Below are 121,896 nucleotides of genomic sequence, written 5' to 3'. Positions count from 1 at the left end.
TCTGCTAAATCTGACTACCGACAAAGACATCTCTATACACTACCAAAAATACATAAAAATCCAGAAACAGAATGGTTTATACCTAATAAAATACCCAAGGGACGCCCAATAATATCAGACTGTGGCAGCGAATCATACAACGTATCACAATATATAGACCATTTCTTATTACCCCTAGCATGCCAACACCCATCCTACCTTAAAGACACTAACGATTTCATTCAGAAAATCAAACAGTTAAGAGTCCCCGAACACACCATTTTAATATCCATCGACGTACAAAGCATGTACACGAACATTGATAATAACACAGGTATTGAAGCAGTTAGGAAAGCATTTCTTAGGAACCCGCAAGCATCCAGGCCGGACGAAGAAATCCTCAAACTACTCGACATTTGTCTGAGGAGGAATGACTTCGCTTTTAACGACCAAGTATACCTTCAGTCTTCCGGAACTGCGATGGGAAAACGATTTGCCCCGAGTTATGCAAATCTCTTCATGGCGGAGTGGGAAAGGGAAGTTCTGCCACTCTGTCCATTAAAACCAGATTTCTATGGGCGGTTTTTAGATGACGTTTTCATAGTCTGGACATACACACTAGACGAATTTTGGACGTTTTTCAACATTCTGAACAATCATCATCCATCTGTCAAATTAACCGCAAATGTAAGCCATAACAGCATAGATTTCCTTGATACTATCGTGTTTAAAAGTAGCAACACCAAAATCACAGACCAATTGGAAACTAAAGTATTTTTCAAAGAAACCGGCACACATCAATTATTGTTCAAAAGCTCCTTTCACCCAAAACATACATTCTCTGGCATCATAAAATCTCAGATTCTCCGTTTTCATAGGATATGTACTCAGAAGACCGACTTTGAGTCAGCATGTACATTGGTATTTAGCAAACTAAGGGAAAGGGGATACTCCAAACGCTATCTACGACGTATAAAAAACAACACTCTCGCTGAGCTTGCCGCCAAAGAAACAAATAATATACAATCAGCAGTTAAAACCAAAATTTGTGGCCATCCAAGATGTCAAACATGCAAAATCTTAAACATATCCGACCATTTCCATAACAAAACATCTGGCACAAAATTCCCAATATTAGACCAACTTTCATGTAGTAGTTCAAACATAATTTATCTAATTTCATGCAGAAAATGTGACAAGCAATACGTAGGGGAGACTCAAAATGCACTTAGGGAAAGAATTAACGGTCACCGGTCAGACATAGTCACCAAAAAAGACAAACCTGTCTCAATTCATTTCAACCAACCGAATCATGACATTTCTGATCTCATTGTCACGCCAATAGAAAAGACCAAGAGCGACTTTGAAACTTCAGAAGAAATTAAAACGTTTAGGGTAACTAGAGAAAAATTCTGGATTGACAAATTGAAAACAACAGCCCCTCTAGGTTTGAATATTCATACGGCTAGCGCAATAGCTCCTTTTGTAGTTCATTTAGCGCAACAGCAGCAAGTGCATCCAAAATCTTCAGAAAACACAATACTGATCTCCAAGAAAATCACCCGAAAATATTCACACAGAAACTTATAATTGCATATTCTAAAAATAAAAATCTGAACGACATCCTAGTGCACAGTAAATTAGATTAAATAAGACCAGTCTCCACCCTGACCCAAAACAAACCATATATCAAATCCTATCCCTAACCGTTAGTAAATAAAATCAATTAGATATAAGAATCCCTAGCCCTAACCCGGTGATGTGGAACAAACACGATTTTTTAGAAAATCCAATCCGTAGTAAGAAACACAACTAATGTGGCTCTCTCCCGAGAGCCTCAAATTTATTTTCTTTTTTCTTCAGAAACAATAATACCAGAATACCAGAAGCACCACCCAAGGAAGACCATCAGCGCAACCAACACCAATAAACAGTGAAATCGCCTTTGTATATAAATCTAATGTATTGTATGTATTTTTAATAAAACTAGGAAATATCACGAACTAATTTTTCATCATCCTAGGTCAGTGCTTATGTGGAGACTTAACCTCTCCCCCAAATTCTTAAACCTAACCTACAATCTCGCCAGCAATCACATCTCGCCAGCCCTAACCTTATTTACACCTCAGCGACCTTGATAAAAATGGAGCTAGCCATAACAAATAGATTTAACCATTTTTTAAATTTTCATTATAATATTAAGTGCCTTTAATTTTGCGGTTAAAGGGACAACAACACTCTTGCTGGCTTGACAGCTCTAGAAAATAAAAAATAGCCTTATTCTAAGTTCTAGATGTGTTAGTGTCCTACCTGTTGTGTAAATTATCCATTAAATTCTATTTTACTTGTCCAAAGGGTTCAAAAATATTTTTAAATCCAAGTCACATTTGAAAAGCTTTACGTCAGGCTTTTCAAATCATTTAGTTGAATTTTTCCAATTTTTTAAATTAGGTGTGTTAAGATGAAATTTGTATCATCAATTAATTGGAATATTGTAAAATAGTACAATTTATTGACCAGAATAAAGATTGGGACATATTATTCAGTTACAACAAGAGTGGTATTGAGCCTTTAATATAATAATGCTTTTTCAAGACATATCTAATAACCGTAAAATGTTTAGAATCGATTTTGTATTGTGGTGCAACCGAAAGCTGGATAGTTTTAGTTTTATGAATAGACGTCACGTTTCTATTGAAATATACGTCATATTATACAATGAAAGGTTTATTTATAGTAGCCTATACACTATAATACGCCGTGGTATCAAATAAACTTTATTTTACACGATTATCGTGCCACTATCAGCCACCATAGAAGAAGACAGGTAAGAATTTGTGACATTCTTTAAAGAAATATATAATTTATGATTTTATTTTCTATTTTGAAATAAATTGTAATTTTATAACTTTTGGAAGATATTTTTTGAGATATAATTTATGATTTTAGTTTTAATTTTTGATATATAATTTGTATTTTAGTTTAAATTTTTGGAATATAATTTGGATTTTCTTTAATTTCTGGAATGTGATTTGGTATTTTATTTTTAATTTCTGGAATATAACTTAGATTTTATTTAATTTCTGGAATATAATTTGAAATTTTGTTTTCAACTTTTGAAATATAATTCATTGAATTGTCTAGTCCGCGGATTTCTCATCGGTACATATTTTATTCTAGCTTCAAGAGAGATCTTCAAATAAAGTTTTGGAAATCGCAGAAACAGGCCAAAATAAGGTAACGTGTCGTTTTCATTTTTTAATATCGTATACTTTAAATGCTCTGAATGGAATAATGTACCGTAGGTGGATCCTTTCCATTATATCTCATAATGTCAAAATTATGAAGATTTATGAAAACAATATATCATTGTTATTATTAAAGCATAAAAAGTGAATAATATACATAACTGTTGAGTAAAAGCAAGTAATGTATAAAATTATAGATATAATTATCCAATCCTAAAAAATACTGATCCAACGTTTTCTTTTAATAATCTGTAAATCCACCAAGCAGCACCGATTGTTGCAGAATTTTATCACGTTTCTATTTTATGTGCGCTAATTTTTTTTTGTACATATTGTATACTGCTTCGCCGCAATAAAATTATATTCTATGCTATTCATGGCAATATATTCTATGCTATTCATGGCAATACAGTCTATTTTAGGAATAGGATGGTCACCCCATATTTCTATATAAGGGGTTTTGATTGGTTGGTTGTATTTCTTGTGTTTGTTGCAGATGATGTCGGTTACTTTGAACTGTATGAAAAGTTTCATGGTTCTTGCTGTATTGTTCGAACCAGGTATATAAAGTGACATTAAAAGGACAAGTGTCATGTGAACTTGTTTTAACGATAATAGATATACTACTATTTTTTAAATAAAGAAATAATATGATAATAGAGAAATACTAATACTTATTTATAGAATTCTATGTAATACCAATATATAGAAAAATACTAATACTTAGCCATAGAGATTTAACATGGAATACCAGGGCCGGCGGAAGCAATTCTTGATTGTGTGTGTGTGTGTGGGGGGGGGGGGGGGCTACCATCCTGGGACTTTATAGTTACTTTCGTACAATAACGTTCATAAAAGAGTACTTGCTAGCTAACAAATTATTCCCACCCCACCCCACCCCCACCGGGCCTGAATACTTATATAAAGGATAGAGATATAATACTTACAAATGTAGAAATATCAATACTTATCCATAGAGATATAATACATAAAAAGTACAGAGAAATACTAATACTTATCCATAGAGATGTAATATAATAATACTTACGAATAGAGAAATACTAATATTTACAAATAGAGATATAATAATACTTACAAATAGAGATATACCAATACTTCTCCATAGAGAAATAATAATATAATACTTACAAATAGAGAATTGTTAATACCTTTCTATAGAGATATAATAGAGAATTAATAAAATGGACGATTACTAATACTTACAAATAGACAATTCCTATAATAAGATTTATTTATAGTACAGTACAGAACAATAAAATATAATTCTTATTAAACACAGAAGTAATAATATTCGTTTTGTATGCATCAAACCCAACCTGTTTCACAGGGTAATGGAATAAATTCAGCTTTATGACTCCGCATTTCCAATTATCATTTTGTACTTTCTAGTAATTGGTCCTTGGACAGAATATGGATGTTATGATCCGGCTGGTTTAGTATGTTCTAAACATTCTTTTGGCCAGAAAACCCTTTGTAGTGGGGCATATCCTATCACAGTCACCAATGTATTTTATGGTAAACAATCAACAAATGTAACGTGTCCGGCAATAGCAGCAGCTAACTGTGACAGTAATCCATGCTGTAAAAAGGGTAGTGATGATACGCGTGTACCCGTCAGTAAAGAAGACAGTTTATCAATTTATACTAACTGTACCTATGAGAAATCATGTAGTGTCATCTCACCTCACACCCCAAATGTTGATTACCATTACGTAGAGTATGAATATGAATGTAGCGTGCGTGAGTATATTTCATTCATATTAAAGTTTATTTAAACATACATTATGCAAGAGCTAAATCTGTCTATTTCAGGTCTTTAGTGGATTATGAGTCGATTTACTGCATAACTTTCCTTCGCGATTTAATGATTAAATGGATAATCGAGACTATGCTGTTTATCGTACTGACTTTCGTAATGATGATCGAGGCGAGGCGGAAATTTCAACCGCTTAGTTCTCGGTTCATAGTGGATCAATTTGAATGAAATTTTCAGCAAATTGTCTTTACATTATCTAGTTTTTATACGCCCACATTTTCATGTGGACGTATTATGCCGTCGCCCCTGTCCGTCCGTCCACAATTTGTTTGTGGACACTCTACAGGTCACAATTCTTATCCGATTTTAACGAAACTTGAAATATAGGTGTATTGGCATGTAACGGATCGAAACTTCATGGATTATGGCCCCTGTTTGTACGAAAAATCACGTTTTTGGCTTGTGGACCCTATAGAGGTCACAATTTTTATCCGATTTTATTGAAACTTGAAATGTAATTTTATAACCCAAAGATCTCGATTCTTTTCGATATTCGCGCATATCGGACCGTAACTTCCTGAATTATGGCCCCTGATTGTACGAAAAATCACGTTTTTAGCTTGTGGACCCTATAGAGGTCATAATTTTTATCCGATTTAAAAAAAGTATTATTATATCACCGTTACACCATAAGGACGACTGAGTTTGAATTTCATGAAAATCGGCCCAAAATTGACAGACAAAATGGCCGCCGTTCATTCTCAAATAGCGTAAAAATATGGTATATCAAGGTTGTGGACCCTATAGAGGTTATAATTTTTATCCGATTTAAAAAACCGTTCAATTATATCACCGTTACACCCAAAGGTTGGCTGAGTTCGAATTTCGTGAAAATCGGCCCGAAATTGACAGACAAAATGGCCGCCGTTCGTTCTCACATAGCGTAAAAATATGGTATATCAATGTTGTGGACACTATAGAGGTCACAATTTTTATCCGATTTTGTTGAAACTTGAAATCTAAGTTGATAATCCAAAGATCTCGGTTCCTTTCGATATTCGCGCATATCGGACCGTAACTTCCTGAATTATGGCCCCTGGTTGTACCAAAAATCGCGTTTTTAGCTTGTGGACCCTATAAAGGTCATAATTTTTATCCGATTTAAAAAAACATATTATTATATCACCGTTACACCCTAAGGTTGGCTGAGTTCGAATTTTGTGAAAATCGGCCCAAAATTGACAGACAAAATGGCCGCCGTTCGTTCTCAAATAACATAAAAGTATGGTATATCAAGGTTGTGGACACTATAGAGGTCACAATTTTTATCCGATTTTGTTGAAACTTGAAATGTAAGTTTATAACCCAAAGATCTTGGTTCCTTTCGATATTCGCGCATATCGGACCGTAACTTCCTGAATTATGGCCCCTGATTGTACGAAAAATCGCGTTTTTAGCTTGTGGACCCTATAGAGGTCATAATGTTTGTCCGATTTAAAAAAACGTATTATTATATCACCGTTACACCCTAAGGGTGGCTGAGTTCGAATTTCGTGAAAATCGGCCCAAAATTGACAGACAAAATGGCCGCCGTTCGTTCTCAAATAGCGTAAAAGTATGGTATATCAAGGTTGTGGACCCTATAGAGGTCACAATTTTTATCCGATTTTGTTGAAACTTGAAATGTAAGTTTATAACCCAAAGATCTTGGTTCCTTTCGATATTTGCGCATATCGGACCGTAACTTCCTGAATTATGGCCCCTGATTGTACCAAAAATCGCGTTTTTAGCTTGTGGACCCTATAGAGGTCATAATGTTTGTCCGATTTAAAAAAACGTATTATTATATCACCGTTACACCCTAAGGATGGCTGAGTTCGAATTTCGTGAAAATCGGCCCAAAATTGACAGACAAAATGGCCGCCGTTCGTTCTCAAATAGCATAAAAGTATGGTATATCAAGGTTGTGGACCCTATAGAGGTCACAATTTTTATCCGATTTTGTTGAAACTTGAAATGTAAGTTTATAACCCAAAGATCTTGGTTCCTTTCGATATTCGCGCATATCGGACCGTAACTTCCTGATTTATGGCCCCTGATTGTACAAAAAATCGCGTTTTTAGCTTGTGGACCCTATAGAGGTCAAAATTTTTATCCGATATAAAAAAACGTATTATTATATCACCGTTATACCATAAGGACGAGTGAGTTCGAATTTCGTGAAAATCGGCCCAAAATTGACAGACAAAATGGCCACCGTTCGTTCTCAAATAGCATAAAAATACGGTATATCAAGGTTGTGGACCCTATAGAGGTCACAATTTTTATCCGATTTCGTTGAAACTTGAAATGTAAGTTTATAACCCAAAGATCTCGGTTCCTTTCGATATTCGCGCATATCGGACCGTAACTTCCTGAATTATGGCCCCTAATTGTACCAAAAATCGTGTTTTTAGCTTGTGGACCCTTTAGAGGTCATAATGTTTGTCCGATTTAAAAAAAACGTATTATTATATCACCGTTACACCCTAAGGATGGCTGAGTTCGAATTTCGTGAAAATCGGCCCAAAATTGACAGACAAAATGGCCGCCGTTCGTTCTCAAATAGCGTAAAAGTATGGTATATCAAGGTTGTGGACACTATAGAGGTCACAATTTTTATCCGATTTTGTTGAAACTTGAAATGTAAGTTTATAACCCAAAGATCTTGGTTCCTTTCGATATTCGCGCATATCGGACCGTAACTTCCTGAATTATGGCCCCTGATTGTACGAAAAATCGTGTTTTTAGCTTGTGGACCCTATAGAGGTCATAATTTTTATCCGATTTAAAAAAAACGTATTATTATATCACCGTTACACCCTAAGGACGGCTGAGTTCGAATTTCGTGAAAATCGACCCAAAATTGACAGACAAAATGGCCGCCGTTCGTTCTCAAATAGCGTAAAAATATGGTATATCAAGGCTGTGGACACTATAGAGGTCACAATTTTTATCCGATTTTGTTGAAACTTGAAATGTAAGTTTATAACCCAAAGATTTCGGTTCCTTTCGATATTTGCGCATACCGGACCTTAACTTCCTGAATTATGGCCCCTGATTGTACGAAAAATCGTGTTTTTAGCTTGTGGACCCTATAGAGGTTATAATTTTTATCAGATTTAAAAAAAACGTTTTATTATATCACCGTTACACCCTAAGGACGACTGAGTTCGAATTTCGTGAAAATCGGCCCAAAAATGACAGACAAAATGGCTGCCGTTTTTTCTCAAATAGCGTAAAAATATGGTATATCAAGGTTGTGGACCCTATAGAGGTCACAATTTTTATCCGATTTTGTTGAAACTTGAAATGTAAGTTTATAACCCAAAGATCTCGGTTCCTTTCGATATTCACGCATATCAAATTGTAATTTCCTGAATTATGGCCCTTAATTGTAGGAAAAATCACTTTCTTGTTAGCTTGTTCTCTATCCATCTCTCGAAAATGTGGGCGTATCCTGCCTGGCAGCCGCTGGTTAACTATTATAGCGAGAACTGCCAACTCGTCATCGAATCTCCCATAATGTATCTTTAACTTTTGGAATTACACAAACAGGAGGATTACACATAAAGAAGAATAAGTTACACAGGCAGAATAACTAACACAGAAATACAAATAAGTTACCCTTTGTTTCTATAATTAAAGACACTATGGAGAAGATCAAAACCTGAGATTTATTGCTCGGAAGCTTCGGGGAATATGAATTAATGTAATAATTAATTATTACAAAAGACCATTACGGTCAATCAAACGAAAAAAATAATCGGATTATCTCGTATTTACGTGCACGATAACTATCTTGTAATTACAAGACAGCCATCTCGTAATTATAAGACGACCATCTCGTAATTACAAGATAACTATCTCGTAATTACAAGAAACTTACAGGTATCTTGTAATTACAAGATACCTGTCTTGTAATTTACAAGATACAGAGAAGCCCACTAGGGTCAATCAACTGAAAAAAAAGTGTTCTGGGTAATTTATTTCAAGGTCGCCATACGTACACTGATAAATTCTTAACTTAGTCTGAGAATGCTTTGTGAACTTGGGGTCTGGTCTTTAATATTTTACAGCTTATCACAGCGAAGAGCTGCTGGAGATTACAAATACCACTACGGGACTGGAGAGTAGTTCAAGGGGTAAATTTCTTACCCTACACTGGGCCGGTAAAACATCACCAACAAATGGTTTAACTTGTGCATGTAACGCAAATGGTGAAAATATGAGATTTATAGCCAAATACATTAACTTGGGTGCCGAATCTTGCCCTCACGTTACCATAGTGAATGGAGATGGTGTACCGTTTTTCAACTGTACAGAGGATGGTGTTCACCTCAGATATCATGATCTTGCCATGGGCATGGTACGTGGTTTTAGGTTTAGCGACAAAGTGAAGATAGAATTTACAGATTTTACTTCTAAACATGATGACATTATTTATGTGGAATTTTATAGAGGTAAGTACACATTCGTAAACAACCTTGGCCCTGTTTCTCGAAATCTTAACTAAAGATAAAATCCTATTTTAGTAGATACTTCAATTTTGATTGGCTAAGCACTAAAATCAATCTAATATTATCCAATCAAATTACTAAAATTTGGAATTTATCTTAGTTAAAATTTCGTGAAACAGACCCCTGGCATCTAGGAATCAGACAGCCCAAACTTTCTGGTTTCGTAGACTGGCTCCCACAAACTGATCAGCAATGAATATTTGCTAGGCCGCTACAACCACTGATAGGGATGACATCTGTGACAGTTAATTAGCTTACAATACTAACTTTTTTCCTTCTGCAAATTAGATTCTAAAACATTTTTTTTAAAAATAAATAAAGATGTTTTAAATATATCTGGATAAAAAAAATAGTTCCTGTTTAGTGTAATTGGGTACATAAAATAGTACGCGAAGGCGTAAAATGAGTAAAAGGCACGGTTCTTCCCGGACCAGTTTACGTTACAGCTGTGACATTACTACGTCTTTGTAAACAATGATCGATCGTGTGATGTGACGTCACACGTAGAATGGATGTGAACTTTATAAAGGTCAATCATCTTACACAGAGTTAGAAGAAGGTTTTCGTATTACTCCTGTGAAACAGATTGTGGCTACCAGTGGTTGATGATAATATTTTTCTCACGAGAAGGGTGCTACACAATCGGATATATCTTTACATTGGTTTTATCTACAGACGTAATATATTTGAACGAAGACGGATAATCATGCCACAGAACAATAATAATCAAATCTAGCGAAATTGACTGACAATTTTATTCTTGAGTCAATCAGGTGAACTTAGAAAAACAGGGTGATACGGGAAGGCTCACTTGGCGGTGAAGTAGATATACTGAAATACAATGAAGGTTTAAATGTTCACTTTTGTTATATCAAGATGGATTACTGATTAAAGTCAATGTAATCATTGTTTCAGGTAACAGTAACATATCAATAGACATAGAGTGTGATTGTAGTAATCCAGGTGAGTTTGTTATTTCGTGGAGAAAGAGAAGGGGGGATTTTTATTTCAATAATCTCCGGGGGTCTTCAGCAGTGGTAACAGACCGAAAAAACCCCAGAAAACCAACGAGGTTAGGTATTCAACTCTCACATAGTTGGTCTCCATATACAGTGGCCTAATTGTTATATTTTTTTTCTAGAGAGAGAGAGAAATGGGGTTTATTGTCTACTGGACACAAACTATATCATTTCGGAACTAACATAATTATGGTTCAACTTTATTTCAATAAGTCGCCTTCGGGGTCTTTAGCAGTGGGATAAAACCGGGAATACATACATTAATTATCATATTTTGTGTTAACAGAGCGAGTTAATGGTGGTTGGAGTGAATGGTCTAACCATAGTGTTTGTTACGTGACATGTGGAACTGGATATACAACAATAACTAGAGAATGCAACAACCCTACACCAACTAATGGTGGCGCCCCCTGTGTTGGCCCTTCTTCTGAAAATATCGCTTGCAAATTACAAGGTTAGTTTTTATTAATTGTCTATACTTTCATTTTCTTTTATATATCGGGCCCGTAGCTAGCTCAAAATTGTTGGGTGGTGGGGGATGGGGAGGCTTTTAGGGGCGCCGATAATAATTTATAAGAAAAACGAAAAGTTCGGAATCGGGTTAGAGTGCGACTTGTTTGAATTTTGAAGATTATCACGCCGTTTTGGGCGCCTAATTCATTCGTGGGTGCCTAACCAATCTCGACATTATGGGTGCCCCGCCAATTATATTATGGGCGCCCATGATCTCGTCGTGGGCGACCTACCAAACTCGGCATAATGGATGCCCGTCCGTATGAGGCACCCCACAAATCATGCCGTTTTGGGCGCCCCATTGATCAAGTCGTGGGCGCCCAACCAATCTTACTCGGCATTATACATTATGTGCGGACCGACAACCATATAGTCATTATAAGGTGCACCACCAAGCATGTCATTATGGGCGGCGCCCCTCCGGGATAAGGCACCCCACGGATCAAGCCGTTTTGGGCGCCCCATCAATCAAGTTATGTCAATCCTGTGAGTCATTATGGGGAGCCTCACCATTTGGGGAGCGCATCATATATAACGATATGATTGGCGAGACGCCCATAAAACCAAGTGACATTGGTTGGGCGCCCTGCCAATCTCGTCGTGGGAGCCCAACCAATGTCACCCGGCTTTATGTGGCACCCAATCGTCCATACTGATATGGGAACGTTGGTCGTTGGCTTCGTATTGGGTCCTATATTAAGGGCGCCTTTGGCGCCCATTGGAGGAGCCGAGTTTTCCCCCCAATGGACCTTAGAATCTGTTGACCACACTCATTAACCATAAGGTAGGAGTTTGTGTAACTTTAATACGAGGACAGATTCTGAAACGCTCCAAGACTTGTCTCAAAATTTGCACACACTCCTCTTTACATTGTCAGATATTACGGTATATTTCAATCACGTCAAATTGAAAATAATTATTTTATATACCAACGAATGTGTCCGTTTTGCATTCATACCCTTTCTGTTATTTGTTTTTTACAGTAAATTCGGGAAATATAAATCTGATTGGTTTACCATGGGTTTTACTCATTGTTTGTATGCTGGGGTCAACTTATAAACATCTATAGCAGTAAGTGATCATGTTTAAAGCAGCCAAACCTCTGATTTAGGATAAAATTTAGAATGCGTTGAAATTTTTAGCAAATTGCCTTTACATTATCAAGTTTTTAACTATTATAGTGTGAACTGCCAGTCCCTTATCTAATCTCCTATAATGTCCCTTTAATAGGGAAGTTATTTACACGTTATTTATAACGACCTTGGGATATGAACATTGGTTCCCCTTTATTACGTTGTTTAAATGGATTCTGTTTTCTCTTAAAGATACAGGTGTATGTTTAAATGTTTGTGTAAAGACGTATACTAATACCGACATACTACTAGAAGATATCGCCACACACTGGTGCTGAACCAGGAATAAATTTAACAGACACTGTTCATGTGCTTATTTATTAACTAGGATCTAGATCTTTATCAATGTATTTAATTAAATTAATCCAGTATGGTACAACATTATATTTTTATTGTATTTCTCCGCATTGCATAGGTCATCATCATCAACTAGAATAAAGCGTAAATACATCTATTTAATTTAATCATTATTTACTATAATACATGTATATGTATACATACTTAATTTACTTTAATCATCATCTACTAGAATATAGCGTCAATGTTTATCTATTTAATTCATTTTAATCATTATCTATATATGGTGTAAATCTTCATCTATTTAATTTGCTTTAATTATTAACTATTAGAATAAAGCTAAATGTCCATCTATTTAATTTACTTTAATCTTTACCTGTTAGAACATAGGATAAATGTTCATCTGTTAGATTTACTTTAATCATTATCTATTATTAAATGTTCATTTTTTTAATTTACTTTTATCATTTTCTATTACAATATAACGTAAATGAACATCCTTTTAATTTAATCGTTATCAGATTAGAATAAAGTGTAAACGTCCATCTATTTAAGTTAATCATTATTTACTAGAATATTGTGTAAATGTCCATCTATTTAATATATTTTGATCATTATTTACTAGAATATAGCAAAAAAAATGTCCATCTATTTAATTTACATTAATAATTATCTATTAGAATAAAACGTAAAGGTCCTTCTATTTAATTTACCTTAATCATTATCTATAATACTATAGAACATAGCGTAAGTTACATTTGTTTTACCTCCCACCCAGGGGCGGATTGGGCCATCGGGCGAAAGCCCGAAGGGCCGGTTGGAAATGAAAAAAATTTTTTTTGCCCAATTCGTCTAAAAAAACCCTTTTCTGCTGAACATTATATGGGGGGGGGGGGGGTATTGGACCGGTCATGGAGTGATGATGATCATGTTGTATGTGGCCGGTGGTTTTAACGGGCCGCCACGCCATCCCATCACTGGAGTCTGGAATGGGCTGGCATAATAGACTTTCTGGGCCGGGTCTGCTGGGTGTGGGCCGGAATTCGGTATCCTGCAATGGGGATTCCGAATTTCATCCGAAAATTTCATCGGATTCACCTGACACTGTCGTGGTAGCTATATTTTGCGTCCAAGATCAAATTTTATTTTTATTTTTATTTCTGCCCGCCGCTTCTGACAAAAATGTCGAGGGTAATGCAATTATACTTGAATATTCATTATCTGAACTAATGCTATGTTCATTAATCAATATGAAGTGTGTCAAATGTTCAAGTTCAGAGTCAAGGTAAAATAATTTACACATGTACCTGGAACAACAAATCCAAAAATCAAAAAGCAGCTTTCATGAATTTCACTTTCGTCACTCTGTACCAATGTGTCTCGTGGCCTTCCATCACAGCAGGAATCAACTAGCGCTCCCGGCAACAAAAATGGGACATTTTTCAATGAAAATATTCCTACTTATTCAATATTCCTAACTTGTTAATCAAATGGTCAAAATATTCCTACTTAATATTCAATATTCCTAACTGGTTAATCAAATGGTCAAAATTTTCTCAACTAGTCCCATCTTGACTCTTGCCGATACAATGATGATACGTTAATTAATAATATGACGATATGAAAATCACAGGTTGATGGTTGTAAATTACTTGCAGGTCGTGGTTTTGGCCTAAATTAATCGATTTATGAGATATATTATTTGACAGAGGTTATAATCAGATATGCCACCAAATCGCATATTTGGGGTTCATTTTTCAAAATTTTCCCGGGGGAGAGCTCCCGGGACCCCCGTCCACGGTCAGTAAAAGGGGCCACTCCGACACAGCAGCCCGGGCTGGTTCCCGGTCCCAATCCGCCCCTGCTCCCACCCGCTCGACTAACGTTCATCCTTGCCAGGCCCTCCGTCCAGTTACATGGACTGTAGCATCAGATCACGAGGAACACAAACCTCGTTCTTTTATCTACTCAATGAAAATAGAATATAGTTGAAATTTAGCACTCATAAAAAAGATAGCTTATACATAACCATTTAAAATACGTTTACAGGATTTTTTGACAGGAGACAGAGTCCCTAAAGATCCTGAAGCCCCCTCATCCCATCTGTAAATCCTGCACTGGGTAATAGAACTTTGTTTTTTCCAAGGCAGAGAAACCTCATCAGTGGAATGTATTAAGTTAATGACACAATAACCCCATCTCAAAAGGTCAGACTTATTTGGTCACCGGAGAAATAAGTCTACGTAAAATCTATGCATGGCGCTCTATTCGGGTCGGTTTTTTTTCCTGGGGCCGAACAAATCGGTTCGGCCCCATGATCCACCGTTCCGAATTGCGTTTGTTTATGTAGTATGCGCCGTTAGTTGTTAAAAGTGTGTATCCTAAAAAGTGTATCTGCGCCGAGGAGCAGCATATCGTGTTGGCATTGGGTGTTATATAAATGCACTATTATTCATTTATTGAATCGGTGGGATGGAGACTAGTGGCGCAGCCAGAGAAACAGGGCGACTAGTGATATACCGAGAATGACAGGAAGACTAGTGATACAGCGAGAGACATAAGACGAACTGTGGTACAGAGAAAATGAAATGAAATGAAATGGGGTTTAACGTCCTACTGTTCTGCTCCTAACCTGTGCTAATGAAGACGGGCATATGCCATACAGTGTGCTGAGGGAAATTTTGCCCGGGCAGCGGCGCTACGGCCTACTCTTAAATCGAATTCCATATGCCAAGGGATCTTTTACGTGCACGCCAATGTGTACACGGGACCTCGATTTTTCGTATTATCCGAACGACTAGACAGCTGCCCTTGTCAGGCCCTCCATCCTGCATCACTGTCAAGGGGAAACCACGCCGGAAAATCTGAATGAACTTTCTCAGCCAATGCGAGCCAGCGTCTTACCCACTTAGCCACGTGATCCCCAGAGAAAATGAGAGTGCGACTAGTGAGACAGCGGTGATACGGCCTACGCTTGTATCGAATTCCAACTGAGAAGGAATCTTAGCCACTTAGCCATGCGATCCCCCAGAGAAAATGAGAGTGCGACTAGTGAGTGCCTTTTTACAATGATAGTCCAATCTGTCGTTATTTAAATAATATCATTATTATCTTCTATATACTAATATTTGTGACTGTCGTTTGTCTGTCTGTCTGTCTGTTCGGGGTTGGCGGCTACACTAGGTCTGCCCCGAGTCTGAAATTTGGGGTATAGGGGTAGCTCGGACCGGGGAGTAACATAGGCCAGGTGGCGTTAGTCTACCACTTCCGGTTTCGGGGTTATGACCCCCGAGCGAAGCCGGGCATTCTTCTAGTCAACTCATAACGGGCTAGCTGTTGTAACAATGATTAATGAGCTACTAATTATCCTTACCATTGCTTTAGGAATGTGTAAACCTAAAAATGTCTGGATCTGAAATGGCATTTAATGACTGAACAAGCAAAAATGAAAACGTGACGAATCTTAGTATATTTTTATTTATTTCCCTTTCCTTGGATTTCTTTACAAATAAATGGACTAAATACAATAAGATATACATTTATGTCTTTTATCAATTATAGATATAAAACTATCATTTTATCTATAACTGGACTAGCTTCATCATGATAAACATTTGTCTTCATATACTACCATATACTCTAAAACAAACTTCCCAAAGAAAGTTAATATAAGTGCAGCAAGAAATTAAAAGTATGGTAAAGACATGTTAAATTATTAATTGCTTTCTACTTCTAGATATATCAATAAGAAATTATTGTATAGAATGTAACTATCGTATTACTACATGATGGAGACTAAATATCTCCTGTATTACTTTAGTCTGAAGCCAACCAAATGTGGAATGTGGCCAGGACTCCAATAATACCATATCTATATCCTGTTTAGAATAATGGGTAGCTAATTAATGGATAGCCGACACGCGAAATGAGCCTCTTGAATGCTCAGTCGCAAGTTTCCTAGGAAACACTTGTCTGTGATATCACCCTGACGACCATGGGGGAAGGCCATGATTTCATTCTAACCAGGTATATCTCGAAGACATAATTGTTTTAATTTGATATTGTTTTCCTCTTTATAGAATTATTTTGAAGGAATGTTTAGCTTAGTACATCATATAACAATAAAGTTGTATTTACCAATTTTAATTAACACAAAAACATAAAAAAAACAAACGGGAATGATTTCTTTTGTTTTTAGAATTTACATGTCGATTGTGGTGTAAGGGGAGATAATATGATAATAAGGACATTTTGACAGAGTTGTTCCTCTTCCCTATACGTTTTTTAATAATTCTTTATTCCTCTAAAATAATCCATATGGAGAATAAAATATGTATTATCTCCATAATTTCATTAACAAATATTTTAAATAATTTGATCTTCAATTTTTTAACCCAGTAAAACCAGAACTTATAAAATATTTTTGAAATGACCTCATTTGTTTCAAGTGTTTTTTTTTCTTCATTTACAGAATTTGTCTGTTTTACTGTAAACAAGAAGTAAAGCCACCAATAAAATACTGCTTTAAATAATATGACCTATGCCTTGTAGCATTAATATCAATACATATTTTGTTATTCAGTGTGAGCAGTACCAAGCATATTAATTTAGAAAACAGAAAGATAAGGCAGGTCACATTTATTTCAATACTATGCAACTTATGTCACTAATTTCTGGTTTTACAGTACTGCTATAATATATGAGGCCATATTCCCAGGAATTTGTTCTTGAATAAATGCATTGAAAAAAATGTACAAATATATTATTACTTATAATAACTTTTCATTCTTCATTCAACTTCACGTCTACCAAATATTACATAATATAAATGTTGAATAATAAAATTAATAATAATGTTCACAGCCATGTTTAGATGATGGTAGTAGAGTTATCTATCCTTTAACAGAAGCCATACCAGGTGTATCTTTACGTACAGGTTCTACATCGGTTAACTGTTTACCTAAATATTCCCTGTAAATATAAAACAAATTGATAATGGTTTAAACAATATTAGCAATGTTTACAATTATTTATAGTATCTAGGATACAAAAACAAATATAATTATGCTTAAAAATATCATGTACTGATTTATATTAAAACAATGCCACCCACATCATCAAAATTGACACTATGATCCGGACACATGTGTGGCTAAAGTCAACATATGCTCTGATGCGAACTGACCCAATGATACTGTTGTTGATTTTAACTTTCATATAAGAATGATAGAATTATATGTGTTAAATAATCTAAATAATATTTATTTTTTTTCCATTATACATGTAATGCCAATACCTACCAGTTATGAACCATGAGTTTTTGTACAGCTATCAAAGCTTCATATCTAACATTAGGATCTTCATGTCCTAAATACCACATTACTTTTTGTTTAGCTCCCAACTGTTCTACAACACTGTAAACAACAAATATACTTATTTATTGTACTTTTATATATAGTGTAATTTTTGACATCTCGTCGACCGACAAATTGTTTTCTAGATTAAGATATACAGGAAATCATGTAGGTTAGGGAATTCAATCTAGGTCGTTTCAGTAGTTAATCAATTAAGGTATGTGTTATTACACCGTAAAGGGGGTCGATCACTTAATTACTTAATCAATCCGGTTATGGTTACCCTCATAGCCTCAAATAGAGTCATACTTTGTTAATAAAAGGTATCACAATTTGTTCTTTTTCTGAATTCTGGAAACTATTTTGATACTAAACTATAACACATACTTATGCCTCTTAAAGATTATTATCTTAATACTAGATAACAAATAAAAAAATAAAAAGAATCTGCAATGGCTGGACTTCTCCTTTAATCAACAAACAAGGGATCTTTTACCAGGATGACCAATTCATACAGTTGATCCTGATGTTTTATTCAGCTGTGTCCAACAGATATTTATAAATGCAACTTACTTTTTTCCTCGTGGATAATATCGGACATATTCTCCTATATCATGGGCTGCTACAGACAGAATTAAAGGATCTTTACTTGTATCTAACAAACGTACCAGTATTCTGAAATACAGGTCAAGATAATAAATCATCTAATATGTCCAGATAATAAATCATCTAAAACAGTTCAGACTTCAAGAGAAATATTGTATACAATGTATAATAATAGATATATAATAATAGATGTCTAGTGAAGCACTGACTGAAGTGATTTTATCCATTGTATAATAGATGTAGGCACAACAAAATCACTGAACATATAAAATCTAAATTGTCCAAGGTAATAAACTATAACACATACTTATGGAAGAACAATTACTAATTTATTTGGACAATGTTTCGAAGAGTATTCTTTCACCGTTTTCAAGCAAGGTAATAGCAATGTTACTGTATTTTTTTTTGTTTCTATGACAAGATGTGTAAAGTGAGATAGTAGAATTTTGCCTATACTGCAGACTCTTCTGTTATGTGCTAAAAAAATTTAACATGTAAAGACGTTGGTTTTTTTTTCAGTCCACTATCTTTATCATTCCATACGTATATACCGTATATATAAATTCAAATATTCTCTTATCTTCATTAGCCCAGTTGGACCAGAATAGTAGGACGTTAGACCCCATTTCATATTAAATATTCTCTAATGGGGAGTTTAATTGTGTCTCCTTCCTCAACAAAAAGGATCAAATATGTTTGGACCCTTATATAATATGACCCATATTAAACATCAGTTTATACTTTTACTCACTTCAAAAGTTCATAATTTTTCTCATTGAGTCTAATTGCATTTTCTCTCCAGAAACGATCTGATTTGTGAACAGGACTCCACTCCAGTCGACCAGATTTAATTTCTGTTGTATATTCATCAAACGAACTGAAACAAAACATTCATTTGGTTTAAATTTTCATGTTTCCTCAATTTACCATCAAGACTCTCACTGTGATGTTAATTACCATATTTTTCAGTGGATGAGGCACACTTTTTTTTTGCCAAATATCTTGATTTTAGAAGAACTGTAGCTTTTTTTCATGTCGACATTGAAATCTAAAGACGAAGAAATAATTGCCAGGGAATCAACACATGTTGACCATGTAGTAGCGTACTGTTTAGTAAGTTGTAAAAAACATAGACATGGGCATGCTCACCAGCAGAAAAGATGTCTGAAATAAATCTAAAATCTATTATGACCTCTATGCTAAACTTTAAAGTAAAAATGGGAACGGAAAATTAATGTTCAAAAACTACTGTCCTAAAATTTAGAGATTCACCAGGGGCCGCTAATGAACAATCTCACCAGGTTTTAAAAAATTCCATTGAAAACTTTGTCCTGTATCACATTCACAAGACCGAATTTGAAAGTAAATGGGAATAACTCTGAAATATACAATGGAATTATTCTGAATTTCAATAGACTCCCTCCTTATGCCCATATGAACAATCAGTGTGTCCAACTCACCTTAAATCTTGTACCGAAGCCTGTAATTTCTCATTTAAGAATTCGAGATCATCTATTATATCTGGATCATCAAATTTTCTTCCCTCCAATAATTCTAGTTGTTTTAATACTTTACATTGTACCATAGATAGAGCATGGACATGTTGAATTTCTTTCTCTTCTGGTTTCTCTATCAAATTCTACAAAATACAACCAGCTAAATTTAATAATTGGAACACAAACTTAGTTGAAGTGGTATACAAATATATTCTTAGAATATATTTATGTTTGGTATAATAGTGAATATGTTGAAATCCTTCTACGGCATTTGGTAACTGAACATATGATATAAAACACAAATTTATATGGAAAACAATCGCTGGGTTTATTTCACACTACGTTTCAACAAGTTCCTCTTGTCGTTCTCAAGTGAATATGTTTAAATATTCTGCACAAATGGGTTACCGTTCGCATGTATTTATATTTGCATAACCACAATCTGAGCAATGGGTCGTGTAAAATTAAATGGCCTTGTGTAACAGCTTTGTGACAATAGCAAAACTATGAAAACTGTGCTTTGAATTTGTTGTTTGAATACTGTTTTGTATAATGATTGAGACTTTTCAAAAGAAAATTTGTGGACTTATATTTTCTACTTACTCTCAATGTAGCTAGAATTATCCTGGTTACCTTCTCTTTCACAGATTCACTCAAAATATCAGCTAGGATTGGAATTATATTATACCTATAAAATATTTATATTTAATTTAGTTTTTATGAAGGGTGGCTTTCAAGTTTTCAGGTCATGTGTAATATTCTAATAAATTTATGAGGTATCGTTATTGGGTCTGAATTTTGATAGAAACCATGCCACTTGACTTGACTCAATGAAAGACCGTATGATCTAAAATATATGCATTACGACAACCCGACTACCTGAGACAAATATGTGGCGGATAAAATGACGCGCACCTGAGAATAGTGCCCGACATAACCCTGAATTTGTATCAGTGACAAGTGTCTTAATGACAGGTTTCCTGCAAGGTCATGTATAAGGAATTGAGTCACATTAACAAATATTAATCAGCTGACGGTACTTACCTGTTCATTCTTTCAGCTAGGTCAGGGTTAAAGGTCAAACACCAAAGACAAAAGGTCAACTGATACTGAATCTGGAATCCTACTTTACTACCAGCTAATACTGATACAATACTGAAATACAAAAACATATATTCAGATAATAGAATATGAAAGTACAACAGAAGAGTTAATGTTAACTAATTAAATGAAAAGTCGTATCAGATGTTCTAGAAGAGTAAGCATACCCCTTATGCCCTCATTTTTGTCAATAAATCAAATTTTCAAATTTTTTTTCTCCAAATAAGCAAGACATTCTTTAATCTTTTCAAAGAATATGACAGTTTCAATTTGGAGTCTTAAAAATTAACTGACAGATATATTCTCTTGCCAGACAATGTCACTGTCAGTCAGTCAAAACCGACAAATATGCCCAAAATAAGTGCCACAGTTTGGACCAGAATTTCAGAAGAAGAAATATCTGATCGATACGTACGTCCACAACATTTTAATATAACCTATTTTAATATGAAAGAATAGCTTACGCTGATATCCCCTCAACTTCCACAAACATATTACGATACTGATCTACTCGTAACATCATCTGTAGACATCTGGCTGCTGTCTGTAGATATTCATTACCCTGTAATATTTCATAAATAACATTATCACAAAAATCAACAAAGATTTAGGTGTGATAAATATACACCTACATGTAAGCCATTGCTTTTTGTGTGTAGTTACTTCCCTTTGTTACAGACCCACATGGCCTTTACTGGTTAATTATAGAAAACATCATAAATTTTACAATTGGTGTTTTGTTTGATAAATCTACAATCACCACTGTTGTAATATAATTTGCCAATGGGTTGAGAGTGTAGTTACCTCCCTTTGTCACAGTGCCACATGGAGTCTACTTGTCAATCAAATAGCTCATTTCTCGTGAGGTTTTCTACAGTCATAAATATCATGCACAGTGACATATTTTAATGAACAGTTTAACTTGGAGGTTTCTGTGTAAACATAGATTCATCTCTATCTTATATTATGTCTACAGAGTCCTTACATATATTACTAACTTTTTTCTTCATTATAATTTCTCAGTTAACCATATTATTGTTAAGAATGTCCGTTTCCCAAAGTGATTGGTTTACTGTCTATGTTTGATCAAAATTATGCGGATGGTTGATTTTGTATGAACTCTTGCTAAGGAAAATATAGTCTCTTTAGCCTGAAATGGCTGTCATGTCATTTGTCATTAGGTTAAGCTTCTGCGACGAAAATTCTTGGGAAAATCTGGGTTTTTTTTCCTTCCGTATATTCTTTCATGATATTACTAGTATTATCCTTAGACTTGTTACCAGTCTATTTATCAAGTACTTTTTGATTTGTCTAGAGAAACTTTGTTAACCAATCATAATTTGACAAGACTACAATGTTGTGTAAATGTACTTACCGGTTTATTGAGTTGTTCTTTCAACCAGTTTAAATAAAACTGTAAATTCTTTTTATCCATAGCTTCTTTACTCCAACAAGCTATTTTAGCTATAATTCTACTAGACTGAAAATATATCATACAAATTTAAAACAGAAATCTTTTATTTAGGAGTATATGGACAAAGCTGATGCTGGGTTCCCACTCTCATGATTCGTGCTACGATTGAAATCATGGTTTTAATTGTGGAGTAATCATGGTGATCCTATCAGGTCTTATCATATATTGGGGTCATATTAATTGTATCGAAACGTATCCGAACGTATCTGCATGTAGCAGATCGTGGACTCATAGGGACAATCCCATCGTAACGCATCGCACGGCAGTGGAAACATAGCATGATTAAGAAACATAGAAAAGTAAATCAATTTGAAATAAATGTTAAAGATTTGTTTGTTAATTTCCAGCTTACATTGGTTGAATACATGTAACTCGACACTACCTGAACTTAGCTCAACCTAAAACTTGAAATGACTCAAACTGCTTCTCAATAATATACTATTCAAAAAAAGTAGGGGATATTTGATTTTTAAGTGTTATTAAAGTCACCTAATGAAACTGACGAAGAAACAAATGACAAAATGAAATGAAGTTCACATTCATCGATTTATTTCAAATGATCGTTAGACTAAGTAAGGCACAGACTGACCATTATAAGGGTAAAATGATACCCGGGGTCAAACAGCAAAGTTACCACAGCATCACAACCAAGTCAGTAACGGGTAAATCCTCCTCTGTTTGCCAAACAAGCATTGATCCGACGTGGCATACTCCTAATGAGACGTCTAAGGTCATTTTGGTCCAGATTGTCCCATTACTGTTGCAACGCAGCAGCAAGTTCTTGGACATTGGCAGGACGTTGTTGACGTTGACGTAACCTCTGTCCAAGCATGTCCCAGACATGCTCGATGGGGGAGAGGTCGGGACTCAGTGCTGGCCAAGGTAATGTGGTGATGTTCTGTTGTTGGAGGTAACCTGTAACGATCCTGGCCCTGTGACATCTTGCGTTGTCATCCTGGAAGATGAAATGGCGGCCATGACGTCGTGCGAACGGCACAACATGGACTGCCAAGATGTTGTCCCGGTAGTACTGGCCTGTAACACACCCTGCAACAACATGTAAAGCCGTTCTTCCAGCAACAGTGATGCCTCCCCACACCATAACAGAACCACCCCCAAATCGATCATGTCTGATGACGTTAACGTCTTGGAAGCGCTCGTTTCGACGACGCCACACCCTCCTACGTCTGTCCAAAAAATCAACAGTGAACCTTGACTCATCTGAAAACATCACATTGCTCCAGCGTCGATTATCCCAGTGTTGACGATCCCTACACCAACGACGTCTTGCCTGAATGTGATGATCTCTCAAACAAGGGATCACGCGAGGACGTCGGGCGCGAAGGTGACCCCTATGCAGTCGATTCCGAATCGTCTGGCCACTCACTCTCACACCAGTGTCTGTTTGAAGACGAGCGCTGATCTGATTTGCTGTGATGACACGATTTCTCAAGGCCAAGGTACGGATAAATCGATCCTGGGCTTGAGTTGTCGCCCTTGGTCGACCTGAGCGTGGTCTGTCCTGTACAGATTGTGTATCGTGGTATCTGGACCATAGCCTGCTTATGACAGACTGAGAAACATTCATCGTCCGCGCCACAACCGCCTGTGTTGTGCCGATCTGTAGCATGCCAAGGGCACGTAACCTTTCATTTTGGGTAAGCCGACGCATATCAAAATTTGTTTTCTGGTCACTAAAACAATTAAACTGATGTTTCCACCCTGGAATTCAATGCCACAATGACTGTAACATTCAAAGTCAGAGTCGTGCAAATCTTGGGTTGGACCCCCATGATGATCCCAAGCATCACCTGCATTCCATGCGGTAGCTATTGGTGCGTTTGGGCGTCACATGTAACTGGAAATGTTTCTTCTGTTAGGTTCTATAGTGACTTTTTTCGTAGTCATTTGCATATTTTAGTATTATGCCCCCAAAATCAAATATCCCCTACTTTTTTTGAAAAGTATATTTTCTTACCTGATAAACTATGAATTTATCTTCTCTTTCTAACAGATGAAAAAATGGTGACCACACTGATTCCTTCCTTTTCTTGGCAAATTCTTTAAATATTTCCACTCTTGCTTTATCTTCCTACAGACATAAAAAAAAGACAAATATAATAATAATAATAATAATAATAATCGTTTTCTATAGCACTGAACATTCAGTCAGTCTGACTGCTTTGTGGCACTTTAAATATCAATTTTTATCCTCTAACAGACAAAAAACAACTAGACACAATTTCCCGCCAGAAATCTATGTGTAAAACTTTCCATAATATAGATGAAATGTCTATTTTATTGACTAGACCAGAAGACGTGCTTGGTAACAGCAATTATGAAAAAAATTAGGGTCTAGTTTGGCTATAAACTAAAAGTAGAAAACAATACAGTACCTGAAGGCCATCATCCAACATAGTTAATATATACTGTAAAGTTTGATCTTTAGCTATCTGACCAATCAAATTATAGAATGTAGAGGCAAACTGAAAAATAACAAAAAGCATAAATGATTTATACTATCTATCCCTAAAATAAAACAGAAGTACAGATTAAAAGTAACCATTATTTTGGTAATTTATATACTTAAATGTAACATGTATTATTATTGCAAAAATATAACCCTAACAAAATTCATACAAAATAAACAATTATCTTCGATTGTGGCCTCATTATTAGTCCTTCATATTAACAGATCCATTTAAACTCAATGCAGTCACGAAACAGAAATACATAAATGTGAATTTAAATCCTGATTTTTCAAAGTTATCAACGGCCATAACTCTGGCAATTATTATCGTAAATTCTTCATAACGTTAGCCTCTAGAGCTTCCACAAAATTATCACAGTGATTAATGTCCATCCATAATCCATAACTGACAGTAACTAGTGAACATCATTGAAAAGCAATATGCTTTTTCGCTTTGTGACCATAAACACAGTCAATCTGATAATAACTTTAGCCTGTAGAGCATCCACAAGCAATAATGGACAACGGACCGACGGATGGACAAACAGGGGTGACGACAATGTACAACCACATTTCAATTATATAGTGAGTAACAAAATTACCTGTAATGGATTTTCTTGCAACATGGCTGATCTACTTTCAGCATTGCTACTATCAAACTTAGATATAAAACTGTAGATATCTGATGATATCATCTGGCCTCTGGAAACATAATAAAAAAATTCATCAAGCCTCTGCATGTTGGATATGGTACTCTCTAAATATACAAAATTTAATACAAAACTGTAAAAGTGAAACTGCAAATTTGTAATCCATGCCTATATGTAGACTAAATAACATGTACTTACTGTAGATAGGACTGCCAGTTAACTCTGTTGGCTCGTACATCATTGGCTCTTTCCTGTAGAAGACTTGTTGCCACTTGAGCTCCTGCAGAACACAAACAAAATATTATACAGTAAAATCTGTATTCAGCAGCCACTCAAACGGAATTTTCATGACTGACCGCTTAACGGGAGTGACCTCATATTAAAATCTCAGTGTTTGTTAGTGCTGATATCAAGTAAAATTTAACGCTTGGATGTAACACAGTCACACATGTTCCATACACTTCAGACAAAGTACTGTGGATATTGACCATCAACACTACTACTATACTATTCCTCCCATGATTTTCTGACATGGTTTCCCGGTGACCATGGTGAAGGAGCGAGGCATGGAAAAGCATCTAGCTGTTCAGATGGGACATGTACATGTGCACATTGGCTCACACAGAACCCTGGATTGTTGGAATTCAAAATAAGAGTATGCCATTTTGCCACCGTCTAGGCAAAATATCCCTCATAGCACACCGCATGGCATACATGCCCTTCATCATTATGCCCGGTGGGTGTAGAAAAGTAGGATTTTTAACCCCATTTTGATTCATTTACTTGAATGTTATCTGTTCTACATGTAATTGAGTGTGAAAAACTAAGTTAAGTTATTTAAATGCTTTTTTCAAGAAAGAAAAAGTAATTACGATCAATACAACATGATTCCAACTCCTCTTAAATTATGTTATTACATGTATGTCTGTTAGTCAAGTGGCAGGGTTTCAAATTTTCGATCCATGGCTTATACATATACATGTGACAAGTAGTAGGGTTGTCTGGGTTTTTTTAACATTGTGGGTTTTCACAAGATTCTCCAGTTTCTTCCCACTGCTAAGACCCCTACGTGCAACTGAACTATTAAAATAAAATGAAATGGGCTAATGAAGACGGGCATACGCCTTACAGTAAGCTATGAAGGAAATTTTGCCCGGGCACGGCGCTACAGCCTACTATTATATTGAATTCCAACTGCCAGGGGATTTTTTACATTCACGCCAATGTGTACATGGGACCTCGGTTTTTCGTCCCATCCGAACAACTAGACAGCTGTCCTTGTCAGGCCCTCCATCCTGCATCACTGACAAGGGAACTGAACTATTAAAATAAATATTATCAGATGTATGTATGTATGTTAGTCCCTAAATGACCTAGGTTATGTTGAGTGGATGTTAAACACTGTATCCTTTTTCTCTCTTTTACTATTTAAGGTCATAAAGGGTATTATTAAAAGACCTTTCACACAGGAATATATCTGTTTAATAGCAAATCAATGAGTGAAAAACAGATTATTATAAAATATTTCTTAAATATTTTGGCCTTGAATAGCATTCTATAAGTATCCTATAAACCTCATTAATTTTCTATGATTTGTGACTCTGATTGTGTGAAATATAAAACTTATGATTTAATCTAGGTAAAACAGGATATAAACTAATCACATGTGTGTTGATTTAAAAACAAAATAAAACAACACATCCTCTTCATAATTCAACTACATTCATTAAAGACATAAAACAAGCCAGATCAGAAACATGAAAAAATGTACTCTTTAATGTTTAGATTAGGCAGTTGTTGGTATGTAATTAAGTAAACCTGGGCTGAATTATTGTTACTGTACTACATGTACATGTTATTTGTCTAAGTTTATCCAATAGTGTTGAGATACGTGTATAACCAATTTTTAAAAAAAAATGGCCGAATGGTTAGCATGTGCACGCTGTATCAACTGGCATGGTTTTGATTCCCCGGTTGTGTGTGACAATAAGAAGGGTCGCCTGTCCAACCTCGTGGGTTTTCTGTGGGTCCTCCAGTTTCCTCCTACTGCTAAAGATCTCTACGCCCAAGCGAATTATTGAAATAAAATTCAACCAGGAGTGCACATTAAACCCCTTCTCATTCTCTCTCTCTCTCTTCTCTCTAACCAGTTTTGTGTTTCAATGGTAATACAATGAACCATAAATTAAACTAAAAATAGTAATCAAGCCAACTTGTTTCAATAATTTAATTTAATTTACAGGTACAAACATTTTCTTAAGATGTATGTGAACTACCTAAAAGAGTACCGGTAGTAGTGATGATACCAAGTGCTATAGAAAGCAAGCATACTCTGCCTCATGTAAAACAGCTAATGGTTCTTATAACTAATTTGGCTTTTCTTTGGGTCCTCTGGTGTACCCTCATTGACCCCAATCTAAAGACCACTACAGTACATGCAAGAGAATAATTGGAACAAAATTGTACCATTAGTCCCAAAATGACCTGGTTTGTGTTGAGTGAGCATTAAACCCCATTAGGGTTTAGTAATCTTGGGACATTACAGCATATCTTAATCTATTTTTATCTTTAAATAATTTGGTTGTCAAGAAAGACCAAGCCAACAATCTCATATCTGTGTTGTTAGCTAAACTTAGAGTTAATAGTTTTCCATAGTCATTAGTGTTAAAATCAATGGAATAGTGAACAAGGATAAATTCTGAATAAAACCTAATTTTCAAATAAATAAGTTTGACAAAAAATACTGATAAAATATTCCAATCCAAGATCTATCATTTGATTTTGGTTTTTTTTGTGAATAAAGTTGGCTACATGTATATTTATTGGTTTACATTTCTTTAATGGCAGAAAATATTGAAATATACCATATTATAAAGCACTTTAATTTAAAAGAAGAAGAAATTTTGATTCAATTCGCTTTATTTTGATGATAATTCAAACAAGAAAACATACAAAAATCGAACACCTGAAACCCACATCAAAAACATACAACAATGTAAAATTTAGAGAATGTCAATACTAGCCTAAAAATCATAGACTGGCCACAATCAGAAAAAGACAGAATTCATTTTCAACTCATCTATTATTTCAAATAAAAGCAGACGACATTTCAATACTTATTACTTAAAGTTATGAATATGATTTTGATGGTTTTCTTTGGCCGATTTGTGGTTGATAAAACTATAAATTTTATGTTATTTTTTAGACTCACCTTTCTCCAAATCCTCGATATTTGAAATATCCATCATGATGAATTAAAACAAATACTGTAAGTCCTTGAAATATCAACTGATATTCGCTTATTCCAGATTTATTCTTGATAATTTATTTTTCAATCAAGGTTATCAAGCCACCATTTTGATTATACACGATCATGTGACAGATGATATTATCCATTTTCCGTAAAAGAGCTGCTGTTAAAGGGAGAAAACTCCAAAACAAAAATAATGGAGGAAGACCCACTATCACAATATTAACAAAAACATACCACGGCAAGTACTAGGTGTACGAAAGTGCATTAGCGCCAAGGAGCAAGCGCATCCATAATACGACGTAGATCTAGAACTAAATAATGCGATTCGACGGAGGCTGACCAAAACTAAGCTTCACAGATTCTTTACATATTTTCCTAGCAAAACTCTTCTGTAACCTCGATATATGTAATTATTGATTCGTATAATAACATGCGATATACTCCCAACTTGGTAGGGGATAAATATAACTCTAAATATTTAGTGATGGTGATGAGCATGAGATGGAGTGAGTGTGTTTCGGGGGGGGGGGGCGCTCCGTCACTGCAGCTTTGGATGGGCCTTAAAAACGAACAAATGAATATATTTATTCTGCAAGTTTATCATTAAATAATGCACAAAATTATACAGCTTAAAACATCTGTTGAGACGTGTTCGATTGTATTATCTCGAGCGCTCGAATTAATTATCTCGAGCGCGCGACTTAACTATCTCCAGCGCTCGAATTAGTATCTCGAGCGCGCGACTTAACTATCTCCAGCGCTCGAATTAGTATCTCGAGCGCTCTACTTAATAGCTCGAGCGCTCGAGATATTATATTATTATTTTTTTTTTTGCTTGTCCTAAATCAGCCACCGCACTAATGGTTCATTACGTAATTTAATATTCAAAGTAGCAGGGAGGATATTTCTTTTTTGTTGCTTCGTTATTACCATAGTTTTTGTTTTCGATATATTTATTCCCACATGGTTTTTATCACACCAGGTTAATACTATATTGGCGCCAAGTTGAAGTTTGTGTTCTAATTCTTTGATAGTACACCCAGAGGTGTTAAGGATTGTGTCATCCGCAAATAGGTCAGTTTTAATGGATAGGTATAAAGGTAAATCATTTATAAAAATAATAAATAATATGAATATGGGTCCTAATATTGATCCTTGGGGTACACCGTGATAAATAGTTTTATTCTCAGATAATATGCCATTAACAGATTGCACTGACCTTTCTTTTTTTTAAGTATGATTCTAGAAAGAGAGTTGATTTTCTAGAAAATTTAAAATGTTTACATTTGTCAATAAAAATATCATGATTTACTAAGTCGAACGTTTTTTTAAAGTCAAAGAATATTGCTCCACAAAGGAGATTGTTGTTAATATAATCATACATGTTTTCAGTAATATGTGTTAAGGCTGTTTGACAAGTGCTAGATAAACGGAAACCTGATTGATTACTATGTAGAAGTTGATATTTATTTAAATACTTGTTAAAAAGTTGTTTAACATGTCTTTCATGATTTTTTCATATACTTGGAAGAATTGATATCAGCCCATAATTATTGTGGACATCTTTGGTACCTCCTTTATGAAGTGGGATAACTTTAGCTTGTGTAAATAAAGAAGCGTACATGTTATGATTTATTGACAAGTTAAAAATGTGCGTGTGACTAGCAGAAAGTTGAATAGCACCTAATCGGAGAAATAGTGGATTTATTGAATCAAGATATTAATTATATCGGCGTATTCTTTGATATTAGTCAAGATTATAAAATTTAGGGACGGACGACAAATCAGAAACGGATTAGATTATTCGGGTGGAATGTCATTGAAGCTGTAATATAATTAAATAAGAAACGAAATGTATTGAGAATAAAGACGACTTTAATGAGTCTAACTGATACGAGGTAATTTGTGCAGTCGATGGGACCAAAGATTATCAGCCCTTTCTAGTAGCAACCGAGGGTCAGTCATTATATTATCGCCATTACAAGTAATCTGTAAAGTAGCACTCCGACGTCTTAAAAATATTATCATCTGATGCATAGCGGTCAGCGAACCTGTTCGCGTTTGTGGTCACATCACTGGGGGTTCGCGTGATAACTAATTATATATAATAACTGTACTATTAAATATTACACACAATTACAAAGCTTTAGATTACAGATATATACGCGATTGATAGATAAAAGAATAAAACAATTTAAAAGGGTTTAAACTGGGTTTAAATTGTCGCGAGTACTCATAACATAGAAGTTTAGGATTCACATTAAAATCACCTTCTTCTTGAAAACTAGATACCACCACCTCACCACACCACCACCACCCGACACTTTAGAAATAATAACAGAGAAACGACATAAAAGGCAACCTGGTTATTTTCATGTTATAAACATTAGCCATAAACACAACTATTTTGCTAATGTTTCTGAGATGCTACGCAGTTTTACATATACAGGGGTGGGGGTGTCCGAATGGTTAGCACGTGCGTGCTGTATCATAAGGTCTGTCATTGAGTCAACTGGCGAGGTTTCGATCCCCCCGTTGTACGTGGCAAGAAGTAGGGTCGCCTGTCCAACCTCCGGTTTCCTCCCACTGCTAAAGACCCCTACGCGCAAGCGAATTGTTGAAATAAAAAAAATTGAACCATGTGTTGGTCACGAAATGTCCTAGTTTGTGTTGAGTGGACGTTAAACCCCATTTCTCTCTCTCTCTCTAACCAGTTTTGTGTTTCTCTCTCTCTCTTTCTCTCTCTCTCTTTACATAATATTGTTGATATGATTCTCCATGTGGAAATTAGAATAAAATTAAATTGATCCCAAAACGGATCCTTGGGGGACCCCTGGAGCTAAAAGTGAGAGAGTAGATGAAAGATTGTTGATGATAACACTTTGTGAGCGAGCGGTAATTGTTCTCAAGATAATGACCCAGGCTGGATATTTTAATCAGTGATATTTGAATGCACCAAGCACAATATTTTCAAATATAACGCCATTTATGACGCCAGTCATAAAAGGTGCAAGAGTTGGCAAGCATTCCTTTAATGGTGGGGTGTATGTAAAATATGCGTTTTTGAGGTAGTTTACGGAACTGAGTTTTCGACATGAAAGTTTAAATGTCCTAAAATAAGTATTACGTGTTTGGTGGAAATAATTTTGTCGAAATAATTTGAGAATTCTTCGAAAAACTGCTGATCGGATTTGGAAAGATTGATAGATAATAAATAGAATAATTTTATTGGAAACTGAGATACTTATGAGTCCAGGTATTCAAATCTGCTAGGATGTACATATAACTGATTTGTGGATTAAAGCAATTTCCCCCGCTCCTTAGACTACCGGTAATCTAATTATCTTCAAACACTGTCTGCTTAAGTATGATATTTTTCAACAGGATTCACTAAACATCTTGAATACTGAAACCATTTAGAGAAATTTTTCCGGAATTGTCTCAAATTTTGCACATAATGCAACTGGAATATGCCGAATGTTAAATAAATAAAATATATCAATTTGCAAGTGGCCAAACCCTTCTAAAATGCTACGTCGCCTTCTCGGAGAAAATAAATGTATTCAATTTCTGGTAATCTCATATACAAAGTAACCTTAGAGTTATCCCATAACGAAAAATGTCAAGTACGGACTTATTTAGATGATAAGCCGGCGGGCTCGTAGATGGAGAGTTAAAACGTCTAAGTCTTCGTGATTTGCTAGATTTGCCTTTAGGTTTGCATGCAATCTAATTTGAACATCGCCCGATGTAAGCATTTAATCAAATCACGTCAAATCGAAAATTATTTGTTCACCTTCCGACTAGAAACTCCAAGGCGCTAAAGTCTCTTTAAACACTAATATCTTCATTTACAATGTCCGTATGTTGTGTGCATGATGTGTCTTGTCCGCCGGTTTGTCTTCTGGGTTTCTGTTTGAATGTTTTGTCTTGTGGACGTTACTATTAGCAAGAGCACTTTGACATAGGATATCTTATTTTGAACAATGTAGTTTTTACGAACATCATATTTTCAGAAATATTCACAGTAAACTATAGGGTCCCTATTCTAAATACTTTCGTTAGCCTAAATCGGTAATTGTTAGTTTTTAAACATAATCCGCGATAATTGCCTTCCGCCGTATAGTCGACGACCAGACGACTAGCGGATGGTGACGCAAAGGTACTTGTGCTGGTCAAGTTCTAGATCGAGTGCTTGACCCGTATTATTGTTGTTGGGTCACATAGCTTGTGTATTATTATTGTTTGCACTGACAGGGAATTACGGCTAAACATATCAATCTGGATGTCGTTATGGTCTATGAAGCTGTTAATTGGTGCCCCCCTTTCTATCTGTGAAAGTGATCTTAATTTCATAACTCGCACATTGCTTTGATGACAAATTATAGTTTACTGTGAGTAGGTGCTTAACTTGGTTGAACCAAACAAACCAAAAAAAAAAAAAAAAAAAGAGAGAGAGATTTTATTTCTTAGATTATCGCGAAGCTAAAATTAAACTTTAATTAAAAGGGGATTATCACTTTCAGCGACAAAAGTGCAATCACTTTTAGGGGAATAGATAAATAATTCAGGCCACTCATCTGTTTTCTCTATTTATTTAAACCAGCAAATGTTAGGATAAAATTAATTGTATTTCAGGCCAGGACTAATAACAAATTATTACAAATTACGAATTCCAACTGTCAAGGGGTCTTTTATAATACTTTATATGTACACGGGATTTGAGCCCCATCCGAACGACTAGACAACTGTCCTTGTCAGACCGTCCGTCCTGCACCAATGACAAGAGGAAATCGTGCTGGAAATCACACAAGAAGCGAGACCGCCTGGCTAGCAAGCGAGAGTCTTACTAACCGAGGCTGCGGCCTCCTGTAGTTAATAAGCCGAAAGTAAAAATCAGTTGAAGTAAAGAACAACGTTATCAACATAATCAATAAGATCGTTTATGAAAAATACATGAAGTACTTTATTCTCAATCTACTTTTTTATTCACCGACAAAACTAAATACGATCTTTTATCAAAAATAGAATCTTAGGGTGCTTTCTCGTGCTCAGTCTATTTTTTCTATTTCAAAGACAAAACTGGTATGACTATGTACTTCTCAACCCCGAAAAGAGTCCCGACTTTTGTTTTCGTACAAAGCGGTTATGACTTTTAATTCCGTACAAACCTAAGCTGATATTGATATTATCCTGTATATTATGTTACCAAAACAAAGAATGGTGTTAACTTGTCGACGAGAAATATATTATCACTAGACAAGATCTCCACCGTTTTAATACAACGCCTTTCAAATACAAAGTCACTCTTTAAAGGCACATTATCATTCTCACCAGGGAGCCGCGGTGGCTCTGTGAGTAAGACGGAAGTCCTGTGTTCGATCCCGATGCACTGAGAAAGTTCATCGGGATTTTCCGGCGTGGCCCCCATTGTCAGTGATGCATGACGGAGGGCCTGGCAAGGGACAACGTATAGTCGTTCGGATGGAACTATAAACCAAGGTCCCCTGTCAGAAAAAAATTCTCTCATAACACAGTGCTTGACGTATATTAAGCCGGATGGAGCAGAATGGCTCTTCAACGACAGGATTTGTACTTTAATATGAATGTTTATTGCTTTCTTGTCATCTAGTCGTTATATCAGTTACATCTATTATCCCTTTGTCTGTTTCGTCCTTTAATTTCTTTTCGTTCGGTACGAAAGGGTTATACGGCACATCTTCAACATATAATCGTACTAGCTATGTGGAGTGTCCAAACGGTTAAACATCCATTAACTGTTGTTGTTTAATAACGTCAAACATACGTACATGGACATAAGTTTCCAAAGAAACTGTTTGTTTCATTTTGGCGAGAGCGAGAGCAATGGGGTTTAACGTCCACTCGACACAAACTAGGTCATTTCGGGACTAACATATGGTTCAATTATTTCCATAATTCGCTTGCGCGTAGGGGTCTTTAGCCGTGGGAGGAAACCGGGGGACCCGGAGAAAACCCACGAGGTTGGACAGGCGACCCTACTCCTTGTCACGTACAACCGGGAAATCGAAACCACACGTGCTAACCATTCAGCCATCCAACCCCCCGTTTCATTTTGGAATTAATTTAGTTTGGTGCTAAAATTGACAAACACAACGCGCCCCAACTGCCTTTCCTTTATATTGGAGCCATGATGGATCAGTCAGCAACACTAATTGGGAGGTCTAGGGTTCGATTCGTGTGTTGGTCGAGAACGTTCCTTGTAATATTCTAACGTGGTGCAAGAAAGGGGTACTGACAAGGGAAGAAAAACACAAAAGAGCCCCGATAGTTTCAATTCAATAACAATAGGCGTCAACGTCGGTGTCCGGACAATATGTGTTAAAACCGATTTCATTTTTATTCATATCGCTTCTTTTTCTGTAGTGTTAATTGTGCATTTTGTTTTTTTTAGGTTCCCAAATTTCTGTCAACCTAACTCTAGGGATAAGCACTTATACGATATAATTATTTATGATTTTTGTTTCCAATGATCCGACGACCCGAAATCAGTTTGATAATCACCCATTTATTCATTAAAAAGCGCAAATTAATGTGCATTTTGTTTGAAGTTCCATGTATCTATTTATCTACAGATCTTCACCCTAAGCTTGTAGGTACAAAACCGCATTTTATGTTCACCGAGGCGAGACGATTCGGAGCAGGTATTGTTGTTACAGTTGGGTGGATTATAAAAGAATGCATTATTAAAGACGAGATTAGATGATGAGAGCTGATCAAGAGAAATATTACGGCATCTTTTCATTCGTTAATCACCCACTAATAAACTGTTTCAATTCAACATTGAAGGTCGTAAAAGGACGTCTTTTATTTATAAGTTGAAATAAAACGTCTTTCAATTCTGGACGGGAGGCATTAAATCAGGATTTCGTCTGTGGTGCGGTGAGTAAACAAACTCTTAGTATTAACCATTTTATATTGTCATCGTTATTGGGTCTTTTTTTTACTAAGATAAAATTTTACATACTGGTCGGCAGCCGAATTGCACTCTGCTGTTAAGATCACTGACACTGGTACACATATCCAAATAATTATAAAGCGGTATGAAAGGTACAGCAAGTCAGATTGTCTACATATTGTTCACATAGTCAAGCATGGTGTTAGTTAAGTTCATCTAAGTATTAAATAAAACTCACCGAAGAATATGCTGACTTGTATGAAAATGATAGGAGAATTATTATTACTCTATTTATCACAGACCGGTAATGATGGCGGGGGTGGAATCAAAAGAAATCAATGTAATCTTTAAATGGCCATAACCTAAGTTAGACCTGGTTAATATGAATAATCTTTTGACAAAAAAAAAAAAAATAAAAAAATAAAAAATTGTTAATAAAAGTAGTTTTCATTGATCAACGTCATTACTTGGAGCCAAAATCTAATAAGTGTGATAAAACTTAAAATTCAGCGCCATAAAAATGTATGTAGTACTATTTACGAATAACCCCAATGGCCTATCCCCAGGTACAAAGTAAGGACTAGGGGGCGTTGACCGTGTGAATACTTAATTGTGAGATTGACGAGATTGTATTCAGTTTCCATTAGCAGCCAATATTGCTAATATTTTTATGAGAAGCACGGTAATAGATGACAGCCAATACTGATTAGCTTGTAGCCAGTTTTTCATAGAGTCTTATAGCGCTAATATTACAATCTATATAATAAGCACTTACTAGATACCAGGAAATATTGAATATTTAATTGTAAGGTCGGATTTAAATATTAATGATATTGTATTCAGTTTCTCAAAACTCCTGTAGTATTAATATTTTATATAATAAGAATGTAATAGATACCAGCAGATATTTAATTGTGAGAAGGGCGATCACTATTAATAGACATGCATACACATTTGTGAGACTTTATTATCTAAATATTGATGAGATTGTATTCTGTTTCCCCAAGAATCTTATAGTGCTAACATTTCATATACTAAGCAAATACTAGATACCAGCAAAATGGTGAATATTTAATTGGGAGATCTTATCTGAATATTGATCATATTGTAGTTAGTTTCCCCTGGCATTTTTATGATGCGAATATTTTATAAAATAAGCACGTAATAGATACCAGCAAATACTGAATGTTTAATTGTAAGGCCGAATCTAAATATTGATGATATTATGTTCAGTTTCTTCTAGCATCCTATAGTGCTAATATTTCATATAATAAGCACGTAATAGATACTATCAAATATTGAATATTAAATTGTTAGACCGAATCTAAATATTGATGACAATGTATTCAGTTTCTTCTAGCATCTTATAGCGCTAATATTTCATATAATAAGCACGTTATAGATACAAGCAACTACTGAATATTTAATTGTGAGACGATATCTAAATATTGGTGAGATTGTATTCAGTTTACCCTAGCATCTTATAGTGCTAATATCTCATATAAAAAGCACGTAATAGATACCAGCAAATACTGAATATTTAATTTTGAAACCGAATCTAAATATTGATGAGATTGTATTCGGTTTCCCATAGCATCTTATAGTGCTAATATCTCATACAATATGCACATAATAGATACCAGCAAATATTGAATATTTAATTTTAAGGTCGTAGTTATTTGTAGACCATATTTAAATATGGATGATTTAGTATTCAGTTTTCCCTAGCATCTTATAGTGCTAATATTACATATACTAAGCACGTAATAGACACCAGCAAATACCAAATATGTAATTGTAAGGTCGAATCTAAATATTGGTAACACTGTATTCAGGTTCTTTTGCATCTTATAGGGCTAACATTTCATGTAATAAGCACGTAATAGATACCTGCAAATACCTAATAATTTATTGTATGGTCAAATCTACCAGAACATACCAAATATGTAATTGTAAGGCCGAATCTATATATTGGTAACACTGTAGTCAGTTTCCCCTAGCATCTTATAGGGCTAACATTTCATGTAATAAGCACGTAATAGATATCTAAATATTGATGAGACAGTATTCAGTTTCTCCTAGCATCTTATAGTGCTAATATTTCATATAATAAGCACGTAATAGATACCATAAAATACTGAATATTTAATTGTGAAACCGAATCTAAATATGGATGGGACAGTATTCAGTTTCCTCTAGCATCTTATAGTGCTAATATATTATATAACAACCACGTAACACATGCTGAATATCTAATTCAGAGACGATATCTAAATATTGATGAGATTGTATTAAGTTTCCCTTAGCATCTTAAAGTGCTAATATTTTATATACTCTTCAAAAAAAGTAGGGGATATTGAAATGCAAATACCCATGCAGGTTGTGATATGATTAAATAGTCATGGACACTGGACATGCTTTGAGGGTATGTTCACAGATGAAGAACTTATCGCCCCAACATAACCACTGAGCTGCACATGCGACACGCAATAGCGCCATGCACGTGGGAGGGGTTCATTGTCAAATTTGACACTTCAAGGAAGGGTTGATGAAAACTGCCGCGTGCTGGTTTATCCTACCCGTGCTTGCTTTCCTATCGGTTCTTCCATAAGATTTACTGTTTAGCGTAACTTTGCTTTAGTGTGTTACGTTTAATTTGATCGAGAGACGTGTTCGTCGACGTCAACGTCAACAGACAATACTTCAAGAATTGGTCGTGGCACTGCAAGAGGAGTGGCCTAGATTGCCCCAAATCCTGATTGGACGGTTGATTAGGAGCATGCCACGGCGAATTGCTGAATGTCTGAGGAATGTCTGAGCAATTACTCAAAAACGTCCATTTTCACTTTTGACAGTGTATCTCTTTGCGAGTGAAATGGGGCCGTCAGATAAGCCACCCATATGAACAGTTTATATTCATGTGTAGGCAATTGGCCTGTTATTAACACACACTGGATATCTGTGATAAAAACATCAGTGGATTTCCGCAGTTTTGTATTGAAGAGTATATAATAAGCACGTAATAGATAAGCCACTTTCCCCTAGCATCTTATAGTGCTAATATATCACTTAATAAACACGTAATAGATACCAGCAAATACTGAATATTTAATTGTGAGGCGATATCTAAATATTGATGAGACAGTACTCAGTTTCCCCTAGCATCTTATAGTGCTAATATTGACATATAATAAGCACGTAATAAATACCAGCAAATATTGAATATTTAATTTTAAAGCCGAATTTATTTGTAGAACTTAACTAAATATAGATGATTTAGTATTCAGTTTCCCCTAGCATCTTATAGTGCTAATATTTCATATAATAAGCACGTAATAGATACCAGCAAATATTGAATATTTAATTGTAAGGCCGAATTTATTTGTAGATCTTATCTGAATATGGATGACTTAGTATTCAGTTTCCCCTAACATCTTATAGTGCTAATATATCACTTAATAAGCACGTAATAAATACCAGCAAATACTGAATATTTAATTGTGGGGCGATATCTAAATATTGATGAGACAGTACTCAGTTTCCCCTAGCATCTTATAGTGCTAATATTTCAAATAATAAGCACGTAATAGAAACCAGCAAATACTGAATATTTAATTTTAAGGCCGAATTCATTTGTAGAACTTATCTAAATATAGATGACTCAGTATTCAGTTTCCCCTAGCATCTTATAGTGCTAATATATCACTTAATAAGCACGTAATAGATACCAGCAAATACTGAATAATTAATTGTGGGACGATATCTAAATATTGATGAGACAGTACTCAGTTTCCCCTAGCATCTTATAGTGCTAATATTTCATATAATAAGCACGTAATAGATACCAGCAAATACTAAATAGTTTAATTGTAAGGCCGAATTTATTTGTAGACCTTATCTAAATATAGATGACTTAGTATTCAGTTTCCTCTAGCATCTTATAGTGCTAATATATCACTTAATAAGCATGTAATAGATACCAGCAAATACTGAATATTTAATTGTGAGGCGATATCTAAACATTGATGCGACAGTATTCAGTTTCTCCTAGCATCTTATAGTGCTAATATTTCATATAATAAGCACGTAATAGATACCAGCAAATACTGAATATTTAATTTTATGGCCGAATTTAGATGACTTATTATTCAGTTTCCCCTAGCATCTTATAGTACTAATATATCACTTAATAAGCACGTAACAGATACCAGCAAATACTGAATATTTAATTGTGAGACGATATCTAAATATTGATGAGACAGTACTCAATTTCCCCTAGCATCTTATAGTGCTAATATTTCATATAATAAGCACGTAATAGATACCAGCAAATACTGAATATTTAATTGTAAGGCCGAATTTATTTGTAGACCTTATCTAAACATGGATGACTTAGTATTGAGTTTCAGTTAATAAGCACGTAATAGATACCTGGGGCCTGTTTCACAAAATTTTAACTAGGATAAAATCCAAATTTTAGTAATTTGATTGGATAATATTAGATTGATTTTAGTACTTAGCCATTCAAAATTTGGATTTTATCTTTTGTTAAAATTTCGTGAAACAGGGCCCAGAACTTTTTTAAATATAGATGACTTAGTATTCAGTTTCCCCTGCTAATATATCACTTAATAAGCACGTAATTGATACCAGCAAATGCTGAATATTTAATTGTGAGGCGATATCTAAATATTGATGAGATTTTACAGAGTTTCCCCTGGCATCTTATAGTGCTAACATTTCACATAATAAGCACGTAATAGATACCAGCAAATACTGAATATTTAATTGTGAGGCGATATCTAAATATTGATGAGATTGTATTCAATTTCCTCTAGCATCTTATAGTGCTAATATCTCACATAATAGATACCAGCAAATACTAAATATTTAATTCCGAGACGATATGTAAATATTGATGAGACAGTTTTCAGTTTCTTCTAGCATATTATAATGTTAATATTTTATATAATAAGCGCGTAAATAGATACCAGTTAAAATATTGAATATTTAATTGTATTGCCGAATCTATTTGTAAATCTTATCTAAATATGGATGACTTAGTATTCAGTTTCCCCTAGCATCTTATAGTGCTAATATTTGAAATCATAAGCACATAACAGATACCAGCAAATGTCGAATATTTAATTGTAAGGTCGAATCTAGACATTGATAATATTGTATTCAATTTCTCCCAGCATCTTGTAGTGCTAATACTTTTTTTTATAATAAGCACGTAATAGATACCAGCAAATACTTAATATTTAATTGTGAAACCGAATCTAAATATTGATGACTTGTATTCAGTTTCTACTACCGTCTGATAACAGCATACATTGATTTGTTTTTACAATTTTTAAAGTGAAATATGTCATTAATGAGTTTATTGTAAGTTAATCACGTCTGGCAATTAGCGTTTTAATCAATCATTATCCACACCGTCTTGTGGTAACTATCCAAATCTTCTTTATAGCTAACTTTATAACTAGCATCTTATAGTGCTACTATTTCATATAATAAGCACGTAATAGATACCAGCAAATACTGAATATTTAAATTTAAGGCAGAATTTATTTGTAGAACTTATCTAAATATAGATGACTTGGTATTCAGTTTCCTCTAGCATCTTATAGTGCTAATATATCACTTAATAAGCACGTAATAGATACAAGCAAATACTGAATATTTAATTGTGAGGCGATATCTAAATATTGATGAGACAGTATTCAGTTTCTCCTAGCATCTTATAGTGCTAATATTTCATATAATAAGCACGTAATAGATACCAGCAAATACTGAATATTTAATTGTGAGACGATATCTTAATATTGATGAGACAGTATTCAGTTTCTTCTAGCATCTTATAGTGCTAATATTTTATATAATAAGCACGTAATAGATACCAGCAAACGCTGAATATTTATTTTTAAGGCCGAATTTATTTGTAGAACTTATCTAAATATAGATGACTTAGTATTCAGTTTCCCCTAGCATCTTATAGTGCTAATATATCACTTAATAAGCACGTGATAGATACCAGCAAATACTGAATATTTAATTGTGGGACGATATCTAAATATTGATGAGACAGTACTCAGTTTCCCCTAGCATCTTATAGTGCTAATATTTCATATAATAAGCACGTAATAGATACCAGCAAATACTAAATAGTTTAATTGTAAGGCCGAATTTATTTGTAGACCTTATCTACATATGGATGACTTAGTATTCAGTTTCCCCTAGCATCTTATAGTGCTAATATTTGAAATCATAAGCACATAACAGATACCAGCAAATGCCGAATATTTAACTGTAAGGTCGAATCTAGACATTGATAATATTGTATTCAATTTCTCCCAGCATCTTGTAGTGCTAATATTTTTTTTTATAATAAGCACGTAATAGATACCAGCAAATACTGAATATTTAATTGTGAAACCGAATCTAAATATTGATGACTTGTATTCAGTTTCTACTACCGTCTTATAGTGCTAATATATCACGTAATAGATACCAGCAAATATCTAAACATTGATGAGACAGTATTCAGTTTCACCTAGCATCTTATAGTGCTAATATTTCATATAATAAGCACGTAATAGATACCAGCAAATACTGAATATTTAATTGTAAGGCCGAATTTATTTGTAGACCTTATCTAAACATGGATGACTTAGTATTCAGTTTCAGTTAATAAGCACGTAATAGATACCTGTGGCCTGTTTCACAAAATTTTAACTAGTAATTTGATTGGATAATATTAGATTGATTTTAGTACTTAGCCAATCAAAATTTGGATTTTATCTTTTGTTAAAATTTCGTGAAACAGGGCCCAGAACTTATTTAAATATAGATGACTTAGTATTCAGTTTCCCCTGCTAATATATCACTTAATAAGCACGTAATTGATACCAGCAAATGCTGAATATTTAATTGTGAGGCGATATCTAAATATTGATGAGGTTTTACAGAGTTTCCCCTGGCATCTTATAGTGCTAACATTTCACATAATAAGCACGTAATAGATACCAGCAAATACTGAATATTTAATTGTGAGGCGATATCTAAATATTGATGAGATTGTATTCAATTTCCCCTAGCATCTTATAGTGCTAATATCTCACATAATAGATACCAGCAAATACGAAATATTTAATTCCGAGACGATATGTAAATATTGATGAGACAGTTTTCAGTTTCTTCTAGCATATAATAATGTTAATATTTTATATAATAAGCGCGTAAATAGATACCAGTTAAAATATTGAATATTTAATTGTATTGCCGAATCTATTTGTAAATCTTATCTAAATATGGATGACTTAGTATTCAGTTTCCCCGAGCATCTTATAGTGCTAATATTTGAAATCATAAGCACATAACAGATACCAGCAAATGCCGAATATTTAATTGTAAGGTCGAATCTAGACATTGATAATATTGTATTCAATTTCTCCCAGCATCTTGTAGTGCTAATATTTTTTTTTATAATAAGCACGTAATAGATACCAGCAAATACTGAATATTTAATTGTGAAACCGAATCTAAATATTGATGACTTGTATTCAGTTTCTACTACCGTCTTATAGTGCTAATTAAGGCCGAATTTATTTGTAGAACTTATCTAAATATAGATGACTTAGTATTCAGTTTCCCCTAGCATCTTATAGTGCCAATATATCACTTAATAAGCACGTAATAGATACCAGCAAATACTGAATATTTAATTGTGGGACGATATCTAAATATTGATGAGACAGTACTCAGTTTCCCCTAGCATCTTATAGTGCTAATATTTCATATAATAAGCACGTAATAGATACCAGCAAATACTGAATATTTAAATTTAAGGCAGAATTTATGTGTAGAACTTATCTAAATATAGATGACTTAGGAATCAGTTTTCCCTAGCATCTTATAGTGCTAATATATCACTTAATAAGCACGTAATAGATACAAGCAAATACTAAATATTTTAATTGTGAGGCGATATCTAAATATTGACGAGACAGTATTCAGTTTCTGCTAGCATCTTATAGTGCTAATATTTCATATAATAAGCACGTAATAGATATCAGCAAATACTGAATTTATTTATAGAACTGATCAAAATATATTTGACTTAGTATTGAGTTTCCCCTAGCATCTTATAGTGCTAATATATCACTTAATAAGCACGTAATAGATACAAGCAAATACTAAATATATTAATTGTGAGGCGATATCTAAATATTGATGAGACATTATTCAATTTCTCCTAGCATCGTATAGTGCTAATATTTCATATAATAAGCACGTAATAGATACCAGCAAATACTGAATTTATTTATAGAACTGATCTAAATATATATGACTTAGTATTCAGTTTCCCCTAGCATCTTATAGTGCTAATATCTCACATAATAAGCACGTAATAGATACCAGCAAATACTGAATATTTAATTGTGAGGCGATATCTAAACATTGATGAGACAGTATTCAGTTTCCCCTAGCATCTTATAGTGCTAATATCTCACATAATAAGCACGTAATAGATACCAGCAAATACTGAATATTTAATTGTGAGACGTTATCTAAATATTGATGAGACAGTATTCAGTTTCTCCTAGCAAATTATAGTGCTAATATTTTATATAATAAGCGCGTAAATAGATACCAGCTAATATTGAATATGTAATTGTATGGCCGAATCTATTTGTAAATCTTATCTAAATATGGATGACATAGTATTCAGTTTCCCCTAGCATCTTATAGTGCTAATATATCACTTAATAAGCACGTAATAGATACAAACAAATACTAAATATATTAATTGTGAGGCGATATCTAAATATTGATGAGACATTATTCAATTTCTCCTAGCATCTTATAGTGCTAATATTTCATATAATAAGCACGTAATAGATACCAGCAAATACTGAATATTTAATTGTGAGACGATATCTTAATATTGATGAGACAGTATTCAGTTTCTCCTAGCATCTTATAGTGCTAATATTTCATATAATAAGCACGTAATAGATACCAGCAAATACTGAATATTTAAATTTAAGGCAGAATTTATTTGTAGAACTTATCTAAATATAGATGACTTAGTATTCAGTTTCCCCTAGCATCTTATAGTGCTAATATATCACTTAATAAGCACGTAATAGATACCAGCAAATACTGAATATTTAAATGTGGGACGATATCTAAATATTGATGAGACAGTACTCAGTTTCCCCTAGCATCTTATAGTGCTAATATTTCATATAATAAGCACGTAATAGATACCAGCAAATACTAAATAGTTTAATTGTAAGGCCGAATTTATTTGTAGACCTTATCTAAATATGGATGACTTAGTTTTCAGTTTCCCCTAGCATCTTATAGTGCTAATATATCACTTAATAAGCACGTAATAGATACCAGCAAATACTGAATATTTAATTGTGAGGCGATATCTAAACATTGATGAGACAGTATTCAGTTTCTCCTATCATCTTATAGTGCTAATATTTCATATAATAAGCACGTAATAGATACCAGCAAATACTGAATATTTAATTGTCAGGCGATATCTAAATATTGATGAGACAGTATTCAGTTTCTCCTAGCATCTTATAGTGCTAATATTTCATATAATAAGCACGTAATAGATACCAGCAAATACTGAATTTATTTATAGAACTGATCTAAATATATATGACTTAGTATTCAGTTTCTCCTAGCATCTTATAGTGCTAATATATCACTTAATAAGCACGTAATAGATACAAGCAAATACTAAATATATTAATTGTGAGGCGATATCTAAATATTGATGAGACAGTATTCAGTTTCTCCTAGCATCTTATAGTGCTAATATTTCATATAATAAGCACGTAATAGATACCAGCAAATACTGAATTTATTTATAGAACTGATCTAAATATATATGACTTAATATTCAGTTTCCCCTAGCATCTTATAGTGCTAATATCTCACATAATAAGCACGTAATAGATACCGGCAAATACTGAATATTTAATTGTGGGACGTTATCTAAATATTGATGAGACAGTATTCAGTTTCTCCTAGCATACTATAGTGCTAATATTTTATATAATAAGCGCGTAAATAGATACCAGCTAATATTGAATATTTAATTGTATGGCCGAATCTTTTTGTAAATCTTATCTAAATATGGATGACTTAGTATTCAGTTTCCCCTAGCATCTTATAGTGCTAATATATCACTTAATAAGCACGTAATAGATACAAACAGATACTAAATATATTAATTGTGAGGCGATATCTAAATATTGATGAGACATTATTCAATTTCTCCTAGCATCTTATAGTGCTAATATTTCATATAATAAGCACATAATAGATACCAGCAAATACTGAATATTTAATTGTGAGACGATATCTTAATATTGATGAGACAGTATTCAGTTTCTCCTAGCATCTTATAGTGCTAATATTTCATATAATAAGCACGTAATAGATACCAGCAAATACTGAATATTTAAATTTAAGGCAGAATATATTTGTAGAACTTATCTAAATATAGATGACTTAGTATTCAGTTTCCCCTAGCATCTTATAGTGCTAATATATCACTTAATAAGCACGTAATAGATACCAGCAAATACTGAATATTTAATTGTGGGACGATATCTAAATATTGATAAGACAGTACTCAGTTTCCCCTAGCATCTTATAGTGCTAATATTTCATATAATAAGCACGTAATAGATACCAGCAAATACTAAATAGTTTAATTGTAAGGCCGAATTTATTTGTGGACCTCATCTAAATATGGATGACTTAGTTTTCAGTTTCCCCTAGCATCTTATAGTGCTAATATATCACTTAATAAGCACGTAATAGATACCAGCAAATACTGAATATTTAATTGTGAGGCGATATCTAAACATTGATGAGACAGTATTCAGTTTCTCCTAACATCTTATAGTGCTAATATTTCATATAATAAGCACGTAATAGATACCAGCAAATACTGAATATTTAATTGTGAGGCGATATCTAAATATTGATGAGACAGTATTCAGTTTCTCCTAGCATCTTATAGTGCTAATATTTCATATAATAAGCACGTAATAGATACCAGCAAATACTGAATTTATTTATAGAACTGATCTAAATATATATGACTTAGTATTCAGTTTCTCCTAGCATCTTATAGTGCTAATATATCACTTAATAAGCACGTAATAGATACAAGCAAATACTAAATATATTAATTGTGAGGCGATATCTAAATATTGATGAGACAGTATTCAGTTTCTCCTAGCATCTTATAGTGCTAATATTTCATATAATAAGCACGTAATAGATACCAGCAAATACTGAATTTATTTATAGAACTGATCTAAATATATATGACTTAATATTCAGTTTCCCCTAGCATCTTATAGTGCTAATATCTCACATAATAAGCACGTAATAGATACCGGCAAATACTGAATATTTAATTGTGGGACGTTATCTAAATATTGATGAGACAGTATTCAGTTTCTCCTAGCATACTATAGTGCTAATATTTTATATAATAAGCGCGTAAATAGATACCAGCTAATATTGAATATTTAATTGTATGGCCGAATCTTTTTGTAAATCTTATCTAAATATGGATGACTTAGTATTCAGTTTCCCCTAGCATCTTATAGTGCTAATATATCACTTAATAAGCACGTAAAAGATACAAACAAATACTAAATATATTAATTGTGAGGCGATATCTAAATATTGATGAGACATTATTCAATTTCTCCTAGCATCTTATAGTGCTAATATTTCATATAATAAGCACGTAATAGATACCAGCAAATACTGAATATTTAATTGTGAGACGATATCTTAATATTGATGAGACAGTATTCAGTTTCTCCTAGCATCTTATAGTGCTAATATTTCATATAATAAGCACGTAATAGATACCAGCAAATACTGAATATTTAAATTTAAGGCAGAATTTATTTGTAGAACTTATCTAAATATAGATGACTTAGTATTCAGTTTCCCCTAGCATCTTATAGTGCTAATATATCACTTAATAAGCACGTAATAGATACCAGCAAATACTGAATATTTAATTGTGGGACGATATCTAAATATTGATGAGACAGTACTCAGTTTCCCCTAGCATCTTATAGTGCTAATATTTCATATAATAAGCACGTAATAGATACCAGCAAATACTAAATAGTTTAATTGTAAGGCCGAATTTATTTGTAGACCTTATCTAAATATGGATGACTTAGTTTTCAGTTTCCCCTAGCATCTTATAGTGCTAATATATCACTTAATAAGCACGTAATAGATACCAGCAAATACTGAATATTTAATTGTGAGGCGATATCTAAACATTGATGAGACAGTATTCAGTTTCTCCTAGCATCTTATAGTGCTAATATTTCATATAATAAGCACGTAATAGATACCAGCAAATACTGAATATTTAATTGTCAGGCGATATCTAAATATTGATGAGACAGTATTCAGTTTCTCCTAGCATCTTATAGTGCTAATATTTCATATAATAAGCACGTAATAGATACCAGCAAATACTGAATTTATTTATAGAACTGATCTAAATATATATGACTTAGTATTCAGTTTCTCCTAGCATCTTATAGTGCTAATATATCACTTAATAAGCACGTAATAGATACAAGCAAATACTAAATATATTAATTGTGAGGCGATATCTAAATATTGATGAGACAGTATTCAGTTTCTCCTAGCATCTTATAGTGCTAATATTTCATATAATAAGCACGTAATAGATACCAGCAAATACTGAATTTATTTATAGAACTGATCTAAATATATATGACTTAATATTCAGTTTCCCCTAGCATCTTATAGTGCTAATATCTCACATAATAAGCACGTAATAGATACCGGCAAATACTGAATATTTAATTGTGGGACGTTATCTAAATATTGATGAGACAGTATTCAGTTTCTCCTAGCATACTATAGTGCTAATATTTTATATAATAAGCGCGTAAATAGATACCAGCTAATATTGAATATTTAATTGTATGGCCGAATCTTTTTGTAAATCTTATCTAAATATGGATGACTTAGTATTCAGTTTCCCCTAGCATCTTATAGTGCTAATATATCACTTAATAAGCACGTAATAGATACAAACAGATACTAAATATATTAATTGTGAGGCGATATCTAAATATTGATGAGACATTATTCAATTTCTCCTAGCATCTTATAGTGCTAATATTTCATATAATAAGCACATAATAGATACCAGCAAATACTGAATATTTAATTGTGAGACGATATCTTAATATTGATGAGACAGTATTCAGTTTCTCCTAGCATCTTATAGTGCTAATATTTCATATAATAAGCAAGTAATAGATACCAGCAAATACTGAATATTTAAATTTAAGGCAGAATATATTTGTAGAACTTATCTAAATATAGATGACTTAGTATTCAGTTTCCCCTAGCATCTTATAGTGCTAATATATCACTTAATAAGCACGTAATAGATACCAGCAAATACTGAATATTTAATTGTGGGACGATATCTAAATATTGATGAGACAGTACTCAGTTTCCCCTAGCATCTTATAGTGCTAATATTTCATATAATAAGCACGTAATAGATACCAGCAAATACTAAATAGTTTAATTGTAAGGCCGAATTTATTTGTGGACCTCATCTAAATATGGATGACTTAGTTTTCAGTTTCCCCTAGCATCTTATAGTGCTAATATATCACTTAATAAGCACGTAATAGATACCAGCAAATACTGAATATTTAATTGTGAGGCGATATCTAAACATTGATGAGACAGTATTCAGTTTCTCCTAGCATCTTATAGTGCTAATATTTCATATAATAAGCACGTAATAGATACCAGCAAATACTGAATATTTAATTGTCAGGCGATATCTAAATATTGATGAGACAGTATTCAGTTTCTCCTAGCATCTTATAGTGCTAATATTTCATATAATAAGCACGTAATAGATACCAGCAAATACTGAATTTATTTATAGAACTGATCTAAATATATATGACTTAGTATTCAGTTTCCCCTAGCATCTTATAGTGCTAATATCTCACATAATAAGCACGTAATAGATACCAGCAAATACTGAATATTTAATTGTGAGACGTTATTTAAATATAGATGAGACAGTATTCAGTTTCTCCTAGCATATTATAGTGCTAATATTTTATATAATAAGCGCGTAAATAGATACCAGCTAATATTGAATATTTAATTGTATGGCCGAATCTATTTGTAAATCTTATCTAAATATGGATGACTTAGTATTCAGTTTCCCCTAGCATCTTATAGTGCTAATATATGAAATAATAAGCACATAAAAGATACCAGCAAATGCCGAATATTTAATTGCAAGGTCGAATCTAAACATTGATAATATTGTATTCAATTTCTCCCAGCATCTTGAAGTGCTAATATTTTTTTTATAATAAGCACGTAATAAATACCAGCAAATACTGAATATTTAATTGTGAAACCGAATCTAAATATTGATGACTTGTATTCAGTTTCTCCTAGCGTCTGATAACCGGATATATTGAATATTTAATTGTAAGGCCTATTCAGTGCTGTGTTATAGAATGACTTTTTAAAATTACGAATCGTGATAACAAAAATACGAATGATATAACTGTAAATATATTAATGATTTTAACATAATGTTTGATCTACTAATTCTTACCCCTCATTTTTAGTCAACCCTTTGTAGTATCCCTTTAAGATGTCGTGGGTGGTTCGTACCAGTAACTCACCGTGAAATGATAATGTTCAATATCTGCCATCCATCCCTATATATGGTCAGTTGACTGTTTCAACTTTAAATTTCGTGTCATCTTATAGTGCCAATATATCACTTAATAAGCACGTAAAAGATACAAACAAATACTAAATATATTAATTGTGAGGCGATATCTAAATATTGATGAGACATTATTCAATTTCTCCTAGCATCTTATAGTGCTAATATTTCATATAATAAGCACGTAATAGATACCAGCAAATACTGAATATTTAATTGTGAGACGATATCTTAATATTGATGAGACAGTATTCAGTTTCTCCTAGCATCTTATAGTGCTAATATTTCATATAATAAGCACGTAATAGATACCAGCAAATACTGAATATTTAAATTTAAGGCAGAATTTATTTGTAGAACTTATCTAAATATAGATGACTTAGTATTCAGTTTCCCCTAGCATCTTATAGTGCTAATATATCACTTAATAAGCACGTAATAGATACCAGCAAATACTGAATATTTAATTGTGGGACGATATCTAAATATTGATGAGACAGTACTCAGTTTCCCCTAGCATCTTATAGTGCTAATATTTCATATAATAAGCACGTAATAGATACCAGCAAATACTAAATAGTTTAATTGTAAGGCCGAATTTATTTGTAGACCTTATCTAAATATGGATGACTTAGTTTTCAGTTTCCCCTAGCATCTTATAGTGCTAATATATCACTTAATAAGCACGTAATAGATACCAGCAAATACTGAATATTTAATTGTGAGGCGATATCTAAACATTGATGAGACAGTATTCAGTTTCTCCTAGCATCTTATAGTGCTAATATTTCATATAATAAGCACGTAATAGATACCAGCAAATACTGAATATCTAATTGTCAGGCGATATCTAAATATTGATGAGACAGTATTCAGTTTCTCCTAGCATCTTATAGTGCTAATATTTCATATAATAAGCACGTAATAGATACCAGCAAATACTGAATTTATTTATAGAACTGATCTAAATATATATGACTTAGTATTCAGTTTCTCCTAGCATCTTATAGTGCTAATATATCACTTAATAAGCACGTAATAGATACAAGCAAATACTAAATATATTAATTGTGAGGCGATATCTAAATATTGATGAGACAGTATTCAGTTTCTCCTAGCATCTTATAGTGCTAATATTTCATATAATAAGCACGTAATAGATACCAGCAAATACTGAATTTATTTATAGAACTGATCTAAATATATATGACTTAATATTCAGTTTCCCCTAGCATCTTATAGTGCTAATATCTCACATAATAAGCACGTAATAGATACCGGCAAATACTGAATATTTAATTGTGGGACGTTATCTAAATATTGATGAGACAGTATTCAGTTTCTCCTAGCATACTATAGTGCTAATATTTTATATAATAAGCGCGTAAATAGATACCAGCTAATATTGAATATTTAATTGTATGGCCGAATCTTTTTGTAAATCTTATCTAAATATGGATGACTTAGTATTCAGTTTCCCCTAGCATCTTATAGTGCTAATATATCACTTAATAAGCACGTAATAGATACAAACAGATACTAAATATATTAATTGTGAGGCGATATCTAAATATTGATGAGACATTATTCAATTTCTCCTAGCATCTTATAGTGCTAATATTTCATATAATAAGCACATAATAGATACCAGCAAATACTGAATATTTAATTGTGAGACGATATCTTAATATTGATGAGACAGTATTCAGTTTCTCCTAGCATCTTATAGTGCTAATATTTCATATAATAAGCAAGTAATAGATACCAGCAAATACTGAATATTTAAATTTAAGGCAGAATATATTTGTAGAACTTATCTAAATATAGATGACTTAGTATTCAGTTTCCCCTAGCATCTTATAGTGCTAATATATCACTTAATAAGCACGTAATAGATACCAGCAAATACTGAATATTTAATTGTGGGACGATATCTAAATATTGATGAGACAGTACTCAGTTTCCCCTAGCATCTTATAGTGCTAATATTTCATATAATAAGCACGTAATAGATACCAGCAAATACTAAATAGTTTAATTGTAAGGCCGAATTTATTTGTGGACCTCATCTAAATATGGATGACTTAGTTTTCAGTTTCCCCTAGCATCTTATAGTGCTAATATATCACTTAATAAGCACGTAATAGATACCAGCAAATACTGAATATTTAATTGTGAGGCGATATCTAAACATTGATGAGACAGTATTCAGTTTCTCCTAGCATCTTATAGTGCTAATATTTCATATAATAAGCACGTAATAGATACCAGCAAATACTGAATATTTAATTGTCAGGCGATATCTAAATATTGATGAGACAGTATTCAGTTTCTCCTAGCATCTTATAGTGCTAATATTTCATATAATAAGCACGTAATAGATACCAGCAAATACTGAATTTATTTATAGAACTGATCTAAATATATATGACTTAGTATTCAGTTTCCCCTAGCATCTTATAGTGCTAATATCTCACATAATAAGCACGTAATAGATACCAGCAAATACTGAATATTTAATTGTGAGACGTTATTTAAATATATGAGACAGTATTCAGTTTCTCCTAGCATATTATAGTGCTAATATTTTATATAATAAGCGCGTAAATAGATACCAGCTAATATTGAATATTTAATTGTATGGCCGAATCTATTTGTAAATCTTATCTAAATATGGATGACTTAGTATTCAGTTTCCCCTAGCATCTTATAGTGCTAATATATGAAATAATAAGCACATAAAAGATACCAGCAAATGCCGAATATTTAATTGCAAGGTCGAATCTAAACATTGATAATATTGTATTCAATTTCTCCCAGCATCTTGAAGTGCTAATATTTTTTTTATAATAAGCACGTAATAAATACCAGCAAATACTGAATATTTAATTGTGAAACCGAATCTAAATATTGATGACTTGTATTCAGTTTCTCCTAGCGTCTGATAACCGCATATATTGAATATTTAATTGTAAGGCCTATTCAGTGCTGTGTTATAGAATGACTTTTTAAAATTACGAATCGTGATAACAAAAATACGAATGATATAACTGTAAATATATTAATGATTTTAACATAATGTTTGATCTACTAATTCTTACCCCTCATTTTTAGTCAACACTTTGTAGTATCCCTTTTGTAGGTGGGTGGTTCGTACCAGTAACTCACCGTGAAATGATAATGTTCAATATCTGCCATCCATCCCTATATATGGCCAGTTGACTGTTTCAACTTTAAATTTCGTGTCATCTTAAGAGTTATTGTTAATTGATTTGTTTTTACAATGTTTAAAGTGAAATATGTCATTAATGAGTTTATTGTAAGTTAATCACGTCTGGCAATTAGCGTTTTAATCAATCATTATCCACACCGTCTTGTGGTAACTATCCAAATCTTCTTTATAGCTAACTTTATAACTATGTTATTTAAAATTTCAACTATCATTTTATCAATAAACACCATGGTTTTGATAATATGGAACTATGTATAAGAAATTTATTTTCGAAAAATCTCCTTATATCATATCATTCTTCTATGCACATTTCATGCGGGATTTTACGCTTGGATAGTTCAACAATTTTTTGTCTTTTTAAAAATCAAGCTATAATACCTCTGGCTTAAGGGCTGATTAATAACTTGATTTAACATTGAGATTGTCACCAATCAGCTGACGAGCTAATTGGGAACTATAATCATATGCAGGCGCATTGTTTGTAAAAATAATATTTAGTAAAAGCGAAATATGACGGATCCTTATTTATAATATGTCGATATTTCAGAAATTGTATCAGAACAATTGTTAATGCGAAACAAAATATCGCAATATATCGATATAATAGTTTATTGATAAAAGTACGATGTCGTTTGATCCAAGTCATTTTGAGAAGAGAAATCATAATTGACACGCTATAATCTTTAATATTTGAATTGTATGTCTTCTCCAGGCATATGTATTTGATTGTGCTTGTAAGATGTAAATTGCATTCCGTTTTATTTTTGTTATTGCACTGCATTAGTAAGTGGAGTTTGGAATCCATGAAATTATTGATCCAAAGAAATTGTCTGTGTTGGTATACGGGGCTTCGAGTATGTTGAATTATGGGAATTTTGACTAGTTGATATAAATACTGTCACTGGTAGAATACGATTGTGAAAGAAAGACATTTTGATGACAATAAAATGGAAAAATATGAAAATGAAATGAAATGGGGTTTAACGTTCTACTCCGACTGAGCTATTGAAGACGGGAATACGCCATAAAGTGTGCTTTGAGGGAAAATTTGTGTTTGTCCCGAAATGACCTACTTGTGTCGATTGGACGCTAAACCTCATCTTACTCCCCTCTGTAACATATTCTGTTTTAACACACATTTATCAGAGATTTAAAAAAAAAAAAAAAAAATAACAACTTCTTTTGTATAATGAGCATCCTGGGGCAAAAAAAAAAATAAAAAAAAGAAAAAAAAATCTTGTTGTCAATGTTACGGAAGGGTGGGCGTGACCTCCATCGTGTAAGGTCGATGCTCGAAGTCTGCTCGTCTTGAATGTATTGACGTCATCGAACATTAGTAGCTTGGTGTCGGATGATCAGATAAGATCTCAAAGTTACGATTAGAACATTATATCTTTTAACATGACGATGTAGTGTAGAAAATGTCTTTATTATTTTGTAAAGACCAACACACGTACCTCGTGTGTGTCATGAATGTCACCAAGTTAAATACAAGTTCTGTTGAAATGTGATTACAATATGTAATATGATTACGTAATTTAAGTTTGGGTGAAGTTTATAAAATATAAATCTACATTTTTTAAATACAAAATTTCCTAAAGTACAAGTCAGATTCTGCACGGGTCTCAGAAGTAAAAAAAACACAACAAATATTTGAATGTAAAGGGGGTTGTTATTATATAATGAAGCACAAAGCATTTTTTAAAGTCAAATTCTGCACGGATCTCAGAAGTAAAAAACCCCAACTATTTGAATGTAAAGGTGTTTGTTATTATGTAATGAAGCACATTCATGTAAAGCATTTTTTAAAAGAAGAATGAAAAAGATAGGATTATTATTATTTTATTTGACTAAGACATACAAAAATGGCGGTGTGAAATCTAGAGAAATCAATGCACACTTTAAATGACCATAGCGTGGAATTGGTCAGTTTTAAGTACAGTACTCAAAACTACTTGTGATGTGAGCCGATCAATTATGATGATGAAAATATAATTATTATATTAAGAAAATGTTTTAGCCTCGCTACGCTCGATTGTTCATTTATTCATATGAATGAAATGGGGTTTAACGTCCTACAGTTCTGCTCCGAACTGGGCTAATGAACCATATAACCCTAAACGCGTCTATATATGAAGTGGTGAAACATCAATATATCATCAATATACCACCAATATATCAGTCATATTACAAATAATACAAGATTCATATTACAAAACGAAATGAAATGTGGTTTTATGGCACGTCAGCACCCACCGGGCTATATTGCGCCAAAGATTCATATTACAAATAATATACCATCAGTATATTATCAATATGCCAACAATATATTATCAATATACCATTCGTATAACATCCATATTATAAACCTAGCATCAATATATCATCTGAATACCATCAATATATTAATTATTAAAATAATTTATCAATATACCATCAATGTATTATCAATAATCATCATTTATTACCAACCGGTTATCAAAAAAATATGCCATCAATATATTAATATCCATTATATTTATTGTATGGTTGTTATTTTTAAGGAAATCGAAGAGGCCGGACCACCATGTTTCCAACAGATGGCGAGAACCTCACTTCAAAAGGTAACTATTTATTTTATTGTATAATGCGTCTTTAACATTGATCTATTTCATTGGTATACGGATATCATCTGCTACTGTAAATACAAGTGAGACATAAAGTTGAATCACTGAAGAAAACTGGAAGTGGTATAAGATGTTTTTAACAGATGTTGACTTTAGTACATGTATTATACGATTCACTATTAACTGTTATGACTACATTTTAAGTACATATTCACCAGAGCGCACACCCTTCAAATAATCATAAACTTGCAATCTCTTCACCCCACCCCCCTTTCCGAAGTGCTAATTCACACCTAGCGACACCACTTACAGTTATAAATCGTTGAAAGAATTAAATGGATCCTTTAAATTAGATTTTGCGAATATATTTAAATTCCCAATCTTTAAGAATTTTCACCTTTATCTTTAGAACCAACTGCAGGAACATTTTTCATTGAAAACAGTGACGACAGTGCTCATTCCACAGTAACAATCACCAGTAAGTACAATTTAATGCCCGAAAATAATACTTGTGTTTACGGTTATTTGGCCAAAACAAAAGTGTCTATCGGTCGGATTAGGTATTTTAAGGGAAAGAACTTGCTGAATTATTAAATGAATAATTTTGTAAGCTACAATTTTTTTGCGTTACCAAGCCCAACTGCGTCACATATTATCCATCGCTATACCAATTGCTATATTAATCCATATGGATATTGTAATATAAAACTTTTTAGTCCTTCCACATCGACACAACTAAATATTCTTAGAAATTTACTTCGGGTCAGGACACGGGATTTTTCCTCATTTTCTAATCCAAACTCTCGTGAATTCCTCCAAGTACCAAAAATTTATTCAGACTGCGTTGCTGAAATTATTTTAGGGGTCAGCGATTTTGGCTCCATAAAAAGGTCCGCCAGGTAACCGTAAACACAGGTATTTTTGGAACCATTTGATTTGTTCAGGAATTACACTTCCACAAGTTGAACAATTAGTCGAGGTATTATTATACGTTGACAAAGAGAAGCATTAGTCTAGGTATTAATAGTAAATTTGGTGAATACGCCGTCATATTTATTTCCGAGATAAAGGTGTTTCAACCACTTTTAAATTGTCTGAAAGCTAAATATTTGTTGGGTTAGCTGAAAGAATTATTGTTTGTAGAGCGATGACTGAGTTGTGACTTGTAAGGGGGTGATGAGACAATTAAATGTGAGTTGTAAGGGGATGACTGAGTCAAGTATGAGTTGTTGGGGATGATGGAGCGAATTGTGAATTTTTACTACGAAGTTGTAATTTCAACAATTAATTATTAAAACATTGAATCCTTCAGAAACACAAACGAGTTGTTATTACGATTTTACATTTTTTCTTCACAATTTGTTGTTATTACATACATGCGAAGTGATTATCTGCCCGTTTTAGTTTTGTTCTGTAGATCTATCAAACAATATAAAATTCTTATACAACTGTATGATAATATGCTGTAATAGCTTGATCAGACCCATTCTATTCTATTGGATTGTCCCGCACACATCCGGTTATTCGCCCCCCCCCCCCCAATATTAATTTACACCAAGTTTTCTTTTGAACGTTGCCGCTGTTGGCAAAGTTCATTGGGGTCTTTAACCGGGCTTACATGTAATGTTAAATTGGTATGCTCGATACTTTCATCCCGAAACAAATAGCCTTTTTTATACTGAAGTGTGTGTACTAGTTTATAGATCGGTAACCCGAGAATTTCTTGACATCCGGAATGAAGACATGACCGAAGTTAACCGGATGCTTTTGTCTCCCTAAAGAGAAATAATGACCATTGAGCAGACTAGTGAATAGAATCAGAAAACGTAGGAATAACAGAATACAGATTTAAGACTGGGATGGAATTTGTACGCCATCAGGATTATTTTGAAAAAAATCCTTTTCAACGTCATATCAAAAATCAAAGACACAGAATCGATGCGCAATTGTCAAAGGAACTTGAGATTTTTTTCTAGAGCGTAAGCCCAAAGAGCAACAGTAAGAACAATAAGATGAATAGCGGTTGGGGGTCGGTTCCTAGTCCAGAAATAACGAAGCTACAGGAGCAATCAATTTGTTGCTGTTACATCAAATGGATATCGTAGTTTTATCACCAGTTCGATAGTGGGTTCGACTTCACGGTTAGGTCACTAATTTGATTATGTATTCGATCTCACGGTTATGTTACCAATTCGACTATGTGTCCAATCTCATGATCTGGATAGCCATTGGACTATCTTTATCAAGGGTACAGTTAATTTTATCGAACATTGTCCCAGAATGATAACAAATCAAGTACAGGGTAGATCGAAAGAAATATTTCGAGAATGGCTGAATTAAACAGAATGCGTGTTTTTTGGGGGACTTCATCGAATTCCAACTATTAGGGTTTTTTTTTACCTGCGCACCAACGTGTCGTTTAAGTAAAGGGTCTAGTAACACAGAGGAAAACACAAGGAGTCGAGACCATGACTTGCATAGATCTCAGGCCTTATGTTTTAAATATGACCATACAAGAGACAATAGGCAAAACTGAATTAAGATGTTGCAGAATTGGTCGATTGTTGGTCATCATTTATTTGACTTAAAACCACTGACGTGTGTTGCTTTCGCATTAATTTTTTTACTGCACCGATTAAACATGATTTAACCTATTAGTCGAAAGATAAATAACCATTTGATGAAATAAATGAGAAATATAACAAATTTATCCATGCATGATAATACAACCCATTAGCCATTCATCTATAGTGTTATGCTTCATTCTCCCGCCATTTGTCTTGTCCACGTGCTACAAGGTCACTCTACACATGGTTTAAAGGTATATATTGAGCTACTGAAGCTATGTTGGCCATATTTTGTTGCGAAAAATGCATAATATTCATTCTTCAAAATATATTATCTCAAGTAAAGGTGTTTAACGTTCTCTAAATACAAACTAGTTCATTTCGGGATTGTCATAAAGAATATTTATATTTCAATAATTAGTTTGCATTAGCAGGGAGGGGAACGCAAAACCAGGAGATTAGGGCAGGTGAGTATTACCTTAGTAATTTTAATAAATATATATATATGTATACCAATAATCGTTAAGATGTGGCTTTTGCCCAGAAAGGCGATGTCTGCTTAAAGTTTTCGAGTTCACACCTCGCACTTTCGACCCAACCGACATAACAATTATGACACTACACTGACAAGTGAGACCCGGGCTTAGCACCCGGGCTTAGGACCCGAGCTTGGGACCCGGATTCGTACTCGAAACTCTGTTTCCTGAAACAACGAGATTATATCTCTTTAACAAAACACGACCAGTTTCCATGACCTCCGTATCACGTGATTTATTACTGAAATATCCCACTTTCAGCCTGTGTAATAAATACAATATCTATTGAGGCGGTAGCATTTCTTTATTCAAGATGGCCGACTTATTCTTTTCTGCAGACGACAAGATTATCTGTGTAAACTTTCAACTTTTAAATATTCTTTTTGTGTTTACGCCAACGCGACTGTTGCGCGCAGGTCGGTCATTATGCAGAGATGTTTCGTTATAATATAAAAGGAAAAAATATCGCGAATTAATTTGTGTTCGTTTTGTTACAATGTAATTGCGATTTGAATACTTTTACGCTGTATTCAAAGTTTTCTAAAATCGGTCGAGCTGGGTATTTCTGAGATTTATGTTCGGATTTTTTTTATTCTGTGTTCTTCTTCGTCTGATTCAGGTATGACTAAATCTAATATTTAAATTTATTTAAATTAAATTTTGCGTCAAATAATATTGACGTAATTATGAAGGCGCCATCTATATCACATGGTTAGCCTAGAAATGCACTAAAAGCGACCCATAAAATATCTTAGCTTTTTGGACCGATATAAATTTAGGATTGGTTAGGGCATTTGATTGTATATGTAATTTTTGGGGAGCTCATTTTGATTGTATAGTTTTTTGGGGGGAGATCATTTTGATATTTAGTTTTTAGGAGTTCATTTTGATATATATAGTTTTTGGGTATCTCATTTTGATTGCATTTTTGGGGAACTCATTTTGATTGTATATAAAGTTTTTTTCCAACTATCTTTGAATTTATACACATTGTTTATATCCGCGAGATGAAATTCTTGTGATTGCTTTCGGAGTTAATGGTAGTTGTTATCCGACTGACTTAAGAGCCTGCGATATGGTAGGCTCGGGGCCCCTAAAGAAGTTAACGTTCTCACGTAGTTTTGGGGCCCTTTATTAGTCTATAATTGTTTTGATGAGGTGGTAAGATTGCAACACGCCAAATACGATCAGTTTTTCAAAACCTTTCTCGAGTCATTATGCTGTCATAGGAATGCTTCTTAATGCCCAGTTCAAGTATTAGTTTTATCAATCTCGTGGCAGATACTGATACTTAAAACATAAGCCCGAAAAGCCATGATAATTTTTATTTCTATATGGTAACGTGCGCAATGTGATGGGGTGGGTGAATTTTGCCGATCAGTGGTGTTTGCGTCTACTGATAGTACTGTTTTTCGATTTCCAAGGTTATTTTGTGTGTAAACCGTTTTACCTTCGTCTTCCGATCTATGTGGTAACGTTTTCAATGTGGCGGGGTGGGGTTGTTTTACGTGTAAACCGCTTAAGCTCCGTTTTTTGACCTATCCGAACGACTGGAAATACTTTCGTTGTCAGCCCCACAAGTGATCCGATATTTTTGACAATTAAAACATCTAATATACTTCCATTTGTTCTGTTCTGGAATATATTTTTAAAAAAAAAACTATTCAGAGTACCTCAGCCATTTATATTTCTGACTGACGTCTGTACATTGGCTATATTGCCATGGTTATTCCATACTATCATAAACAATACCAAATAAAAGATGGCGGATGGTTGGATCGGAAGTAGTCCATGTCGTTGAACTCATAATTCACTGTAACGTCTAAAGCTTGTCCATGTCTGCGTGTTAAATATATTATCTTGGAGAGAGTTGGCGTCCAGTTTCTTCAGTGGGCTTTGGCATTTAACGTGCGTCTCTGATATTCTGTAACAAACATTAGAGAGGGGAAGCGCGAATGGAAATGCGGATATTATTAATAGACGGATTCATTCATCATCGACTTTAATGCACTTTTGACTAAGGTGCGCACTTCATTGTGGTGAATAAGACTAGGATATTTGAAAGCGGTTCAACTTTTTCTAATTTGAAATCCAAGCAGCTTCCACTTGATTTAAAGATCGGTGTACACCTGTTGCACGGAACAAACATCAGGCTATAGCCCCAAACATCAAGACCAAAGCTCCGTTTACTCAGCCACTTAACATCACAGAAAAGGTCAACCATTTTGAAGGGTCGCATCGTTCTTTTCCTTGGGATTTGGGCGCCAGAATGGTTGACAAGGAGTAAGGTCGCCTGCCCAACCGCGTGCGTTGTCTCCGACTCCGACACACAAGCGAATTCTTGAAAGAAAATGGACCTAGTTTTTGTCAAATAGATGTTAAACATCATTTCTCTCCTTTTCCCTCTGGTTCTTCCCCTTCTGTGTCAGTCGACTAGAGTACATTTCGTCATTTGTGTTTGTTAAATTGTAATCGAACTTCTGGTGATTGGTTTGTAGCTTTAAAGTCAGTTGTTGAAAGGTAATGTCCATGTTTATTGACATTGCGAATATATTTCACACCTATGCTTCTGTTTTAAGTTATGGATTCGATCCCAGGCTTGTACGTAGCAATCAATAGGGTCGCCTGCGTAACTTTGTGGATTTTCTCCCGCTACTGCCCCCCTCCACCTCCTCCGGTTCCGGTCTTCACCTACCTTTGAAAGACATCTCTCTATTCACGACTTTTGATGATGGTGACGTACATATTAAATGTACTGAATTCACTATTGGTGTTGGGGTGCGATGTACGATAACGATGGGCCCAATGACGATTTGATAATTTGAATAAAAAAAACCCGATGTTACAAAAAAACGATGACCAGGGGCACCGGAACCCGGGTACCAGGGTATACAAATGGTACCCTGCCCTTTTCTGGGGTATACATATACCCATGCCCTAATAATGAAAGTTTTCAACCTTTTTACTAGTCTATTCATTTTTAAATGATATATATGGAATTGCTCTCTGATCGGGCGCGAACCGGCTCTCGCACTCTTATTATCAGCTATCAGTGCATGCTTTTGTCTCTTTCATTATCATGTATTTTAAAGAGTTTTATGTTGGAATTTGGAATGCTAGAGGCGCTCTAAACATCGTTCTCGAAATTGACAAATTTCAAAATTTTCTAGGGGCAGGATAGGGAGAGACCCCCCCCCCCTCTATCTTTTGGTACCCTGGCCCTCGCGCCGTTCCGGCGCCCCTGACGATGACTGGATCAATAACAAAAGGGAGAGAACCCTTTTTGTTCGTGTTCCAAAACGGACACAAGACGAATTTGACATGGACCATCTCGGACAATTTGGACAATGCACTGTAGACCAAATGAGTGTCTTGTTGGCCACAACTAGCGTTATATAAGCGAAATGTTATCTTATAACATTATACAGTCAAGTCAACTAATGATCCGCCTGCCAATCGCCATCATCTATGACGCGTCAAAGTAGCCTATAATCCAATATTCATGGTATTTTAATTCAAGTCTCCTTAAACAGCCCTTATACGACTCTCATTCATCATAAATAAAAATAAGATAAACGACATCTACCGCCTGAAGTCATTTGAATTTGAATTCGTTATGAATTATGAAGCACGCGTCACTCTACTTGTATAGATTGGTATGTTCATTTTAGCATAGTCACTATCATACGAGCACTGCTCCCGTTTGGTAAGTGTACATAAACATTACAAGATGTTATTTTGAAACGTGCCTTTCAGCGGCGGAAGTAGTCACTATCATACATAGTCTCGATGTACGAACACCGTTCCGCTTTGGAAGTTTACATAAATCAAAGACAGGTGAAGGTCACCTGTTAAAAAGAAACCCCAAACAATTAAGTTGACCGCATATCGCACAAAGTGTATGTCTCTTCTGTTGGTCTGGACCACGTCATTGTGGGGACGTGTTCACTCAGAAAACCAGGAAATAAGGCTGTCAAAGTACTCTGTGCATATCATACATGTCTATGCAATGTTAATGGGTGTAGACAGTCAAAGTATGTCTTTGCCGTTATTAAGTAATAATACCGGAAAAGACTGCTTGTATCGGGATAGGCAAAACAAAAGGTATTTTGTTAAAAGTACATTTCGTAATCGTCTTTTTGTGATTTCTAATGGCATTCAAACATTCAGTCAGAAAACTGGAGTCAAAGTAATGACTTGGAACTTTTAACATGATCTTTTATATAACTGAAAAGACATTCACACAAATTTTGGTTTTATTACATTTTTATTAGTTTTTAGAGTCCAGTTTGGTTCTATAGCTCTGGGTCTAATCTGTATAGAAGATAAGGTCGCACTAGGTGACCAAGACTAATTTCAAGTATTTACAACTGTATTTTCTAGCAAACCGAGCTGTGCCACCTTTAACAATATTTAAACTACCCTGATGATTAACGACACTTTGTCATTGTGCCATTTTAAACAGTTGAGATCAATGACACTCCACATATTTAACATGATTCTTTAGATGAAATTATATTGAACAATCTACTTGACAAAATAAAATGCCGGTATATACATCATATGTTTGTTTATCTGTCTGAATGATCCATAAAATGAATTAATACCCCGTCCCCCCCACAAAAAAAAACAACAAAAAAACACATCAACCAAACCCATTTTATCTTGATACCTTCCGACGAGTCACATGTACAATTTCATTGCTAATTTAATATCGAACATAATCATCAATTTTTCAGCAGATATTTCAGTGTACCTTGTCGTAGGGAGCTGCGGCGACATATTTTGTATTTCCAGGTGTACAAAAATATCGCTGAAAATTCAGTCTTTAGCCATCGCCAGAACTTAAAAATCTGGTTAGGCACGCAGGCTCAAACTTCACGCAAGAAAAAACGCTGCGAAAAAGTCGCTTACATGGAAATTGTTCCATTACATTTGCATTAGACCGATTTTTTCGCCGGCGGAAACGTGTACATGTAAAGCGGGCCTAAGGCGACGGATCTCTCAACAGTAGGTCAGGGGTTCAATCCTGGGATTTTCCAGTGTCTTTTCCCCCTTGTCAGGGGTGCAGAATGGAGGGTCTGGCAAGGACAGCGTCTAGTCGTGCAGAAAAGTGAGACGTTAAGTCCCATTTTATTTCATTTCCTTGTTGCAGATCAGCGCACAATGTCAACGATAATTCAGGGCACGCTGTCGCCGATATTCTATCTCAGCTGAGTCAGCTCTTTGCTAATCACAGCAGGTGAATGATTTGTCATCACGAGGAATAGACAACCTTCTTTTTTCCTGGTCAACCTTGCAGTCGGTCGGCACAGTTAACAAGTGTGAACCGGGCTTGAATATACTGTCATGCCTTTGATTTGTTGGTAGTGATGGTTTCTCTCGCAATCCCTGCACGTGTGTAAAAATCAGTGTTTGAAATATCTAGTCTTAAAACATAACGGATATTAGATTTTACTGGTCACACTTCAATAAAGACCCTCCATCTAATTACTTGGTCAGTTTTTATACACTGTAAAATTATAGGGGTAAATTTACGACTAAAATTCAAGTCAAAATTATCGTTAGGATAGACCTAGACACCAAAGTCTGGCTGAGTACACACTGGCGTGCAAATGATTAACTGTTGACGGTTGGAATAGAAGAAAAGTGGGCCTATACGCTTCTTCCTGGGAAAGATTCACATCACCAACATTGTTCACGTGAACATCAAAAATCAAACATAACTATATATTAGTCTCAAAATGTCCGATGCCCATGGCACGCATAACCATAGAAATAAAATTACCATCTTTTCCCAAGTAATCCCTACTAATGTTATCCGTATTTCCAGTTGCATGAACGGAATTTATCGTAATTTCACTCTGATTCCCTATTAATTTATATGTTCTACTAGTTCAAACGTTCTGGATTTGAACTCTGTTAACCTAACGTGTCGTGGCGAAGCTATGCCTAGAAGTTTGATATTGAAAAAAAAAGAAAGAAAAAAATATATATTTGATATTTTTAAAAATATTTTTCAGAAACATTTAAACAATATGGAATTTGTAATTAGAGTACAATATTATACTGACGTCATGTAATTCCGATTTGGAAACACCTGCGATCAATCTGAGTTCAAGTGTCCTGAGGGTATATTTACGTCATAAAGACACGCGCACCTTCAAAACTACGTCATAATGAGGGAACCCCAATACCTATTCAGCTATCTAGTTATATTGTTTTTCAAAGCATTAAAATATGCAAATAATTAATTATACTTTATGTGACGTCATATTTGACAAAAGAGTCGATAAATAATAGTTCCCATAAAACAGGCGGAGGAGATGTGACCTGCAATTTAGTTACATTAATATATAAAAAGTTATTTTGTTCCCAATGTCTACGCCCTTAATATGCATTTTCTGTTTTGTTCTGATGTAATCGATAAATAACCCCTTTCAAAACATGTTATGTTAAAAAAAAATGCAAACAAATAACATTGATATAAATCTAAGAGTTTATATCTATCGTATCTCCACCAAACGCTTTACAAGACATAGGTGTATTTTTTTCTGTGTTTGAATGTAATGCGATCTAATACGAGATATCTATCTACTTTACATACATAATAACAATGACGTATTTTCATTAACAGTTTTCTGTGTGGACGTCTCAAAGTCACTTTCAACGAACCTCTCTTTATTAAACGCATGTCTGATCCAGTTTTGTTGAATTGAAGCATAAAAGAAGTCCTTGGTGCAGAGGAGACGACTGTTAATGCGTGCCTTTTTTTTTATCAGTTGCCGAGTTACAATTGTGTTCATCGGAACGCTACCAGTACTTAAAAACGCTATGTGGTAATTTCAACTTTATTTTATAATTAGATACTGTAACGGGCGCGTGGTTCATTACGGTCAAAACTACTTTCGTTTTGATTCTACACATTTCATTGTGTTTTCGATAAAGTTCGCGATCTATCTTTTCCAACGTATTGAGAGTATCTTGAACATGTGGATGTATCGTCATTTTATACAGGACCATCGTTCAAGCGAATTTTAACACTGATATTCTCTACTCAATATTAGATCTTACGGAGATGTATTTCTTAGTCCAGGGATTCTAAAATATAAATCTAAACAGATTTCCGAGTCCTGTACAATAATACAAACCTAGTGTTGGTTTTGATTCATTTCTTGGAAATTTAAATTTAACTGTTTTTGTGAGAACTGAATCACCAGGAAACAACTATTTTAGTGACTGGACTTTATTAAAAAAGAAAGAAAGAATACTGTATTAGCTATATCAACGTGAAAAAAGATAAACACTTGTAAGCGAAACTATGGAAACACCAGCACCTTCCGATCCTGATCTGGTGGAATCTCATCAGAAAGATAAATCGTCCGGAAGAAGAAAACATAGCATCTTTGGTAATGTTTTGCGTAGAGTTAGTATTCATCGTCGCGACTCAGCACCATCATCGAGGATAGGCATGTTCATCTTTGGAAGGAATTCGGATAGCGAAGACGATAGTGATAGCGATAATTCTGGTAACGTTTTACTATTTTAAATGAATATTGTTATCAAATGAATGGGTAAATCGGCGAATGAATGAGAATAGATGTACTAGTGAAAGAATGAATGAATTAAATAATTGGAGAAAGAATGGGTAATTGAAAAAGCGATTAGAGAAAGAATGAATGGATGAATTAAAGAACGAATGAATGAATGAACCGAATGAATGAAAGGAGTTTACAATGAGAGTTTTGTAGTGTGATTAGACTATTCAATGATTTTATGTTTTGGTACGATATTACAACATTTCCTAGTAGATGAACAGGTTCGTAGCTACCTTATGTAGCTACTAAAATTGAATACTCAGTTGAAATTTATTTTAAATGTAAAAAATTAAAAAATCACGGACCTAATCAAAGCGAAGAATTCTTTATGAGCGTTCGTCAGACACCCTAAAACCACTAACAGATTTTTATTACCCTTTAAATTGAAAGCTTAAACGTGCATATATCAGTGATGGCTTGGCAGATTTGTCTCAACTTTTTCACACCATCTAATTGGTTAACTCGAACACTAGTCAAATCGAAAATACCCTAAACCCGTTAGTATATATTTAAACAACTTACAGTAAATGATAGGAACCATTTTGTTGATCAAGACCTGAACATCTAGCAGATAGATTTTGTACATAGTTTTAATATTCACGCACTAAACACCCGTCCTCCCCGATACAGTCACTTCAGGAGTCAAACACAACCTTACAAAAATCTCAAATATGCTGATTTACTCCAGTCCCACCCCACCCTCTCATTAATGATTTATAAACCCGATCCGTCCCCACTCTAATGGATGGTAATACAATATATTGGAATTGTAGTTGACTTTAATGCGACATATTATTTTATTGTTAAAGATGGTAACGGTACGGCCAATGGTAACGGGACGAAGGTAGAGAATGGTCTGGTTGTTGGTAAAAATGGAACAAAACATCATAGTAACAAGAAGGCAGCGCGTCTGGCAGCACGTAAAGTATTATTGTAAGTATTAGTTATATTGTATATCAATTGTAAGGTGTTTGTTATAATAAGTGTTATAATAACTATTTATCAGTTGTAAAATATTGTTATAAATATTAATAAATTGTAATACGTGTATATCAATCATAAAGTATTGTTGTAAGTGCTTTAGTATTAACTTATGCTTCCCAAACTATTAACTCCTTGAAAACCATGAAATTTGTATGGATATGGACATTTTAATATGATAAAATACATATAGCGATGGAGACACCTCCTTTCTATATTTAAATATTTATTCCTCTTGTTTACAGTTTATTAGGGGGTTAGGTAGCTGAATAGTTTAACGCGTGCGCGTTAGATCATAAGGTCTGTAATTGAGGCAAGGGTGTGGTTTCGATTCTCCGCTTGTACGTGACAAGGAGTAGGTTCGCCTGGCCAAGCTCGTGGGGTTTCTCCGGGGCCTATGGTTTCCTCCCACAGCTAAAGACCCCTACGCGCAAGCGAATTATTGAAATAAGATTGAACCACATGTTAGTCCCGAAATGACCTAGTTTGAGTCGAGTGAGCTTTAAACACAATTTCTCTATGTATATTTTATGTGTTGTATTGTTGATCAGATTGCTATAGAATAATTTATAAATGTATTTTAGGGACGGGTTGTTTGTTATATTAAGTGGTTTGTATGGTATACTGATAGTAGTACTAGGGGCTGTTATACCACTTACAGAAATATTCGTTCAACCAGACAGTGGATATGTTTTTGAGGTGAGTTTAAAACTTCAGAAGAGAGAAAGGGAGCGAATGTCTAACATAATTATGGTGAGATAAACCGAGGTACGCGGGAAAAAAACCCCCAAAAGGCATGCAAGTTTGAAATTGAACTCACCATCTACACATTAAGAAGTCTTCTTATGACCTTCCTTGCACGCATTAGGTCCACCAATCGACTCGAGGTTAAAGAATCTAAACCTTTTTCCTTCAAGTCCAAAAACCTATTGCTTGGATCTGACTGAAGTGTTAGTTATATTGGTGATGGGACGATTAAAATTTGTTTCTCTAACTTTTTTATGTGTCGATACTTGACATACAGTTGATTTTATCTGCTTTATAATATGGACAGAAATCTGGAACAAAGGTACGACGGCATTCAACAAAACACTCAAGACATATTATTTTCTGAAATTGAAAATCTTTTGTTTTTGTTAATATTACAAATAGCATTATGCCATAAACAATGTACAACAGGAATTGAGATGCGGTAGGAGTGGCCATACCTTAGCACTGATCACTTTATAGTTATAGTGGCATTATCACTCTCACTACAATTAAAAAAATTATTTTGAACGTCTTTGATGTAACGTAATAATCACGGCAAGTTGAAACTTATGTTTGCTAAACAAGTGGCAATCACCAAGACGCTAATGCGTCTGAAAATAAAAAGATTTATCTTTTTTTTTCTAATTTTAGGCCTTTTATCTCTACCTGTATTTGGTCAGTATTATCTTTCTCGTCTACGTCTACCTGTATCTGTTACGACGTAACCGGCTCAAGACGGAGTTTCTCACACGCACTCTTTCCCGTTCCATGTCCTGGACTAAAGCATGGGCTAAATCCTGGGCCAAGGGAGACAGCGAGTCTACTAAAAGTAATCGACGTAAACGGCATATTTCCATGGATACCAACCATCACACCGGAAGTTTCTATTTAAGACTGGGGGCAGTCGGTAAGTTCGGTTTTACCGTCCTACTCCCTTCCAATACAAAACTTAATTGATTAAAAGTAAAAGTAAATTGTAGTCATTATCAGTACCAGAACATGCTAATTAGCCACCGTGAAAGAGAAACAGCAACAAGTAAATGGGAACTCTATTTCAGATGAAATGAAGTTCGGGAGTGGTCCATGGAGCAGAATTTAAATATCTGCGGTAACCAGTGGTTACATTAGTATGGTAACCAAAGGTTACGTTAGTATGGTAACCAACGGTTACGTTAGTATGGTAACCAACGATTACTTTAGTTCGGCAACGAACTGTTAAATTACTGTGGTAACCAAAGGATAACCGAGTCCATAGTATTATTACAGTCTATACCAATAGTTCACCTATAACTGTATGCAATATGTAGTCAGTTCGAACTTTTGAAATGTTTTTTTTATTATTTTGTTAGGTTTTGGTATTGGTAGTATGATTCACTCAGGTCTACAGTTTGGTCAATATTTCCAGTTATATGATGGACCCGAATATTGTACAAACGTTATGCAGGCCTTTAAACCCTTTCTGCATCTACTCTTTACTTTTATACAATTGTATCTTATATTCATGAACTCAAAGGTAAGTACATGAACTTGACCGTTAACCTCTAATCTTCAACGGTTCCAGGCAATCTGAAATGTGTATATTTTTATCAAAAAATTATTAAAACATGGATTTGTTGAATATTTTATCCACCGAAAAGAAACATCAGTAATGGTGACTTGCAAGTCTTTTGCTTACTTTATTGACGACGTCGTATGTAGTCTTTATCCTCTCCTCTATATAGTCATATCTACCAAAATATATAATATTCTTATCAAATTTCTCAGGTGCATTATATCCTAATTTCTAGATAAGGCTAATTCTTTTGAACTTTCACAGCATACATATTTCAATAAAACGCAGCGTTCACGTCATTTGGGTGAGTCTGAGGGTGCGGAGAGTTGCGGGGCAAATTTGTATATTCAGTTTCATCAAACCCTTTTGTTTAACAAATTAGATATCAGCCCAACTTTTGACACCCAATGTAGGACATAATAACAAAGTTAAAACGGCATAAAGAACTGACAGTTCTCGCTATAACAGTTGAAAAAATATAATGTAAAGGAAATATGCTGAAAATGTCAGTCAGATTACTAAACTTCGAGTCACGAAATCCCCATTTTAATAACACTGCAGCCCCGATTGTCATTGTAACGGTTGTTACGATAATAAACAAAGTCTCGATTATCCATTTCAAACAGATTCAAACATGTTGAAAATCTGACCCATCAGATGGTATCGAGAGTTGATTATGGTCTTGTCATGTTTAAGATACATTATACCGATCTGGCAGTTCTCACTATAATAGTTAAAAACTAGATAATGTAAAGGCAGTTTGCTGAAAATACTTCAGTCAAATTGACCCACCATAAACTTGTTAACTCATGAAAGACGTGCTATAAATATAACTTAATTATAAAAGTATGTTTATATTGTTGCATTGCAGATGTGTATCCACAGATACAGAATACTTGCACGATTTGGTTTAATGCACATGTGTGCGACAAATATCTGTGTTTGGTTCAGAAGTATAGTGGTCGAAACATTACACGTTATTCACCAACATCACAATTCACATGACGAACATCACACAGAACACCCACATGAGATAGTCACAAATGGTCACGTGATGAATTATACTATTAGTAACGATTCTCACACGGGCAGACAACTCCATGCATGTGAGTAATTTTGAGAAAACTTACGTAAGCTGATGACTCTAAAGTGAATGATAATGAAAAAATGAAATGAAATGGGGTTTAACGCCCTACTGTTTTGCTCCGAACTGAGCTAATGAAGACGGGCATACACCATACAGTGTGCTATGAGGGAAATTTTGCCCGGACAGCGGCACTACGGCCTACCCTTATATCGAATTCCAACTGTCAAGGGATCTTTTACGCGCACGCCAATGTCTACACGGGACCTCGGTTTTTCGTCTCATCCGAATGACTAGACAGCTGTCCTTGTCAGGCCCTCCGTCCTGCATCACTGACAAGGGGTGACCACGCCAGAAAATCGAATGATAATGAAATCCGAGACATTTGTTGTGTATTGTCGTGGACAAAGCCCAATATTACGCCACGATAACGAAGTTATCTCCTTGTTTACGATTTTGTGGTTCATTAAGCCAACAAACCACAACCCAGTATATCATGATATATTCTTGTTCTATTTCATTTCCCCGTATATAACCGATTACATGTCACTGTATATCACTCTTTACATGTTCTCGTGAACACTACATTACAATATAATACCTGGTATTACTAGTTATATAGCATTAGGGGTTGGGGTCAATATAAGAAGGCCTGATATTGAGACACGTGGCGTGGTATCTATTTTCCGCCTGTACTTGACAAATCGCAGGGTCGTCTGTCCAACAACGTGGATTTTCTCGGTGTCCCCCGGTTTCCCCCTCTACTCAATACCAATTGAAATACAAATGAACCATATATTAGTCCCGAAATGATCTAGTGTGTGTGGAGCGGACGTTAAACCCCATTTCTCTCTCCTATGCCCTTGTGTAATGTTCTATTATTATTTGTTGTATATTTCAGTGGCAACTAATGGTGACGTAGCCGATAATAAATCCTGTCATTGGTCAGATATGATGGGACAAGCTGTAGAATCAGCCGGACCATACTTATACCCATGCACTATAGAATACAGTTTGATGTGTGCTGGTAGGTTATAGTTACTTCCCTTGAGTTGAATTATTTATTAATTTGTCCGGCGTATTTTATCCGTAGACGGACATCATACTGATGGAAAAGGGGCGAAGATTTAAAACAGGATAAAAAAAATATGCAGTGGGGAAGATCACAAAACACACTACAAGGGTAGAATAGTCCAATGAAATGTCGTTTATTTTCTTTACTACTGTAGGGTTTGCTTGAAATAAGTTATATTTTAACTCACTACTGGAAAAAAGCGACCGTTTATGGTACAGAGTGCCCCCTTGTGTAGCCCGGCTTCCAATCCCAAATGGTAATGTCGAATTTCCGGATGTAGGAACGGCAGATATATACCAGGGGGCTTACTTTGAAATTTCGACTCTATGGAGGGTTCAGTAAATTAGCAGCCACACGAACCTTAAATCCATTACCTCTGCAGAATAACCAATGCGATTCGACTCTAATTTTTATATATTCCAGGTATTCTCTATATCATGTGGAAGAACGTTGGTGAAAAACCATCAAAATTTAGAAGCGATTCTGAGGAGGATGATGATGATGATGAAGATATGCGATCACAGAGAATGAGTGTTGATTGCGCAGGCTCAAGTCGTGGTCTGTTTCTAGGAATTCTGCTGACCGTCAGCGCTATTATTTCGATCATTGCCTTTTATGTACTAATAAATCAAAAAACGCAGACCGTTGACCTGTCCGCCATTTTTCTTACACATTTGTCTGAGACCATTATATATTCATTGACGACACTGGCGCTCGTATTAGCTGTCATGCGCATGAAGGATTTGCATTTCCATGCTGAGCGGAAGTCTGACCTGGAAGACACTCTAATACTGATCTCATACACAGGATTACTAGGATTCGCTACCTTCAGTTTAACAGCTGCCATTATGAGAATAGAGGACATGCGCAGTTGGTTGACCATGCTGTCGAACACATTCATGGTGATTCAAGCTACGATGCAGACGATATTCATTTTAGCCGGAGATCGACTATCGGCTGCTTCATCAGCACAAGAACGGAAGAAACCAGGACGAGAATTTGTAACATTTTTGTTGCTAAGCAATTTTGCAATGTGGGCACTGAACACGTTTGAAACGCAGACACCACAGCATAATCCAATACAAGTTGAGGTGTACGGCCCGGACGCATGGGCAATATTCACGCACGTGTCTGTACCACTGGGTATATATTTCCGTTTTCATTCCACCGTATGTCTTTCAAATATATGGAAAAATGCTTGGAAAGTTAGAAAACACATGTAAACTAGATCAATGCAAATCACGTGGACAGTATGGTGATTATAAAAAGGATAAAGGATATGGCGTCAAATTGATGCACTTTTAAGTTTTTATTCGAAAAAATTTTGGAGTAAAGTGAATAGCGGAAACTTCGTCATATTCTGAGAACTATATCGCCTTGTAAGATGTTTTTACTTCCTATTTTTGCATTGAGAGTGCGGAACTTAAGCCTGGAATATCAGGCACACAAGAAATCCCAATATGAAGTATTGTGCACGTACTGTTCGTTTGTTGTTATTCCATTTAACTGAAGAGTGGTTCCTTTAATTAAAGAACAAATGAAACCGGCACGTCCGTATCCCCTCTTCTATTTGAACTGATTTATAACATTCAATGACTTGATATGCTGAGATTCGGGGAATTTGAATGGTTCTTGTTGAATATCATAACAAAACGTCAAATATCATTTGATTGGTTAACACAAATGATTTTATGATGGACTGATCTAATGAAGATGGCTTTGTCATTATTTGAAACGTTATCGCACGAACGCTGGATGGACAAAAATTATGTATGTGTGTTGGACAAACTGTACTGTTGTAAATTTTTAAATTTGAATTAAAGATACATTATGGGAGATACGATAAGGAGCTGGCATTTTTCACTATAATAGTTAAAAACTAGATAATGTAAAGGCAATTTGGTGAAAATTTCAGACAAATTGATCCACTATGAACCGAGAATTAAGCGATTGAAATTTCGGCCTAGTCTCGGTCATCATTACTAAAGTCTGTACGATAATAAACATAGCCTCGATCATCCATTTCATGATTAAATTATGAATGGAAGTCGAGCAGCAAATGGGATCATAATCCAGTAAATATCGCAGGCTAGCGATGTCACCCAGAGTTGATTATGGTCTGTATAAGTTAATTAATGTCTAGTTAATAATTTAGATAACATTTCAGGCCTAAAGAAAGACCTGCAATTGGCATATTTAGCTCTTGCATAATGTATGTTTAATTCGTTTAAAGGTTAAACTCACTTTGTTAACCAAATTGGCTAGCCTCTATTGCCCCTGTCAAAATTGTCCCGGCGTAGACTACAATCAAATATTGCTTTGACCAAAAACGTTGTAATTAGAGAGTGGAAATTTATGTGCGGCTTCCGTTTGGTTGAGGACATTCACCTTGGGTTTGAAGACCAATATCAAACTGATCAGCAGTAAATATTCGATTGACCGTCAATGTCATTGATAGGGGTGACATCACCGGGGCAAGTTATTTATCTCCCAATATTAATTATTTTCTTCTGCAAATCACATTCTAAAGAATAGTTTTAATTGCTAGGGACAGTAAAGGTATTTGAAGAATTTATAGATAAAATATTTGTTATTTAGAGTGAATGTATGCGGAAGCGTAATGAGTAAAAGTCGCAAATTCTCCCCGAACCAGTTTGTAGTACTACACCCGATGTAAACAACGCACGTGTTATTGGCGTCATATGATGTGACGTCACACATAGAACTTTACCGGGCGTGACCTTAAAGGTCAGCCATCTTGTACAGTATTTAAAGAAGGCTTTTTTCGCATTACGGCTGTGAAACAGTTTGGACCAATATTCGTTGCAGTTGCAGCGAAGAGGACTTCGTTTGAGGCGATTGAGATTACCAAAATTAGCATAATATTGAACATTGTATTTATATTATATGATAATGTTGATTGTTTTTGTCTATAAATAAATAGGCCCTACTAACGCCCCGTCGGATAAACATATTAATAGCTAATAAATTTTTCATTATGTCCTGCAGTTACCGTCGAGTTGGTGGCGTGACAAGTGTAACTTAGGCCACCATTTAAAAATTTTAAAACTGGTTACTCACAAAAATCGTAACATTAAACTGAGGAGACCTTTTTTATTAGGGTTTAAAGAAGGGTGTTGACTTCTATTAATAGCTGGAGACAACAAAAATCGAAAGTATGACGGCAATTTCTGGACCGGAACTGTGCCGGAATTGTGGGGTTGGGCGCGCTTCGTAAAAAGGCCCAATGCACCTTCAATTCATGCACGATCAACATGGAACTTACCTGTTCCTTGGACAGTGGCACATCGCTTAACAGACTTTTGACTTTTAATATGACAACATAAATCCATGATGTCTGCAACGACGTTAAACTCAGCTCCAGGTTATTGTACAGCTGTTGTACTTGTCATAAGTCAGATTCATCCTGGCATGATGTGATGGTTTATCAAAAAAGCTCGCCCCTAAGTTCACCAGTCACCATGACGTTGACAACTTTTCACAGAGTTTCAGATATATTCCAGTGAATAAAAGTGGTTCATGTTAATCTCAAGTACACTAACTGAATCTTTGTGAAAAGTTGTCAACGTCATGGTGACATAATACCTATAAATATACGCAGGGGCGACGGAAAGGTGTGAGGGCCAGGTTACCAAAAGATAAGGGGGGTGGGGGCGTCCAGGGGTTCTCTCCTCCCGACCTCTAGAAAATTTTGAAATTTGTCAATTCCAAGAACGCTGTTTAGAGCGCCTCTAGCATTCCAAATTCCACCAAAAAAAAATAATAAAAAAAAAACCCTTTAAAATAAAGATAATGAAAGAGACAAAAGCCTGAATATTCACAATTTTCGTATCATGAAAACTTTCATCATTAGGGCATGGGTATACATGTATACCCAAGAAAAGGGCAGGGTACCATTTGTGTACCCGGGTTCCGGCGCCCCTGAATATACATATAAATTGTGATCTCCATAATCGTTGTAGTCAGCAATATGTATTTTCTTTTTTTATGCTGTCAGACATAACAAGACTATTTTTGTTTAAATTATCTAATATCTGTAAATAAGTGTTGTTTTAAAACTGATTTGTCCAAGTATTTCCAAAGAAAAAAACAAGAAAACAATTTTAAAAAAAAGAAAATAAAAAAATATATTGAATATTGCGTATATTTAGCATTTATTAAAAAGGCGTACAGCCAATTTATTTGTCAAAATTTATTAATTTTTTGTTTGTTTTTTGTTTGTTTTTTTTAAAATTTCTTTTTAATAGTGAAACTATTTATAGGCTTAATGGTTATATTAATAGTATTGTATATTATACATATTTTTCTTTCTTTCATTTATTGTATACTGAATTGTGAAAATGTCAAATTCTAAACGTCGTTTAAAAATTAATGTATAATGATGAATAAACTTCCATAAAGTTGTTAAAATTAACAATAAATGTTTTGTTTTGGTATAACCGACCATCCCACCCCATATGACCTCCAACTGAAATGAAATGAAATGAAATGGGGTTTAACGTCCTACTGTTTTGCTCCGAACTGGGCTAATGAAGACCTCCAACTGACTCCAATGTTAAAGTGAGAGAGAGAGAGAGAAATGGGGTTTAACGTCCACTCGACACAACTAGGTCATTTCGGGACTAACCTATGGTTTAATTTTATTTCAATAATTCGCTTGCGCGTAGAGGTCTTTAGCAGTGGGAGGAAACCGGAGTGCCCGGAGGAAACCCACGAGGTTGAGAAGGCGCCCCTATCTCCATGCCACATACGCTCACACCAGGGCTCGAAACCACAGCCGCAAGCCAGAGGTGACCGGCCAGCCAGAGGTCGAAGCGCGGCACTCTAGACCACTAGGCCATCCCAACCCTCCCAACCAATGTTAAAGTAGCTAAGTCCGTAACTCAATATCATCCAAAATCTTCGACATTGAAATCGTGTACCATAATGCGTTTCAGCGCCATTTGTAACAAGGTGCTCACAGAATGAGGCTAGACATATTCCACAAGTCATGTCAAACGGTGATATCATATTCTTATTTGGAGAGCATGCGCAATAAATAATATCGGTGTTGACTGGAATATCCAGACGCTAGAAACTGACTTGCGGTTGAGACTTCCGTAACTCAATATCATCCAAAATCTTCGACATTGAAATCGTGTACCATAATGCGTTTCAGCGCCATTTGTAACAAGGTGCTCACAGAATGAGGCTACACATATTCCACAAGTCATGTCAAACGGTGATATCATATTCTTATTTGGAGAGCATGCGCAATAAATAATATCGGTGTTGACTGGAATATCCAGACGCTAGAAACTGACTTGCGGTTGAGATTTCGCCGAACTTAACTGATGACAATTCACAGTAAAACGGACACGATTTAATGTAAAACTGTTTATATAAATTCATATTACATTATTATATGTGTCTCATTTGTGCCAATTTCTAGGTCCAAAATATTAGCGATTTAGCTCTTTAAACCCAGGACATTTCCAGGCTTATGACATCTTTTTGAGCATTGAAGATTGGATTGTAATACTATGTAATCTTGGTCCTTTCAAAGTAGGATGTTAAACCCCATTTCATTGGTCCTTTCAAATGGCTATGTGGCTGTACAACCATTGCATGTACAGTATGTCAGTATTGTGTCATGTCAAATTAGGGTGATCTAAGTTTAGTTAGTGTCAAATTGCCGTAGCGTTCAGTTAGTGTCGAGTTAATGTGGTGTTCAGTTAGTGTCGAGTTGACTTTACGTTCATTTAGTGTCGAGTTGACTTTACGTTCATTTAGTGTCGAGTTAATTTTGCGTTCATTTAGTGTAGAGACTTGGCGTGCATTTAGTGTACAGGTCCGATGTTCAGTTACTGTCACGTTCACTTGTCGCTCAGTAAGTGTAACTGACTTAGATTTCAGTTAGTGTAGTGTTGACTTGGTGATTGGTTAGCATTGGGTTTGAGTTTGAGTCTTGCCGTTCAGCTCGAGTGGAGTTGACTTGGAGTTTAGTTAGTGTAGAATTGACTTGATGTTCATTTAGTGTGAAAATGACTTGGCGTTCAGTTAGTGTAGAGTTGGCTTGGATTTCGGTTATGGTCAAGTTAACTTGCCGTTCAGTTAGTGTCGAGTTGACTTGGATTTCAGTTTGTGTCGAGTTGACTTGCAGTTACTGTCGAATTGACTTAGATTTTAGTTAGTGTCGATTTGACTTGACGTTCAGTTTGGGTCAAGTTGGCGTCCTGTTAGTGTAGAAATGAAATGAAATGAAAATGGGTTTAACGTCCTACTGTTCTGCTCCGAACTGGGCTAATGAAGACGGGCATACGCCATACATTTGCTATGAGTGAAATTTTGCACGGACAGCGGCACTACGGCCTACTCTTATATCGAATTCCAACTGTCAAGATATTTTACGTGCACGCCAATGTGTACACGGGACTTCGGTTTTTCGTCCCATCCGAACGACTAGACAGCTGTCCTGCATCACTGACAAGGGGGAAACCACGCCGGAAAATCTGGATGAACTTTCTCGGCCAATGCAGGGATCGAACACCCGACCTTCAGGCTAGCGAGCCAGCGTCTTACCCTCTTGGCTCTTAGCCACCCTAACCCCATGTTAGTGTAGAGTTAACTTGGAGTTCACTTAGTGTCGATTTCAATTAGTGTAAAGTTGGCTTGGCGTTCAGCTGTACAGTTGACCATGGCCCTCAGTTACTGTCAAGTTGACTTGACGTGCAGTTAGTTCCGATTCACTGTTTGGTTACTCAACCAATATATAAGGCGGAAATTTTACAAACAAATCGTTAATATGCACATAATCCACACACAAAATCAAGATTTGGATAGCCTAGGTCTTCAAAACATATGTTTTGCTTCGATTTCCGGGGGAAATATTCCTTCTTAGCACTGCACAATTCTCAAAATGTATTGTGTTGCCGAGACTTTAAATTTCATTTCTACCCTATCATTAAAGGCGCTGAACGATTTTTAATCCCGACAATATTCTGAAAGGTTAAGCTCTGAAAAACTACCAGTCCTAAAATTGTTTGGTTCCATTCAGGTTCAGTATTAACACACATATAATGAACTGGAAATTCCACAACATTCGATAAAACAACCATGTGCCACCTATATGCTACCTATCGGTTGGTCTCTTTTGTAATCGGACTGAATCCAAGCCGGTAGATCGGAGGATTTTGCAGTGCAATATTAGGCCAAGTCACTAAAGGGTTGAAGTCTATAAGATAAAGATTTTGACGACAATGTTATGATAAACGTTTAAAAAATGAATTATCTCACCAATCCTTTTATCATAATATACTCTTGAAAAAGAGTAGGGGATATTCAGAAACAATACAAAACTGCGGAAATGCACTGCTGTTTTTATAAGAGATGACCAGTCTATGTTAATAACAGGCCAATTGCCTACGCATGAACATAAACAGTTCCTATGGGCGGCTAATCTGACGGCCCCATTTCACTCGTAAAGGGATACACCGTCAAAAGTGAAAATGGACGTTTTTGATTTTTGTCTTAATAATGAGTAATTGCTCCACCAATCCTCAGACATTCAGCAACCTGACCCATTCCTCTTGCAGTGCCACGGCCAATTCTTGCAGTGTTGTCGGTTGACGTTGACGTCGACGAACACGTCTCCAGATCAAATTAAACGTAACACACTAAAGCAAAGATACGCTAAACAGTAAATCTTATGCCAGAACCGATAGGAAAGCAAACATGGATAGGCAAACCGGCACGCGGCAGTTTTCATCAACCCTTCCTTGAAGTGTCAAATTTGACAATGAACCCCTCCCACGTGTATGGCGCTATAGCGTGTCGCATGTGCAGCTCAGTGGTTCTGTTGGGGCGATAAGTTCTTCATGTGTGAACATACTCTCAAAGCATGTCAAGTGGCCATGAATATTTATCATATCACAACCTGCATAGGTATTTGCATTTCAATATCCCCTACTTTTTTTGAAGAGTATATTATGTTGCGCAATTGCGGTACAATCCTGAATATAATGACACACCTACACACTAATCAGTTGCACGGAGTGGAAGGAACCCCAAAATCAGCAAGTCGTCGTGTTACAAATAAACGGTAAATATATATTGTTTTTATTTTGGGGTCATTTTAAAAAAAAAATTACACCATCTAAGGATGCAACCTTTTAAATGATTGGGGGTTAGAATCCTAGTATTCATGCAAACTCACAGCCAATGAGATGACGGGGGGGGGGTGTTAACGCGTGCGTGATGGATCATGAGGACTGTCATTGAGTCAAGTGACGTGGTTTAATTCCCCCCTTGTACATGACAGGGAGTAGGTTCGCCTGTCCAACCTCGTGGGTTTTCTCCGGGTCATCCGGTTTCATCCTAATGCTAAAGACCCCTACGCTCTAGCGAATTATTGAAATAAAATTGAACCATGTCTTAGTCCTGAAATGACCTAGTTTGTGTCGAGTGGACGTCACCCGCCCCCCCCCCCTCTCTCTCTCCAACACACGTGACCAGAACTTAGGCAGCATTATTCCACACATATGGATGTAAGTTGTAACAACATCAACGATCGTATCCGCGCAGGCCGTACGTCACACGTAGTCGATTTATGACGAACGTAGAACACTGTAAGAACCAGACGATAATACGAGATTCAATCAAGAAATCAGACTATTTTATGTGATCATGGATTAAAGTGGTCCCAATGTCCAGGACTTTGAAAATCCGATGGAGGGTCTCGGACTTTAGAGGGCTCATCACTGCCACTAGAAGATGGAGTCCGCGGTCCGACTATCCTGTATTGTTGATGTTCCTGTTGTATTTAAGTATCTGTTGATATTCTGTTCCTGTTGTAAATAAATGCTATATTTACTAAACTGATATACTGTTATCACTAATAGTGTTACAGATGTGCCTAATTACACAGCAGCAGTCTTTACATTTTTGACATTGTGATACGCGAACAAATTATCTTGTGTCTTATAAAATATCTTTTCGTATTTTTATCATTTAATTTAAAAAAAAACCCATATGTGATTACATTACTAAACATATACTTCTGTGTTGGTTTAAAGATCTAAAATTGAGAATCGTTTGGTCTCTGATATTCAGCAATAAATTTTGGTTGACTTCTCCTTCCGGATACTGGCATGACTATCCCGTGCACCGTTAGTATAAATTTACAAATCATAGGAAAAATATATACACAGCTTACATAATTTAAAATATATCAAATATATAATATATAATATATATATATAATTTCACAAATCGTAAAAAATATAGTAAAATATTTATTATTAATAAATATATTTCAATGATGAATAAAAAGAGCGCTTTCATCCCAATAACGAGGTGATGATGTATGGTAGGCCATTATTTCATTATCAATAAGGAACACACATCATAATATACACAAGCAGCAAATAAATAATGTTATTCTGTATTGCTAGTATTGTTAGTATATTCAAAGCGCGAAATAATGATACAGGCGTGTGATATCACAATTAATGGTTTGCATCAATGAAATTGAATCACAATGTAATCCTATTGATTCATTATAAAGATTGGGGGCGAACTGGGTGTTGGATTTCTCTCTTTAAAAAGCTTATTGTGTATGTATACCTACGTAATTTAGAGACGATGATGGCATCATACATTGTCATCTATCAAATTTCCTTAACAGGATCCTGGCAAACCCCCTCCTGCAAAAAATCCTGGATCCACCCCTGCTACTATAAACATCTTTTATCTATCCATATCATCAATGAGGAAATCAACTTCATAAAATACTAGGCTAATGCAATTATTTAAAATTATTTACAAAATACTTTATAAGACGATTATATAGAGGATATTTGTCGTTTTGTCGTGAATAACATATTTTATTTCATCGAGAAGCAAGAAAACTTATATTTTCACGAATGCGTAGCATGAGTGAAAATATAAACGTTTTCTTGCTTAGAGATGAAATAAAATATGTTATTCACGACAAAACGACAAATGTTCTATTTATTTTATGATTTTACAATCATTTTAGGTAAAAACAACATGGACTACTTTAGCCAGTGGAATAACACTTTTATTTCACTGATAAAATGCGGTATTCCACTACAGCCAGAGAACGACATTCATTCGCACAATAAGACAAAGATACGCATTGTTGTTATGAAAGCTGAGACACTACTAAGCCTATCATTAAGAACGAAATTTTTAAAAATTCTGAAAACATTTTCTAGAAACATTAATATACCCATGCCTTTTTCATAAGGGAAACTGACTAAGACTTTTCATTCGCTTAACAAGAAGATACGTTTAAACAAATGAGGGTGTCACAACAAGCAATAACAATAGCATCTTCTGCAATTTGACAGTACATTATAGAGGCAATAACAATAGCCTCTAGTGTATATTCATAGTACAACATAGAAGTAATAACAATATATGGTGACAAAAGATAATGTCAATCCTAGGTGAGAATGTAAATTACAAAATTTGGCAAATTAAGGAAAGTGCTAATGGTGAACTTTTTACGACACATCTTGGTTTTGGTAAATTTGTTGTTCATCATTATTAGTCCGTTTGGACTTGAAATCTGCAATAAAGCCATCGTTTACATATTCGTTCTCGTCAAGTGAAATGTTCTGATAGTGGCCTGTCTGTGTTTCGGGAATATTGATGTAAATGGAATCTTGTTCGCCAGTGGTACTTTGATTCTCAGAAATTTCATTATAGATAACTGATTGTGGGGCACTGAATGAAGTCCTTTCGTGGGGTAAAACAGCCGACAATGGATCATCGGGTTGCTGTGCTCTCTGTTTAGCCAGACGTTCGGTGGCGCTCTGAAAACAAGCAATATTTCACCAAAACATTAAAATGAAATGTTGGCATAATTTTAATAAGACCGAATGCTACGTTGCTGATGTCCAGGGCCTGGTTTCTAAGACGATTAAACATCAAAATGTACGGTGATGATTTATTACGAATTTAATTTTTTAAAAATGGCCATGTGTAGGCCTAAAGATGATTTCTGCGTATTTATTTCTGTGCAAATAATTTGTCCCCCGCATTTCGAAAAAAAGCAGGGGACTATTAAAATGGGTTCGTCCGTCTGTATGTCCGTCTGTCTGTCCGCCACACTATAACTCTCCTTCTAATTAGCTAGAATGTTCAAACTTGATGTAGATGTTTATTGGGTCAATGCCCTGATGGACTTCGAAGACGAGCATTTTCTGCTTAGGGTAAGCAGAGATAAGCAATTTGATTGGTTGTTGCTTTGGGACACGATAATTTTAGTTCTAATTAAGCGAGAGTGATGAAACTTGGTGTATAGTTTCATTACATCAATACCTTGACTAAGTTCGATAATCAGCATTTTCTGCTCAGGGAAAGCAGAGCGACAAGCAATTTGATTGGCTGAGACATTGAAACACAATAACTCAATTTCTAATTGAGCTAGAATGTTCAAACTTGGTGTAGGTGTTGATTAGGTCAATACCTCGATGGAGTTTGAAGATGAGCATGTTCTGCTTAGGGTAAGCAGAGATAAGCAATTTGATTGGTTGATGCTTTGGGACACGATAACTTTAGTTGTAATTGAGTGAGAGGGATGACATTAGGAGTATAGTTTTATTACATCATTACATTGACTACTGTCTGATTCATCGTAAATTTTAAACGGATTTCTTCGATTATGAACAAACTACTTAACGTTGGTTATTATAAACTTACCTGTGTGTTTGTAATGAACTCCCGTTCGATAAAATCCATTGCACAACTAATTATCACAACGATGAAAACAAGTTCTCTCTTGAAAAATTGAAATATCACAAACTTTTCCCAGAGAAAAATACCAATATGGAAGATGGTTACGTCACTCTGCGGAAGATATCATTTCGTATTAGGGGTGACAGCATAGGAAATTCAAGTACAATTACGACAAGAATCCATGACCACTCGGACCAAAGATCACTCGGTTCAAGACCAGTCGGATCAAGTGATAGACCACTCAGCCCAAACAAATAGACTACTCGGACCATACAAAAAGACTATTCGGACCCAACAGAAAGACGACTCGGACCAATAATAAAATGTTGTTTTAATAAATTGATAATTGCGTTTGTTTTAATATAATTACTCGAACCAATAATAAAGTGTTATTTTAATAAATTGATAATTGTGTTTATTTTAATATGACTACTCGAACCAATAATAAAGTGTTATTTGAATAAATTGATAATTGTGTGTGTTTTAATATGACTACTCGAACTAATAATAACGTGTTGTTTGAATAAATTGATAATTGTATTCCAAATCGCAAAATATCGAGAACCACACTTGTAGTCACGTTTAAAAAGGGGCATATAAACGTCCGGTCTTCGTATTATTATGTGCTGTTTATATTAACGCATCAAGGGCGGATAACTTGAAAACGTGTCTCCACCCCCCACCCCCATATATAGTAACCCAGGGGTTAGTGGGGTAGAACGGAATGAAACCACTGGGGATACCTCGAATGTGGAAAAAGTAAAAAATTAGGCTATCAGACAAGAACAGTATACCCGTATATGTAGAAACTGTCAAAAGTCTGGACATACCGAGTCTCATTGCAAGAGTAAAGAAAAATTAGATTGATATTTTTTTGGGGCACCATTATTAATTAATTTTAAAACTAATCGTTGATTTATTTACGTACACAAAATTGAACCAAACAACTTTAAATATAAGAATTCCGTATAAGAATTATTTGCTTAGATTGATATTTTTTTGGGGCACCATTATTAATTAATTTTAAAACTAATCGTTGATTTATTTACGTACACAAAATTGAACCAAACAACTTTAAATATAAGAATTCCGTATAAGAAATATTGGCTTCTTTGTATTGTGATTTAATAATAAATAAATAGCATATTGTCTAGCCTTATAATATAATTTAATTGGTCCGACTGGTCTTGTTTTGGTCCGACTGGTCTTAGTCCGAGTAGTCTTTGGTCCGAGTGGTCTGGATACCTACGACAATTGGCATTGAGTTTGAGCGTTCGCACACATAACTACCCGCATTCCTGTATTTAGTTACCGTCTTTTACATTCTAGTAAAATCTCTGCAAATTTTATAGCTTTACTTTTTGAAATATTTTGTTCTAATTATTTGATTAGCGACTCGGATGGGATTATTTACTTTTGAACACGCATGCCGCACAAACACAACTATACATTCGTTTTACGGGCTTTATCACACTTCGGTCAAAACTGTCGAATCGAGAATTAATGTTCCGCTTCTTACGGGGTCATACGGGCTTAGTAGCATTATATACCCACCCGGGCACCCAATACGGCAATAGACACGCTGAGGGCTGCCGCAACACGCTTAAAGATGTTACTGAAGCGGTTATTATTCGATCGAAAGAATGCGTATAAAATTAAAAATACACTCAGAGGATTCGGAGGTAAGCTTCATGATCCTTGTTAAATTATTTATAACATAAAGAAGATAGGATATTTATAGTTTATTTATGACTTTTTTTTTACGAGTATCCGTGCAATCAGTGATATTTTAATTGTGAAGAAAATTTGATAGACTGGCGATCAATGGTTTCCATATAAATCTCCTATGTAATTGCCTTCAATTGATATTTTTCGTCGCCCAAACCCATATACGATTAAAATGATCGCGCTGTCAAACTATCTTTCAATGTTAACCAACCCCCGCAACAGGTATATTGGATTCGACCAATACGTCACGAAGACATTGTTGACATCGACTCTGTCGAAATTACAAGTAAATTTTCAAATTTTTCAAGAGAGAAATTGTTCTCATCGTTGTGATAATTAGTTGTGCAATGGATTTTATCGAACGGGAGTTCATTACAAACACACAGGTAAGTTTATAATAACCAAAGTTAAGTAGTTTGTTCATAATCGAAAAAATCCGTTTAAAATTTACGATGAATCAGACAGTAAGTTCGATAATCAACATTTTCTGCTCAGGGTAAGCAGAACGATAAGCAATTTGATTGGCCGAGACTTTGGAAAATGAAATGAAATGAAATGGGGTTTAACGTCCTACTGTTCTGCTCCTAACCTGGGCTAATGAAGACGGGCATACGCCATACAGTGTGCTATCTGGAAAATTTTGCCCGGGCAGCGGCGCCACGGCCTACTCATATATCGAATTCCAACTGCCAAGGGATCTTTTACGTGCAAGCCAATGTGTACACGGGACCAGAGACTTTGGAACACAATAACTCTCATTCTAATTTAGCTAGAATGTTCAAACTTGGTGTAGGTGAGTATTAGGTGAATGCCTTGGAGGTCGGTAATAAACATTGTCTGCTTACGGTAAGCAGAGATAAGCAATCTGATTGGTTGATGCTTTGGGGCACGATAACGTTGGTTATATTTAAGTGAGAGTGATGGAACTCTGAGTATAGATTCATCATATTACCTTGACTAAGTTCGATGATTAGAATTTCCTGCAGAGGCTAAGGAGCGATAAGCAATTCGATTGGTCAAGACTTTGGAAAATAACAACTCTGCTTTTAATTGAGGTAGAATGTTTTAACTTGACGAAGATGTTCATAAGGTGAGTTCAGTGATTAACATTTCAAGCTAAAGCTAAGCAGATTTAAGCAATTTCATTGGTCGATGCTTTGGACAAGATAACTTTGATTCTATCTGATAGAGAGTGATGGAACGTAGTGTATAGTTGATAATCAGTTTGTTTGCTTGATACTTTTTAAAAAAAAATGTGCGATTAATTAATATGTGTCATCTATTTATTTTGGGATTTCGGCGGGGGACATCACTGTTGGCTTGTTTCTAATGTAACTCTGCAATTCAAATCAATCTAATGGTAAGAACGAAAAAACAGATCTTCGATCTTTCGATGACCGAGTCCACATTAACCAGTAATAGTTATTATTTGAAAAACACAAAAGCAGACTTTTAAGATCTTTCGAGTCAAGATTAACCAGTAAACGCGAAAACAGACTTAAGATCTTCTCGGCCCAGATTAATCAGTAAGACGAAACAGACTTTAAGATTGTTCGGGGACTCGACCCGGATTAATTATGTTTAGGCTGGGATTAACCAGTAAGAACGAGACCAGGCCCCAAGTTCACAAAACATTCTCAGACTTAAGTTAAGAATTTACTCAAAATTGTTTGCCTTATTTTAACTAAAATATAGCCCTTTATAAAACTTTTGTTGTTTAAATGTATCAAATACACCAATAAGAAACTATGTGCAAAGTGTTGCGTTTCTGGATCACAGATATTTCTCATAAACAGTGACTGAAAGTTGAGTAAATTCTTAACTTAAGTCTGAGAATGCTTTGTGAACTCGGGGCCAGACATATAGTTTTTTGAGGACAGGATCTAGATAATTAACCTTAAGCACCAAAATATTTAGAGGAACTGTACCCAGAATCACTTGAAGATTTCCAGAGTACCAAATCCATATTATACCCACGTCAGACCTGGGTGACGTCCTTAGTGCGCTGCTACGGCGACGGAAAATGGTCTCAGAGCGCGTCAAGATCGCCATAAGCGTGATGGAAACGCCAAAGGGTCTATATGAAATTAATGTTTACCTGACATGGATCTTTGGTATATCTATATTTTTTATCGTGTTGTCTCTGTACGTCCGTTGCCAAGTGTTCATCAAATTTAGGAACATTTTCATAGTCACGTTTGTCTTTCGTGTTCTTCTGTTCTGTTAAAATTTCACCTTCCTCGGTTTTCTGCTGTACTGGCAACATTTCTAAATCGCCAGTCTGGTTCTGCAATATAACGAAATATGACATTATCGGAACTAGTCGGATAATGTCTACTTCTAAAACATGATAATCGAGATTTAGGACTGTCATCCAATGACGTTCGACGTAGTACCAGTTATATACCAGGATATGGACGGGGTGGTTGGCGGTGGTCGTATCTGGATACCTTTTTGGGACGTCCAAAATTCAAAAAGGGGTGGGAGGGTGAAGGTAAATGTGCAATTATGGTCGTAAAAAAATGTAACATAAGCTTTTCAAGGTTATCTTGCTTTCCGGTCGACTGGGTGATAGAGTAGTTTATATATGTAAAACTATGGGAACGTTTCTGTGTAATTTATCAGTGATATAATTCTATATAATATGTGTAATTTACCTGTGATATAATATGTGTACATGTAATTTATCACATGATTGTATTATTGCATGTGTTCAATACAAGTCAAATTCACCCATACTTACCATCGTTATTTGGTCTTTGTTCTTTTTCGGAAATTTTAGACAAAAGCATACGATTCCAACTACCACCAGAACTAGGAAAGCAGCGCCACCAACAGACCCACCGACAATAGCACCGACGTGCAGATCACCACTATCAGTAGCTGTAGTATTATCAGTCATCATGTCAGTGGTAGTAACATCACATGTAGAGTTAGATAAATCTAAACCACCATTACAAGAAGTACACTTGTCCTTTTCCCCAGCACAAGTAGCACAAAGTTGACCACATTGTACACACCACCCAGTCGTATCGGCATACGACCCGCTTGGGCACTCCACAACACAGACGACGAAATTATCTTCAGTATCACCACTTTCAGTAGTGCTGGAGGTTGAGTTGAACTCTATAATAGTGTCAGTGGTACTGGTGTATAGAGCTGGTTTGCAAAAAGTGGACGAGCGATTTATTTTAAACAATTCGTTAGGACAATTTATATTACAGCCTGCTGCTGAACAGAGACAGCAATCGCCTGGAGATGATAAATTAGCACATGGCGATATACCCTAAAAAATAACAATAATGATAGTATTATTATAGTTGTCTGCTTTCAAAAAGTGACTCAGGACACTTTTCAGCATTGTTATAGACAAGAGAAGGTAAATTCTATATTCTAAAATCACTATAAATATTAGATGTAATCAGTTTTGTTATAGACAAGAAAAGGTAAATTCTATATTCTAAAATCACTATAAATACTAGATGTAATCTTGTAGCGGCGTCTTGTTTTGTCCACCACAACAGTTGAAACATTCTTCGAGGCTTTGCGCAAATAAACGCATACATTCAAATGCACAGATCCAAACGGAAAATTCTCAACACAGCGCATAACAACTTGAACTGAAATGAGTCATTCTATCACAAATAGTGAAAAGTGGGTCGATAAAATAGTTACCGGAGAGTTTGTCGTTATGGTAATTCGTTCTAAATTTTTGAAGCGATATTTCTCATGATGTACACGATGCCATGACATGACCCAACTTAAATCTCGCCAGATATCGCGTCACATTAGCTAAGCCCCAAAACATTCTGCCACCTCGCTTTGTACATGTAACCATAGAAATAAAGGCAGCCACGCAAAGCGTAGAAATTCCCCTCAAGAAATAGCTATATCTGGATATCACACGCTTGGATGAATATGTTACAAATTGTTGCCTCTGTTGCGTTCGCAAGGTTTTCAGAAAAGGAGGTATAACCCTGGAACAGAAAGTTTGGTAATGCTGAATATTGATAGGGTTGGTCCTCTCATGACTCACATGCTTCACTCCAAATTTGAAACAAATCGGATTAATAATCAGACGGGCGTGACAAAGGCTTCATAACTTTAAATCGGAAAGTCGTAGAACACGGAATACAGAGAGAGTTTGTCCTCTCATGTCCTAATGCTTCATGACAAATTTTTAACAAATCCGATAAAAACCATAGCCTCTATTGCCGGATGAACTGTCCGGCTGGGTGGCGACATACCACGCCCACGGCCTCACCGAAACGTGGGCGTATACAAATGACCATATGGTTGTTGCGCAACGCTAAAAATCGATACGGTTCATCCTTTCCGATAAAAACCATAGCCTCTATCGCGTCAATTGTTGACGAACGGCCGGATGAACTGCCCAGCTGGGTGACGACATACCACACCCACGGCCTCACCGAAATGTGGGCGTATACAAATGACCATATAATTGTTGCGGAACGCTAAAAATCGGTACGGTTCATCCTTTTATGACTGCAACGCTTCCCATCACATTTGAAAAAAAAATCGTTAAAAACTTCTTTAGCTTCGATTGCGTTCACAGGCCAATTGTTGACAGACATACTGAAATGTGGGCGTATAAAATTGACCATTATTTTTGTCCCAAGATGACCGCCGTATTGTATTGATAAGAAAAAGAGACATTACACCCAATTACATTGGCAGGATGTATTAATCCATCTTTAGAGAAGCACGGACGATCTGGTCTCATTAAACCGACCAATCAGAATGCTCGTTTTTGATTAAACGGAAACAATAAAGGTGCGGAACAAATCAGGTCAAGACGATTAACACCCAGTAATCCCGAGAAATTCTCACCATGTATATTCAATCAATAGACATTACGTAACGATATACTTCATATTCAACGAAAACATATTTTTTTTTTACATCAGTTGTATGAAATAAATTGAGTTAATTATCAAAATTTGTACTGTGAACTGGAATGATTATTTACAGTATAAGTACCGGTCGACCCATAGGCGTACGGGGAAATTTTTGACTGGGGGGGGGGGGGGGCGGTGGTGGTTGGTGCCCAAAAAATGTAGTTAGGTTCTTATTATGTTACATAATAATAATAATATCTCTTTTGCGATGAATAAGTTCTTAATTTCTAAATCATCAATAAAAGAGAACTAAATTTTATTTACTTGTAATATACACAACTAAAAACAGTTGTTTATGTAACTGTAACTCGTGGCTTACTGTACTCCAAACAATAGAGGGTACGAGTCGTAAGATTTCTATTTAATTGCCTAACTATAGACACTCTGAATTTAAATTCGCTGTTGGACACATTCAAGAACACAATATTTTTTATACAACTTTTACAAAGTACAATTGTGTGCCCAAATTTTCCCAGTATTTGGTGCCCAAAATGTGGGGGCGACCGCCCCCCTGAGCCCCCCCCCCCCCCACACAGCTCGTACGCCTATGGCTCGACCAAGCGTCTGAAACACCAAGCAAAATGATAACCCCCTACCTCATATTTCTTTTATCCAAAACTGAAATAATTCTTCAATTAATCCTATATCGATCAATGGGTTAATTCCCCGAAAAAGTGCAAAAATTGTACGGTAAACTGAAAATCAGTGATAAAAGGAACGGCAAAACATTGAATAGGTCTAAATAGTTTATTTTTCGGGAATTAACTAATAACTTGTCAATGACATCATGGTTCTTATTACGAACGCTAACTTTTTATAAGCAATATTTTATTCAGATTTGTATCTGAATAGGGATTGGGGAACAGGCATAGCCTATATTAAACCCCTCTCCCTGTCAGATATAGATACATGTAATTAAAATTTTAGAAATTAATAATCAATGTACACGTGCAAGTATGATTATAGTGAGAATATATTTACAATGATGAGTGTTTATAGTTGTCCCTGGAACCGTCTGGTGATTTCGAAAAACGAATGGACAGTTTTAAAAATATTGAGTTAGTCTTCCACGTCGTCAGTTCCGTACAATAAAACAGTAGTGTTTCGATGAATAGTCGATAAATTATTTATTGTTTTATTTCGGGCATCTGAATATAAGGAGCATTTCAATAAAAAATGTTCAGTGTCTTCAAATTGATGTCCACAATTACAGGATGGATTGTCAGAAATGTGACGTAAAAATTTATGTCCGTTTAGATTGCTGCAAGAGAGACGCAGTTTAGAATGAATAATTTGGTTTGTGCGGGATCCAAACGAAAAGGTTTTTGGTGGTGTTGAATCTTGAGCCATAAGTTTTGAATTGAAAATATTTAGAGATAATGAATTTTTTGTGTCGGCATCTAATTTGTTCCATTCTCTAATTGATGATGGTATGAAAGAATTATAGAAAATATTTGTTTTACATTTATATTCAGGTAGGCATGTGTTTCGGAGATTATAATGTGCGCTTTTTGTCAAGATTAAATCATGAAGATAAGACGGAGAAAGGCCGTTTATAATTTTATAAATGAGTTTGAGTTTATGTCTTCTGCGTCTCTCTTTTAGCGTAATAAAACCGGTTTCTTTATATAACAGTCTATGGCTGGTACCCCTAACAGCCCCACATATGGACTTAAGAGCATCCAGTTGGAGGTGCTCTAATTTGTTAGCTAGTTGGTCTGTGCAGTTGTCCCAGATGACGTCACAATAGTCAAAATGAGGTAGGATGAAGGGGGTGTAGATTGTTTGTAATGATTTACGGTTGAGTCTGTATTTTAGGGATCTTAAACAATTGACAGATTTGCTGGTTTTTTCGATAATGTCGTTAATATGTTTGTTCCATTTGCAGTTTTGTTGGAAAGTCAGACCTAAATGTTTGTGATGTGGGACCTCCTTGATTGGAACACTATTTAGAGTAAGGGTAGGTAAAATAGGATTTTGTTTGGTCGTCAGTGCTAGTGTTTCGGTCTTTAGTGGGTTGAAGGATACCAGCCATGATTTAGCCCATGAATTAATTTTATCCAGGTCATTGTTTAAAATATTTGCGCATTTGGTAGGTTCATCAATTTTAAGGTAAAGGGAAGTGTCGTCAGCGAAGAGTCGAACAATTGATGTAATATTTTTAAAATATCATTTATGTAAATGAGAAAAAGGAGAGGACCGAGAACAGAGCCCTGTGGCACGCCCGAGGGAATGGTTTTAGGGGAGGAGGAGACACCCCCCAGTAACAACAGACTGTGTTCTTCCCTCTAAATAATTTTGAAACCATTGAAGGATGTCTCCCCGTATCCCCGCAGCTTCAAGCTTGTGACATAGTCCAGCATGCCAGACCCTGTCAAAAGCTTTACTTATGTCACAGAACTCTGCTCTCGTGTAGAATCCCTGGTCGTTGGCTTGACAAAAGTAGTGTGTAATATCGGTAAGTTGGTAAACACTAGAATCCCCATGCAAAAAGCCGCTCTGGAGGTTAGTTAGAACAGAATTATCCCTTAGAAAGTTGAAGACATTTTTATAAATGCATTTTTGGAATATTTTAACTAAGATACTAAGTAGTGATATGGGCCTATAATTTCCGCAGTCTGATGGGTCGCCTTTTTTTAATATGGCAGTTACATTGGCAAATTTCCAGATATTCGGTACTGTTTTCGATACGAGGGAGTGGTTAAATAATTTACATAAGGGTTCAGAGATTTCTTTGGATATTAATTTTATTAGTTTTCCGCTGATGTCATCGGGTCCATTGGCTTTCGATGAGTCAATAGTAGTAATGATGTCTTCAACTTCCATCTGGCTAAGGGTAATGTTAGTTAGTGAGTTGGGTATTCTTTCTAGTGCAGGAAGTGATGCATTGTTACTATCTAAGTTAGATTGGCTTATAAAGAAATCGTTAAGGCAGTTACATTTGTCGGATGGTGTATGATATGTAGTGCCGTTTACTGATAGAGGAGGTAGTTCATTGCTAGTGCCAGCACGATTCTTTTTCATAAATGAGTTGACAAGGCCCCACCAGTGTTTACTTCCGAAGTTATTGCAATTATTGATTTTGTTATCGATTTTGTCAAAATATTCTTTTTTGCTGTTTCTGATTAGGTTTATATATTCATTTCTAATAGTTCTAAAGTTATGCCAATCTGATTCTAGATTTCTTTTAACCGCCTTTTGATGTATTTTATTTTTCTTTCTACTCAACTTACGAATTGCATTATTCATCCATGGTTGGTCTTTGGGTCTGATAATTACTGTTTTATTAGGAATGTGTTTTTTCGCTAGCCTTGTCAGCTCACTTGTGAAGTTAACACAAGCTGTATTAGTTGATTCGATGTCAATTTTCCCAGTCCGTGTCAGTAAAGTCCCGTCGCCGTTCCTCGGTGTTAATGTTGTTATAGTGCCAAATAACTCGTCTGTAGCATGTTAGTTTTGGATTCTGAAATGAAAGTCGGTGGCACTATGGTTGTTACCATGGAATGTTAATTTGCCTGCTTTTTCTATGTAACGTTAAGTTGCCTGTGGCACTATGGTTGTTACTACAGAACGTTAACTTGTCTTTGGCACAATGGTTGTTACTGTGGAACGTTATATTTTTTTTTTGTTTTTACCACGTAACTTTAAATGGACAATAACACCCTTGCTGGCTTGACAGCTCCAGAAAATAAATAATAGCTATATTCTAAGTACTAGATGTTTAAGTGTCCTTCCTGTTGTGTAAATTATCCATTACATCCTATTTTACTTGTCCAGAGGGTTCGAAAATATATTTAAATCCAAGTCACATTTGAAAAGGTTTATATTAGGCTTTTCAAATTAGGTGTGATAAGAAGAAATTTGTATCACCAATTAATTGGAATATTGTAAAATAGTACAATTTGTTGACCAGAATATAGATTGTGACATATTATTCAGTTACAACAAGAGTGGTATTGAGCCTTTAACTTGTCAGTGGCACTATGGTTGTTACTACAGAACGTTAACTTGCCTAGATGGCACTATGGTTATTACCATGGAACATTAATTTTTCTGTTTTTACTATTTAGCGATTGGAGACATTACAGAACTAACACAGTTGTATGGGATAACAATAACTGGTTTATTATAAACAAGCTAGATAACGATAAGAGAATACTTGTCGAAACGTCGTACTTGCGTATAATAAACCAGTGATTGTTAGCCCATACAGCTGTGTTTATCCTATGACGTTAATTTGTCTGTGAGTGTGACACTATATTTGTTACTTTGGAACCTTACCTTGTCTATGACACTATCGATGTTTGGTGAAATAGGGCGGATACGTATCCGAGCAAAGAGAGAGAGAGAGAGAGAGAGATGGGGTTTAACGTCAACTCGACACAACCCAGGTCATTTCGGGACTAACATTTTCTCCAATTTCACTTCAATAATTCGCTTGCGTGTAGGGTCTTTAGCAGTGTGAGGAAACCGGAGGACCCGGAGAAAACCCACGAGGTTGGACAGGCGACCCCCCCCCCCCCGCCCCAGTACGAGCCATGTTTAGGTCAAAAGTCAACAATGCGGGTCCCTCTAAATACCGATACTAATTTTATTCACATTCGGTAATTATGTCCTGTTACTAAGCTTTCAAATTATGTACACCCCAACCCATCGCCCCCAACTTCAATATCTGAATTCGAAATATGTACCCCATTCATGTTCTAGATTGCAGGTCGAGGAGGAGTGGACGTTGGGTGATTAACAAGAACAAGGGACCTGGGCTACAGGTAGATGTCTCGGATACGTTTAGCAAGAATATTCTAAATTATTTACATAAGCTTACAGTAAATCTAGCCAGTTAGTAAATAAAATACGCGTTCCATGATTATACGTACCATTGTGTCTGTGATACATACACTCACATATACTAATAACAACTTATAAGACATCTTGTATTGTCTGATAATCCACGTTAATCCGTTTCACAATTTTAAAACATAAATAATGTTTTTAATACAGTGGTTTTATATACTACTCTACTGGTTTTTTCACCAAGGATGTAAATTACTAGGGGGCTCTCCATAAGTTAAAATACACTATATATAATCACGTGTTGACACACCCTACATTCAAATAATTGAAAAGACTACTATATGGGTACTATATACATATGAACAAAGCGTGGCCAAAGCTTTTCTGATTGATATAATCAAATTTTTCATGACTTAATCCACGCTAGTATGTAATCAGATTGATTATTTAACATTTAATTAATAAAATAACCCTCCGACTTGGATTCAATCGGATTTAAAATAGGTCCATCACTTCTGTTCTCCCACAACGAAATTACGGCCGGTTGATTAAATTGCGAGCTGCATATATGTAGATCGATGGAATTTCATTTCAAAATATCTATATGAATACTGAACGGAATTATACCAATCATCTTTCACAATAGTGTACCTTTTTCATAGACAGGAAATTGTCTCCGGTGTTTTTGAAATATTAAGTCATGACTAGCGAGTTGCTTAAAGTAGCTAAGTCTGTAACTCATTATCATCCAAAGTCTTCGAGATTGAAAACACGAAGTATTTGTCAATTTAAATCAATATTGATGTTGTGATCTTACCGTGAAAAGATGGGCGTCTTTACACGAATAACGAGACTAAGACATATTCCACAAGTTATGTCAAACAGTGACGCAATATTCTCATCTGGAGAGCATGCGAAATAAATACTATCGGTGTAGATTGGAATAACCAGACGCTATAGAGATTGCCATTCGGTTGAGACTTCTGGCGTAGTTCACCGAACATAACTGATTGGAAATTACAGTAAAACAGAAACAATTGAATGTAAATAAGTTTATATACATTCATATTACATTATTATATGCGTTGCGACCCATTTGTGTCAATTTCTAGATCCTATTAGTCAGGTGTTATAAAATACCAGCAGGATACCCGGCTTCGCCCAGGTCTCAATCCCCCCGGGTCCCAAATTCGTCCGGGGCCTAATTTGCTCGGGGCCCAAATTCACCCGAAGCCCAAATTCGTCATGGGCCCAATTCGTCCGGGGCCTAAATTCGCCGGGGGCCCAAATTCGATGGCCTACATTCACGGGGTCATGCTGCTTAATTTGATAGCACCATATGTGTGGGTTAATCGTGGTAATGAAGCGTGATTCGCCCGAGGCCCAGGCCCAATTCATCCGGAGCCCAAATTCGATGGCCTGAAACATTGACGGGGTCATGCTGGTTAATTTCATACCACCTATATGGGGGTTGACCGCGGTGACGAAGCGTGATGTGCGAACATGCATAAATACACAATATATTTTCTGCGTTGATTAAACATTTTTAGATAACAATTACGCTAAAAGAACTTCCCTTTGACTTATAAATTTATATATTAGAATAACACACGGGATTTATGCTAAAAAGTATCAAATCAACTGAGAGGACTCGGGGTCTTGGCGGAAGCATCTACAGCTCCCTACGATGAAATATCGCCGACAAATAATCGCAGGGGTATGATGACATGTAATTTGAGAAGAAAGGTTTTTATCTATAGGTATACGTTGTATTTTTGTGACATATTTAACCAATTTTACAATTACATCGTCCAAATTGTAAAGGGACAGATAGAGGAGATAAGTGGTATTTAACGTCCACTAAACCCGGAGGAAACTCACAAGATTAGGCAGGTGTTCTTATTCCTTGTCACTTACAAGGTTCGGGTCAAAAATACACAACTTGACTCAATGACGGACCTTTGACTGATGTTCCACCGAGGTTATGCTTTGCCACACGTCAACACTGTGTGCACTATTAATAATTATGTTCCTGTGCTTTTTAAGCGTGAATTTTCCCCTAATGTAGATCTGTGGTTCTCGTAAAGCAAAATCTCTAAAGAACAAATTGACAGTTGGAATTCGAACTAAGAGTTGGCCGTTGCTCCCCATAGCACACTGCATGGCGTATGCTCGTCTTCTTTATAGGACGGTTGATTTATTACAATTGTAAATTGACACAGAAAATGCCGACCAGTACCACTAGGCATGTGTAGACGATTTAAAGAAAGGGGAATACAAGATTAGCGAATGCAATGAAATAAAATGAGGTTTAACGTCCTACTGTTCGACTCCTACTGGGTAAATGAAGATTAGCGAGAGAAGATCTTTGTTTGTATCACCAGTGCAGGGACGGATCCAGGAGTTTTTGCAGGAGGGGGTTTGCCAGGTTCCTAAGAAAATGTACCCCCCCCCCCCCCCGGCTTGAATTTTTTTGAGAAATACATGATCTCTATCGTCATTTTGGCGTATATACATACACATTGATCTTCTTAAACAGAAAAATCCAACATCCTGTTTGACGTCAATTTTTGGATCCGCGCCTGCACCAGTCCTTACATAAAACAATAGGCGGTAACACCGATGTCCGGGAAAAATTTCCCTCATAGCACAATACGTGGCGCATGTTCATCTTCATTATTAGTTCGGTTTGTGCATGGTATTGTACACGTAACCATTAAACGGAAAATTGCCATGTGTTAATTATAAAATGTGGCGACATTAAATTCCATACCGTTTGTATTTTCTAGCCGATTTTTTCCTTGGTGATACATTTTACTTTGGGTACACCGTGCAGTACTTGAAATGGATTTTAATACGTAAGTCATTAGCATAGTTAAAGACAAGGGCAGACCAACTGGTTTCCCTGGACCTTATCGCCAGGGCCGTAAATGTTGGGGGGGGGGGGCAGCGAAAAAAATAATCGGTCTCAAAATAAATGGAGTCGGTCGCAAAATAAGTGCAGTCGATCTCAAAATAAATGCTGCTCACTGAATTAATACAAACAATGCCAAAATAGAAGGAAAAATCCCAAATTTTATGTATTTGCGTGAATCCGTGCACCTAAATTGCATACGTCACGCTACCCACCCAAAACTTTAGTATAAAATAACTTTGTCAACTTATCATGTTTGAAAAAATGTTTTTTACCCTTATTCTGTTGTGAGTTGGTCTAAGTAAAACAATTATTCTTGTTAAAGATCAGGGATGGGGAAGAGCGCAGTGGTTCAGGTCTCGGGTTACCTCCGAGTGTTGGCAGAGAAGGTTCCCCGGGTCAGTGGGGCAGGGCAGCGTCTAGTCGTTTGTGTAGGGCAAAAAGTCAAGATTCCGTGTACATATTGGGGTGCACGTAACAGAATATTTGACATAAAGGTAAGCCATAGCGCCACAGTCCGAGCAAAATGTCGCTCGTATCCCTTATTTCATTTTTATTTTCTGTGGTTTACACTAACGACCATAACTCATTTAATATTGTACTTTTAATGAAAACTGCCTAACGATTACAATAATGATGAGACCGAGGTAATATTATTTATATATACAGAAACATATACAAGCTGAGCATGAACATAATTATATAATAATGTAAATTATGGAACATGTTATTCATAACCACAGTGTTTAGGAATAAAAATTACCTCGTAAATACTGTATTTATCAATAATGATTTATGCCTCTTAATAGTAAATGCAGGAGGACCGCACTACACATAAACAGTTACACAAGACACATCTACGGACTAGACATACCATATACATACATTTCAAACAAAAAAAACCCAAACGTATTGTGTTAGATTAAGTGAATGGATCCGGGGACTAACTGTGGTGTACTGGGCTGGGCCTGTAGTAATACAAATTAAATGGGGTTTAACGTACTACATTAGATCTACAACGACTGGGATAAGGAAAGACTTGTAAACAATGACAATTATTGAGCTATAGTATAAACATTAACCCTAACCCATGTGCTTGTTTATTATAAAGTTGCCCTAACCCGCCAACCCTAAATACTGTGGTTACGAATAACCTCTACCATATATCATATACACAAATCAATTTCATAATTAATAATAATATATGAAAATAAATACGTATATAAACATTGCGATAAAAAAACCCATCATAACGCTAAAATAGAGACAGTTTGCAATATGGCTATCTATATACAATTGTATATATTAATAAAATATATCGTATAAATATACAAATCGTAGGATAAATTATATACATACCTGCATACATAATTTTACAGTTTATGGTATCATAATAGGTAATAATTTTACAAGTCGTAAACATTATAATAAAATACCTTTAAATAATAAATCTATTTCAATGTTGCATTATAGACAGCGAAATCAATAATATGTGCTGTTGAGTGGTGGGGTCATCATATTATATATTATATCAACAAAAAACGAACGTTGATCTGATGGTCTCAAATAAAACAGTTCTAAGCCCCTAAGCCGGTCCAGGAGGCGAAGATCCAGGAAATGTTTGCTATTTTGAACCGGTTTTGTTGGTTGAATCATAGTTTAGTGGTCTAGGGAACGGAATGAAATGGTTTAACATAATACATTTCTGCACCAACTATCAAATAACTTTTACATGCATGTCAACGTATATACGGGATCTCAGTTGTCGTGCCATCCGAATAACTTGATAATGTTGCTAGTCAGGCCCACTTATTCACAGTACATTATAGACGCAGTAACGTTGGCATTTAATATTCACAGTGCATTATAGCAGAAATAACAAAAGCTTTTACGGTATATTCACGTACAGAAGTAATAACACTGGTATCTCGTGTATATTCACGGTACAATACAGAAGTAATAACACTAGTATCTAAATGTATATTCAGTAATACGACTAGCATCTAATGTATATTAACCGGACAGGATAGAAGTAATAAGACTCGCATCTAATGTATATATTCACAGTACAGAAGTAATATATATCCACGGTATATAATTAATAATGTAAATTAATGTAAATGCACAGAATAGTACAGTGGTAATAACAATGACATCTAATGTATATATATATCCACACCACAGTACAGATTAATACCATTTTCTTACTTCACATCATCTTGGTTTTCGTAATGACACTAGTATTTATATGCATATTTACAGTACAGAAGTAATAACACTGGTATCTAAATGTATATTCAACAATAAGACTGGCATCTAATGTTATCCACAGTACAGAAGTAATAACAATAGATTCACAGTATTTTAGTAATAAAAATAGCATATAATGTATATCCACAGAATAGTACAGTGGTAATAACAATAACATCTATTTTCTTACTTCACATAGTGGTTTTCGTAAATTTCTTCATCATTGTTAGCCAGTTTGGACTTCAATGTTGGTCGTCTGAAATTTACAATAACGTCATCGTTTACATAATCCTCATCATCGAGTGAAACGTTCTGATAGTGGCCCGTCTGTGTTTTGGGAATATTGATGTAAATGGAATCTTGTTCGCCATTGGCACTTTGATTATCGTCGCTCTCAAGGATCTCATCAATGATGGATTGGTGTGGTGCGCTGGGTGGAGGCGGTGCCAGGGGCAATTCAGCCAACTCGGGATCCTCGGGTGACTGTTCTGTCTTTCTAGCCAGACGTTCGGTGACGCTCTGAAAACAAATATTAATTGATATTTCAACAAAACAATTAAAACAGACTCTCTAGACGAAATGTTAGTATAATTTAATAAGACATCTCTAAACAAATGTAAATCTGAAGCGAATTAACATCAACATGTAAACGGATGATAAATAGGTGTCTTTCAAAGAATCGTATAAGTTAAGAACAATAACAGATTCCAGATTAATCAGTAAGTATAAAAAAAACAGAGTTAAAATATTTCGAGAACCCACCTCAGAGTAACTAGTAAGGGCGAAAAAGAATTATGCTTAACCAATAAACAGAAAAAACAGACTGTATATTTTAACATTTAATGTATCAAGGTGTAGATTATATATGAAAAGAATAAATACCTGACTAGGATCTTTGGTATATCTCAATACTTTATCGTGTCCCATATGTATTTTCTGTGACAGTTTTTTATCAGGTCTGGGCATATTTACATAGTCGTCTTCGTCTGCTTCTACGGTTACCGACTGTACTGCCGACATTTCTAAATCACGATTTTGGTCGATCTGATTCTGCAAAATAAAAATGAATTTTTAAATACATGTATCGATTAATTACCGGAATATGTTGGTTGATTGTTCAAACAGTTAATTGTTTTCAGTGGGTACGGTATTTGAGAGATTGCAGTATACCAAATAAGTAGTGATCAGTGTCTTGTAACGAGGTAGGGTATGCTACTTTTGTACTCTGGTTTATAAATATAATAATTGATAATTACAGACTGTCTGGTTTGTAGGTGTCCAATTACGTGAGTCGTGGGAGGGGTCTGCCAGCGTACCGATCCAAATAGGGCTTTAGGGGTTTGTCCCGGGAACAATTTATAAGCTAATGAACACATAAAATTAGCAAATTACCCCCAACCCTTCCAGTTCGACGGCCCTGTCGTGTCACTACGTACCTCAATAGCTTCTGGTTTATAATGGTTTTCTTTCTTCTTCATCTGACGTTTTCTGACGAGACAGCAACATACAATTCCGACAATCACCAGAACTAAGAAAGCAAAACCCCCAACAGCGGCACCCACAATAGCACCGATGGGCAGATTACCATTATCAGCAGCTGTAGTATTATCAGTCACCATGTCAGTGGTAGTAACATCACATGTAGAGTTAGATAAATCTAAACCACCATTACAAGAAGTACACTTGTCCTTTTCCCCAGCACAAGTAGCACAAAGTTGACCACACTGTTCACACCACCCAGTCGTATTGACATAATACCCCTTTGGACACTCAGGAACACAGGCGAACAAATCTTCATTATCACCACTTTCAGTGGTGCTGAAAGTAAAATCGGACTCTGTAATGGTGGCGGTGGTAGTGCTAGAGCCTGTACCAGAGAATGAACCGGAGCTTGATTCGGCATCGGGGACAGAGGTACTGGTAAAAAATGTTTGTGTACAGAAAGTGGACGGGTAATTCACTTTAACCATTCTGCCAGGACAAGTGGAGTTACATCCTTCTAAACAGAGACAGCAAACGCCTTGAGTTGAATTCGTACATGGCGATTGACCCTACAAAAATAACAATAATATTAGTATTATAATAGTGTGCTGACCAAAATAAAACTCCTCCAAGGTTTTTGACCGTTAATTTCTATTGTAAGTTTCATATGCATCGGACCACAATTAATAGTGGCCTCTGAGGATTTCACCACCTTCGTACATATTTATATGTAAAAGGTAGGGGACATAACCCAAGACGTCGCAGTTCGATGTGCCTAAACTCTACGGTGGTTTGGAGAGGATAACAAATAATAATTTTATTTTTCCGAAACTGTCTGGATCGATCGACTTAGTATCTCGATCGATCGACTTAGTATCTCGATCGATCGAATTAGTATCTCGATCGATCGAATTAGTATCTCGATCTATCGTATCCATTGAGTATTTGGTCATGCAAACGTGTGCGGGGATTCGACGAGGTCGGAAGGACCAGAAGGGAGTCTGCACCCAACTCGCTGATCTCGCCGCACTCTTGAGCTTTTCCGCGTGACGCAGGCTGAGCAAACATTGAGGTCATAAAAGTGCGTCCTAGTCGAGAGATCGGGCCGTGCTGTCGCGAGTTTCCGCCTGGCCGTCGATTCTCTCTTCCGGGGGTTAAGGTGATAGGAGTCGGAAATGGATGCTATCTTGTAAATGGAGACCATTTTAAAAATTGAAGTGACCAATGCGATTTTCTTTCAAAGATGACCCTAAACGGACACCTATGCAAATTTTAGTGCTTGTATCCAGATTTGAAAGGTCTTTACACACACACACTCTCTCTCTCTCTCTCTCTCTCTCTCTCTCGCGCGCGCTATATAAGTGGGAATTCCCTTGTGACAACTTCATAAAACGGAATTCACAATGTTTAAACGGATTTTGACCATTTTGTGAAACGGAAAATCATCACTCTTAAATATAGATACTCAAGTACTTATATACTTCATAATGAGATAATCGCGGGACCAGGGTGATAAAAGTTTGTAATCTTTGATTTATCTGTCAATGCCCAGTGGGCCGCGAAGAATCGTCATATCAGACGGAGTGTCGTTTGCACGGCTGTCAAGAATGGCGATCTAGTCCTTAAGATAACACGGAAAAATAGAAATGGATGACAATCGGACTATTACATAAATTTGTTAATTAGGAGATAAACACTCCCTGTTTCCAATTTAAAGAGGGTGTATTGTCCATTTAACAAAGTCACGAGAACAGATTATTGAGCATGAAAATGAAAAAAAGGAAGTACACTGGAATATTCGTATGCAGTAAATCAACCTTACACAACAAACGGGGTTCTCATTCAACCACACTTTTCGATCAATCAGAATCAAGGAACTTTTAGATCTGCGCTCCAACTGGTCTTATACTCTTTAATTCTGGGTATTTTGGCCCTAATAATGAACGAGTTGAATTACAGTTATGATTTGACAATCTGCCAGTAAATATAGTCCCGGGAAATTCCCACTATATTTAACCAATACTTCATATTCAACAAAATCACATTCTGATTCACAATGATATTAATGAATAAGAGTAGACAATTTTATTGACGTGATCATTTGCTTGGTTAAAGACTTCCTGATTGCGCTGTTAAAAGGTCAACAGCAAATATATATATATAAATTTCTTTAATGATATTTTCTGCTTAATTTTTTAGAATATATATATATAATAAAAAAATAAGTAGAAAATATTATCATTAAAGAAATTTTATTTAAATGCCTACATAAAATTTCTTTAATGGTATTTTCTACTTAATTTTTTAGAATGTATGATATCCTTTTACGGTAAGCATCCTTTTAATATATATGCGTGGGTGGGTGTGAGTGTATGTGTGTAACAATTATAAGCCCACCTATAAATCCATAAATATGTAAATAGACCTTCAATATCTAATATACGATCCTCATATAATTAAACTGGAATTCCCACGTGGTTGGTATTTCAAATATATATATCATTCAGCCTTTGCATAGCGGAAATATTTGTGAAAATTTGTGGGGTTTTTACGTTGAAGATTTGGTTACAGTTACAAATTTACAGCTAGCCAAAAACGATATTAATTGATTTTTCCTGGGACAATAAAGAAGTAATAATAATAATAATGTACATTTCTTGGGCGTCGAATATATGCAAAGGGCGATATTATATGTATAAAACTATATAAACGTCAATTTGTAAATTGTGATTTGAAACTAGACTTTAATGAGCTAATGAGCTAATAAAAAATATTGATGCCAGACTAGTAAAAGTCAATATTCCATACTAGTAAATACCCAATATTCATACTAGTGAAAACTCAATATCCAGGCAAATATAGACTTTCTCACCATACACAATAATAAAAGCAGTCTTATCAAAACGAATAATATTAGTCCAAAGGTGATTAAAATGATTTTCAATCTAGGATTTAGCCCGTGGTGCTGTTAAAGAAAGGTATCTAGAAATTGGGATGGTAGGAAATTTGTCCCGTGTACAAATTGGTAAGATATTATTATTATTATTACATGTATTTATATAGCGCTCCTTTCATGATAAACATGTTCAGATGCGCTTTACAATAAAAATAACATAACACAATATCAATATAGAATATAGATAGAGTTTTAAAAATATGTAGTTCGTGTAAAACTAGAAATATAGAAATCCACATATAAATATAAACAGTAATATTTAATGGTGTAGAAATGTAAAAAGAATTTTGTAAAAGTAAGAGTAAATAGGTGGGTTTTGAGTTTCGTTTTAAAAACAGGAAGTGAATTATACTGTGTGGGAGTTTATTCCATAATTTTGGTTCACAAATGGACAAAGCACGATTGCCACAGAAGGCAAGGTTCGATTTTTGCTCCTTTAAAAGAAAATGATCTTGAGAAGAACGTAAAGTTCGGGGTGGGGAATATAAAGTTAAAAGATTGGATAAGTAAGATGGGACAAGACCATTTAGAAATTAAGCCCGCTCCTTTTCATATAGAAAGTATACAAACGGCAGCTGTTAGAGCTGGACAATTACCATTACAGAAGAACAAAATTTAGGTTTTATGGGTGGACATTTACATCTAAGAGCTACAAAGTGTCGGACAAATCTGTTTATCTGAAGATCTTGATAGTTGGGATGCGAAGAAGCGTAGGCGGAAACGCCGTTGTTCGGATAACGTCTCCTGCCATTACCTTGCAATTCGTTTGCGTGTATTATTATTTAGTAGTGCAAGATACAACGGAACCCATAAAAAACACAAGGTTATTCCGGCCACCTTACTACTTGTCATTTACATGCTTGTAATTCAAACCGCGTCACTTGAATCACTGACAGATCACATAATTTAAAAGGCACCGTTAGACCACCGGCCACCCAGCGAACAAATGACTATTATACAATATTGACACGAAATCTTTATTTTATTGGGGTTGGGTGGGTGGATGGCCGAGTGGTTAGCACGTGCGCGCTGTATCATAAGGTCTGTCATTGAGCCATGTGTTTGTCCCGAAATTACCTAATTTGTGTCCAGTGGACGTTAAACCTCATTTCTCCCCACCTCTTCTTATTTTATTGGAAAATAAATGTGCATGACTGGAGGATGAATTTTAATTTTTTGGACCAAAAGACAATCTAATTAAAATATAGATCTATATTTCGTTTCGTTTTTTATTCTTTCGATGGCCTACACTACATGTAGATCTAACAAGCTATAGTGGGAGTTCACGTTCTATGACGTCAGGTACCAAGCAAGCGACATTTGACCCGATTTTGTCATTCGATTAACCAATTAGCGACCGCCATGTATTTTTTATCTTCTTTTGCTTTGTTTTGATTTCTATTGCCGCTAATGTCTACCCACGGTTCCGCGCAAAAAAGGTCAAACGCCCGATTCGACAGACCATTTGATTGGCTGACCCCTCATTTCAAGCAGAACACGAGTTAAATAACAACGCTTCCAGATCCAAGTGTAGTAAAGACAAGTAAAATCGAAATTTTGAACTATAAAAACGAAACGAAATTGGATCTGTGTTTTAATCAGATTGACCAAAAGACAAACAAATTTTCAAGGCAGATTTTACAGAAAATTTGCATGGCCATCGGTAAAATTAAACCCGGGTGAATCAACCAAGACAGAAACGAATTTCAGACATCTTTACTTCCAAATAATCCCACAAGAACAACACCATAGTGGCACCTTCTTCTTCAATAGATATATATATATATATATAGCATTGAATTTGTTTATTTTGAGACCTAATCTATCGACGATCGAGAGAGAGAGAGAGAGAAAGAGATAGAGAGAGAGTGAGAGGGAGAGAGTTTAACGTCGACTCGACACAAACTAGGTCATTTCGAGACTAACATATGGTTCTATGTTATTTCAATAATTCGTTTGCGCGTAGGACCCGGAAAAAACCCCCACGAGGTTGGACAGGCGACCCTGCTCCTTGTCAGGTACAACCTGGGAATCGAAACCACGCCAGTTGACTCAATGACAGACCTTATAGTTCAGCGCACACGTACGCGCAACATTCGGCCCATGCAACCCCGCTCTATCGAACAATAATGGGTTGCTGGGTTAAAAGTGAATATGAGAATTTAGACAAGCATGTGGAGACCATCGGATTCTGATATTCCACGTACAAATTAGTAGTGCCGGTAAAGTGATCCATTGGGAATTCCTAGAAGGATAGATAGAAACGACACAGCCCGGTTAAAACTGCTGGCGCATTGGTGAAATCATAGGAGCGTGTCTCGACTACAGTTGTACGCAATTGACTCACACTCACAAACTTATCAAGGAAGTATACGTGAATATTTTCAGTGTACATTAGAAATATGAATTATATATCAAAGGTCAACTGAGAAGGCGGCCCTGCAAATAGATATCGCTCACATTAAATAAAAACACCCTCAAATACCCACAACTGTTAATATGTATACATAACAGTGCATGGGGTCGGTACTTTGAAAGCAAGATATTTATCGCATTTTAAAGGGGATATACCAGATATTGCATCTGTGTTTACCAATGTAATTTGCCATAGCAGGCACGCGTCCAGAGAAGTGTGGGGGTGGGGGCTAGGTCTTGAGGTCCGGACTCCCCCCCTGCTCCAAATTACGACGAATTAACAAACGTGCCTCACTCCACTCTAATCCCACTATATAAGCACCCAAATGAGCAGAAATGTTCTGATTTTATGAGCAAAGATGAATTTGTCAATAAAAGAGAACATTTCTAGTGAATATATTAAAACCGGATGAGAATTAAATTTGATATGATAAAACAAATATTGACATATGATAACCTGCTATGACATCATCTACTGATTGTTATACATTGTAAAGATAATTCTTATGTCTACCACTCTATACAATATTAGATCAAACTATAAAACTTTTATCTCTAAATCGACATGATTACCTAACTATAAAAATGAATTAGCTTATGACTGTGATATCACCCTTGGTTAAAGTGGGCGTAAAACTCCGGGAACGAAATGAACCATGACTGTGACCAATAACTTGATGATTCAAAAAGACGAGACCATTATTTCACTAGATATACTTCAAAACCTAGGAACATGCGAGGGTTCGGAAACTGGGACAAGAAAATGAATGATCCAATAAATTGGAGTTAAACGTCTTATATTTCTGCTCCAAGTAAAATTTTGCCCTGATAAGGCACCCGGGCCTACTCATATTCTGAGGAATTTTTATGTCAAAACGAAATATACCATATAGAATCGAAATGTCCTTGTCTACTTTATACTAGACGTTATCGGTCTGGGGTATTCAAGAAACAGTAAGCCCATCTAAGCCAATGCACTAAAATGCACCAAGTCGGTAAAATAGTAGTCAAATATCGAAATAATGTATATCAATGTCCCACTTATAGTGCACACACTGGCTATTGTTCAGAAAAAATGCTAGACAGGAATTTCTAAACGACAATAAGTCAAACAAAATCAAAGATAGCGTTTGAATTCATAAGTCATCTTATCGCAAAGTATATGCTATATTCACGTACAGTATGCTAGAAAATTCATCAGAATGCAAAGTTTAATGAGGTATGGCAACTTATTATAACCCTCGATCAGAAAATAACTGTGATTAATTTTGCATAATATCATTTTTAAAATGGCTCGACTTGGTTCGTATTAAAGGTAATTTAATGAAATGAAATGGGGTTTAACGTTCTACTGCTCTGACTGGGTAATGAAGACGGGCATACGCCAGACAAATTGCTATGAGGGAAATTCTACCCGTACAGCGGCACTACGGCCTACTCTTATTTCGAATTCCTACTGTTCAGAGATTTTTTTACGTGCACGCCAATGTGTACACGGGACCTTGGAATTTTCGCCCCATCTGCTCGACTAACAAAATTAAATCACTGGACTATACATCACGACCATTCATTAATCTCTTTTAAAACCATTGACAACGTGTATATCTTATCGATCACTGAGCAGATTCATTTCAGATTTTAATTTGAACGTCTCTGAAATGCCCGCAGTCACATCTCGTCAATCGTTTCAGATATATATATAAAAAAAACCCGCTTATTAATTCCTCTTTAAAATAAATTAAGAGTATTGCGCATTACACTATAGTACATGGTTTTCATAGAGTTCAGCGTATATTCATTCTAAACTTCCTTGCTCTAAATAGTTTAGAATCTGAGGTTTTTAAAATATAAGATTATAACATATTTTGATTTTTGTTGTTGAATGGGCTAATGCCGCTATAGTTAAAACCATATACAACCAAGCAATACAAAAGCAATAGTTCAATATCCAATTCAAATATATTAATTCTACAAGGGAAGCAAGGCAGAGTTATATATTACTTAATGCGTCACCAGCACTCTTCACCAGATATCACATTTTTTCGAATTTAGATTTTTTTAACTTTACAGTTACATCGAGGTTGTTATAATTAGATTGAATGTAATTTTGAATAGTATCAATATCGTATTAATAATAACCTTATTAAAATTAACGAACATCAGACTAACCTACTCTGACAAAATATTTCGCGCTATTGCTCAATAAAGACCTTGAAAACACACTTAAAAATTATATGACTCGTAAATTCCGACTTTGTATCGTGTATCTAATTTGAACAAAACCGATGTAGGCCTACAACTGCAAAATCATATCACATTAAACCGAGAATTATTTTTTTTATCAACCAGTCAAACCCTCCACGGGTCTTAACTTGTCTGTGATTCTATGGTTGTTATTATGGGATTTTACATTGTCTGTGAAACTATGGGAGTATGACTTGTGACACAACTATGGCTGTTACTATGGGATCTTAACTGGTTGTCACTGTCTTATCTTAGCTCGTCTATAGCATCATGGCTGTTATTATGGGATCTAACTTGTCTATGACACTATGATTGTTACCATGGGATCTAAACTTTGTCTTGACATTATGATTCTTACTGCCGATCTTAACGTGTAAATTAAATTTTAGAACAAAAATACCGGTAATTAATGACGTACCCTGGTTTTAGGAAATATGCCATAGTGTGGTTCCTTAGATAATATCGGGGCTTTAAAATCCTCCCAATCGGCTAAACCTATTTGTTAAGGTCAGCTCAATTTTTGTCAAAGTAGCTGAGATGTTAATAAGGTTGGGACATTGGGGCTAGGTCCAGGGTTAGGGTTGGGATTAGCTCTAGTCCTTTTTACATCTTGTGACCCTTGATGAAAAGTTGAGCTGGTTTTATTATTTAGCACTAACCCTCCTAATCTGGGGTGAGGAGTGGGTGTTTGTGTGTGTGGGGGGGGGGGGAGTCAGGAGGCAGTTCCTACAATTTTCCCAGTAACCTTTCTAATTACCCAGACATTATCGACTCAGAAAACCGAACTCCAACCAAATATACTGATACTGCTGTGGATGGCCGTGAATGGGCGAGATACAGTGCGAGAGAGAGAGAGAGAGAGAGAGAGATAGATAGAGAGATAAAGAGAGAGAGGGGACTTAGGCGACAGGTAAATAGCTGTTCAAAGCCTTCTGGTTCTAATAATATTAGTCCAGCTGTATTGAAAGAGATAACTCCATCAATCACAAGCCCTCTCACTAAACTTTTTAATCTTTCATTAGAACTCCAATGATTACCTGGGTGATCCGCAGTTTCAGGACTACTAAAGGCCAATTTCATTAACATACTCATTATGTAAAATACTAGAGAAAATCTTATTCAAAAATCTTTATAATTTTATAAAAGAAAATAACCTGTTATATAAATATCAGTCTGGTTTTAACCTAACGATTCTACAATAAATCAACTTTTAGAAATCTATGATGTTATAATAAGTAATCTTGATAGGATAAGTACAATCCATCCAGATGTTATTTTGGAAAATACAAAATTTGAAAACGTAACTACTCATTGTCATTTGGGATTAACATTTCAAGTCAAATGCATTATGGTCAAAACACATTTCAAATATATACCAGAAAGCTTGTGGTCGACTAAATATTTTGCATATACTGTAATATAAAATTAATAGAATTCCACTTAATAAAATATATCTTGCTTTTATTCGCCCGATTTTAGAATATGCCGATATTGTATGGGATACTGTTGAAAGAAGGATTCTGATATATTAGAATGTGTTCAAACTGAAGCAGGTAGAATAATAACTGGCCTTAGAAGAAATTCGTCTAAATCGGGCCTTTCACGTGTGTATCCTTTAATTAGACCACTACTATATTATAATACTGGACATAGGAAAGAGTATATTATCCATTGCCAATTATGAAATAAAGCTAAGAACTTAAATAATCACTTATTCTACCATTTTATTAGTGAAACAAAAGTGTGCCCTAGGTGTAATTCTGCAGACGACGATAATAACTATTATTTTTTCATATGTCCAGCATACTCTGCCAAGAACAATTCTCTACACTACCTTAAACAAAATGTTACATTTGACCTGATCTTATATGGCAACCCCGCTCTTTCAGATAATACCAATTCTAACATAAAATTATTTGAAATAGTGCAAAAATACATAAAAGACAGCAAGAGAGTTTAACATTTAAAACTTAAAATTACACCCCAAGAAATGTATGTTTGTAACTCACTGCCTGTACATATGTCCACCATTGTCTATTGTAAACATAAGATTTAACTATTTTATATGTTTGGAGAGAACCTATATAGGCCATTGCCTGTTATTCAATCCAATTCACCTTATTGAATAAAATATTGTTTAAACTAATACCGCTTGTACTGTACATTGAAAGGAATTCTAAGTTCTAAGTGAATATGAGAACTCTGCCCGTTAGTTTGGACAATCTGATAAGAAACATTGCCGTCATGTAAAGTTTTATTATATACGGTCCATGAGTATACGTACCATTGTGTCTGTCATACATAACACTACACCCACATATACTAATAACACCTTATACATCATCTTGTATCGTCTGCTAATCCACGTTACTGCCAAAATTCTTATAACATAAAATATATACTTGGCCCAGCTTCAATGTTTTTAAATATAAACACATTTACATTATAAACGATGTCTTTAATACACTGGTGTTATATACTATTCTTTTAGTGTTTCATTGAGGAAGTAAATTACTAGAGGGCTCTCCGTTATAACTTAAAATACATGAGAATCACGTGATTACAATAGGCGTGTTTCTAGTCGCACTTGTGAATGGATTACTATATAGACACAAAATTAGATATTTACACAATGAAATGAAATTGGGTTTAACCTTCTACTGTTCTGCTCCGACTGGGCTATTGAAGACGGGCATGCTTTGTGGTATGAGGGAAATTTTGCCCGGACAGCGACACTACTGCCTACTCTTACTTCGAATTCCAACTGTCAAAGTGTACACGGGATCACGTTTTTTTATGCCCCCCCCCCCCACCCACGAAAGATTAGACAGTGGCAAGGGAAAACCACGCCAGAGAAGTTGGAAAACATTCTCGGACAATATCTAGTGCAAACCCGAGACCGCTTGGTTAGCGAGCCAGCTTCTTACTCACTGAGCCATATTCACAAAACTATTACGAAAACTTTTTCACATTAAATTAAAATGTTTTAAAAAATATTTTTTGGGAAATATTATGACGTACGTCTTGTGATAGGGTGACCCATGTACTCACAGAAATACAGTCCACCGCTGATAGTTCGAGACTACCACTGAAGCGTGCACATTCGCCGTGCCGAGACCAACTTTCTGACAGTATGATACTATAAATAGCCATGGCACGTGCAATTCTCTACAAATCTATCAACTATTACAGCCGTAAAAAATTTATTGTTGACGATTTTGAATAGCAGTAAAATTAAGCTTCTTGGTTATTACAGCAGATTTAGAAATTACGTTCGTTTCATTTTTTAAATCGCTTTATCATTAACTGTACCGTTAAGAGCGGCATCTTTTGGTTTAGTACAAATAATATCTCTGAATCACTCGGGTTAGACAGGAACATGATACTAGCAGTAGTTTCATTTTACTTTTACAAGCTTCTTAAAACGATTGTTGAGCTACCTAACGTGCTTATTTCTAAATTCAATTTCTTGTTCTAGCTTTCTGTTATGTTTCGTAAAAAAGTAGTCTTGATTATCCCGACCTGTCAATCAAACGTAGAATGGTCGATAGACTGGTTAAGCGAGACTAATTTCAAAACAAGGGCACGTAACCTATCTTTTACTCAAAAGTGTCTGGATGTTATGGACGACTCTTGGAACCAGTTTTCAGTCTATTATTTATAGATGATTAATGGTCATAGCTTATTAAGTACAACATGATCGTTTATTTAGTGACTATAATTGTGTGAAACTGATTTGAGGCTTGGCATATATATAAGTATTGTGGCGTAATTGTCGAGATATATGGAGATATTTATTTATGGTGGGTCACCCTACTTGTGAGTAGCTTGCTGCTTAAGCCAGAGCTTTGGTGGGTTTTGTTCATATTTTCAGCTAAATCCGGCACTGCGCTTGTCTAAATCACGGACCTTGGGTTATTGATATTTCTCTAGTCGATATGAGGTTGAATCGGGTGTTCTGTAAAGGTTAAAGTAGCTAAGTCTCTAACTCAATATCATCCAAAACCTTCGACAATGAAAACATGAATAATTTGTCAATTTTAATTAACATTGGTGTTGTGATCTTACCGGGAAAAGATGGGCTTCTGATATCCAATATTTAAGACAAAATAAACATTTTACGATTGGTACACGAATCGTGTACCATAATGCGTTTCAGCGCAATTTGATACGAGCGACTCGGAAGAACGAGGTTAGACATATTCCACAAGTCATGTGAAATGGTGACCCCATATTCTTATCTGGAGAGAATGCGCAATAAATACTATCGGTGTAGACTGGAATAACCAGACGATAGAGATTGCCATTCGATTGAGACTTCTGGGGTATTTCGCCGAACATAACTGCTTTGAAATTTGAGTAAAAACGGAAACGATTGAATGTAAATCAGTTTATTTACATTTATATTACATTATTATATACGTTGCGACCCATTTGTGTCAGTTTGTAGGTCCCAAATATTAGCGATTTAGTTCCTACAAGTATATCTTAATTGGCTCTCACGCTTATAATATATAAGTGGTCAAAATATGTAACCGTGTAACAACACTGTTTGTAGTTTCGGCTTATTTTGTATTCCATACAATTATATCGGGACCCGTTTTCTGCATTGACAAAACATTCCTTTAATACGATAAACTCCTCCCACTTGCCCTTCATAGACCAGGAAGTTCAAACAGATTAAAATATTTACAGATAAATCTTAGATAACAAGTCCGCTAAAAGAACTTCAAATTATATTTTAGAATCACGGGTTTTAGTAGTTAAAATGAAAGTTATAGTTAAATGTAGTTAAATGAAATGGGGTTTAACGTCCCACTGTTCTGCTGAGCTAATAAAGACGAGTTTGGTTATATATATAATATAGTTTATTTGCAAATACATACATATAATTATATGCGTATAATACAAACGGGATCAGAACAAATTGTACAATTTACGAGTCTTCTCCCAGTATAATCTAAAATATTTACAATTACCACTGAAATTTAATTTAATACACAGTTATATACGTATATACATGCTACCTTAGGATAATAAATATGTCCATTTCGTTACATGCTCAATGAGTATTAACAGTGATAAACCACTGGAGAATTACAATAATAGCTACAGATTACATGTGAATCTTTTCGTTTCTTTAATGTAATTTTGTACGGTGAGAAAAATATGGATATTAAAAGATTTTGGAAACAGAGTAGAACCATCTAAATAAATTTTATGCAACTCAGGTCGTGGTAGATGGCCTATAAAGCCAAGTTTATCAAGTAAGTGATGGCGTTGTAACACATATTTTGAGCATTCAAAGAAGTAGTGAAATGAATGTTCAATGCTTTTATTATCGCATTTACAGTATGGATTTTGAACGATGTTTGATTTATTAAGATCATAATTTAGACCACTACAGGTATGACATATACGATTATGGTAAATGGATAATAATCTGCTGCCAATGTTTCTTAATTTTGGAGGTTTGACTTTAGTCTTGATATTGGTTTTAAACTCAGATAAAGATAGTGTGGATTTTAAACCCGGACGTAAACTATTGAATTGTTGAATGGTTTAGGAAAAATGAGTTCTTTGTTACAGTTAAACGAACAAGTGGTACTTTTAGATCATTACAGTTTCTAAGATTATAACTATTGCTATGATAACTTATTATGTCTTGAAGATAAGACGGTCCTGTTTTGTGAATAAGCTTATGTAGTAAGCACAATCGTCTTATACTTCTACAATCATGTAATTTAGTCCATGCAGTTTCAAAATAAAGCGATTCACGAGATGCATAAATAGTGCAACCAGTTACCGTGCGGGCAGCTTTAAGCTGCAATTTTTCAAGTTTTTCTGAGTTATAATTTGAACAGTTATCTCATACTTCGCTGCAGGCACACTCAAGTATTGGTAAGATATAGCATTTATATAATTTATTTAAATTGGATTGTGTAAGTTGAAATTTAGCTCTACGTAAATGGTTAAGTTTAAAAGACGCTTTTTTTTATTATAGATTCAATATGATAGTTCCATTTAAGGTCATCTTGAATATATACACCTAGATGTTTATGAAAAGAAACCGTATGTAAATACGTGCTTTGAAATTTAATATTTAATGGAAACATAATATTTTTGTTAGTGAAAATCATTAATTCAGTTTTTTTCAGGATTAAAAGATATTAGCCATTTATTTGCCCAGACACAACTGGTTTAAATCATAATTCAATTCAGCTTCAACATTTGATAAATCTGTTGACGAAGAACATAGCGTTGTGTCGTCAGCAAATCACCCAGTCAACGTAGTATTGTTATTAATGACTACAAGTGTTAATTTGATGGCTAATTGTTGGGGAAAACATCAGATCAACTGATATCTATCTATCCAGGGGCAGATACAAGGATTTTGAAAAGGAGGGGTGTAAACGAGGTTCTTGCCGAGCGAAGCGTGTCAGCAACAGTTCCCTATCTTACGAGTTTTCCGAGGATAATCCTACGGCAAGTAGGTTGCATTACATTTAAAAAGTTTGTGACATTCTTATTTCCGTTTCAAATGAGTGCACAATATTGTGGAAAATCATTCCCGACAAAGAAATATATAAGAAAAGAAAGAACCTCAAGCGGACCCGGCCAAATAATACAAATATTATATTTCTACGTTTTTATATAATAAAAGACATGTTAAAGATACATTATGGGAGATAAGATAAAGAGATGGCAGTTCTCGCTATAATAGTTAAAAACTAGATAGTGGTAATTTGCTGAAAATTTCAGTCAAATTGATCCACTATGAGCCGAGAACGAAGCGGGTGATTCGCAAAGTCTCGGTCATCATTACTAAAATCATTATTATAACAGCATAGTCTCGATTATCCACTGTTTTGATTTAATTATCAATGGCCGTTAAACGGCATATAGGAATCGAATCCAGCTAACATCGAAGGCTGGCCTTGACATCGAGAGTTTATTATGGTCTGGATAAGTTAATTAATGTCTAATTGATAATTTAGATAACATTTCAGGCCTAAAGAAAGACTTGTAATAAGCAGACTTTGCTCTTGCATAATGCATGTTTAATTGAGCCTTTTCAGATCTGATAACATTTTATATATAATATAATAGATGACGTATCAGTTGTAAGTTAATTGCATATTAACCAACAGGTGAAGTAAAGGTAGTTATATATAAGCAGATTGCGTGTTTATATATACAAACGACCGATAAAAAGCGACAGAATTTTCTTAAAACAGTAGTTAAATTTTAATTTTCCAAATGATCCGTCTACTCCCTGAAGTATTTTTGAGTCGTACTTAAAGGACAATATTGGCGCCAGTCATTATCACATATGTGATAGAGCTGGTTAAATACATTCCAAATATAATTTTAACACAGAGATCATTGCTACGATAGCTGAGTAATACAGGTTTCCTGAATCGGAAGTGACGAACGCCAAAGGCGAACACGAGTCATCCCTCTATATAACTGACTCCTTAGGAGATATCGCTTTACATGAATTTGATTGGTCAGTTGAAAAGGAACTACTTTTTTATTTTCAAAGAACAGTTCATTTCTTATTAAAAATAACTTTTTTAAAATTAAAAATGAACAATTGTTATTCAATTGACCTTGATGGAACACTGGGTCAATATAAAGGACTTTGCAATGGTTGAATTGCTGTCAAAAAATGATGTATCACTACGCCGTAATGTTCAGTAAAAGTGAAATCTACAGCAAAGAATTATATTTATCTATTTGTGCATGTAAGAAGGGATTGGGTGATAAATAAAATCTCCTACTCGTCTTTTTTGATATCAAAAAATATCAACACTCGTTGATAAAGTAAAAAAAACTCGGCAGAGCCTCGTTTTTTGTTACTTTATCAACTTGTCTTGATATTTTTTGATATAAAAAAAGACTGGTAGGAGATTCTCTATTTCCACATACTCTAAATTTGAATGAGATTTATTTAGTTCAACTTCGGTCATATGGCGAAAAATTCCACACATAAGTCCCCAAACATTGCCATAAATGGAAATGCTTGCTGATTTTGCATATTTAAAAATGCATAAAGTTCTAGGTTTTCACCACAAAGATACCCTTTTAGATAAGTATTTTCCCTTTTAGATAAGTATTCCCTTTTAGATAAGTATTTTCCCTTCTAGATGAGAATTTCCCCTTTTCTACTTTTAATTTTCTACTTTTTACTCTAGATCGCATTTTGAACCCGATGCCCGATTAGTATAGTATCATAAACAGTCATTTATGTTCGAGATATTTGAAATGCAATACATTGGGTTTGTAATTATTTCATGCATGTAAATTACATTAAAATTTGAAAAAATTAACCAACTATTCTTTTGAGGTAACTTTATAACTGAATGCATGTTATATAAAACTGACAGGTCATACGTTAAACATATTTAAAACTACAGAAGCCCATTACGAACATATTTTAATTTTTATTTTCTGCTGGATATGTCAGAATTTAGTTTATCGAAATTTTAAAATAAGTAACTTGGGTCTGATTTGTTCGTCAAAAGTAAAATCCTACTTTTGAATAAGATTCCAATCATGATCATGTGAACTTGATCGGTGCTATATGGGCCGGGTGATGGTGGGGTGTATGCCGGGAATTAAAAGCGACGAATTATCTGGACATATTTTATATTTTTTCGACTATTTTAACTAACTCTTGATTGATTTCAGTCAACCAATTATATTTTGGGATATGGTTACCCAAAAGATCTGGACATAAGGCCAAATTTGACTTTATGAATTCCTTCTTCCTAGCCAGGCAATGGATTTCAACCAGAATTGTTCAAATGAATTGGCTCCACCCATCGTAGGTGATATCTGGGCAACTTTAAAGCCATCATTTTGCGATTTTGTCATCAATGTTTTAATAGATAGGTTGCCAGGCATATTTTTACTTTAGTCGGCAATGAAACATTTAAATTACACTAAAATTGGATTAAGAATAACAACTCATTACGTAATTATCAGAAAATCATTAGAATTGTTTGGCTTCTAGTTCTGCCCGATGCTAACGTTTAGTATACAAAACATTTCATATGGCAGTGGCGAAATACCACGCTCCAAAATACGCTCGTCCCCATACATTGCTTCTATACAAATGTAACGTCGTACGAGATTTTGGTACCATGCACTTTTTAATTATGGTAATTTTACCTTATTAAAAGCTAATTTTGCAAATTAAATTAATTGTTTAATCAATTTCGATGCTTTTATACTATTTATAGATCATATTTACACTTAATGTTTAATATAATCCAATTCAGACAGTCGATCGGTCGGTTAAAGGACAATATTGGTGCCAGTCATTATCACATATGTGATAGAGCTGGTTAAACACATTTCAAATATAATTTTATTACAGGGATCATTGCTACGATAGCTGAGTAGGCCTAATACAGGGCCCGGTTCCGAGAAAATTCTTAAAGTAAGCACAAAGGCATGCTTCACTTTTTCTTACGTAAGAAACTTACAAAAATACCGTCCCTAGAAAATTCTCAAGACCATTCTTACGAAAGCACAAGTCAAGTATAAGTCTAAGCACATTGTGACTGGTAAAGTTTACCATAAAGTGACACTACGATGCTCTTTAACGTCATAAAAACAACTTTGGTATGCGAATTACGTCTTAAATTTGTCGTCTGCTTCATTGACGTCATATATATATATATATATATATATATATATATATATATATATATATGGTTCATTTCGATGCATTTGACATGTCCCCTCACATATAAAATGTGCCACAAGATAAAAAAAAAACGCAGACATATACAAACTAACTGATTAATTGTGAGAGCGCCTGATCTTAAAGTAGCCTGTGTGTTTGTAGCCTATTGTTTACTAATTGGCAAATAAATAAAATGATTTCAGTGTAGTCCTAGAAGCGAAATTTTCTATAGCATTCTTAATTTGAAATTTCTTCTGGAGAAGGATTTTCTCTGTCTTGTAATTGTCTGTTTGGTATCAAAAGGTGTCGGAAATGCCGTCGAATTACTCTACGGTCAGCCATCTTTTTGAAGCAGAAAAAGACTTAAGGTTGGTAAACAAGCCGTAGGCCTAGGCCTATACCTTGCTTGGGACTTGTGCTTAGATTGACTATGTTTAAGAACGAAGTTTTTTCTTGGAACGCATAATAACGTTTTTGTGCTTACAATGAAGTCTACTTAAAATCTAAGCGCAAGAACATTCTTAAGAATTTTCTGGGAACACAAAATAAGGTAAGTTTACTTAAGTACAAAGTCTACTTAAATCTAAGCACAAGAACGTTCTTAAGAATTTTCTAGAAATCGGGACCAGGTTTCCTGAATCGGATAGTGACGAACGCCAAAGGAAAACACGAGTCATCTCTCTATATATCTGACTGATGTGACGAGTGATAACGGATATACGGGCGAATTTCTGCTCACTAGTAATTCCTTCGAAGACCAAAAGTTGTGTGAGATTGTGAGAGGATATCTGACAATTCATAAAAAGAATTGACTGCCACTAGATAAGTGAACACGAAAGAAAAACAGAAAACGTCCGTGCATACCATGTTTTTATAAGGTATAGAATGAATATAAACAAGGGAATGTACGGACTATTTCTATTTTTCTCTTGTTCTCTTATCTACTGACATTCAATTACACTGTAAACCCAACGTCCGCTTTTAGAACACCAAATACGCCATTTTAGAACACTATTTTGAAACAGATTTTGAACACTCTTACGCGTCTTTCTTCTATCAGAACACTATGTGTTTACTTTCAGAACAGTATGTGTTCAGTTTTAAATGGGTTTCCCTCTGGATTTTAGAACACTTGTGACGCGTAAAATGTGTTCTGTTTTTAGAACACTATACGTTCAACTTTCCCCCCTTGGTCTTTCAACACACCGGACGCGTAAAACGTGTTCTTTTTAGAATACAATAAGGTGTTCAACTGCATGAAACAGATAATGAACACTAAAAGGTGTTCGGTGATCATATTTTGAACACCGTTCGTTCAGAATTTCACACACAGAGGGAACCAGGCGTTCTAAGCAGACACCGGATGTTCTGTTGTGAAAGACTGAAATTTTAACAAACATTTTAAAAAATGGTTAAAATAGACTCAAATGATATATTATTTCGTATGATAAAAGCATGGCACAATTTAAAAACAATTTGAACATAGTTTACAAATTTATTTTATTTCCTTAATTTTATAATACAACATGGGAAGAGATAATGTGACAAAACATTGTTTGCGTCGATATTCTTCTATGCCCAATTAAAAAGATTCACATATTATAATAATATCCGAATCTTGTTCGTCTTCATGAGCCTAGGAAGATAAACTCCATTTCATTTCCCCACCTGCAATAGAAATATTAACACCAATTAAAACCCAGGAAACCGGTATAAGATATATATCGGAGGTGTAAACTATGTGTAAAGTATAATCTATGTTTTAATAAATGGATATAATACCTGAGCATATGAACTTACCGTTTGAACGAATCTGCAACAACATAATACTTTTCTAGAAGACTGTGCAGTCCATTCGGCGGCTTGTACAAATTTTATTTTTTCGCCATCTTCTGTTACCGTGCACTATTATATTAAAAAAAAACCCAAGATGACTAGGCTAATTATTATAATAGAGGGTTTTAACGGCCTACTTATCTGCTCCGACTGGGCTAATGAAGACGGTTAAATAGACCATTCTACTAGATAAAAATATTCTATCGAAA

At 35.1% G+C, this 121,896-nt stretch overlaps 5 protein-coding genes and 1 long non-coding RNA gene across 6 annotated transcripts; 3 read left to right on the top strand and 3 right to left on the bottom strand.

Annotated features, from left to right (window-relative positions):
* Positions 1 to 2,779: 2,779 nt before the first annotated feature.
* On the top strand, positions 2,780 to 12,763 carry LOC126808441 (uncharacterized). The gene is made up of 9 exons (XM_050533152.2): positions 2,780 to 2,806; positions 3,160 to 3,216; positions 3,724 to 3,787; positions 4,638 to 4,988; positions 9,123 to 9,506; positions 10,479 to 10,526; positions 10,869 to 11,036; positions 12,079 to 12,166; positions 12,421 to 12,763. The coding sequence occupies exons 3-8, from the start codon at positions 3,724 to 3,726 to the stop codon at positions 12,162 to 12,164; spliced, it is 1,101 nt and encodes a 366-aa protein (XP_050389109.2). The 5' UTR covers positions 2,780 to 2,806; positions 3,160 to 3,216; the 3' UTR covers positions 12,165 to 12,166; positions 12,421 to 12,763.
* Positions 12,764 to 15,988: 3,225 nt separating this feature from the next.
* Positions 15,989 to 29,060, bottom strand: LOC126808440 (V-type proton ATPase subunit H). Its single transcript, XM_050533151.2, has 14 exons — positions 28,888 to 29,060; positions 25,875 to 25,956; positions 25,629 to 25,728; positions 24,953 to 25,042; positions 24,535 to 24,648; positions 22,458 to 22,562; positions 21,547 to 21,644; positions 21,026 to 21,136; positions 20,585 to 20,669; positions 19,946 to 20,124; positions 19,237 to 19,362; positions 18,453 to 18,554; positions 17,826 to 17,939; positions 15,989 to 17,496 (listed from the first exon to the last, which is right to left on the bottom strand). Exons 1-14 carry the CDS (start codon positions 28,922 to 28,924, stop codon positions 17,418 to 17,420), a joined length of 1,422 nt encoding a protein of 473 aa, XP_050389108.1. The 5' UTR covers positions 28,925 to 29,060; the 3' UTR covers positions 15,989 to 17,417.
* A 6,675-nt stretch (positions 29,061 to 35,735) lies between these two features.
* On the top strand, positions 35,736 to 56,996 carry LOC126808444 (uncharacterized). Its single transcript, XR_007674640.2, has 3 exons — positions 35,736 to 35,850; positions 56,481 to 56,540; positions 56,953 to 56,996. It is a non-coding gene; the product is annotated as an uncharacterized LOC126808444 (long non-coding RNA).
* Positions 56,997 to 66,610: 9,614 nt separating this feature from the next.
* LOC126809643 (proton channel OtopLc) lies at positions 66,611 to 76,877 on the top strand. The gene is made up of 8 exons (XM_056098310.1): positions 66,611 to 67,175; positions 68,054 to 68,177; positions 68,810 to 68,924; positions 69,627 to 69,882; positions 70,325 to 70,488; positions 71,399 to 71,633; positions 72,513 to 72,638; positions 73,110 to 76,877. Exons 1-8 carry the CDS (start codon positions 66,968 to 66,970, stop codon positions 73,907 to 73,909), a joined length of 2,028 nt encoding a protein of 675 aa, XP_055954285.1. The 5' UTR covers positions 66,611 to 66,967; the 3' UTR covers positions 73,910 to 76,877.
* A 4,892-nt stretch (positions 76,878 to 81,769) lies between these two features.
* LOC126812416 (uncharacterized) lies at positions 81,770 to 96,131 on the bottom strand. Its single transcript, XM_050538807.2, has 4 exons — positions 95,977 to 96,131; positions 88,924 to 89,466; positions 88,279 to 88,467; positions 81,770 to 83,527 (listed from the first exon to the last, which is right to left on the bottom strand). Exons 1-4 carry the CDS (start codon positions 96,028 to 96,030, stop codon positions 83,216 to 83,218), a joined length of 1,098 nt encoding a protein of 365 aa, XP_050394764.2. The 5' UTR covers positions 96,031 to 96,131; the 3' UTR covers positions 81,770 to 83,215.
* Positions 96,132 to 99,393: 3,262 nt separating this feature from the next.
* On the bottom strand, positions 99,394 to 112,660 carry LOC126823997 (uncharacterized). Its single transcript, XM_050553074.2, has 4 exons — positions 112,439 to 112,660; positions 102,494 to 103,108; positions 101,940 to 102,107; positions 99,394 to 101,576 (listed from the first exon to the last, which is right to left on the bottom strand). Exons 1-4 carry the CDS (start codon positions 112,496 to 112,498, stop codon positions 101,244 to 101,246), a joined length of 1,176 nt encoding a protein of 391 aa, XP_050409031.2. The 5' UTR covers positions 112,499 to 112,660; the 3' UTR covers positions 99,394 to 101,243.
* Between the last annotated feature and the right edge of the window lie 9,236 nt (positions 112,661 to 121,896).

The sequence above is a fragment of the Patella vulgata genome, chromosome 1 (genome assembly GCF_932274485.2).
Source record: "Patella vulgata chromosome 1, xgPatVulg1.2, whole genome shotgun sequence".
NCBI lineage: Eukaryota > Metazoa > Mollusca > Gastropoda > Patellidae > Patella > Patella vulgata.
Note: the sequence above shows the minus strand (reverse complement) of the source record. Positions and strands in the feature narration are given on the sequence as shown.

Excerpts from the sequence above, each read along its gene's own strand:
- LOC126812416 (XM_050538807.2), bottom strand. The coding sequence starts at position 96,030 with ATGTCTTATAAGTTGTTATTAGTATATGTGAGTGTATGTATCACAGAC. Across the intron at positions 89,467-95,976 it reads TATGTATCACAGACACAATG|GGTATATCGCCATGTGCTAA; the intron begins GTACGTATAATC and ends GTTATTTTTTAG. Across the intron at positions 83,528-88,278 it reads ATACCAAAGATCCATGTCAG|AGCGCCACCGAACGTCTGGC; the intron begins GTAAACATTAAT and ends GCTTGTTTTCAG.
- LOC126808440 (XM_050533151.2), bottom strand. The coding sequence starts at position 28,924 with ATGATGGATATTTCAAATATCGAGGATTTGGAGAAAG. Across the intron at positions 25,957-28,887 it reads TATCGAGGATTTGGAGAAAG|GAGCTCAAGTGGCAACAAGT; the intron begins GTGAGTCTAAAA and ends TGTGTTCTGCAG. Across the intron at positions 17,940-18,452 it reads TATTATCCACGAGGAAAAAA|TGTTGTAGAACAGTTGGGAG; the intron begins GTAAGTTGCATT and ends TGTTGTTTACAG.
- LOC126808441 (XM_050533152.2), top strand. The coding sequence starts at position 3,724 with ATGATGTCGGTTACTTTGAACTGTATGAAAAGTTTCATGGTTCTTGCT. Across the intron at positions 3,788-4,637 it reads TGCTGTATTGTTCGAACCAG|TAATTGGTCCTTGGACAGAA; the intron begins GTATATAAAGTG and ends TGTACTTTCTAG. Across the intron at positions 10,527-10,868 it reads GTGTGATTGTAGTAATCCAG|AGCGAGTTAATGGTGGTTGG; the intron begins GTGAGTTTGTTA and ends TTGTGTTAACAG.
- LOC126809643 (XM_056098310.1), top strand. The coding sequence starts at position 66,968 with ATGGAAACACCAGCACCTTCCGATCCTGATCTGGTGGAATCTCATCAG. Across the intron at positions 67,176-68,053 it reads TAGTGATAGCGATAATTCTG|ATGGTAACGGTACGGCCAAT; the intron begins GTAACGTTTTAC and ends TTATTGTTAAAG. Across the intron at positions 71,634-72,512 it reads GGGCAGACAACTCCATGCAT|TGGCAACTAATGGTGACGTA; the intron begins GTGAGTAATTTT and ends TGTATATTTCAG.
- LOC126823997 (XM_050553074.2), bottom strand. The coding sequence starts at position 112,498 with ATGATGTATAAGGTGTTATTAGTATATGTGGGTGTAGTGTTATGTATG. Across the intron at positions 103,109-112,438 it reads TATGTATGACAGACACAATG|GGTCAATCGCCATGTACGAA; the intron begins GTACGTATACTC and ends TTATTTTTGTAG. Across the intron at positions 101,577-101,939 it reads ATACCAAAGATCCTAGTCAG|AGCGTCACCGAACGTCTGGC; the intron begins GTATTTATTCTT and ends ATTTGTTTTCAG.